Source organism: Rana temporaria, chromosome 3 (assembly GCF_905171775.1).
Source record: "Rana temporaria chromosome 3, aRanTem1.1, whole genome shotgun sequence".
NCBI classification, from domain to species: Eukaryota; Metazoa; Chordata; class Amphibia; order Anura; family Ranidae; genus Rana; species Rana temporaria.
This window is the reverse complement of record NC_053491.1, coordinates 90,022,510-90,144,405: the sequence shown is the minus strand read 5'-3', so window position 1 is coordinate 90,144,405 and position 121,896 is coordinate 90,022,510. Positions and strand designations below refer to the sequence as shown.

The 121,896-nt window shown below is 43.3% G+C and overlaps 2 protein-coding genes across 4 annotated transcripts in view; both read right to left on the bottom strand.

The window, feature by feature from the left end:
- Positions 1-6,709: 6,709 nt before the first annotated feature.
- Positions 6,710-73,907, bottom strand: LOC120931465 (synaptotagmin-1-like). Of its 2 annotated transcripts, none has more exons than XM_040342943.1 (5): positions 73,437-73,907; positions 33,554-34,407; positions 21,447-21,609; positions 12,954-13,120; positions 6,710-7,722 (listed from the first exon to the last, which is right to left on the bottom strand). In XM_040342943.1, the coding sequence occupies exons 1-5, from the start codon at positions 73,483-73,485 to the stop codon at positions 7,573-7,575; spliced, it is 1,383 nt and encodes a 460-aa protein (XP_040198877.1). In that variant the 5' UTR covers positions 73,486-73,907; the 3' UTR covers positions 6,710-7,572. The 2 variants fall into 2 exon arrangements, with proteins under 2 accessions (XP_040198877.1, XP_040198876.1); XM_040342942.1 differs by lacking the exon at positions 73,437-73,907 and adding an exon at positions 58,684-59,582.
- Positions 73,908-95,124: 21,217 nt separating this feature from the next.
- ARID3B (AT-rich interaction domain 3B) overlaps positions 95,125-121,896 on the bottom strand; it is an 84,468-nt gene continuing 57,696 nt past the window's right edge. The window contains exons 5-9 of one of the 2 annotated variants that reach the window (XM_040342940.1): positions 117,398-117,581; positions 115,163-115,407; positions 112,204-112,461; positions 109,970-110,056; positions 95,125-97,456 (exon numbers count right to left, since the gene is read on the bottom strand). In XM_040342940.1, the coding sequence (XP_040198874.1) occupies positions 97,305-97,456; positions 109,970-110,056; positions 112,204-112,461; positions 115,163-115,407; positions 117,398-117,581 (926 nt within the window). In that variant the 3' untranslated portion in view covers positions 95,125-97,304. The remainder of the gene's footprint in view (positions 97,457-109,969; positions 110,057-112,203; positions 112,462-115,162; positions 115,408-117,397; positions 117,582-121,896) is intronic. The other variant, XM_040342941.1, reaches the window with a different exon arrangement.

Below are 121,896 nucleotides of genomic sequence, written 5' to 3'. Positions count from 1 at the left end.
ATCGAACGCTTTTGCAAAATCCAAATATATCACGTCCACAGCCACGCCTCTGTCCAGGGTTTTACTTACCTCTTCATAAAAGGAAATCAGGTTTGTCTGACAACTTCTGTCTTTCATGAATCCATGTTGTCTGCTGCTTAAATAGTTTTTTTCCAGCAAGAACTCATCCATGTGGTCTTTTATTAAACGTTCCAGTATCTTCCCAACTATAGAAGTTAAACTAACAGGTCTATATAGTTACTTGGTAAAGACTTTGTTCCCTTTTTAAATATGGGCACCACATTGGCCCTGCGCCAATCCAGTGGTACTATTCCTGTCTTTAATGAGTCCCTAAATATTAGATACAGTGGCTTTGAAATGACAGAGCTCAACTCACCTAGGATCCGTGGATGGATGCCATCAGGTCCAGGTGCTTTATCCACCTTTATTCTGTCTAAATATTTCTGGACCATATCACTTTTGAGCCATTGTGGATTTGAGGCTGTGTCACTCCCACCCCCATTTTGGACATGAGCTCCCCCATGCTCCATTGTATACATAGAGCTGAAGAAAACATTTAATAAATTTGCCCTACTGGGCACCAGCTGCTTCAAACCTGGCGAGAAACGCCTCAAGTACAGCCGACATTGCCTCAATAGATGCGGCAGGAGCAGAGGGATTAAAGTATAACTCAGGCATTGCTGGGACAGAAACACCAGGTTCAGGTTCCATATTGCCCCACCGCTGTGTACTGCAAGACCGGTCACCCACCGGTCACCTCCTGGCTGCAAAAATAGAAGCAGAGGCCTCCCAGGGACTCACCACCCCACCCAGCTGCAGAGAGAGCTGAAAACCTGAGGTGTGCTCTGATGTGCTGGCTGTGCTGTGTCAGTCACCTCAGGGAAAAATCACAGCGTTTCACAGAACTAAAACTGTCACAAGAGACCAGAGGCTGTGCTGTGTCTGTCACCTCAGGGAAGAATCACAGCGTTTCACTAAAACTGTCACAAGAGACTTCCAAGATGGCCACTGTCTGAGGTAAAAATCACCTCATAACACAGCAGCACACAGCAGCACCCCCCAGAGTAACAACACAGTCCCCCAACAACACACGGGCCCCGGTGGTAATAAAGAAAACCCAGGAGGCCCCCTTCACAGCCACTACCCAGTCAGGGGAAGGAGGGAGAGGAAGGGGAGAGAGGAAAGCAGGGCGGACCCTCAGTCGACCTCCCCAGGGAAAACACCAGCCATACCACCTTACCTGAGCAAGGGGCCACTACTTACCTGTCCTGCGACCACCGGCTGGAGGTATCCCAGACGGAACCAACGTCCACTAACGGCATGGCTGTCGGCCAGACACACTGTGACAAAGCCATAGAGACCGGTTATATGTGTGCCCTGGAACATGTAGTTCCCCGGCCGCCCCTGGAGCAATGGGGCCTGACGTGGACGACCCAGAGCTGAGCTGAGGGCCGGCACACGCTCGATGGCCGAACATTGGGGGACTACAAGAGTCAAGACCCAGCCTGTCACCCAGTCGGCTGTTGATTCAAAAATGCAGGAACAAAATAATAAAAAGCGAGAAAATCGCAAGAAAAAAATCTCCAGAGTACAGGAACTCCAGAGAGCCTGCCTCTCCTGTCGTTAGGCAGAAAAAAACTGAGGCTACTAGAGCAGGGTGTGGGTTATACCCGGGGGGGCATGCCCCCTGGGAGGAGCTGCACTGAGGTTTGTGTTTGTTAACACTTTAAGTGCTTTTTTTCTGCCTAAACTCTCCTAGTGAAAGCGGATATAACCCTACTGTCAAAGGATGCTGTGTCCATCTATGAACGGAAGAGAAAAATAACCACCTGGTGGTAATACCCAAACAAAAGCTGCCCGCCTATTTTTCAGACCCATGAAAAAGTCAGCTGGCAGTCTCTCAATATATGTGCACATGGTAATGCCGCAAAGAGCAGCCCAACGCATACTTATTTTGTCACATCGACTCAAAGGTTGGACTTGATGGTCTTTTTTCAACCTCACCTACTATGTGACTTCCCCAGGGGCTCATGAGAAATTATCGTCACCACATTTACGTATCCTCTATTTGCATGAAAATGCCAAATTAATCTCGGTCAATTTTTTTTGCTGTTTAAGTCCCCCAAATACAGAGATTTACCCTCTCTATTTGTCATGGCAATCACTATCATGACTGAACATGAAGGGAACATCCAAAAATGTGTCGCCGGAACAAGCGTAGAGAGTAAATCTTCCAATGGGAGCATTTGTTATGGTGGCAATTGCCTCTTTGGGTAAATCTCTTGATGGGACACAGTTGCAAAAAAAAAAAAAAAAACTTGAAAAGAATTTTGACTATTCCATACATACAATGAAAGAAAGTTTTTCCAGTTCAGCTCTTGTACCAGAATACCCCTTATGGACCAGATACATTTTTACTAGGGTTGTCCCGATACCGATACTAGTATCGGTATCGGGACCGATACCGAGTATTTGCGCTAGTACTTGTACTCGCGCAAATACTCCCGATGCCTAAATAGAATACTTTTTTTTTTTTTTTTTTTTCGAGTGCGGGTGGAGAGCGGAGCAGAGCAGTCCTCGTATGGTGGAGAGGAGAGCTGCTCAATCCCCCTCCCCTCGCCGCTGCCGACATCTAGTTACTATGCAAGGGGGAACACAACAGCTGTCATTTGCATTTGAATAGCTGGGTGTTCCCCCCGCTGCGCCGTCATGTATAGCCCCTCCCCCTTGCCCGGGCACTTTGATACGACTGTCTATCAAAGTTTCTGGGCAAGGGGGAGGGGCTATACATGACGGCGCGGCGGGGGGAACACCCAGCTATTCAAATGCAAATGACAGCTGTTGTGTTCCCCCTTGCATAGAAACTAGATGTCGGCAGCGGCGAGGGGAGGGGGATTGAGCAGCTCTCCTCTCCACCATACGAGGACTGCCCGCTTGTGTGTTCGATCCGGCCCGCCCGCTGTGCTTTTTGATTGGCTGCTGGGACCGCCGATGTCCCGACAACCAGTGACGTCACAGGCGCGGCACCTCCCCTCTTCCCGCCCGCTGTTTGAAATTACAAATCTTCCACGTGTGTAGCAGCGGGCGGGAGTCGGGACATTGCTGTTCTGCGCTGATGGGGACACATGCTTATGGGGACACTTCTGCTGGGGACACTTCTGCTGGGGACACTGCTGCTGGGGACACAAGCTGATGGGGACACAAGCTGTGCAGCTGGGGACACTGCTGATGGGGACATTGCTGTTCTGATGGGGACACCGCTGATGAGGACACGGGTGTCCCCATCAATGGTGTCCCCATTAGCACAGCAATGTCCCCATCAGCGATGATGGGGACACTTGCTGCTGGGGACACTTGCTGCTGGGGACACTTGCTGCTGGGGACACATGCTTATGGGGACATTGCTGTGCAGCTGGGGACACTGCTGATGGGGACATTGCTGTTCTGATGGGGACACCGCTGATGAGGACACGGGTGTCCCCATCAATGGTGTCCCCATTAGCACAGCAATGTCCCCATCAGCGATGATGGAGACACTTGCTGCTGGGGACACTTGCTGCTGGGGACACTTGCTGCTGGGGACACATGCTTATGGGGACATTGCTGTGCAGCTGGGGACACTGCTGATGGGGACATTGCTGTTCTGATGGGGACACCGCTGATGAGGACACGGGTGTCCCCATCAATGGTGTCCCCATCAGCACAGCAATGTCCCCATCAGCGATGATGGAGACACTGCTGCTGGGGACACTTGCTGCTGGGGACATTGCTGTTCTGATGGGGACACCGCTGATGAGGACACGTGTGTCCCTATCAATGGTGTCCCCATCAGCACAGCAATGTCCCCATCAGCGATGATGGAGACACTGCTGCTGGGGACACTTGCTGCTGGGGACACTTGCTGCTCGGGACATTGCTGTGCAGCTGGGGACACTGCTGATGGGGACATTGCTGTTCTGATGGGGACATTGCTGTTCTGATGGGGACACCGCTGATGAGGACACAGGTGTCCCCATCAATGGTATCAGCACAGCAATGTCCCCATCAGAGGTGTCCCCATCAGCGATGATGGAGACACTGCTGATGGGGACATTTTTGTTCTGATTGGGGACATTGCTGGGGACACCGTTGTTTGGCACACTGCTGATGGGGACATGGGTGTCCATGCTGCTGGGGACACTGCTGATGGGGACATTGCTGTGCTGATGGGGACACCGCTGACAGGGACATTGCTGTGCTGATGGGGATGTTTTGCGGTGGACACTGCTGATGGGGACTTTAGGGACATGGCTGAATTTAGGGACATGGCTGAATTTAGGGACATGGCTGAATTTAGAGACATGGCTGAATTTAGAGACATGGCTGAATTTAGAGACATGGCTGAATTTAGAGACATGGCTGAATTTAGGGACATGGCTGAATTAAGGGACGTGGCTGCATTTAAAAAAAAAGTATCGGTATTCGGTATCGGTGACTACTTGAAAAAAAGTATCGGTACTTGTACTCGGTCCTAAAAAAGTGGTATCGGGACAACCCTAATTTTTACATTTTCAATATGGATTTTTTATTCAGTTTTAGACAAAAAAAATGTGACCAGTGTTATTAAAAAGAAAGTTGCTTTACTGTAACTAAACTATACATTTTATTCTATAATTTGTCCCATGTAAAATGACACTAAAATTATAATTATCATGTAAAGCATGCTAAAACTATATGAACTGATAAAAAGCATGTTTTTTCCAATTTTCTGCTTTTTGTTTATGCAACAATGAAAAAAATAACCAAAACGAAGTAAAACAAATTTTTTTAATATTATTGACTCTCTGTTTGAACTTGTACTGACAATGACTGAAATGACTGACAATGACTGAACATGCCAGCTCTGTGTTTAGGAACAGCTGCTTGTAGTCCATGTCAAGAGAGCACGGGAAAGGGTGACAACACATGAAAAAGAGGTGTCTATGGATACACCTTGCTAGTAGGATTAGCAGGTGTAATTTAATTGAAAACAGGAAATATAAAAAAGAGAGTAAGCTTTATAACATTACATGCTCAACAACAGATTTGGTTTATTTGTGTTAGGGTTTGGATACTCTTTTTAAAGGGGTTGTAAAGCTTTGTGTTTTTTCACCTCAATGCATCCTATGCATTAAGGTGAAAAAACACCTTGCACTCTCGGACCCCCCAGCCCTCCGTTTTACTTACCTGATCCATGAAACTCTGTGGGCGTGATCCCGCAATGGTTTTCCCAAGCTTGAGGCAGCTCTTCATTGGAGATTGAGAGCAGCGCAGCCATTGGCTCCCGCTGCTTTCAATCAAAGCAATGACGTGGCGCATCGGGGGGCGAGCCAGAGTGATACAGTCGGCAGGTATGGCCGCCGACTGTATCATGGGAGCGCATCCGCAAGCTAACCCCCTTGGGAGAGTGCTTCCCAGAACGTGGGTTAGCTGTTGCGGGGAGGAGCCAAGACAGCCACCGAGGGACCCCAGAAGACGACGATCGGGGCAACTCTGTGCAAAATGAACTGCACAGTGGAGGTAAGTATGGTATGCTTGTTATTTTAAAAAAATACCTTTACAACCCCTTTAAGTCTAAACAATCAGACAGATTGAAGCAAAGTAGCAGCTTTGGCCTCTTCATCATTTAAAGTGACATTAATAAGCACTGCAATAAGTACAAAGAAGCAATATCAACTATCGCTCTATGTTGTCATGGCCCCATCTATGTTGTCATGGCCCCATCTATTGTTGATTGACCGGTGCAAGAGAGAGGGGCGGTGCTCCTGCTCCCTCTATGGACGCACCGCCACTGTCCCCAATATCCTTTTTGAAAACTGATGCCTAAAACTGAACTGCATATTCCAGATGAGGTCTTACTAAGGATTTGTATAGGGGCAAAATGTCTCGCTCTCTGGAGTCCATAACTTTCTTAATACAAGAAAGGACTTTGCTCGCTTTGGAAAACACAGCTTGGCATTGCATGCTATTATTAAGCTTATGATCTACCAAAACCCCCAGATCCTTCTCCCAGACCTGATTCCCCCAGTTGTAATCCCGCCTAGTATGTATGATGCATGCATATTCTTAGCCCCCAAGTGCATAACTTTACATTTATCAACATTAAACCACATTTGCCACTTAGTTGCCCAATTAGACAGTGCATTGAGGTCGGCTTGTAAGTTGGAGACATCCTGCAAGGACGTTATTCCACTGCATAGCTTGGTGTCATCTGCAAAGACAGAAATGGTCCTAATATTAGGAACATTACATGTCCAGGGATTCCGCAAAGTCTGCACCCCAGCCTATAGTTCCATTGGGTGCCGCCACCGCCATTGCTTCTAAGGGAAACCTGCCTTGCGGAAAGGGGAGGGGGGCAGATAAGCAGAGCTTCCACTTTTGGGTGGAGCTCCGCTTTAATAGAATATGCTGTCAAAAGGATCAAAATACTGTGCTGTGATTTGTATTTCTGTTCAAACGCATGAGACAGTAAGCTAAATAGAGATAAAATTGTAAACCTCATTCATCCCATAGTGAACAGTACAGGCACCCTAATGGAGCGAATGTATTAAACCCTTGATAGGAAGAATTCTTACCTTTACTCGCTGTAATTGGAATCTTTGTTTCATGTTTCTGATGTATTGTGGAAGCTTATTGACCTAATATACACAAGGCCCAATATTTTCAATAGACTGAATGATCACATTACAAGTAAAGAAAAACATGTTTTACTTATTAGTTATGGCAATGTAAATGGACACGATATTGTCCGTTTTATGGCAGAACATGTCAGATGCAGTACAATTATATTTATAGCAAGAGATTGTTACCTTAAAACAGTATATAGTCTTACTGGATTTAGTGTATTAAATATTTCTGTTATGTATATTTTTACATGATGGCTTTACAAATATACATGTTACTTACAGTATATACAAATAAACGCAGACACCACTTGTGAGCATAAGTGCTTATGTAAAGCAAAGTTTCCCAATTGGTGCATAGCCATTGGATGATTTTATGTTCAATTTATATTAATACAGTATGTGATCCAAGAGGTTCAGCTAGAACACCATATCTACAGGCATTGGTAATATAATAGCTTAGCTAGAGTTATAAATTCACAAGATTTCCTAAAGGAAAATACACGAAAATCAGGATACTGTCTTATAGCTAGCAGCAAATTAAATTACTAAATACAACCAACTAACACTTTTAACTACATTTGTTGCAATGGGTGGTCATCACATTTGAAGTCCAGTACATGTCATCCTCATATTTTTGTGTCTATGTTGACTGTCCTTTATCATGCTCCTTATCAGCACAGCTTACTGGGAGCCCACATTGCATTATTAGAGCTGTGTTCTTCCAGTTAGTAATTCTAGTGATGTAACATGCTGAGTAGAAGAACAATTCTAATATGAGAATGAAAATTCAGAATTCACCAGATGGTTTCGCTTTTCTAAAAAGATTATGTAGCCATTGTAGACCCAATAAAAATCTTTGAAGTTCTTCTTTAATGTCTCCGCTCTTATGAATTGATGGATCATCCAAGTTATGGTCCCCAAAAGTCCACTAGGATACATCTGCCTGCAGCACATGCCAACGGGAACATTCCACAGGTGATTTGTTACACATCTCCTGCCAGTGAGCCATACCAGCCTCGGGTGACCCAGCACCAATTAATACACGTCCAAGAATTTGGGCACGATTATAAATTCGACCCTAGGAAAGTACAAAATTGGCAATTATATTTTATGAAGGTTAAGAACACCATGTCTCCGCTTTTCCCTCTTTCTTCAAGACTGTACATATTAAGATCCTGCAAGATCTCTCTGTAGGAACTGAGGGCCAAATTCTCAAAAAGTCTGCGTAACTTAAATTTCAGCAGTTAAGTTACACTGACTTAAAATTTCTACCTAAGTGCCCGATCGTCAAAGCACTTAGGTAGAAATTTCAGGCCGTGTAACTTAAGTGCCGCCGTCGTAAGGCGGTCCTCCTCTCCTGGGGGCGTTTAAAATTTAAATGAGGCGCGCTCCCGCGCCGGCCGTACTGCGCATGCGTGTGACGTAATTTTCCCGACGTGCAGCGCGCGAACGTAATTAACGCCGGGCGGCTTTGAGAATTTCGACGGGACACTAAAGTTGCGACGGGTGAAAAAAAAAGACGCGCCGGGAAAACAAATAATTAAAAAAAAAAATGACAGCGTCGCTCAGCATGCATTCCTGAGAGGGAGAACTCCATGCCAATTTTCAAAGAAAAAAACGGCATGGGTTCCCCCCCAGGAGCATACCAGGCCCTTAGGTCTGGTATGGGTTGTAAGGAGACCCCCCCACGCCGAAAAATTGACGTAGGGGGTCCCCCTACAATCCATACCAGACCCGTATCCAAAGCACGCTACCCGGCCGGTCAGGAATGGGAGTGGGGACGAGCGAGCGTCCCCCCCCTCCTGAGTCGTGCCAGGCCGCATGCCCTCAACATGGGGGGGTTGGGTGCTCTGGGGCAGGGGGGCGCACTGCGGGCCCCCCCACCCCAGAGCACCCTGTCCCCATGTTGATGAGGACAGGACCTCTTCCCGACAACCCTTGCCATTGGTTGTCGGGGTCTGCGGGCGGGGGCTTATCGGAATCTGGGAGTCCCCTTTAATAAGGGGGCCCCCAGATACCGGCCCCCCACCCTAAGTGAATGGATATGGGGTACATCGTACCCCTATCCATTCACCTGGAGGCAAAAAGTAAAAGTTATTAAACACACAACACAAGGCTTTTTCAAATAATTTATTATTCTGCTCCGGATGCCCCCCCTGTCTTCGTTATTAGCTCAATTACCAGGGGGGGCTTCTTCTTCCACTCTCCGGGGGTCTTCTCCGCTCTCCGGGGGGGGTTTCTTCTTCCGCTCTCCGGGGGGGCTTCTCCGGACTCCGGGGGGCTTCTTCCATCTTCTCCCCTCTTCCGCTCTTGACTCGGCGAACCCCGGTTCTTCTGCAGCTCTCCGGTGCCTTCTTCTTCAGCGCTGGCTGCCTGCTATGTTTGTGTGTTAGCTCAATTAGTAACAGGCAGCCGGCGCGGTCTTCTGTGACGTCAGGGTCTTCTGTTCTTCTCTCTTCCGATGTTGACTCGTCGCCTGTTGTCGCTGTAATGATGGAAGCGCGCCTTGCATCCCATTTATATAGGCATCACCGTCCCATCATGCTCCGGTAGGTACCCACGTGGTGGGTGCCTACCCACGTGCACCCACCACGTGGGTACCTGCCGGAGCATGATGGGACGGTGATGCCTATATAAATGGGATGCAAGGCGCGCTTCCATCATTACAGCGACAACAGGCGACGAGTCAACATCGGAAGAGAGAAGAACAGAAGACCCTGACGTCACAGAAGACCGCGCCGGCTGCCTGTTACTAATTGAGCTAACACACAAACATAGCAGGCAGCCAGAGCTGAAGAAGAAGGCACCGGAGAGCTGCAGAAGAACCGGGGTTCGCCGAGTCAAGAGCGGAAGAGGGGAGAAGATGGAAGAAGCCCCCCGGAGTCCGGAGAAGCCCCCCCCGGAGAGCGGAAGAAGAAACCCCCCCCGGAGAGCGGAGAAGACCCCCGGAGAGTGGAAGAAGAAGCCCCCCCTGGTAATTGAGCTAATAACGAAGACAGGGGGGGCATCCGGAGCAGAATAATAAATTATTTGAAAAAGCCTTGTGTTGTGTGTTTAATAACTTTTACTTTTTGCCTCCAGGTGAATGGATAGGGGTACGATGTACCCCATATCCATTCACTTAGGGTGGGGGGCCGGTATCTGGGGGCCCCCTTATTAAAGGGGACTCCCAGATTCCGATAAGCCCCCGCCCGCAGACCCCGACAACCAATGGCAAGGGTTGTCGGGAAGAGGTCCTGTCCTCATCAACATGGGGACAGGGTGCTCTGGGGTGGGGGGGCCCGCAGTGCGCCCCCCTGCCCCAGAGCACCCAACCCCCCCATGTTGAGGGCATGCAGCCTGGCACGGCTCAGGAGGGGGGGGGACGCTCGCTCGTCCCCACTCCCATTCCTGACCGGCCGGGTAGCGTGCTTTGGATACGGGTCTGGTATGGATTGTAGGGGGACCCCCTACGTCAATTTTTCGGCGTGGGGGGGTCTCCTTACAACCCATACCAGACCTAAGGGCCTGGTATGCTCCTGGGGGGGAACCCATGCCGGTTTTGAATTTAAAAATTGCCGTGGAGTTCTCCCTCAGGAATGCATACCAAATGCCGTCGCTGGAACGGGCCTTTACAATGTGTGACTAACTTTCCACATTATAAAACCAGCCCTAGTTTTGCGCAGGCAAATTCGGAACTTACGCAGAAATCACAGTGCTGAAATGCTTTGAAAATCTGCTTAAGTCCTCATTTGCATACGCAAAGCTGCATTTCAATGAGAAATGCCCCCAGTGGCGGATGCGGTACTGCATCCTAAAATCTGACCGTGTAAGTGTCTTACACATGTCAGATTTTCTGCCTAACTTTGGAAAAAGCCTTTTGAGAATCATTTCCAAAGTTAGGCACAGGGATACGCAGGCTGAACAGCAGTTAAGTCTGCGTATCTCTTTTGAGAATCAGGCCCTGAGGTCTTTAGAACTATACGCAGAGTTTTAAACGAGGTCTAACTGAACATTTATACTGTATATTAGTTAGTTAGACCTCATTTGAATACTGTGTCCAGTTCTATTTTTATTGATAAAATAGAAAAGGTCCATACAGAAAAAACAGAAATTATGAAAGGTTTGAGTGATAAAATATATCAGGCGAGATTACAGGAACTCAATATGTAATAACCTTATAAAGTATTTATTTTTTTAACCAAAGAAGTTGATGCTTGGAACACAGTTCCAACAGAGGTAGTAAGTCAATCTAAAATAGGTACATTTAAACCCGAGACAAACAAAGCTTTATACTAGACAAAAAAAATAAAAAGTAAAAAAAATCAAAAAGGGTCAGACTCAATAAATCACTTGGTCTCTTTTTTGCATCACTCTTCTATGTTTCAATGGGGTTGATTTACTAAAACGTTATAGTGCAACTCTGCATAGAAACCAATTAGCTTCCAGGATTTTTCTTTTTGGCAAAGCTTAATTGAACAAGCTGAAGTTAGAAGCTGATTAGACTCTATAGTATTCCGTCACTTCCTCGATGCCGCAATGTCTCCTGGGAGCTTTTGTCATTGTTCCCAGGAGACATTGCGGAGGTTATCGCGGGATTTAGAAAGAACATGCGGTTTAGTAATTATGCATATGAGCATATCATTTTTTTTTTGGTGGGGGAGTGGATCTTGGGTGGGAGTTCTCACACTTTTTTCCCCAGGACTTGACCCCTGGTTTAAAGGTTTAACCCTCAACACCTGTGTGGTTTGCCTCTTGTTTTTTGGACAAAGCTTAATTGAAGTTAGAAGCTGATTGGATTCTATGCACAGCTGCACCAGATTTTGCACTCTCCAGTTTTAGTAAATCAACCCCTATGTAGAATATGGAAAGCAGGACGTTGCACACCGATTATGTCAGATCACATCCAACTTTATTAAAGCTGGACAAAATACACTGCAGCCCCACCAATATGGGCTTGATCTGGCCTCATGGGTGCGTGACTTAAGCCAGCCACAGATGGTTCAAATCTCGGTCAGTTCAGCAGGGACCAGCTGAGATTCAAACCATGTATGGGCAGGCTGAATGTACCCAAGTTAATCGATCAATCAACTTGGGTACAACCAACATGTCAGATTTACATGCAATTATTGCTAGCGGCTATTATAGCCACTAGCAGTAATCACTGTGTTCTCCCAGCTGGGACAGAATCGTAGTAGCATGGCATCTATGGCTGGCTTTCCTGCTGAGTATGTAGAGCATGGTTTGACTTACTTTGGGAAGCATCCAGAGTTCCAGAGAAGGGGTTTTTAATACAGGCATGGAGTGGTGAAGACTCTCTATATGTCTATATAATATCTTGCACAAAAATTAAGTGGGTGATTTTAACCTGCAAATGCCAAAATGTTTATGTCTATCAATGCCAACTGACTTGATATCATGCTGGGTGTACAATTACAAAAGGGGAACCTGAGGTCTTGATCCTCTGTAGTGTGTTATATCAGGGGTCTCCACCCCCCAGGCCATGGACCGATGCCAGGCCACACAGCAGGAGGTGAGCATCTCTCACAGTCCACACAGGGCTCCCACAGACCGCAGTTATCGCTTACCTTCTGCTGTACGGTCATGTTCGTGTGTCCTCTCCTGGCTCCTCTGCCTGCCCGGCCAATAATGTCTACCAATCAGCAGGACAGGGGGTGGGAGAAGCTGCAAATCGAAATGGAGAGTGCCTCCTGTCCCCTGCCCTGCTGATAGAATGACATTGTCAGCCAGGCAGGCGGGCGGAGGAGCTGGGAGAGGACACATGGATTGCTAGTCAGAGATTGATGTTAGAGAGGAAACGACAGTCCCTGTTACATTGATGTAAAAAGGACTGCACTGTAAAGGGACACTGTAATGTAAAGGGGGACTGTGGATACTAGTATGAAGGAGGGACTGTGTTGTAAAGTTGGGTTGGGGTGTGAATATCCCATTTCCCGAAACAGGATCAGGAACCAGAAGGGAAATCAGCCAGGCAAAAGTCTTTAACAGGAAAACATAGCAGAGGGTATCCGGATATGTTGAACAGGTGAAGGCACAGGAGATCTGATACAGGCAGTGTTTAGGGGGGCAGTAAAAATGTGGATCAGCTGCCTGTTTTTACCAATACCTTACCACCCACATAAAATGTCTCTTACTGCTATGTTTTTCACAAATTGATTTCTTTGGACCCTTAAAAATGCAAATTCAGCAAGACAAAAAATTTACATGAAAAGATCAGCCACGAGGCTGCCAGGTTTAAAGTACCGTAAATGGACAGAGAAATTTGTTTAAAAATATTTACAAAAACTCTTCAAAGGATTGATTACCCACCTGCATAATTAGGAACTCCAGACACAGACTTTGACTCTGCATGGCTTCCAGAGGGACATCAAAGAGGAACGGAGCATTCCACACAGGGGAGGAGCCTGACACTGCCCGTGTCTCCTTTATAACTACTACCTCCTTGTCTTGGATCAGTCGTATGCTCACAAAGTGGTCTAAAGTTTGAGACAGATTACATGTATGAGGAACAAAATGGAAAGTGAGGGTGGAGATGACAATTAAAGTGTATGTATGGTCAAAATGAAACATTATTTATTAATTTCCACATTCTAATTTTATTTATTTCTAGCTTACTATTATTCTGAAGGATCTTAAACTTGTGAGGATCCCCAAACATTTAATTCCCTGAATTCTGTGACACATATTCACTATGGAGGAGTTTCAGGAGGTAACAAGATACCATGGAATATGCAGTCCTTAGAAATTGAATGTAAATCACAGAGAAGAAGCTGCAAAGCATGATGGGAATGTAGGAAGGTGTGGAAAAAGATGGCCAGCAGACAGGCAGCACTCACAACATGAAAGGAGATTTTTCTTTTAAGGTAAGATGATATTGGATTGTCAAAAATAACGATTGTTTGTATTGTAATTGCAATGCTGATTTTTTAAAATGAAAGTATATGCTGTGACCATAGAACTCCCTTAGGAAATTACTATTATTAGTACTATCTATTAGCAGTTAGTCACATTTAATTTGACTTATCCTGTTAAAGGATAAGTTCATACTATTGTGAATTAGATGCGGTTTTCACGCATCCAATTTGCATGACAATTGTGACCGGCTCTCAATGGACCCAGCCTTAAAAAAAAAGAATAAATGCACAATTTTTGCAGGTAAAAAATGGCCATTTTTTTTCTCTATGGAGCCTGCAGAGCATTGCACCCAGGATCAGCAGATCAGAAGATCGCAGGTGCAATGTCCAGCTCTTGCAAACTCTCAACATAGCTGTCTGCTCATACCTCAATACAGGCAGACAGTTTCCTGAGAGCAGGAAGAATCAACTACTAGGACACCCACCAGCACCCTCACAACTCATTGAAAACCACAAGCCTCAATGGTTAATGTACTTGTCGGCATTAACCACTTCAATACCGGCACTTTCTCCCCCTTCCTGCCCAGGCCAATTTTCAGGTTTCAGTGCTCTCGTACTTTGATTGATAATTGCGCGGTAATGCAACACTGTACGCAAATGACATTTTTTGGAGACAAATAGAGCTTTTTTTGGTGGTATATAAAATTTTACAAAAGACTAACTTTTCTTCTTCTCTGATGTGTGCTGATGAGTCTGCACTGATGGGCTGCACTAATGGGCACTGATGAGGCTGCACTGATAGGCTGCGTTGATGGGCACTGATGGGGCTGCACTGATGATCAGGGCACTGATTATCAGTGTAAAGAATGTACTGAGAGCCTTGCCCCTTATCGGCACTCCTTTCCTCACACAGACACAGCGTGTGAGGAAAGGAATGCCGATAACCAGCAAGTCTATTTACATGTGATCAGCTGTGATTGGACACAGCTGATCACATTCTAAAGAGTCGCTGTGATTGGCTCTTTACTGTGAACTGTGATTAGCTGTGTCCAAAGAACACAGCAGTCACAGAGTGTGGCCAATCATTGTCCCTGGGATTGGGCAGGGGGCGGGGCTCTGAGAGGATATCCATGGACGCCCTCCCAGAACTAGAGATCCGAGCTGTAGCCGTATTTTGTCTAAAGTGCGGTACTAAAGTGGGCAAAACCACATAGCCACGTTGTTTTCAAATTGTGACAGCAGGTGCAAGGAGAAGATCCCCAGTTCACTGTCACAGAAAGGGGCGCAGGAGGGAGAGCTGCAGATGCTGGAACATTACATATTCCACCCTAAGGACCCTTTCACACAAGAGGACCGGTCGGGTCCACCTGTCCATTTTTAAGGCGGACCCAATTGGACCACCCATTGTTATCTATGGAGCAGCAGATGCCAGCATCCGATCCGATCTGCTAAAAACAGACGGATGGGTATACGTTCGCCATCTGTCCAGCATTTCGGATGACAGTCGAATGGAGACGGACAGCCAGTCCGTTTCCATACGACAGTCCCATAGAGAACAGTGACATGTCATCGGACTGCTCAGCAGGGATCAGCAAATATATCTCCCACTGAGCAGCAGGATCCACTTGACAGATTCTGCTCCATCTGAAAAAGGCATAAAAACAGGTGGAACATGTTACATGTTCCAAAAGTGAACTTATCCTTTAAGATGTCTCCAACATTACACAAAAAGTCCAATTGGATGTGACTAAGTCCTGGGAGGTATACCATGACTGAGATAAATAAGAACCTTCACAGACATTATTGGCTACTATTATTAGTGACTAAAACAAATTTTATTACACCACAACTAAGCTGCACAAATGACCATTACAGTCACGTTAATGCGTTGCTCATTATTCAGTGTTATAATGTTCATTGCTAACAGAGACCTTCTGACATGTACGAATATCTCTGTAATCACAGTAGGTCATAGTAATGTATTGATTTCATAAAATTGGCAGATCTCTCCTTCGCAATCTTGCTGTGTGTGAGTACCTTAAATGGACCTATCAGTAATTTTACAAATCTGCCAAATTCTACTATGTTGCTAAATAAGCAACACTATATAATTTCTAAACAGTCCTTTTCATCACTACATTGCAGCTCCAATTAATTGACTATAAATATGACTGAGAGGATCTTGGGAGTATTAGGTTTCATGTACACACAGACTACAAAATCGTGCTTCAATTTTACAGTAATTTTGCGGCCGACAGTCAAAATGTTCCTTTCCTGATTCCTCCACGTTCAGGAAAGGGAGGTTGAACCTCTCTCAACCGCAGCAGCTTCTAAATTCTTGTAAAAGCCTATGTGTACAGCCATGGCCAAAAGTTTTGAGAATGACACAAATACTAATTTTCACAAAGTCTGCTGCCTCAGTTTTTGAGATGGGAAATTGCATATACTCCAGAATGTTATGAAGAGTGATCAGACGAATTGCAAAGTTCCTCTTTGCCATGAAAATTAACTTAACCCCATAAAAAAAAAATTCCACTGCATTTGTGAAGAAGGCTTCAGGGTGCCCAAGAAAGTCCAGCAAGCGCCAGGACTGTCTCCTAAAGAGGATTCGGCTGCGGGATCGGAGTGCCACCAGTGCAGAGCTTGCTCAGGAATGGCAGCAGGCAGGTGTGAGCGCATCTGCACGCACAGTGAGGCGAAGACTTTTGGAAGATGGCCTGGTGTCAAGAAGGGCAGCAAAGAAGCCACTTCTCTCCAAAAAAAAACATCAGGGACAGATTGATCTTCTGCAGAAAATATGGTGAATGGACTGCTGAGGACTGGGGCAAAGTCATATTCTCCGATGAAGCCTCTTTCCGATTGTTTGGGGCATCAGGAAAAAGGCTTGTCCGGAGAAGAAAAGGTGAGCGCTACCATCAGTCCTGTGTCATGCCAACAGTAAAGCATCCTGAGACCATTCATGTGTAGGGTTGCTTCTCAACCAAGGGAGTGGGCTCACTCACAATTTTGCCCAAAAACACAGCCATGAATATAGAATGGTATCAAAACACCCTCCAACAACAACTTCTTCCAACAATCCAACAACAGTTTGGTGAAGAACAATGCATTTTCCAGCACGATGGAGCACCGTGCAATAAGGCAATAGTGATAACTAAGTGGCTCGGGGACCAAAACTTTGACATTTTGGGTCCATGGCCTGGAAACTCCCCAGATCTTAATCCCATTGAGAACTTGTGGTCAATCCTCAAGAGGCGGGTGGACAAACAAAAACCCACTAATTCTGACAAACTCCAAAAAGTGATTATGAAAGAATGGGTTGCTATCAGTCAGGAATTGACCCAGAAGTTGATTGAGAGCATGCCCAGTCGAATTGCAGAGGTCCTGAAAAAGAAGGGCCAACACTGCAAATACTGACTCTTTGCATAAATTTCATGTAATTGTCGATAAAAGCCTTTGAAATGTATGAAGTGCGTGTAATTATATTTCACTACATCACAGAAACAACTGAAACAAAGATCTAAAAGCAGTTTAGCAGCAAACTTTGTGAAAACTAATATTTGTGTCATTCTCAAAACTTTTGGCCACAACTGTACATTGTCACATAGGCTTTTTTGAAGTTGAGTTTAGGAGCTTTGGCAAAAAAAAAAACGCCAAAAGCTCCTAAACTCAAGTTTAGACGCTGTAGTGTACATGAGCCCTTTATGCCATCAGTCTACTGCAGGCAGGCATAAGCATTTCTTTAGTCACCTTCTCCAGTGATTATCTATTTGTACTGTTGTTACGTTGTAACTCTTTGGCAGCTCATAAGGCCAGTGGAAGTATCAGGGGGCTATTCTGTGTGAGGCCTTCTATATACACACACAACCAAGATCATAATACTGTGCAAGCACCAGGATACGCATGAATATATCATCTATATATCATCTATATATCAGCAGTGCAGAAAGTAGATGATGAATCTGGGTGATGCCTAAACTAACATGGTGCTGGAGAAAGAGGAAAACATTGTCAGATGAATACTGTGTATTATCTCTGTGAGAGGAAATAAATACCTGTATTTATTTCACAATATGCATGCAATTAGCATGAACAAATTGATCTTAGGCCAGGTCTCTTTTAACGTGTATTTTTACTTTTGCAGCCAATTCCTGATTACACCTATTTTATATTGTTACATATTCCCATTCATATAGCATGACTTTAAATAGAAATATTCAAAAACTGCAGCTTACCCACCATAGATTGTCTTTTGTGAAAACTCTTGGAGTGAAATGTCCTAACTGGTGCTCCATTGGGACTTATGTTTGCCATAATTAACGTAGAAGTAGAGCTAAAGGCATCTTTTCCAATTTTGATTAGAGTAATGGTGGGGTTATAACCGCTGTCAGTTTGTTTTTTGCCATCTGTGACCTATTGGGGATATTTACCTATACTTCCTCTCCCATAGCCAAACAAGGAGTGAGAAGAAAATCCCTCCAAAATGAGGGAATCCCTGATTGTCATCAGGGTCACTAAATCTAGTGTCCCCATTGAAATATTTCCCCTCTGTGCCTGTTGAGGTGACAACTGAAAAACATTTATTTTGTCTTACTTTCACTCTTGTTCATAATGTAATGTATCTCCCTAATAAGGGCACAGACAGCAATAAAAACTTGACACATTCCATCCCTCTCTTTGCTATCCAAAAAAAAAGGTTTTGCCTTTAGATAGACTGTAACCCTCCTGGCAGATTTCATTATCACTTGTAAACTAGATAAGCAGGATTGTCTTAAAGTGTTTAAGATCTCTAGGCCTATATGGTTCATTGTATGTGATTGCACATTTCCCCCACATTTGTCCAATACTTGTACATCTATTCAAAAATAAAACTGTGAAATAAACATTTGTGTTTACAGAGCACACCTCCCGTCTTATACTCATCTGTTCAAGATCCAGTAAAATATCACTCACTAGATCACCAAGCCGCTTATCAAAGTATTCCCAATCAAGCCCATAAATGCGCTCTGCAGTGCTATGGACTTCTGAGTACTATATTGTATGGAATTGATAAATGTAGAGATCTGCTGCCCTCTACTATCTGTAAGTGGCTCTGCTGCCTACATTTCACAGAGATTATTTATGCACATCACTTCCTGTCTTTGTGTGTCTGGGCCAAAACCCTAGAAGGAGGAAGTAGATAGGGAGACAGAGAACCAAGCCACATGACCCTTTACACACAAGGGCTTCTACCATTGCTGTATTTTCACCCAGACCAAAATCAGAGACTATTAGGCAAGTATTCTTATGTTCTAATAGTATAACTACATCTGCCCATAGCTTCTTCAATGCGTATCTAGAGACTTAAATCTGTCCAATTGATATTATTTCACATGCTTAGTGTCACATAGCAAGATCTGGGCTACTGTATGTGTAGTGGTCACCTTCCGGTATATTAGTAGGTGAACCTGTTTATTGAAATAGAGTTTATATGAAGCTCCTGTTCATTTTAGTTAATCCTGTCCCTTCTGGTCTGGAATTCTTTAGCTAGTTTTAGCTCTAGGCTCAATAATCAGCATAGGCTAGAGGCAGGTTAGGCATCTGATTACCACTTCTTATAGTTAGAGGTCCAGTTGCATGTCAGATTAGAAACTACTAGAGACGAAAGAGTAGAGTAGATAGGTGACTCTGAGTTCCAGTGCCACACCATAGTTTCTGCGTGTAAGAAGCTGCATTCCAGGCCAATTGGACAATGGCTGGAGGGTCACCACAGACCTTGTCTTTAGGTTTTTGACATGTGCTCATCCTTAGTCCAACTGGACTTTGCTGGAACATTCGCTGGGCGGTAGCTCTATTAATAACTAGATAATTATACCCTTGTACTAGGGTATATATACTTGGGTATATATATGCACAATTCCACCAGGACTCCTATCGGGCCTTTGCTGTACATTGGATGTATACACTGGTATTAATCTCTTTGTTAAAAGCTTTTTTTATTTCCATACTGTTGTGCATCTATAAACTTATGGTTATTTGCTGTTTTGCAGTATTCCCTCTGCTCCCAATAAAACATTTAAGTCTCTTTTATAGGTAGAGACATTACAATATACAAAAAAAGAGAGTAGCAGTGAATATGAGCACAGCGCCCATGTGGGCGTCACACTCAAATGTCAAACCCCCCAAAAAAATTGAAAAACAATCACTACAGTTCCTAAAGTGTGTGGTTCAAGCACTAAGCTGATACGAGAAAGATAAAACCTTGCCCCAAGAAAGGTAGCTAGCTAAGGGTCCCCAAGAAAGAAAACAGAGTATCCATGTGCAAAATACCACAGTAGATGGAGTAGAATATGGCTCGTCAGATGGTAGAGATCGTAGCAGTGGAGAGATCATCTAACCAGCATGACCAGTCTTTAGAAAACATTTTGGGACAGTTTCTCTTATGGAATGTATCTCAGTATAGAGGTAAGTTAGAGTTCACCAGTTGCTTCCAAAACTGGACAGTGGGAGGAGAGTTTTTTTTCAAATACATAGTGATATCTTTTCTAGAGTAGAACAATAGAAGGCTAAGGAAAGTTCTCTCTGCCACAGTAGGAACCAAGTCCTCCACCAGACCTAACAGGCAGTTTGAGTGTTGAGGTAATAGAAAGCTGGACCATGGCATTAATGACGTTGATAATTATTACTCCAGTAAGGAGTAATTGCCGGGAAGGGTCAAAACATATGAGAAAAATATAAAAAAAAAAATATCCAATTAGGTGAGTACAATGTCAACAAGCTGGGGAGATTTTGTGGTTCATCTTGAGGAGCCTGGAAGGGGCAAATTAAACACAATGTAGGATTTCTTATTAAATTAGTTTATCTCTAGCAGACACCAGATGTTTGATTGGTATGTAACACTTGTCCAACCAATCCACCTTGCCCAGATCAGGAACTTAAAATTGGCACTTTTGTCTCAAGGCAGATAACCCAGGAATGGTGGTCATTATAAAGTGTTGATACACCACCAAGGGGGATTTTTGCATTTCAGGGACTCAGAGCAGGGATAATTAAGATCTATGTGGCGCTCACCAAATTGGCTACCAAAGACCTGAAGGTACCAAAAGTAATAGTGAGGAGGTACATTAAAGTGGTTCTAAATGCATGAAGGTAAAAAACTTTCTTCATGCAGCTCCCCCAGTCCCCCCTTATACTCACCTGAGCCGTATGGACACACAGAGCAGGGCTTGAGACGGAGCAAGCACAAGTTCCCTTATAGCAAACGGCTTGCTATGGGGGCACTCAGCAAGGGGTGCTAGGAGTGATACTGGGGGACCTAAAAAGAGGAGGATCAAGGCCACTCTGTGCAAAACCATTGCACAGAGCAGGTAAGTATAACATGTTTGTTATTTTTTTTTAAATAAAAAGGTAAACCTTTACAATCACTTTAAATTTACAATGAAGAGCATTGAAAGGAAGCAGTGGGCAGTCCTCACCTATGTTCCAGTGTCTTGATTTTGTATGCTCTCAATTACTTTAATTAGATTACTGGTTCATTTCACTGGAAGGGAATCCCTTCTGTTCACATAGGTCATGTCCTGGGTGGAGGCACTGCTAACTTTATTATCAAACGCCTTCCCTTCCACTTAGCAAAGATTCTGGTTCTCTTATTTACTTACAGGCTCAATGCAATATCCTGTTTGGGGAGGGCCGTTTGTCATAACGCCGCACCCCTACCAAACACAGAACTACATAAAATTGCAGAATTCATGCGTAGGCCCAGTCGGCAAGATTTTTTGGACAGGCAGCTCTAGGCAGTGAAATGTCAGAAGATCAGGACAGATACGTATAAGACTGGGTGGGGTGGTATAATTGTAATGGCTCCTTTGATGCAGTTACACTTTAACCAATACAAATATATAACAGTAAATAAAAATTTGGTGATCTCATTGCCCTTTCATTCGTGGATGCAGTTAATAATGTGGCCTTTTACCTGGTGCTCCAGGAATACGTGTAAGTTTGCCCAGGCTTTCTGCCTTCTGTACCATCACTTTGATACGACTGGCCAGTGACTGATGCTGCAGTAGGACCAGTATCTGTCCTGGATATTTGAAGGTGGACGTAGGAGAGGAAAACACATCCATAGTGCTCAAACTCTGATCAAAGAAAAGGAAGTCACAGGCTTTTATTATTAAGTGAAGTATACCCCCATCAAAATGGAAAACTACAGAACAATGCAAAATATTGTTAATGTATCTTGATTACAAACATCCAAAAGGCCTTCATACATTCTAGGAAAAAGTCTAAACCCTTCCCTAGGTGAATTCTCAACTCAGATTTTACACCAGTAAGAGCCAGTTACAATTGCTTTGTTTTTGTCCAGTGTACACCTTATCTTAATCTTAGTGTGCAAGACAATTAGGGTTAACCCAAAAAAATAAGGTTTTCATATTGGCTATATAAAATGTTACATAGTAAGGCTGAAAAAAAACCCCACCAGTCCAACCTGTGGTGTGTGAGTGTGCTTGTGTTTATGTTAATAGTACATTGTATATCCCTGTATGTTGTGATCGTTAAAGTGTTTGTAAACCCTTTACAACCACTTTAGCCTACAGGTAAGCCTAGATTAAAGCTTACCTGTAAGTGCTTGAAATATCTCCCAGACCTGCACAGTCTAGGAGATATTTGCAAATCGGCATGCAACGATTTCTCCTGCGCATGCGCCGGAGTTAGAAAGGGCACGTCGTGCCGTTTCTATCTCGGGTCATGCTGTAAAAGGAGGCTCCCCCATGCATAAGCGGGACTGCCGTCACGCGACTCTGGAAGTATGGCTGCTCGTTACTCGTGAGGAGACGGGGACATTGCGGGCTTCTCCTGCAGGTAAGTGTCACGTAATGGGCTACTATGCGATGCACAGTTGTCCATTATGCTTTACCTTTACAGGGAAACAAAGAGGAAGTAACACCCATTAGGGTTTACTTCCTCTTTAAGGTGCCCATCTAATAGTTTTTTAAACTATTGACGATTCCTGCTGTTAAGACTGCTTGTGGAAGAGAATTCTACACCCTTACAGCTCTGACAGTAAAAAACCCTCTACGCAGTTTAAGGTAAACCGCTTCTCTTCCAATTTCAGTGAATAACCAAGTGTCTTTTTAAACTCCCTTTCACTGAAAAGTCCCATGAAGCATTGTAAGACTCTGACAGCCACAAGCATGCATGACACCCAGAGACAGAGGCATGATGTAGGCATGATTGTAGTTTTACAACAGCTGGAGATAATTGCATATCCCTGCTCTAGTCCCTTTATTAGCTTTGTTGCCCTTTTCTGGACTCTCTCCAACACCCAAATGCATTACTTTACATTTTTCAACAATAAACCTCATTTTCCATGTAGTTGCCCATCCCATTTTTTATAATAAATGTTTAACATTACATTCAGCCGAGTTGTCCTAATGACAATCGGCTGGTTTTTTTTTTTCGTACATACCTTATTTCACCGCCGCTTCCGGGTATGTCTTCTCCGGGACTGGGCATTCCTATATGATTGACAGGCTTCCGACTGTCGCATATTACGCGTCACGAGTTGCCGAAAGAAGCCGAACGTCAGTGCGGCTCTATACGGCGCCTGCGCACCGACGTTCGGCTTCTTTCGGCAACTCGTGACGCGTAGTATGCGACGGTCGGAAGCCTGTCAATCAGATAGGAACGCCCAGTCCCGCAGAAGACATACCTGGAAGCGGCGGTGAAATAAGGTATGTACGGGGGAAAAAAAACAGCCGATTGTCATTAGGACAACTCGGCTGAATGTAATGTTAAAAATTTATTTTTTGGGTGAACCTCCACTTTAATTATTTACTGAACACGTAATGTAATGTAATGCTAAAGGGATGCTGGGGCAGGGTGAGAAGGGATTAAAAACTAACGCCAGCCAAAAATGTTTTTTAGTTTTTACTTCTGTTGTTTAAGTATACATTTTGTAAAGGATTCTGCTAGTCATTAAGAATAAAGGCAAAACTTTTTAATTTTGTATAGAGAAAAAAAAGGTTATAACTCTTGTCAGATTTTTTTGCCATTTGTGTCGGATTGGGGAGATTTAATTTCACTTCTTGTACCATAGTCACAAAAAGAATAGAGAGGAAATTGTCACCAGGGTCACCAGACCTAGTGTCCCCATGGGAAGATTTCTACTGCCTTCTTGTTCCGGTAACATCTCAAATTTGGGGATTTTTTATTTTCACTTGTGGTAAACAAGACAAATGGAGCCTGTAAATCTCCCTAACAGGGACAAAAAACAGCAATAAAAAACATGACAGATGTTCTAATCCCTCTCAACTCTATCCAAAACTTAAAAACATGTCTTCAGTTATATGTTCAAATATCTGGATCAAGTCATCTGGATGTAGTTCTTTGAAAACTTTTTGATCTTTTCTGAATGAATTTTTTGTATAAAGTGTTTTTTCTTTTTGTATAACCGAATAAACACAGAATTTATAAAAAAAAAAAAAAAAAAAGAGCAGACTTTTTATCAGGCTTTTATTTCTATCCATAGCTTTGTTGGGCATTTCAAGACTTCGGGTTGGGGGGCATGTTTTTCTTTTGTAGGCAGCTACCTATGTTAGGTAAGGTGTCAATGTTACGACCATGTTGGTCGCGAGAGACATGGTGTTGTGCCGTGATCCGCCATCACACTGGACAAGTGAGGGGAAATCTCCCCTTGGTTACATATACATTACTATAATATAATGGAACTTAATAAACGGTGAAAACAATGGGCACATAAATGTACACAATTTTTTTTTTTGAAGAATTGAATAAACATTGTTCAAAAGTAAATCTTCCTTTATGCTTGTGGTTGTATATCCAAATGCTTATGCACACAGGCACTGAGAGGCACCTACACTGAAGATTCCAAGTACAAAAATGTGTCCCTGTACCTGAAAAGCTTATATTTCTAGAAAGTTTCTTTTAGATTACAACCTATGAAATCTATTAGAGCTATGGGCCTAAAGAAGCAGCTTGGTGGCAACATGAATGAGCTTTAACTATGCCCTGTTGTATTTATTAGATTGCGTAAATAGAAAATGCGTCCTGAAGATGGCAGCATAACCTGTTGTCAGTAGCAGTATACATAATGTTTACAAGTCATACCCATAAAACAGATTACTAGCCAATACTGTATCTAAATACATATACCTGCACGTTTTACTTTGCAAAAATGTTATAATCCTGTCACTCTTCTGATTCATACAGCTCTGCTAACCATATAAAAATGGATGACACCACTATTTACAACTTGCATACTCACGCCCCGTCATTATCTTTAGCAAGCTTACTGGAAAGTAAATAAGCATCACTTGATTTGTAAAGGTCGTCCAATACCCCTTCTCTCTATCGCAGCCTGCCTAACCCTGCTATCCAGCCCCCAGTGCCTGAAAATATATTAGACAGCTCTGTGTAATACCTAATTTTAATAAAAAGATTGTTCAATTATAATTGTTTAAATACATACATAACTGGAATACCTGATAGATTTTGATACGTTTGTCTGGAGTTCCGCTTACTGCCCACGTTCACATCGGGCCGTTTTGACGAATCGCCGGCTATTGCCGGCAAAGGCACCGTCTGAATCAGTGCGACGTCGATTTTGTGTGCGCCGCACAAATTCCCAAAAGTAGTTCCTGTACTACTTTTGACGACTTCAGGGGCGATTTGAATAGACGTGTGCATGAACCCGTCTGTCAAATCGCCCCCGAAGTCGGACTGCTTTGCCAGTTTGAGATTGTGCGAGATCAGCTGAACGATTTCAAACCCGCCCTCAATGTAAACATAGGCTAAACCTTACTTCCAAAAGTAAGAGACTAATGTAGAACCCTATAGTGTAGGCAAATTTATGTTTTGACTCATAGTTAAGTTGTGAGTCTTAATTGGGTCATGGATTTACTGCAGGTCAGGCTGGATGACTCACAGAGGCATGCCTTTGGTGCCTTCCCCTGGTTCTGGAAGTTTGGAGAAATTTCTAGCAGCTAGAGGGCAGAGGGTCAATTTGCATACTTAGGGGAGCTTGGCCAATCCCTCGGCAGTGGGCCTGGCAGGGTGGCTGATCCAGCCCTTAAATATGGATGAGTCATGCCAGCAGGGGAGTCTGATGGAAGATGGAGCGCTAAGGAGACTGTCGTGGCCTTAGAGGGCAGCCCCTGGTCTGGGGGTTTTTGCATTGGGCTAGAGCTCAGGCTGGCTTGGGAGGATCCTGACAGTAGTGCAGTTTGAAAGGAATCTTACCTAAGAAGCAACCGGAGCAAGGAGAACAGTGTGAGCACATCAGCGCACCAAGGGATTCACAAGGGGAGACACTGCCATATGTAGCAAGCATTTCTGGAGGACAGCGTTGTGGTTAACCTTTCCGTCCTTTGACCTGGGAGATCTTCGGTGCAGCTGGGTGGGCTGGTGAAGAAGCAGCCAGGTGGGCTGGTAGTCCTGCAGGCAGTAGAACTGGGATCAGTGTCCACAGAAGAGTGGGAGATACCCCTGGATGTTGCTTACTACACAAAGTGCTACTTTCTAAAAAAAAACTGAGATTTTCTAGTCAAAAGACTGTTCCTTGTGTCTGGAGAAAGTGTGGAAAATGTGTGTTGCCTGGCTGTGTAGGAGTGGGGAAACCAGTCATCTGCAACCCCTGTGGGGGTAGTGCTAAACTAATTTTAAACAGTGGGGCAATGGGTGTGCAGTGTTGCCTATAGGGACCAATATTGTTTTTAAATTGAATTCTTTAGCACTTTAAATGGCTTAGGCAGGAAGGGAGTTTAAAGTGGTTGTAAAGTCTCAGTGTTTTTCACCTTAATGCAAACCTTCCATGCTGCAGCAGCCCCCCAGAGCCTCCCTTTTACATACCTGAATCTGATCTTTCCAGCGACAAGAATGAGCATAGCAGCTCCAGCCTCTGTCTCGGGTCCTCATTGGATAGATTGGCTCTCGCTGCTGTCACTTAAATCCAGTGACATGGGGGGCGGGGCTGAGTCCTGCTGTCTGTGTCAATAGACACAGCAGCAGGACCCACGAGTGTGCCTTCACGAGTACCCCAATGGAATTCGGCTCTTCGTGGGGGCACTCAATACGAGGAGGAGCCAGGAGCGCCACTGGGGGACCCCAGAAAAGGAGGATCTGTGCCACTCTGTGCAAAATCTTTGCACAGAGCAGGTAAATTTGACATGTTTGTCATTTAAATAAAAAAACTGACCTTTAGCATGACTTTAAGTGTCCAGTAAGCAAGTGGTTAATGCATTCTCTGCATTGGGGGGGAAAAAACTCCCTGCTACCTGTCCTACCCACCCGCATCCCTAAACACTTACCTGGCTCCTGTCACCGATCCAGTGCTGCCTCATCTCCAGCAATGCTCCTTCTCTACTATAGCGGAATACTATACTATTAAGGAATACTCAGGCAAGCATACTTTTTACTTATTGAAAGGTGAGGTATGGCCAAAGCTCTTTTGGCCATACTGTACTTCTTCTATGGATCACAGGAGTACACTTATTTTTGCACTCCTGTGGCCTAGATTCAGCCAACAGCAGGCTAAAGTTCGCTGTCAGCAGACATCACAGAGCCAGTCCAGGCTCTGCAGGGATCCTGACAATAACCTGCTTTATAGACACCGATATCTGGAAGGGACCTTTTTTCAAGAGCACTGAGTTCAGTAAGCTTGGAAAGAATGCTGCTCTAGTTAAAAATGTGTCCAAACTGGCTGATCAGTCAATTAATCATAATTTTTTTGTCTGAAGGTTGTTATTTGCCCCTTTTTAAGGTGCTAGGGTGTGTATAGAATTACAATTTAAGGTCTGCTGCTGAAATGAATAATGTTTTGTTTTCTTTATTATTTGGGTATGTATTTGTGGTTTGTTGGGTGGTATTAGGGAGGACAATCCCATGTTAGGGTCATAAAAGAAAAGACTAGTGTAGAGATTTGCTGGGGTTATTGGGAAAAGTTCCTAGAAGGTGGAAAGGGAGAGGGAGAGAAGGTCTCAGCCACATGTCCTCTCCCATATACTAATACAAGATCAGAAAAGACAATTATGCAAGTATTTCTATGTTCTAGTAGGCAGCTGCCCATTGCTTGAGTGTATTGCTGAATTCTCGTGACAAACAGAGTAACTCTGTCCTATTACTATCTCACATGCACAGTGCTAGCTAACTATAACTGCATTCCAGACTGGTTGGGTAACAGCTGGACGGTCACCTCATCACAGCAAATCTTGTCTTTAGGTCTCCAATACAAAGACAGATGCTGCATCTTTCTCAGGGGCCCCTGCAATAGGACTTTACTGCAACATTCCCCTGGAGTTCCCTCTATAAATAATTATATAAACCCGGTATATGTGAACAATTCCACCAGTATTCCTATCTGGCCCTTTGCTGATAATATCTGTTTGTACATTGAATGTATGTACTGCTATTCTTTTCTTATATAAAGCTTGTATTATTTCTATACTGGTGTGCATCTATATGTTGGTTGCGATAGTTCTTGCGCTTTCAATTACTCTGATTCGATTACTGAATAATTTCCAGCGAGGCCTTGTCCTGGCTGGAGGCACAGCCAACTTTATTATCAAACCCACTCACCCACTTAGCAAAGGCTCTGGCTCTGTAATTTACCTAGACGTTAGTGCAAGTGTTTGGGGAGGGCCATTTTTCATAAACCTGACAATGGTTGTAACCCTCCATTACTCTATCCATAAAATGCCTTTAGTTCTGCTTTACGTTTTCCCACAAAATTGTTGTTGTGTGTTTTCTTTATCATCTGATTGTGTTTTTGAGGTATGAAGGGTCATAATAAGGTATACAATACCGTGTAACATAAGCACATTATTTCTACACATGGCAAACAAATATAGAAATACCAAAGCTCTGCCTATTCCAAGCAATTGGCTAATCTGTACATTATGTAATGTTTCTATGATTTACTAATAGAGGTACATTAAACACTTCAGTGTGAATGATGGATGTCCCCATAGTGTATGATAGTCCTGGTCTACAGGATGAAAACCTCTCACATTGGAAATAAACTTCTGCAACTGAGTACCTGGAAGCAAACAGAAGAGTTGTTGCATAGACACACAGATCTACAAATAACGTATTTGGCAGACATCTAGCCCAACCTAGCCATGTCTGCATAAGTATCATTTAACCTTTTGGTTACCAGAACCATAAACCATATAACCCCCTTAATCCCATAACTTATTTTTTCATTCTAAGATGTCTCAAGTATACCTTTAAATGTTTGTAGTCTACTCTAACTTATTTTTTAATTTGTGCATCCCCAGGAATGAGCCTGAAATATAACCCTAAAGGCATTTTGATTGAAAGGATATCACATAGTTGTGATTTTCATGAGAAATAGCAGAATTGTAAAATTTAAAGTGATTGTAAAAGTTTGTTTTTAAATAACAAACATGTCATACTTACCTGCCCTGTGCAAGGGTTTTGCACATAGCAGCGCCGTTCCTCCTTTTTTGGGGTCCCCCCAGTGGCGCTCGTCGCCCCTCCTCATCAAGTGCCCCTACAGAAAGCTGCTTTCCATGGGGGCACTCAAGCGGGCGTGTCCGTTGTCACTGGATTTGATTGACATCAGCAGGAGCCAATGGCTCCTTGCTGCTATCGTTCTGTCTAATAAGAACCCGAGACAGCGGATGAAGCTGCTGTGCTCTTCCCTGTCACTGGAATGATCGGGCTCAGGTAAGAAAAAAAAGAGCTCTGGGGGGCTGCTGCAGCACAGAAGGTTTTTCACCGTAATGAATAGAATGCATTAAGGTGAAAACCACAAGAGTTTACAACTCCTTTAAAGTAAGCAATTGAATTTTAATTAGGAGAGATCTTTTTTTTTTTTACTTTTCAATGAATGCAGGAAAAAATAATCTGTTTGCGTAAACTGGATAATCAAGACAGGGTTGCTAAAACTCCAAATTACATTGTATTCACTAATTTGAGTATATTTGGTACAGATAATACAGATATCATGTAGCGCATCCCATGTATTTTTGAAACCTGGGGTTTTAGTGCAGGAAGGATTTGTTTTTAAATTACGGTACATTATTTATTTTTAATATTTATCATAAAAAGTACTCCCTCTGGACATTTTCAAACATTTCCAAACAAAGAGAGAAGTCAACCATCTTTTTTTTTGTTTTTTTCATATTACGTTTTCTATTTAAATGTTTAAATAAATCACCATAACAATTTAAAAGCATTGTGTACAGTATATAGTCCCTGATATGGAGTACTTCTATGGAGTGCTCTTTAGCAGGATGCAAAGCCCAGGAGCTTATCGATTCAACTCCTAGGCATAGGCGTGCGCACAGTGTGTGCCAGGTGTGCCTAGGCACACCCTAATCACCCTGTGCAGCACAGATTCCCCCTACTACCTAGGCCCCCCCCCTTCTCCTTGCAGTGCTGCCGGTGTTTTGCCAAGCTGGTTCCTGATATAGATATGGTTCCCTCTGCAGTGCGCAGGCACAATCCGAGCCGACGGAAATCTCCGACCGGGACCAGCTGTTCGCCAGCTGTAGATGCGCTCGCTCCTGATGCCTGATTATGCACTCTATAGTACACGCTGCTCTACACAGCAAAGGCGGATGTAATATTGACCAGTGCTTTTTTCATTGGTTGTCTACAGCAGTCCTTTTTTGGGCGATGGTTTTTCTCAATAAAATAGACGTCTCACATCTGCCCCTTGCTGTATAGAGCGGCGTGGATAACCAATCAAATAACGCACTGCTGAATATCACATCCGCCCCTTGCTGTGTAGAGCGGCGTGTACTGTAGAGCGGCGTGTACTAAAGAGCGGTGTGTATAAGCAGGCATCAGGAGCGAGCTTGTCTAAGCTGACAATCAGCTGTTGAGGTTTAGAGATTTCTGTGGCCTCCTACTGCGCATGCGCCGCGCCTGCGAAGTCGAGGCAGGAACCTTTCCGATGGAGGAACCAGCTCGACAAGACACTGGCTTCCCTACTCTCCTCTCCTCTCCCTCTGGCTGTTGCTGCAGGGATGTTTTAGGATGAGTGGGGGAAGGGGCCAGTAAATATGTAACTTACCAGCCCCTTCCCTTTCATCGTGAGTGATCGGTAGTATGTGTTTGCGCTTTGGGGTGCACACCCTAATGCAATAGACTGTGCACACCTATGCTCCTAGGTTTATCACTGGACTGCAGTGGTTAATGGCTGTGTGCCGAGTTATTTTGAGGGGACAGCAAATTTACACTGTTAGGCCCCTTCCACACGGGGCGGTCCGCCAGCTCAGCGGGAGATCTCTTTGTTGATCTCCACTGATCCGGCGGATGACAGGTCCCTCTCTGATCTCTGGTCCTTAATTAGATCTCACCCTATCCGCCAGGACGGATGGCGACGTATCGCTATCCGTCTGATTTTAGCCGATCTGATGTCAGCTGACATGTCACCGCTGACATCCGACGCTCCATCGACAAGCATGGAGCTGCCGTTCAGGTCCACTGAAAAAACTGACAGGCGTATCTGAACGGTACGGCAGTATGAAAGGGGCCTTATACAAGCTGTACACTCACTACTACTACATTGTAGCAAACTGTAATTTTTTCAGTGTTGTCACATGAAAAGATATAATAAAATATTTACAAAAATGTGAGCGGTGTACTTACTTTTGTGAGATACTGTGTTTCCCTATATGCAGCTCAACTAAAACAAATTTCTTACTGTTATCGTTTATTCTTCACCTACCCCACTTCCTACATTGCTACTCTTACTATTCAAAATGTTGTAACTAGTGTTACTATTCATAATTTTGCTACGCAGCACTTAAAGTTTGGGCAAGTAACCAAATATGTCTGGTAAATATTATGTGAGATTTCTGATTTATAGTCTAGCACTAACCATGACTTATTTTCTACTAAACCAGCATGCTTACTATTACAACCACATTTGAAATTGAGGCCAAACGATACTCTGAAAACATTTACTTGTTAATAAGCTGTATAAGGGTGGGGTTGAACTATTATAATGTCACAAAAGTTTTAGCATTACTAGGTTTATATTTGTGTTCTGCTCTACCTTCATAGCCTGCAACTAAATTCGTTATACACGTAGACTGAGCATAAATTAAATGGGTTGTAAAGGTTCAGATAATATTTTTTTTCCCAAAACAAACAAATCATACTTACCTCCACTCTGCAGTTCATTTTGCACAGAGTGGCCCCGATCGTCCTCTTCTGGGGTCCCATGGCTCTCTCGGCTCCTCCCAAAATAGCTAACCTCCTCGGGAAGCTCTCTCCTGTGCTCCTGTCTCATACACTCTGCATCCATAGACACAGAGTGAATGTCTTGGTCCCTCCCCCCGATGGCCGCGTCATTAGATTTGATTGACAGCAGTGGGAGCCAATGGCTGCGCTGCTATCAATCTATCCAATCAACACAGAGACTCCGTGGAGAAGAGGTCGCCAGGGACGAGCCGAGCAGGCGAACCGGCTCAGGTAGATGATACGGGGGGGCTGGGGGGCCTGTCATTGCCAGGTGTTTTTTCACCTTAATGCATAGGATGCATTAAGGTGAAAAAACACGAATCTTTACAATCACTTTAAGGTTACCAGTCAGATTTTAAAAATGTAATCCAAGGACTGGCCCTACTGACAATGCTCACAAACCACACACTCATTTGTAGCCACACTTAGAAGACTATAATCCCAGTTGTGAAACTGTGTCCAGAATTAAATTGTTGGGGCATGCATAGTGCACTGCTGCAAATTGTAGGTATGGGCAAATCGCTGTAACAGTGGGCAGGGTTTAAAAGGGAACGTTGAATTAAACCTGAATCTATGCGGCTATTGGTCAAAAGAGTGTAAAGCATAGCGTGCAGAGGTCAGGAGTAAGTAACGCAGAGAGTTCAGACGGCAGGATTAAATAACACACAGGCCCAGATTCTCGTATCTTGGCGTAAAACTGTGCGGGCGTAACGTATCTGCTTTACGTTACGCCGCCGCAAGTTTTACAGGCAAGTGCTTTATTCACAAAGAACTTGCCTGTAAAGTTGCGGTGGCGTAGCGTAAATCCCCCGGCGCAAGCCTGCCTAATTGAGCCGGGTAGGGGGCGTGGAGCATTTAAATTAGGCGCGTTCCCGGGCCGAACGTAATGCGCATGCGACCGTCCCTAAAATTTCCCGACGTGCATTGCGCTAAATGACGTCGCAAGGACGTCATTGGTTTCGACATGAACGTAAATGGCGTCCAGCCCCATTCACGGACGACTTACGCAAACAACGTAAATTTTAAAATTTCAACGCGGGAACGACGGCTATACTTAACATTGGTTGCCCCTCATATAGCAGGGGCAACTTTCCGCGTCGCAAATCTAACGTAAACGTCGTAACTTCACTGCGTCGACCACGCGTACGTTCGGGAATTCGCGTATTTTGCTAATATGCATACTCGACGGGGAAAACGACGGAGGCGACACCTAGCGGCAAAAAAAAAATTGCATTTAAGATCCGACAGCGTAAGAGCCTTACGCCTGTCGGATCTAATGGATATCTATGCGTAACTGATTCTAAGAATCAGTCGCATAGATACGACGGCCCAGATTAGGACTTATGATGGCATACATTGCGTTGCGCCTTCGTAAGCCCTTTGAGAATCTGGGCCATAGTGTTCAAGGTTCAGGATAAGGCAGTGCATAGAGTTCAGGGTACTAGGCCAAGCTGGGTAACTTGTCCCAGTTGTAACAGGAGATACAACAATGTGATTGGATTTTGGCCTGCTTACCCTTACCAGATCAGACTGTAAAAGGTTACATACATTTTGACCTACAATCAGGTAGGTTTAGCTGTGTTTTGCAGTGTAAAATGGTTCAATGCTTATGCTTATTTACTGTATGTAGGGGAGACTTATCAAGACAAAATAAAGCTAAAGAATGTAAAGATTGCCATAGGCATCTTCTACTACTGTTAAAAATGGTAAACTTATTGGTCTTGTGATGTGTGTATATACCTGCAATGTTAAATAGCTACACTGATGTATTTGTAGTTCACCCAGGTATTCAGTGGCGTGTTATTTAATAAATGCTAATAAATGCTATACATGAGATGGACTGACCTTCTTAAGCTTTGCCTTGGTAATTGACAGATCCCTTGTGAAATCAGATGCTGCTTGACAGTTGCAATCGACCTGGGAACAGGGGAAAAGTATTTCACCAATGAAACCTTCCCTCCGAGTGTTCCGATCCCGTGAATATACTGCTAGCCTCAGGGTCCGTTCTTTTAGACTCTCTGGACTGTATCTGAAGAAATCAAACCTTTGTCCTCCATCTGAATCTTCTGTTGGCCCATACTGTGGCTCCAGAAATCCAGGAAGCAGATAGGCCCTGACAAATGAGTCTTTCTTGCGATGCAACCTTTTTGGAAGGTTGGAGAAGCCAGTTACAGTCAGAGTAAGAGTTTCTTCACTCAGTGAGTAATATAAGGTAAAGTGCACAAGTGGCTGAATCTTCTGCTTACCCCCTGTGAATCCATCAGGTTCAGTACGAGAGAAAGGCATCTTCACCAAACTGGCACGATCACCCTCTAAAGTACCATCCCCAAAAACAGTGCTCCTGCGCTTCAAAACATGTTTGGTCTTTCTTGGTAGCTGGTAAAGACTGGGCAGAGATGCTCTAACTTGAATAGATCTGTCAGATATAGAATTTTGATCATGTTGAACTGCTTGTGCATCATCACCTCTGGGTGTAATGTTCCCATCCAGAGTCTTGTATTGATTGTATACTGACACTGAAATAGACCTTTCTGAGTTATTAGACAGCTCAAGGCTTTTACTGTCCTGCAGTACAGAGTCATTTTCATGGTTGCTTGTAGATTGCTGCCTTCGTCTCTTGTGCCAACAGATGGCACAGCCCAACAGAAGACAGGAGCACAGCAGGGCCAATCCAGCTCCCAGGAGTATCTGCAAATGGACTAAGCAAAAAAAAAAAAAAAGTTTTGTTTTTTTATAAAAAATCAAACTTGATACAAGAACAGCATTTCAGATTTTCATAAATTATTTGGATTTTTTTTTTTTATCAATAACAATTTTATTGGTCAATGGTTCAAGTGTACATAACATACAGCCATTCAGAGCCCTAGGCATGCAGGGGCAAAGTAAAGAATAAACACCTTAACAGTAGCCTAGAGCGTGTACATTATCTTGGCCTAGTAATTGCGAGTATTCCAGCTTGCCTATTAAAACCAGTGACGCCAACGTGGCGAAGTGCAAGCTGGCCATTGTCCTTCCGGACTAACCACATGTTAGACCTAACTTAAGTATCAAAGCAACCGGAGACACTAGGGGTGGATTTTTAATTACAAACTTTCACTAGTTGTTTACTAAGAAATGCTACCATCAAATCTCAACACAAAAGAATTCAGAATTCTAAGTAGACAGATGAGGAAAATGGTAGTAGTAGCAGACTTTTTTCTGAGGTTGTCTGTAAACACACATGCAATTTAGACCACAGCATGCAATTTAGCGTCACAATCTCCTGTCATGCGACTTGGATTTGCATTAGTGTAAACCCAGCACAAAAGAACTACAGTATTCCCAGGAGTAAGTGAGAGTTGGACTATTCAAATTTCTGCACATTTTGTGTAACTTAGGCCTCGTACACCTGACCGAGGAACTCGTCGTAATTAAAACATCGTTTTCCTCGACGAGTTCCTTGTTAGGCTTGTCCCAAGAGAGAAAAAAAGAAAAATGACTGCTGCACACCCTTAAGAGTTATTACTACGTTTTATTAAATATCAAAAAATAGAGCATAAAAGGCATTAAAAACACACAGGTAACCAATAATGGTATAGTACCCTAGAAGTGACCTGAGAATACACTCACAAAAGCGAGACGGCAAAAATCAGTGACAATTTGAAAACTGGGGCTCGATCATCCAATAAGGAGATCTAAGTCCATAACTCACCCATTCACCCTCCACACAACACAAAGAGACCCCCCCACCCCAAGCACATATAAAACCCCCACTGCTATCAATAATCCTAAAGATTTCCACACCATGCGGTGGTTCCCTGTAACTACAGGTGAAAGTACCACCGTCTAAGTGGGAAAAGTTGCAAAAAAGAAAAGCTCAAAAATGGGGACATGAGAAGGATCCACTATATAGTGGTATAGTAATAGTAATAAATTCCCAGTTCTGACGAAGTTCCTAGTTCTAAAGGAACGAAACATGTAAACTCTTGGGGTACAGGGACCCCCCGATGCACATTTTGAACCTCAGTGCTTTTCTTTCTTTTGGAGCTCGGTAACATGGTTACCTTGAGCCACTAAGCAACTTAAGGAAAAGCATCACATGGAGACATGAACAGTGCAATCTGAACATAACTTGCACGCTCAAATTGGAGAGACTGACCCCATGGAGACCTAATACATTCTTTATTCTCAACTTTGGAGATTGGTATTTGCCCAACATCATTGAAGACACTGTATAATCGCAGTTCTATACTGGACATTACTATATTATTCACCTATCATTACTGCACTGAGGAGGAGTGCTTCAGGCTCTGTGTGCTACACATGGATGGATGGCTCGGCTGCAAATCTCTCTGGCAGCACGTGAGTACAGATTTGATGTGGTAGCTACGACTCTGAGCTACACATAACAGCCCAACAGTGAGTACAACTTCAACCGTTTATTTTCTGTGGAATGCTGATCAATTATCTGCTCACCAACAGTGTATATATCAACACATCCAATATTCATGTAAGCCTAATTGCCACTAGCAGTTCAACAAGATTTCAATATCTGATGGACATATCTACTTGATATATTTGAATGGACACTACCCATAAGTAATGGGAACCCGTCAATTAATTGTGGCTACATTGTTGCAAAGTCCTCTTAAGTGCAGCATAGGTGAACTCTGATACATAATGATCACTACTACAGTGTCTCAAATATATATTTTTGTTGAATGCCTCCTTATCAGTTACTATCTGATGGAAATTGAATAACTGTTTACGCCAGACGCGGCGACCCATCTGAAGAGCAGAGACATATATATATATATATATACCATTTTTTTTTTCTCCAGCCTAGTAGAATTGTCTGCGGTCCCTGGGATTATATCTCTCTCATCTGATTTATCACTTGCCATTTATCTCCAATTGAGCAGTATTACTATACCACTATATAGTGGATCCTTCTCATGTCCCCATTTTTGAGCTTTTCTTTTTTGCAACTTTTCCCACTTAGACGGTGGTACTTTCACCTGTAGTTACAGGGAACCACCGCATGGTGTGGAAATCTTTAGGATTATTGATAGCAGTGGGGGTTTTATATGTGCTTGGGGTGGGGGGGTCTCTTTGTGTTGTGTGGAGGGTGAATGGGTGAGTTATGGACTTAGATCTCCTTATTGGATGATCGAGCCCCAGTTTTCAAATTGTCACTGATTTTTGCCGTCTCGCTTTTGTGAGTGTATTCTCAGGTCACTTCTAGGGTACTATACCATTATTGGTTACCTGTGTGTTTTTAATGCCTTTTATGCTCTATTTTTTGATATTTAATAAAACGTAGTAATAACTCTTAAGGGTGTGCAGCAGTCATTTTTCTTTTTTTCTTTTTTTCTCTCTTGGTACATTATATTTTTGATTGCACCCCCCGACAATATCGGTGAGTACTACATATTTGATAAATAGGTGGGATTCCCATATCCTTCTCTCCTTTGTTTATTGTTAGGCTTGTCGAGAAACTTGACAAGCTTTCTTTGCGTACACACTGTCAAGACCAAATCTCCTCGTTCTCAAACGCGGTGACGTACAACACATACAACGGCAGGGGAAGTTCGATTTCACTGGCACAACCCTTGGGGCTGCTTTTGCTAATCTCATGTTACTGCGTGTTAAGTAAAAGTTTGGTAAGAGATGATTTGCACTTTTCAGACTGTTACAGCGTGACAAATGTGCTATCTCCATTACAAACGCTACTTTTACCGAAGGTGCGCTCCCGTCTCATACTTTATTCTGAGCATGTGCGGGTTTCTTAGCATAAAAACGTGTTTCTCGTCGAAAACCAGCCCGACGAGTAACACGACGAGGAAATTGAGACTCCCGTCGAGGAAAAAGAGAACTTGTTCTTTTGTTTTCTCGTCGAGTTCCTCAACAGTTTTCTCGATGAAAAACATACACACAACCGTTTTCCTCGACAAAAAAGCTCTGCCACCAAGTTTCTTGATGGATTCTGTCTAGGAAAACGATTGTGTACGAGGCCTAAGTCTTTGCACTGAAAAAAGAATAACTTGGTCATCACATAATAAATTCATTTGAAAATGCTCAATGAAATATTTCATAAAATTAAAATGTGAAAAATTTAGCCAAATAAGGCAAAATCAGGGACAGCAGGTGGCATTGCGCGTCAAGCATGAACTTCAAAGAAATTAGAAAGGAGGATCCATTTGTCTATACCCCACATCAACAGTTGTCTTTCAAGTGACCCCCTTAGTAGTTGTCTGTGGTTGAATTTTATATCTTGTCCTTTGTATATGTTTTTTTTATATGTATTAAAAATTATATTTTTATATTAAGAATTTGTTTGTGTATCAGTACCGAGATAGTCCAGTATGACCTACTTGATGGGTGTATATCCATGGTCAGCCACAGCAACTATCCTTACAAACCCCTCACAACTATTGCGTGAGTCAAGGTCAGGGCTGTATTGGGAACAAAAACCAACCCTGGAAATAATTTCATACCAGCCCCATAGAATTATTATACCAGCCCAACAGCATAATGTCACAAAGGCTGTGTGGACATGGTACAGATGTTAGATGTTCCAAGCCCAGCTAGCTTCGGAACTACACATGCGCAGTTGACATGTCGGCCTGCAGCCATATTTTTAACGTGTGCCGCTGCAGTCACAGCTCCAAACAGTCCCAGAGCAGGCGGCCTGCCGGCCTATTGGGAAATTTCCTGCTATCCTGGTAGACCAAGACCCATGAGAAGTAATGTAACCTTGTCTAAATAACAAACACCTTAAAATTACTGCATATCTTTTTAGTAGTGATCAGGATCATGTTTTTCTTTTTCTTTTTTTATAAGACATGAATATTGTAGAAATACAATAAAAACAAAGCAACTCAAGGCTTCACATATACAGTACAGTGCATTCATCCAAATAAGAGAATTGTAAAACATATATGCAAAAACTGTGTGCAGCCGGATAGTCATCTGAAAACATTGATGTTAAAGCGGATGTGCCAGTAAAAAAAAATATTAAAAGCCAGCAGCTACAAATACTGCAGCTGCTGACTTTTAATATTAGGACACTTACCTGTCCTGGAGTCCAGCGCCGTCCGCAGCAGAGGACGAGCGATCGCTCGTCTCTCTGCTGCTCCCCCCGCCATCCTCAGTGAGGGAACCAGGAAGTGAAGCGCTCCGGCTTCACTACCCGGTTCCCTACGGCGCATGCGCGAGTCGCGCTGCGCCCGCCGATTGGCTCACACGCTGTGTGCTGGGAGCCGAGTGTTCCCAGCACACAACGGGGGACAGACAGGAAGTCTGGAAAAACCCGTCTTTTGCCCGAGACGTGCGGCCGGAAGTGGGTGCACATACCTGTCTTTAGACAGGTATCTGCACCCCCCTCCCCCCTGAAAGGTGTCAAATGTGACACCGGAGGGGGGGAGGGTTCCGATCAGCGGGACTTCACTTTAGGGCGGAGAACAGCTTTAAGTGTGTGAATATGGAAAGTCAAGGGCATTTCATATGAGGCAGCTTTTTATACTGGGTACTAAGTGCTCCTTGCCTATCTGATTCTATGTTGAGAATATTATGTGGTGAGTCCTATACCTAGGTCACAGTGTGGTGAGCAGTGTTGCCAACCTACCAGATTGAAATTTACTGGCACGACACCCGAAAATTACTGGCACAGCCACGTTTTTACTGGCATTTCGCAAAAGTTACTAAATTATATTTTTAGGTGCAAATTTCAGTATTTAGGCTACAAACAAGTACACTAGGCTAATAGCAATGTGATTTAAGGTAGATATTAAGGTAAAAAAAACATATTTTTGTTATTTTCGATATAATAAGGGCAAATTATTTTGTCACATCACCCCCTGCCTCCAGCCCCCTCTGCCACCAACACCCCCTGCCTTCACCCCCCTCTGTGGTGCCACAATCTCCCTCTGCCTCCAATCTCCCCCAGGCCCCCTGCCTCCAATCACCCCCTGCCTCCACCGTCCCCTGCCTCCATCCCCCTCTGCGGTGCCACCAACAACCCCTGTCACCATCCCCCACCCTCTGCGGTGCCACCATCCCCCTCTGCGGTGCCACCAACACCCCCTGCCTCCAATCACCCCCTGCCACTAACACCCCCTGTCTCCAATCTCCTCCTGCCTCCAATCTACCCTGCCTCTATCCCCCTCTGCAGTGCCACCGCAGCCACCATCACCCCCTGCCTCCAATCTCCATGCGCAGTTCCAAGCCGAACCGATCTCGGCTATTTTTACTGGCACATTCCCGCAACCACGGACATTTACGAACGGGGGGAAAAAGTGCCCGTTTTTACTAACTGTCCGTAAAAATACGGACGGTTGGCAACACTGGTGGTGAGGGCTGGTCAAGGGGGCAACCTATGCCCTAATGAGGGGTGAGTGGCAAGTAGAAGAGAAATTGCACATTTTATTCTCCTCCAAATCTAACAATATTAGGAACTCTCTCTTGACTATAGGATTCGTCAACTTACGGTCCTTGAACTTATAATAAAACACAACACCGCGTGACATGGGCTCAAAACGGCCACAGCAGCCCTTTTATTTAACAAAATAATAAATAACAAAACAAAACGATTTTAACACGAGTAGGGGGTCTTTGGGTGTGCTTAACCGCTTAGCAGCCAGCGCACGCACATATACGTCTACACAATGGCACGGGCAGGCAAAAAGGCGAACCTGTACGTCCCTTTAAATTTGCCAAGTGCGCTCGCGGGTCCCGGGAACTCGATGTTCCCGGGCGGCCCGCGATTGCGGTCGGCAAATGCAGAACAGGGGGGTGCCCTTGTAAACAAGGCATTCTCCTGTTCTGCCTAGTGACATGTCAGGGATCAAATGTTCCCTGTGATCGGGAACAGTGATCAGTGACATGTCACTGGTAGCTTCTCCCCCTAACAGTTAGAATCACTCCCTAGGACACACTTAACCCATTCAGTGCCACCTAGTGGTTAACCCCTTCACTGCCAGTGTCATTTTCACAGTAATCAGTGCATTTTTATAGCACTGATCGCTGTAAAAATGACAATGGTCCCAAAAATGTGTCAAAAGTGTCCGATGTGTCCGCCATAAAATCGCAGTCACAAAAAAATCGCAGATCGCCACCATTACTAGTAAAAAAAAAATAATAATAATAAAAATGCCATAAAACTTTCCCCTATTTTGTAGACGCTATAACTTTTGCACAAAACAATCAATATACGCTTATCGCAATTTTTTACCAAAAATATGTAGAAGAATACATATCGGCCTAAACTGAGAAATCATTTGCTTTTTAAAAAAAAAAAAATGGGGATATTTATTATAGCAAAAAGTACAAAATATTGCTTTTCAAAATTGTCGCTCTATTGTTTATAGCACAAAAAAATTAAAATCGCAGAGGTGATCAAATACCACCAAAAAAAAGCTCTCTTTGTGGAAAAAAAGGACGTTAATTTTGTTTGGGAGCATGACCGCGCAATTGTCAGTTGAAGCGACGCAGTGCAGAATCGCAAAAAGTGCTCTGGTCTTTGGCCAGCCAAATGGTCCGGAGCTTAAGTGGTTAAATTACATTTTGATTATTACCAACCATGTCCTCAGCTTTGCCCCATCCGGCTTGAAGACGTTGCGATTTCCACATTTTTACTTTCCCCCAGGGGACCTAGCTCCTGGGAGAACCATCAAAAACCAACCAGATGGGAGCGCCATTCCCTAGATGGGCCCCCAATTCACTTTCTAGAGTGATTACCCATCAGCCCTTGCACAGACAAAACTGTTGCGGCTCCACCCTGACCATCTGACCCCTAATACACCAATCAGGTAAGCTACGCCCCTACCCCACTAACTACTTATTCTTTAACCCTTCTCAGACCTGTTCCTCCCTTAGTCATGCCGACCCTGCGTCTATATTTTTTCTTCTCCAAGTCGCACTTTCTCACAGGCTAAAGTCATTTACTGCAAGTACTGAGCAAAAAGCTACAAGCAAGAGACAGACTGAAAAGGGAAAATCTTATTTTTTTAGTACTTTAATTTACCAAGTTTATCAGGCTCTTTGGCAAACAGCTGCATCTTTAACCCTTTCACGCCTAAGAAAAACAGTAAGTAAAACAAATCTTAATGCCTAAGTAAAATTTTATATGTGAGGCCCCATACACATGACCGAGTTTCTCGACAGAATTCAGCGAGAAACTCGGTCGGAGCCGGATTCTGCCGAGAAACCCGGTCGTGTGTACACTTTTCAGCGAGGAACTCGTCGGGCCGAAAAGAGAACATGTTCTCTATTTTCTCGTTAGTCAATGGGAAACACTGAACTCGACGAGGAACTCGATGTTTTTGGCACGTCGAGTTCCTTGGTGGTGTGTACGGGGCCTGTCAGTAAAACCATACATATTATCACAACCACTTTGTGCATCCAGTGGAATTATACATTTTTTTCAGGACAAATTGGGCTTTCATTTGGTGATAATTGGTAATGGATATTGCCTGATTTAAAAAAAAAATTACTATCAAAGGAAAACTGGCCCAAAATAGTGTTTTTTTTTTAATTAAATGTAGCTGTGCTCTTTTTACTACCATAACCTACCCCAAAGAACAACCCAAAATAAATCCTTCCCCTCTGATCTACAGTGACTGCACTTCCAAGTGCACTTGTAGGGCAAAGTGGATTTGCCTTTAGTAAATCAACCCCAATGTATCTTTTTCCTCTCCATTCAAAGAGAGAGAAACACAGGGGCGGGCTTTACAGTGATTGATCTCTGTGATAGCCAATCAGAGGCTATCACAGTGATCAGGTCATCCGGAACCTGGATTTCTGGGTCCCGAGCGTTAGTACAGGACCCGGGTCTCTCAGTGAAACCTCTCTGTGCTGGGTGCGCTCCCAGCACAAAGACAGATACGCAGATATGCACCCCCACGGAAAAAAAGCCCAGTCCAGTGAGGCTGCATATCTGCATACTGTTGGCATCAAGGGATTAATTAGATACCCTTATGGCTAGTTAAAGTTTATGTTACCCTAAATATTTTTTTCTATGTGTGTGTTCACTTCTTCCATCTGAAGTACCTTATTGGTCCTGCCAGTCACCTTTTTTCCCATGTTCTAAACTCACCACAAAAGCACGGAATCTGATCTGTGTTAGCATATAGAACAGTACCCCTCCAAGAAGAGTGGGCAAAATCGGACTTTGAGGCTCGTGGAAGTATAAAAAATATATATTTTATTACATAAATTTACAAAATGTACACTAACAATGGTATAATGGAATGCAACTAATAACAATCACAATACAACCATTCAGAACAAGAGAATAGTGAAAGAATCCTATTGAAGTCGCCTACGCGTCCGTGTATGCCCCAGGGTCAGGGTCACAGCATCGATCTCTAAACATATTTTTTGTACTATCTACTACCATCGGTATATATTTCATCTGTACTATCTATCATTGGAATCTTCCTGGATGATTATATCCACCGCTGTGTATCAGATTGTGAAAATCATGGCTACATAGTAGCAATAATCCTGTTCATTTCGTCCTGAAGAAGCCCCACGGTGAAACGCGTAGGCGACTTCAATAGGATTCTTTCACTATTCTCTTGTTCTGAATGGTTGTATTGTGATTGTTATTAGTTGCATTCCATTATACCATTGTTAGTGTACATTTTGTAAATTTATGTAATAAAATATATATTTTTTATACTTCCACGAGCCTCAAAGTCCGATTTTGCCCACTCTTCTTGAAGGATACTGTTCTATATTCTTATCATTACGGATGCGGCCAATGTGAGTGCTTTCCTTGTGTATCTTGTCCTCCCTCCCCCTCCCTCTTTCCTTTTTCTTTTGCTTTCTGATCATCCCTAGTTTTGTGTTTTTCCTTCCCTTCCCATCCCCCTCCTTCTTTTGTTTTCAATGATCTGTGTTAGCATAGTCAGTTTTCATTGCTTGGCTGGACATTCAGAAGTTCAGGACACTGCGTGAACACACAGCATGCCTGTATTGGGTAGTTTGCTCAGCCACCGGTTTGTTCAGCCACCAGTATGCTCAGCCGACTAAATATATCCTTCTTCTGACACACTCCCCCTCCCAACCAAGCCTCTTGTTCAAGCAGAGCATGCAGACTATGGAACACAGGCACACTGTGTGTCTGCACAGTATTCTGTAATCCTGTCCCCCACTATCAGGAAAAAGATATGCATGACAGAACTTTTTAACCTTAAAGGTAAGACACTAAGAAAAGGAGTAATAGTGCCTACATTATTATAACTGTATTAGACAGTGTCCATAACATTGTATGTTCACAAATACAAAGGCCTCATTCACACAGGTGAAAAGAACAGTCATTTACTTGGTGTTATTGAAGCTCCCTAAATGCTTTGCAAAGCCAGTGTCTTCATTGTACACTAACAACAGACTGTGTAGTACACATGTAAAATTTGAATCACTTTCATGTCACTTTGGTTTTGATCTAGCTGTGAACATTTGGCAAGTGTTGGAAGCTCACAAGGCTTGACAAATGCCTCAATTTATGTCAGTAAAAGCATGCCGTAAACTCATCTATAGCGTTTATGGTGTGTTTTGGATGCATTTGGCATGTGTTTGCAGGGTGTTAAGGACAGACGCCAGAAAAAACAAGTGTCACAGAAATCACTGGGAAATTAAAGAGACAATAATAGAGGAGTCAGGGTAGCTATTTTCTGTCTGCATTGAGGCAGCACGCCAGTATTGTAATAAATGCAGCTATGCTTGTTTATGCAGAGGAGCAGCACCCTGAGCTGTGCCCTCTTTCCACAGCTACAGTGATGCATACAGAAAAAGAAACATTTGATGAAATTTTCAGGTGTGTATTTACTGGAGAATGGGAAAGCCTTTCTTTCAAAGCAAAGCCCAAACAAAGCGAGTTAAAATAATTATTGATTATTTGCTTTTGTACATCACCACTATATTTCTTCCATTTTTTTTTTGTCTTCTTTAACATCAAGTTAACACTTTTTCTTGTGTGAATTTGTATTGATGTTTAAATTCTTAACTTTTTATTTTAATATTTAACTGTCTACATTTATATTACTATGTATGTATGTGTAGCGCTAAAATTAATAAATGAATATCAAAATACCAAAAAATGTGTATAGTAAAAAATAAAACACATATAACATTAATAAATGTTAGACACAAATTGTGAAACATGTGAGATTCCTCTGTAGCGAGGGGTGACAACAGTGCCAACTGGCACGTGAACTGATGCACCTAAGGTGGTATCAAACATAAAAACAAAGTCCAACAAAAACTCCTAAGTGTGATGATCCGAGGTATGTAGAAAAGTTCATCAACATCCACAAGTCATTCAAGTGAAAAGGTGAATAAATAGAAAAAGCATGACTCCTTTAACGTGACAATCCCATCACCCCAGACGATGTGCTTTTGACCACGAAACGCGTCGGGAGGACTCCACTGTCGCCCCATTTACATGCAAGAGCTCTTTTACTTCCAGCCAAATGTAAGTTTGTTAGCTGTGAATAAACACGTATTTTTTCTTTTATACGGAGTTACGCTATGTGGCCACTTCTCTTTATTTTTCTCTATGCACCACTAACACACTGAGCCAATTGGTTTTGGGATACCAACATCAGTATAGCTTCCGGCTTACTCCTGGGGACCTATTCCATATAAGGACCTACCCACCAGTTGGACCTACGCTTCCTGCCAAGGATTGCTGTTTGACAACCGTCATATAAAGCCTTGACTGACCTCTTTTGGCATATGCCACCAGTGGTCAACAAGTTCCGGTAAGCCTGCACTTTTTCCGGTGATGGGATTGTCACGTTAAAGGAGTCACGCTTTTTCTATTTATTCACCTTTTCACTTGAATGACTTGTGGATGTTGATGAACTTTGCTACATACCTCGGATCATCACACTTAGGAGTTTTTGTTGGACTTTGTTTTTATGTTTGATACCACCTTAGGTGCATCAGTTCACGTGCCAGTTGGCACTGTTGTCACCCCTCGCTACAGAGGAATCTCACATGTTTCACAATTTGTGTCTAACATTTATTAATGTTATATGTGTTTTATTTTTTACTATACACATTTTTTGGTATTTTGATATTCATTTATTAATTTTAGCGCTACACATACGTATTTTTTTGGTTGTTTTGCTTTTTTGAATAAGCCGTGTCAGCAGCTACCATTTACGCACACCTGGCAGCGCAGGGTATCCACTCTCTTTATATTACTATGTATGGAATCAAAGATATCTACAGTGGATATAAAATATATATTTTCTCTTTTTTTATGTCTTTTATTGCTCATGTTCCCTTTCTCTGTCTGTCCATTTCCCTAGTTTAACTACGACTACATATGTAGATATGCTTCAATTTACGGATGTGGCAGTGTGAGTGCTTCCCTCTTCATTTTTTTCAGTGGATATAAACAGTCTACACACCCCTGTTAAAATTGTCAGGTTTCTGCGATGTAAAAAAAATGAGACAAAGATAAATCATTTCAGAACTTTTCCCACCTTTTTAATGTGACCTATAAACTGTACAACTCAGTTGAAAACAAAGTGAAATCTTTTTAGGTGGAGGGAAGTAAAAATACAAAATAAAATAATATGGTTGCATAAGTGTGCACACCCCTAAACTAATACTTTGTTAAAGCACCTTTTGATTTTATTACAGCACTTAGTCTTTTTGGGTATGAGTCTGTCAGCATGGCACATCTTGACTTGGCAATATTTGCCTACTCTTCTTTGCAAAAACTCTCCAAACCTATGAGATTGCGAGGGCATCTCCTGTGCAGATCACCCCACAGATTTTAAATTTGATATAGGTCTGGGCTCTGGCTGGGCCATTCCAAAACTTTAACATTCTTCTGGTAAAGCCATTCCTTTCTAGCAGAATCCTGAAGGTTTTGTGCCAATTTTGACTGGTATTTGGAACTGTTCATAATTCCCTCTACCTAAGGCCTCTGTTCCAGCTGAAGAAAAACCACCCCAAAGCATAATGCTGCCACCACCATGCTTCACTGTGGGTATGGTGTTCTTTTGGTGATGTGCAGTGCTGTTTTTGCGCCAAACATATCTTTTGGAAACAAACCTTGGTTTCGTCAAACCATACTACATTTTCCACATGCTTTTCAGAGACTTTAGATGTGTTTTTGCAAATTTTAGCTGGGCTAGGATGTTTTTATTTGTAAGAAAAGGATTCTGTCTAGCCACTCTACACCATAGTCCAGACATATGAAGATTACAGGTGATTGTTGTCACAAGTACCACACCGCCAGTACTTGCCAGATATTCCTGCAGCTCTTTTAACCACTTACCCCCCGGACCATATTGCTGCCCAAAGACCAGAGACCTTTTTGCGATTTGGGACTGCGTCGCTTTAACAGACAATTGCGCGATCGTGCGACGTGGCTCCCAAACAAAATTGGCGTCCTTTTTTTCCCACAAATAGAGCTTTCTTTTGGTGGTATTTGATCACCTCTGCGGTTTTTATTTTTTGCGCTATAAACAAAAATATAGCGACAATTTTGAAAAAAATGAATATTTTTTACTTTTTGCTATAATAAATATCCCCCAAAAATATATAAAAAAAATTTTTTTTTCCTCAGTTTAGGCCGATACGTATTCTTCTATATATTTTTCGTAAAAAAAACCGCAATAAGCGTTAATTGATTGGTTTGCGCGAAAGTTATAGCGTTTACAAAATAGGGGGTATTTTTATGGCATTTTTATTAATATTTTTTTTTACTAGTAATGGCGGTGATCAGCGATTTTTTTTCGGTACTGCGACATTATGGCGGACACTTCGGACACTTTTGACACATTTTTGGGACCATTGGCATTTTTATAGCGATCAGTGCTATAAAAATGCATTGGATTACTATAAAAATGCCACTGGCAGTGAAGGGGTTAACACTAGGGGGCGGGGAAGGGGTTAAGTATGCCTGGGTGTGTTCTTACTGTGGGGGGGTGTGGCCTCACTAGGGGAAACACTGATCCTCTGTTCATACATTGTATGAACAGAAGATCAGCATTTCCCCCGCTGACAGGACCGAGAGCTGTGTGTTTACACACACAGCTCCCGGTCCCCGCTCTGTAACGAGCGATCGCGTGTGCCCGGCGGCGATCGCGCCCGCCGGGCACACGCACAGGAGTCGGGGGCGAGCGCGCCTCCGGCGGCGCGCACGCGCCCCTAGTGGCGGCTCAAGGAGCCGCCGTATAGCTACGGGCTCTTGCCCAGCAGAGCCGACCTGCCGCCGTAGAATGACGGCGGCTGGTCGGCAAGCAGTTAATGTTGCTGTAAGCCTCTTGACCAGTTTTCTTCTCGTCTTTTCTGCAATTTTGGAGAGACGTTCAGCTCTTCGTAATGTCCCTGTTGTGTCATATTTTCTCCACTTGATGATGACTGTCTTCACGGTGTTCCATGGTATATCTAATGCCTTGGAAATTCTTTTGTGCCCTTCTCCTGACTGATACCTTTTAACAATGAGATCCCTCTGATGCTTTGGAAGCTCTCTGTGGACCATTGCTTTTGCTGTAAGATGCGACTAAGAAAATGTCAGGAAAGACCTACTAGAACAGCTGAACTTTATTTGGGGTTATTTAGAGACACTTTAAATTATGGCAGGTGTGTACTGACTCCTATTTAAGATGAGTTTGAATGTGATTGCTTAATTCTCAGCACCGCTAAATCCCCAGGTATACAAGGGTGTGCACATTCATGCAACCTCAAAATTATCTTTTTTATTTTTACCCCCCTCTTAAAAGATTTCCGTTTGTTTTTCAAATGAGTTGTACAGTTTATAGGTCACATTAAAGGTGAAAAAAGTTCTGAAATTTCTTGTGAAAAAAAGAAAAAAGTTCTGAAAGGATTTATCTTTGTCTCATATTTTTAACATCACGGAAACCTGACATTTCAGCAAGGGTGTGTAGACTTTTTATATCCACTTAGCTGTCATAACTAAGAATCCTTGGGAATCAGCCTTCCCAAACCAAGTATCCAACAGCTTTAAGTCAAATTTCCCTTTAAATGGTCATCCTTTAGGTACCAATATGTCCAAAGACCTAAACATATATACACTAAACTTTAAACTAGGGTTGTCCCGATACCACTTTTTTAAGACTGAGTACAAGTACGATACTTTTTTTCAAGTACTCGCCGATACCGATTACCGATACTTTTTTTAATGTCATGTGACGCACTGATAGAGGCAGTGGTTGATGGGCACTAAAAGGTGGTACTGACTGATGGCTGGGACTGATGGCTGGCGGTGGCACTGATTATGCAGCACTAATTAGTGACACGCACTGATGGCTGGCACTGATAGGTGGCACGCACTGAAAGATGCACTGATAGGTGGCACACACTGATGGCTGGCAATGATAGATGGCACGCACTGATGGCTGGCACTGATAGATGGGCACTGATGGATAGCTGGTACTGATGGATGGGCACTGACAGATGGCTGGCATTTATGGGCAGGCACTGAAATAAATGAAATGAGAGGAAAAGAAAGGAACCTAAAAAAAATTCTATGCTGCCTGCGACGCCCATCTTGCTACACCCTGCACTCGGCCACTTAAAAGCAGCAGCGGACATCTTGTTACACCCAGCCCAAACTTGGGCTGGGTGTAACAAGATGTCCTCTGCTGGCTTAATTTGGCCGAGTGCAGTGTGTACCAAGATGGGCGTCGGGACTCGGGATGTTCAAGCACTGACGGTGTACAACGGTAACACGGAGCATCACTTCAGTTACCGAATGTGACGGCTCCAGTCACCAATGGATGATGTAGTTGCCCCCTGCACCCCTGCCAGCTTACCTGCTTGAACACTCACTCTCCGCTCCACCAGCCGACTCCACCCGCTGACTTCCTGTTGCACGCCGACTCTCTCTCCCATCCCAGGTATCAGATCAGGCACCAGGAGCATTTGCGTGAGTATCGGTATTGGGACAGCCCTACTTTAAACCCTTATTGCTGACTGTCAAATGTGACCTAGTGACGTAGTCAGAAGGTACTTTCACTCGGTTCAGCCACACTAGCATACTCAAAATGATCATACTCCCCAGACTGACATACCACTTCCAGACCCTGTCAATGCTCTTACCGCCAGGATTCATTTTCAAAGTATGGAACCAAAAATGGTCCAGAATTACCTTTTCCATACTATACAATGCCATACTATACAATACCTCATTAGATATTAAGAAGTACCCCACCTAGCACAGCTGTTAGAGTGGTATATTCCATCATCTTATAAACAATGGTTCACCATAGAACAGAATTTCACTACCATCCTCGAGTCTATAAGGACATGCAGACTTACCCTACCACCTCAAAAACATCTGCAGATAACCCCAACCTGGACAATATCTCAAAAACACTTCTCACACAAGATCTCCTCTAAGCTCTTATCTCTCATACCAATTTTGGGAACATCAGCCTTTACACCAGTGCATCCAGATGTCCCTTTCCTGTCCATATCTTAAATGGGCATATCCAGGGTGTTGCACTTTGCCACTCAAGGTCAATGCATGACTCACACAGAACTCAAAGCCATATTTGGCTCCTCCGTGGATAACTAGAAAGTACTCTAACTTAACTCACGCACTTTTCACATTTTACATCCATGATCAAGACAAGCTCAATACACTTTGAGCCCAGCTACATCCACACCATTTGAAAAGTTGTGCCTTGTGCCAACTCCACTGAGACATACCTTTTCTCTCCCTAAAACAATTCTACAAAACAAAATGGCCAAATATATAAGCCTGGGGAAAAGACCTTGGTCGTACATGCATTCAAAACCAAGTTAACATAATCCTACAGTTTGCAGAAGAATTATCAATATCCAATACAATACAAGAGTCCAGCTGCAAACTGCTTACATACAATCTACTCTAAAAACTCTCTGCATTGTTGGCACTGTGAATACCACCAAGGAACACTCCTGCAAATATTTTGGGAAGGCCCCCTTATTCAGCCCTACAGGCAATCATTTCAACAAATCTGCCACAAAATGATGGATGTTCAATTGAACAATGACCCTCTGGGCCTTTAATTCCATATAAACCATCTCTCCATTAAGAGGTACAAAAACACATTGCTGATACATCTGCTGAACACTACATACAGTATGCCTAAATTCATCCAAAGTTTTGACATTGACATCCCACACTAATTTGATCCCTGGTGAGAGATGTTTTTGTCATGCTCTCCCCCACTTGGCCTCTTCCCTAATTTGATCCCCTCCCCACTCCTCTTAATGCCTTCTAATCACTGGGAACCCCCCCTTAAGTTCTTCTCACCTCTCCATACTTGCATTCATCCCACTCACACCCTGATATGTAACCTTCGAACCCTTTCCCCTCCTCTTACAAATTTTTTACAATTTCCCTGCGATCTCTGCATTAAATTTAAAAAAAAACAAAAAGGAGGTTTACAAGGGCTTTGATGGTGACACATTTTTTTCAAATGCTGTGGCTCTTCTTTGCAGAAAATACCTTGAAGGGGTTGTAAAGCCATTGGCTCCTGCTGCTGTCAATCAAATCCAATAATGCGACCGCCAGGGGGCAGGACCGAGTCATACACTCAGCGCCTATGGACTCCGATTGTATGACACAGGAGCACGCCCGCAAGGTAACCCCCTCGGGAGAGGGCTTCCCAGAGGGGGTTAGCGATTGTGGGGAGGAGCCGAGAGAGCCACCGTAAGACCCCAGAAGAGGACGATCGGGGCCACTCTGTGCAAAACGAACTGCACAGTGGAGGCAAGTATGTATGTTATTTATATAAAAAAACAAACCTTTAGTACCACTTTGATCTTATTATTGATTCATTTACTGCAGCTTACCTGATCATTTACAAATGTTTGGCATTATTCAGTCTGTAAACATGGAATCTGAATATATGATAATGCCTTTGTAAACCTCTATGTATAAAATTTAAAAAATTTCCGTAAAGTGTAATTCTGGAAAACAAATTGTGACTTGTGGTGTGTACAAACATATTGCCTCTAACTTAAAATAAAATATATAATGCAGCACTATCAGAGCATACAATCTAATTTCATGTGAACCAACACTGAATGGTCACAGAATTTGCTAGAAATATACTACTATATATAATCTCATCATATTTGTTACAGTTCTTAACATAATATTCATGAAAATCCCTAAGGCTGCATTCACACCTGAACGCGGCGTATTGTACCGCGATTTGCCGCGACAAAACGCAACGTTTTTTAAGCCTAACATACGCCGTAGGGGTGATTAACATTGTCGGCTATGCCGAACGCCGCCTGAAAAAAAGGGTCCGGGACTTGTTTTGAGCTTCAGGCGTACGGCGTTTCGGAGTTCGGCGTGGAGATGTGAACCATCTCCATAGCCGACAATGTTAAATCACCCCTCCAGCGTATTGCAGGCTGCAATAGCGTTGGGCTTCAGTCGTTAAAACGCCTAGGTGTGAATGGAGCCTAAAAGTGTGATAAAAATTCACATCTCTCATATTCAAATGTGTTATTCTGTAACTTAGTGTGTCAAAACCAGGAGATCCTCCCAGTCATGAGCAACAAATCCTATGAAAAACAGTGCCTACCCTCCTTCTAAAATCGCTGTGACCAATCAAAACATGCTTTCCCACTCTTTTGGATACAGACTCACCTTTTTGTCCTAATCTAAACAAACTTATAATAGCTGGGTTGGACACGCAAGCATTTTTGTAAAACATGGATTTAATCAGGACTCTTCCCCTTTTTGTTAGCCCACACTCAGAGATAGGAAGATATAAATAACAACTACATATGATAAAACCATCCAACTAATCTATTTAAAAACACAATAAAACTACACTTACATTACAAGTAAAATGTATTACAGTCCATGCTCACTGGAAAACAATTAAATGCAAAGACTTATTATGGACAGCCACATCCAGCCATGCACCCTAGAGTGCTGGGTTCTAACAAGTGAGACATCAGTCTCTGCCAATCTATCATCTTGAGATAAGTGATGACAAAGTTGCCCCAAATTATTCTTATACCCGGTTCGAGTCACTGCTCTGTTAAAAAAAAAAAAAAAAATGGTTAAATTTGAGCTACAATGTATAGCTAGGGTTGTTTTTCGGACAGTGCAACTATGAGAGCTGCGTCTCTCAAACAAAAAAGATGTACTGTCGCTTGTCCTCCACCGTTGCTCATTCATAGAACATCTTTTGTATTGTTTCATAGAGAAGAGCAAGGTAGAGGAGACAAAATCTCTGGATCTCTGAATTTTTATGCTAACTGGCATATAAAATGAGACAAATTCCACAAGAGAAACAGTCTTTTTTTAAATTTGACTTTGATGCAGGTGGTCCAGTGCTACCTTACGACCTTCACTGCCTCATCGTCAACATACATACAATTACCACTCAACAGCATACTCACTGTCACCATACCCGCATCTCTCTGCATACAATCACACTGGACCTGGCCCCTTTTTGCAATTCAGCACTGCGTCGCTTTAACCAACAATTGCGCGGTCGTGCGACGTGGCTCCCAAACAAAATAGGCGTCCTATTTTCCCACAAATAGAGCTTTCTTTTGGTGGTATTTGATCACCTCTGCGGTTTTTATTTTTTGCGCTATAAACAAAAATAGAGCAACAATTTTGAAAAAAATTCAATATTTTTTACATTTTGCTATAATAAATATACCCCAAAAATATATATATAAAAAAATCGCAATAAGCGTTTATTGATTGGTTTGCGCAAAATTTATAGCGTCTACAAAATAGGGGATAGTTTTATTGCATTTTTATTAATAATTATTTTTTCTAGTAATGGCGGCGATCAGCGATTTTTATCATGACTGCGACATTATGGCGGACACATCGGACACTTTTGACTCTATTTTGAGACCATTGTCATTTTTACAGCGAACAGTGCTATAAAAATGCACTGGTTACTGTAAAAATTACACTGGCAGTGAAGGGTTTAACCAGGAGGGGCGCTGTAGGGGTTAAGTGTGCCCTAAGGGAGTGTTATTACTGTAGGGGGGGCATGGCTGGGCGTGTGACATCACTGATCATCATTGCCTATGACAGGGAACAGACGATCGGTGTCAGTCTCACTAGGAAGCACGGGGAGAGATTTGAGAGATTGACCCGATTGCGGGACACCGGCGGCGAACAGGTCCGCAGTTCCTGTGGGGACGGTCACAGAGCTGAGGACCGGGTCGCAAAGGATGGGCTCTTAAAGGGGATGTAAATGTACACCCTTGTGCCCAGCCGTGCCATTCTGCAGACGTATATATCTGCATGCGGTGGTCCTCAATCAGTTAAAAGAGAAGCATTGTCATCCTAGAACAGTACTACTTAACACATCATCCTCTCTTCATCTCTTATTTCTGTATCTCCATCACTTTTCTATATAAATGTTGTAGGAAAAGATGTAGCTGTGGTCATTGTACAAAACCTTGTATTTTTTACACTTTCCCTCAAACACTATTGAGAATTCAAAGTGAGTCAGTAACATCACATAGTTTAAATCCATTTTACAGGGTAAAATGCAACATTGCAATCCCATTAGTTGCAAAAACTATAAAGCATATGCATACAATTGAAAAAATACCTTTTGCTGCAAAAAACATTGTTTTATTAAGTAAAGCTTGCCAGGTTAAATACAAGGGATGGTAGCAGAACAAATAAAACAAACTATGTAATATAAACGGTTAAATAATGCCCTGGTTGCTAAACTATCTTTTAGGTGACATGACGTAATTGGAAAACTTCTTCCTAACATTCCAAGCCTTCTCTGTGATTCCTACAGAGGACCAGGAAACATTCCTCATGTCATGGAGTCCTCAAAATTGTATCCCTCTGGTGCAAAGAATTCTGGAGAACACAAGCCAGATAGCAATCAATTGAGCTACAAGTTTGAAAATAACTTGCTAAGCAGTTGCTTGTGTACCAATACCCTGGAAGGGGCTGCTTAAAGGTGTTGTAAAAAAAAAAAAAAAATGTTATGCTGAAATGACTGTTTACAGGGTATAGAGACATAATAGTTAACTGATTCCTTTTAAAAACGATTAAAAATAGAAAAAAAATCAAATATATAATGTACCTGTAGTTTCTAGTTTCGTTTTTGCATGTTGTTTCCTGCCTCTCTGCTGTACAGAGCCACAGAGCCATACAGGGCAGTGAGAAAGCTCCCATCACTGTTGTTATCAGGAAACAGACAACCAGGAAGTGTGGAGATCAGAGAAAAATTACAGCAACTTGAGAGCAAAAACGAACAATGAGGACATGAAAACAGCACTGCATTAGGGTAAAGGAAGATATTAAGATAAAAAAAATTCCTTTACAAACCCTTTAAGTGTGTTCAGTCTATTACTCTGCCTCTCATTCATAACAACAGCCTCAGCCCCCTCTGGCACACCTAGCAACAGTGCAAGTGCAATGACCAATGAGACACACACACGTTATGGTAAAATACAAAAATTGTCTTTACTGCAATATTTCTGTGGAAGGATAACAGACAGTAACAATATATAGTCAAGTTATCAACTAGAGACCAATAACTGAGATTTTATAGCTCTCAATCTTATATTCATGCTGCTTTTAGGGGATTCCAACCCTGAGAATGTCCCCAAGAGCAGAGGCACACTTTAATAGTAAATAAAGCACACTATGGCACTTCAAATTTGATTGGCTCTATGAGTCCAGGCAGGAGGAGAGCAGAGGAATGACTCCCTTTGCGTCAGGCCTCTCTCTACTGTCCCCTGACACAACAGGCCCAACTTTACACATCTATTCAAGTCAGCAAGTAATGGCTTATATATAATATATATATATATATACTTTATATATAGACTGTCCCACACACACAATGAATATGCAGAGCCCTGAATATGTGTGTGTGGATCTGTATGACCCTAACAGCTTCAGTCCTTTTGAAGAAAAGATAAGCTTTGTTTCATGAATGTCACATCTATCCCAAGGTGGTCAGACACTATAACTAGCTACTGTGTGCTTCACCTGAGGTGCCCGGATGCCCAGGCCCCAGCAATGGCTGGAGCTACATGCTATTGTGCCCTAGACCAGCTGCCTGCACACTAGATAAAGGAGGAGGACGACGAGACACCTGTTGACAGTTCTCATGCCCAGTTACCGTCTCTCCAGGCTGACAAGTATGGGAGTCAGGGTAGCTTATATTCGTTGGGTGTCTCCAGAAGCCCAGGGGCTTGTGGACAAACAGAGGAGTGCCAGAGCCCACTGGATTATGTGACAAGGAATTAAAGGACCCTGCACCCACAACTAAACAAGGTGGGTAACTCAAGGAGTATTCAGTACTGCACACCCTGCACCTCCACATCACCACACAGGCCCCCCATCAGAGACCCACTAAAAGATACTGCATTGTGTCATGTGAAAAAGAGGCATTTTAGGCATGGCAGTTTAGTTAGAATAAAGTTGCCAAGGAGGTCTTCTCCTTAATTTCTTAGTAATATCTTGCTGCTGTACTGGTATCTGTTATCAAAGTGAAATCATGCCAGATAGTACAGCTACCTCTATACCTCTGGCTTGCTGCCGTGTTTTCGCCCCTCCTCCATCATCCATTGACAAAACATGTGGCTGCAATGAGTAAATGGGCACTTTGCTACACAAGGACATTTATCAGTCCAAAAGAGAGCAAATGAGAGAGATTTGTTGTAAGGGTTAACATAAGTTTTCATGCTCCACTTTCATAACTGACCTTAAATTTTGATATTTATAGTAATCTCTGCTAATACAATACGAATAGTCACCTTGCCTGGTTTACAGAACTATCCTCCAAATGAATGATGAATCTCACCTCTGCAGTAAACCCTGGATATGCCCTTGCTTTGCCAACATGCCATGAATATTGGCCTACTGACTCCTCTGCACCATCAGTAATGGGTGTTCAATGTGCCATACATTACTGATGACTACAAGACCTAGACTCGAGTATAGTTAATAGCTATACTAGTCCTTAAATGTCTGCAGTATTCAGTTTTTCCTTGTCTAAGATAAGTGTGCTGGGAAGAATGTGTTACCTGTGTGATTTACAATGAATCAGAGCCTGTCCATGGAAAAAATAACAGCTTAATCTCTAATGGTTTACTGATAAGAGGGTTGAATCAAAAGCAAATATAGAAAATAAAAAGCAATAACAATTAAAGATCATGGGTGCAACTTCAGATACAACTGTTTAAATGAAAAGATTATGATTCCTTATATATTCTAAACCTTCAACTGCAAATATTTGATTACCCCGGGAATATTTTTATACATATATATTTTAAAAAGCATAGATAAGAGCATTACAATTAATTATCTCTAAACTGATAAAACTCATGATTTATATGGAATAACATCAGGGAACAATTCAGTGGTAATTTCTCCTATATAGACAGCGGAAGGGAAAGATTGATTTACCTCAAACATATTGGTTACAAACATCATATTGGTTACAAAAAAATAATAAAGATGATGAATTAAGTGCAAGGTATTTAAAGGACTGAGACTGTTTGGGTGTGTCAGGTACAAGAGTCATCTATTGCTACACATCTCACTGCATATTAAAGCACAAAGCAAGCTGAAGATAACATTAATGTCCACAAACACTCATTAGGCAAGCTTTTTAGGTGATTGAACATTGCTCCTTCTCCCTTCATTAAACAGAGACAATTATAGATTGGAAATTACCCCAATATCTGTCCCCTGCTTATGTTAATAGGCTGTGTTGATAGCTAAATTTCCTCATTTCCTTCTCCTAGGCCTACATCCCCCTCTTGTCTGGCTCCTGTCGCAGATATTCCATTTAAACTGCTTAATAGTAAATGAGACTGTAAAGGCTCGTACACACGATAGGTTAAACCGATGAAAACGGTCTGAAGGACCGTTTTCATCGGTCCAAACCGATCGTGTGTAGGCCCCATAGGTTATTTAACCTTAGGTTAAAAAAATGGCAACTTGCTTTAAAATGTAACATATGGATGGTAACCGATAGGTTAAAACCGATCGTTAGTATGCAAAACCATCGGTTAAAAACCTGCGCATGCTCAGAATCAAGTCGACGCATGCTTGGAAGCATTGAAGTTCGTTTTTTTCAGCACGTCGTTGTGTTTTACGTCACCGCGTTCTGACACAATCGGTTATTTAACCTATGGTGTGTAAGCACGACGAACCATCAGTCAGCTTCATAGGTTAACCTAGGACAACGGTCCTTCAGACCGTTTTCATCGGATGGACTGATCGTGTGTACGAGGCTTTAGTACTTTCAATAGTGCAGTCTGCGCTTTAGCCTATACCAAGAATTTATTGTGGTAGAAATGTCAAATCTGATTTTAGATCTTTAATTTCAAAGGACAGTGAGCACCAAAGAAGAAGAATTGGCTATGTATGCAAATCATGAAAGCAATAAGGTATTAAATAGAAGGTACACTATAATAGAAGTGAAGAATACTCTGTAAATAGGTAAATGAATGAAAATCCAGCATAGGCCATGTGCGCATAGAGATGATAGATAGAATTACAACTACCGTGAACATTTGTATATCAGGATTGCATAATTTATTATTGTAATACTAATTTATGTAATGTTATAGTTATCAAATTATGCTAATTCAACAATGTATTACTTTGGCTAATGGCACCTCAATGGCAAAATAACTACAAGAAAAAATGATACAAGGATATGGTACAATACCAAGTCAGATGCAGAACACATATCTTAGCTAGAACATATAAATTGTATTCCACAATAAAATATACTTTTAGATTATCAAATAAGGATTATCAAATAAGGCCACATTTGCTATGTATGTGTATTTTTTTTTAAACAACAAAACAAGACAGAGACTCTAAATTTGAGTAGCTGAAGCAAAAAGAACAATAGAGAAATAATAAAAAAAAGTGTTTAAGAAAGCAAACAAGAAGAAGCAAATTAGACAAACAACACTTGGTGACAATGTGCATGCGGGAAAAGACAGGTGTATAATAAGGAGATCTGCACCTTCTTGATGTTTATTGAGAAGAACTTGGATCAGCAGCCAGATGAAGAGAAAGACCACCACACCTTCTATCATACCCTTGAAACAGAAGAAGACAACTGAGTGGCACACAGCCCATGGGGATGTTTGCTCATCTGTCTCCTCCACCATCCCACACTCACTGTCCATCATGGTTTACTGCTCCGTAGCTATAACTGATACAATTCTCAGAGAAATCCAACACATTCTTCATACTGTGGCTTTCTGAATGGATAAAATAACCTCTCAAAAAGGTTTTGACCTTCATTCTCTTCTTTGGGGGGAAGACTTGTGACTGATTATGGTGTTTGGAATAACACTTTAATTCCATTTATGCAAATACAAATTTTACCAGATCCGATGAAGATAGGTCACCTTGTCAAAAACAGATAATGCCAATGGTAAAAGAGCCTTTCTGCCAAGGTCTAAAGTTCCTCCTCTTTCCACAGTCTGCATAATGTAGCCTGCTATACCAGCTGCATGGGAGAAGGGGGGGTGGCATTCAGGTGCCCTCCTTTTGCCAGTCTACTGAGCGCTTTCTCACCCATCACAGAGCAAGTTGTAATATTTGAATGGTGATCAATCTAAAGTATGCTTAGATCTTGGTCCGATGCAGATGTTCCAAGTAGTTAGTAGAGAAAAACCATCACCACTAAACCAGAACAGCCCTTGCTCTTCTTGTCCCCGCATCGCATTGTCAAAATGAATTTGTTTTTTTTCAAAGCAGTCAAGCAAATCCAAGCTCCTTTTAACCCGTCAGCAGCCAGATGGCACTGCACACTATAACTCTTCTATTAAATGGTGAATGAGTCCTAGGATTGACTGAATTCACTGAAATTCTGCAAATCATTACTTTCATTTTATAAATTAGTAGTAAAGTAGCATTTTCTGATAAGTTAACAAATAGTAATCACATATACAGTATCTCACAAAAGTGAGTACACCCCTCACATTTTTGTAAATATTGTATTATATATTTTCATGTGACAACACTAAAGAAATTAGACTTTGCCACAATGTAAAGTAGTGAGTGTACAGCTTGTATAACAGTGTAAATTTGCTGTCCCCTCAAAATAAATCCACACACAGCCATTATTGTCTAAACCGCTGGCAACAAAAGTGAGTACACCCCTAAGTAAAAATGTCCAAACAAAGTGTCAATATTTTGTGTGCCCACCATTATTTTCCAGCACTGCCTTAACCCTCTTGGGAATGGAGTTCACCAGAGCTTCACAGGTTGCCACTGAAGTCCTCTTTTACTCCTCCATGATGACATCACAAAGCTGGTGGATGTTAGAGACCTTGCGCTCCTCCACCTTCGGTTTGAGAATGGCCCACAGATGTTCAACTCGTTAGTGTTACACGGTCTCAGGTGTGAATGGGGAGCAGGTGTGTTAAATTTGGGGTTATCGCTCTCACACTGGTCACTGGAAGTTCAATATGGCACCTCATGGCAAATAACTCTCTGGGGATCTGAAAAAAAGAATTGTTGTCTTACATAAAGATGGCATAGGCTATAAGAAGATTGACAAGACCCTGAAACTGAGTTGCAGCATGGTGGCCAAGAACACACAGCAGTTTAACAGGACAGGTTCCACTCCAACCAAAGAAGTTGAGTGCACGTGCTCAGCATCATATCCAGAGGTTGTCTTTGAGAAATAGACATATGAGTGCCTCCAGCATTGCTGCAGAGGTTGAAGGGGTGGGGGGTCAGCCTGTCAGTGCTTAGACAATACACTGCACACTGAATCAAATTGGTCTGCATTGCTGTCCTCCCAGAAGGAAGCCTCTTCTAAAGATGATGCACAAGAAAGCCCGCAAACAGTTTGCTGAAGACAAGCAGACTAAGGACATGGATTACTAGAACCATGTCTTGTGGTCTGAGGAGACCAAGATAAATGTATTAGGTTCAAATGGTGTCAAGCGTGTGTGGCGGCAACCAGGTGAGGAGTACAAAGACAAGTGTGTCTTGCCTACAGTCAAGCATGGTGGTGGGAGTGCCATGCTCTGGGGATGCATGAGTGCTGCCGGCATTGGAGATCTACAGTTCATTGAGGGAACAATGAATGCCAACATGTACTGTGACATATGAAGCAAAGCATGATCCCCTCCCTTCTGAGACTGGGCCACAGGGAAATATTCCAACATGATAACGACCCCAAACACACCTCCAAGACTACCACTGCCTTGCTAAAGAAGCTGAGGGTAAAGGTGATGGACTGGCCAACCATGTCTCCAGACCTAAACCCTATTGAACATCTGTGGGCCATCCTCAAACCGAAGGTGGAGGAGCGCAAGGTCTCTAACATCCACCAGCTTTGTGATGTCATCATGGAGGAGTAAAAGAGGTCTCCAGTGGCAACCTGTGAAGCTCTGGTGAACTCCATGCCCAAGAGGGTAAAGGCAGTGCTGAAAAATAATGATGGGCACACAAAATATTGACACTTTGTTTGGACATTTTCACTTAGGGGTGTACTCACCTTTGTTGCCAGTGTTTTAGACATCAATGGCTGTGTGTAGAGTTATTTTGAGGGGACATCAAATTTACACTGTTATACAAGCTGTACACTCACTGCTTTACATTGTAGCAAAGTGTCATTTCTTCAGTGGTGTCACATGAAAAGATATAATAAAATATTTACAAAAATAGGAGGGGTGTACTCACTTTTGTGAGATATTGTGTTTCTTGTTTTAACCTATCTCTGTATCTGTATTTTTGGGGAGACATTGGTCTTTCAGCTTTAAATCCAGTTGAATATTTTCACTCTGCCCACAAAGAAAAATATCACTGATCGCCAGGAACATAGATCTGTGTTATCAGTTCCACAATGTTGCATAGTATAAGTAAATATCTGTACTACGTGCATGGATTTATTACAACATTTGTATATCAGGTCACTGCTACTTAAAAGCTTAACAGTAAAAATAACCTGTTTAACATGTGTTTAAGTGTTATTTGCTATAATGCTGGAGAGCTTTGTGAAGTAATAAGCTATAATTAGCTTTTTATAGCCCATGTCAGGATTCCCAACTGTTGGTCCAGGTCCATATATTCATCCTTTCTGGCTCACACTTGGAACGCTGGACACAAGCATGGCCTGGGGAAACAAAATTATTATTTTTTTTTTTTGCAAGCTCCTATTTGGGTCTGTCCCGGAGTTAAAAAAAAAAAAAAAAAAAAAAAGTACGGTCAGCAATTTATTTTTATTTAGAAATTACCAAATTGTTCCCATTCACTGAACAGCAGAAAGGTCACTGTCAGCATTAGAACACTTAAAGGGTCACTAAAGGATTTTTTTTTTTTTTAGCTAAATAGCTTCCTTTACCTTACTGCAGTACTGGTTTCATGTCCTCATTGTTCATTTTTGCTTTGAAGTAGCTGTAATTCTGCTGTGATCTCCACACTTCCTGGTTGCCCGTTTCCTTATAACCATCATACTGGGAGATTTTCACGGTGGTCTAAGCTGTCATTACTGTGTGTCTAAAACTCCTCAGAACCAATCAGATTCATTTTAAAAACAAAACACTGCCCTGGATTTGTTGTTTTTGTTCTGTGAGTCTTCCCGACTCAACTCTCACCCGGAAATTCATGTATGTACCTTTAAAACCGAACGTGAAACTAGAGGCACATTATATGATAGATTAAATTACATTTTTAATCATTTTTAAAAGGAACCAGTTAACTTTTATGTCTCTATACCCTGTAAACAGAAATTTCAGCAAAAATGTTTTTTTCCTTTAGTGACCCTTTAATCTATATGCACACCTACATAACATATCAGCTTATTGGGGTTGTGGGAATTCTTTAGCTCAGGGTAGGGGGTTCTGGTAGTCAACCTCTTTTGAAAGGAAATTACAAACCACATTTTAACATAACTAACTGCGCGTGTACAGTAAAAGAATAAGTAAAAAAAGATGTTCATCTAATCCTCCTTATAGTATGCCAGTTCAAAGCATCTTATATACACATCCTCTACCCCCTGTCTTCTAAACGAAAACTGAATGGACAATAGCCCTAATAGATATATGTGATTTGTACCACTTAAATGCAATCCTGAAGTGGTCTGGATCTCATGTAATAAAAAAATACATGTAAAAAGTAGTTTCTTGTGCACATGTAAATGTTAAATTAGGCAGTTTTGTTTTGCTGACAAAGTAATGCCTTTTCCTTTGGCTACAAACATGGATCATGAGCCTTTAATCACTTCATGGGTGTGAGTATTTTGCACCTGAGGGTTTCCGGAGATTATTTACTTTGTGGACTTTTATTATTTTACTCATGTCTTAAGAACAAGGTTCTTTAATACAGCGTACATTTATAGACATACCTCATCTTCCATACAAGACTCCTCAAACGTTGTCAGTCCTCCTCCAGCGCATAGTAATTTTTCCCTCAGACAGGAATGTGCAGTGTTGGGACTACTACTAAATCTGTTACTGCTTTCCAACCAAACACAAATTACACACCATCACATGCATTCATAGAGATGGCTAAACAGTTAATGCAATATCATTGGCTCACTTTTTTTTTTTTTTTAAATAAACCTGTCATACATGTCATACTTACCTGCTCTGTGCAGTGGTTTTGCACAGAGCAGCCCTGATCCTCCTCTTCTCGAGTCCCATGCTGGGGCTCTTGGTCCCACTTGGCGAGTGCCCCCAGAGCAAGCAGCTGGCAATGGAGGCACCCAAGCAGGCTTGTTCTGGAGCTGCGTGTCAATTCACATATGGAGCCGCCGCTCAACCTCATCACCTCTCTCCTCTCATTGGCTCACTGGCTGTGATTGGCTCCTACTGCTGTCCCAGCCAATGAGGAGGGAGAGTCCCCAAAGAGCTGGAGCTCTTGTGTACATTGCTGTGTGGACATTGCTGGATCGAGATGGGGCTCAGGTAAGTATTAGGGGGGCAGTCATAGCGACCACTAGTCATGAGCATCGGCACCTCCGCAGTGCAGCGCGCGCCTGCTATTCCACTTAAAGGAGCCAACGTACAGCTACGACGGCTTGCGGGATCGTGCCGATTTGCCCCAGTATATTGACGGCGGCTGTTCGGCAAGCAGTTAAAGCAGAACTACACATCAAAAATGCTATTTAATTCACTTATAATATTCACAGCAAACTCACATATCCATCCATGTCTCCATACTTTATTTTGCTGAGAAAAACATCTCTAGCCGTAGCCATCCTGAATAATGGCATATAATTCATGCAACGGTTTCTTCCTGGAGCCATCTGCCCTTAGCTCAGGCATGCAGGCAAAAAAAAGAAAGAAAGAAGAAAAGACTCCTGGGATGTATGACATTATTTAGCTAAGCCAGGAAGTAACTGAAGAAATGCAGAAAAGGTTTCAAATATAAAAAAAAAGTAAATACAATATACTCTCATATTGCATGTAAAAATCTGGCATGCTGGTTGTACTCAAGTCAATCGAAGGATCGACTGGGGTACAATCAGCTTGCCCATAGATGGTTAGAATTTCAGCCATTACCTGTGGAACCGGCTTCTATGGCCGGCTTAATTCACCTATCATTGATTCAGCCAGCTACATGCCCAGTCCCAGCCAGGCCACCCCCTTTATATTTAACCTCCCTGGCAGTATGATTTTGTTGCTAACAGCGGTTAATGTTTTGCATGGAAATTTGGCGTTATATATTGTAGGCCTGTAATTCTTAGAAATAACTCACTTAAATCTGTCCAAACAAGAGTCTAGTAGACATCCCGGGTATGATAAAGTTTGAAACACAAAATCATAAATTATAATATAATAAATAACTATAAATAATTATAACAAATCAAAAATACTGAAATTTGCTCAGTTGCAGAATTGTCGCTGTCATTACTTTCAGTGTTTGATGACAAATTTTCCCACAAATCGCTATCGCTTAATTCTGCAAGTGATTCTAATTTATTATCGCTGTTTTCTAGCTGGTCTAAAAGCACTTTTGACGTAAAGGGACACTTTTTGGTTACTATGGACAATCTCCAGTTTACATGCAGAAAGAACCGTTTTATAATATAAAAGTTCATGCAGGACACTGGACAGACCACTAGGGGGAAAGGGGATGTGAAACGATTGGATACAGTAATGTAATCTGTAAGATTACAGTGTACTGTATGTATACTGTGTTTTTTACTTTTTGAATTTGGCTCCGAGCTCCGTCCCCGTGCATCACAACGCTCGCAGGATCCAGGGGACAAGATAAGAGCTTTACATGGATCTTGCGATGCAATCCCGAGTGTGGCTCGGGGTTACCACTTTTGGTACTGAAAATCGGGGCTTTTTTTCAGGGGGAACTTGGGGGAACTCAGTTCCACCACCTCTGGCTCAGACCCTTTGGTGCCTGCTCACCACAATCACTTGTAAACACAGAAGTCTGGTTTCTGTGTTTACAAATAACAGCTCTGCACTGTGTGTAACCCCCTGAACTCTGCACTCTGTATGTAATGCAATCCTGGTATTTAATGCCCCTTTAAGACCCTTCTACTGTTTGTGAAATCTGAACGGGGTCGTGGTTGAGTTCCTGCACCTATTTTCTGAGAAAAAAAATCTCTGCTGAAAATACAGACCGAGCCACACTCGGGATTACCGCTAAGGAGGTTATGCAGGGCTGATTTCCTCAGGCTTTGCCTGAGCTACAGGTAGCTGGGAATTGTCTGCGGCAAATCCAAACTTGCCCTTTAGTAACTTTAGTGATGACAAGGTGGCTCTTTAGACTCCGCCCCTCCACCCTCACCTTCGCTGTATGTGCAGGGGGACTGAGTTCTCCCACCAATGCTTGCAGGTATCGTGTCTAGCCAAGACTCTTCATGCACTCCAATCATTTCCAGGTTACCTACATCACCTGGGTTCCCTGTGCTGTGCACCTACATGTTCATTGTACATCTTTTCATCATTGTGTTCCAGTATCCTAGTCCTCCCAGACTCCCTGTGAGTCCAGCACAACTGTACTGTAAGTGACTTCTGCTAGTACACCTGCCTACCTGTATTGTACACCTTAGTTCTTCCCTCAACCTGGTCAGCTGTTGTCTGCATGGGAGTGCTTCCCAAGCACAACGCCAATAAGCGTGCTAGCTGCAGGAAGGGTCCACAATCCTCAGACATTCATCATGACACATACTTTTCATTCAGTATCACTGCAACTTCATGTTATATTCAGAGAAAATAACAAATACCATTATGTTCAGATAATGCACAAAAAGATTTACCAACAATAGCTGATAAAGCGGATTTTCTGCAAGCGTGATGAATTCTGGGAAAAAAACTACTAGTCAGATGGCCAGACTATGCAGCTGCACACACAAGATAATAGAGTGATTAAAGGAAAGAGAAGGGGAGGGGGAGAAGTAATAAGGGGAAGGCTCCAAGATAAAAGAAGGAATAGTGATTAAAAATTTTGAAGATTAGCTGTAGAACAGAGGAGAATATAGGGGCTAATATCTATGATTGGGTTCTGAAGCACACCATTGCACAAAGGAATCCAAAGATCTGCCCTTCATAAATTAATGTGTTCTAGCATTGTGTGTTTTTAGCAAATAACAGTCCGCAATCAAGGAAATGTAAGAGCAAATGTACAACATCTTTTAGTTACATACTCATTCTGTCACAGTTTATAAAAAAAAATACAATGATGTAAAATGTTATTTTTATTTACCTGCATTAGAAAATCGTGAGTGTCTAGGAGGCAAGGCAATATACATTTGAAGGGTTTACATTGCCCTGAAAAGTATTCATACCCCTTCAAAGTTTCCACATTTTGTTACAACCAAAAACATACATGCATTTTATTGGGATTTTTTGTGATGGACCAATACGAAGAGGCACATAATTATGAAGTGGAAAGAAAATTAAGAGTATAATATTATTTTTTACCGAAGGGTAAGGCCATGACCTGATAATGTCGCTGCTCCACCACAAAGCGCAAAAGCTTCTGATGGCCTGTAAAAATAGGTATTTGCAGACATGCATCCTTGATGTCGATGGACGCTAACAGCCCTCCCCCTGCAGGGTGGAGGCTACTAACCGAATTGACTACATACGAAAGGATTGGATATTTAGAAATTGGTTTAGACCTTTGAGATCTAGTATTGGTCTGACATCTCCGTTCGACTTTGAGACTGTAAAGAGGTTTGAATAGAACCCCAAACCTTGCTCCTCTACCGGCACCTCCGCGATCACCCCTTGAGACAACAGACAATCTAATGCCAGAAAGAGAGATCTTCTCTTTACTGGATCCTTTGGAAAGCTTGATGTTAGAAAGTGAAGGGGATGAAACTCCTGTAACTCCAGTCTGTACCAGTCTGTACCCCACGGACACCGTGGAGAGGACCCAATTGTCCTGAATCCTCTCCCGCCAAGTTCTTGAGAAAAACTGAAGCCTTCCCCACCACCCGACTGAGTGTGGGCAACCCTTCATAATTCCGACTTAGGGATTGGTTTGACAGGCTTATGGTTCCAGGGTTTCTTATGACCCTGGGCCTGCCCCTGAGCCTTTCCTCCCATACCTGACCATCTGGGAGGCTGTCGGAACAGTTTAGAGGATGAAGTTCCCAGAACTGGAGAGGTGGGCCACTTTAAAGAGGGCCCCCTAAATCTCTTCTTGACTGGCAAAAGAGTGCTTTTCCCACTAGAGATTCTCTGGATATACTTATCCAAATCCTTTACATACAATCGCTCCCCATGGAACGGAAAGCCAGCCAGGAGCTTTTTACAAGGCGTCTCGGCTGACCAGTTTTTCAACCATAGTAGCCTACACATATGCACCAAAAGGAGCGTAAGGCGGGAGGCCTAATGGATTTAATCCTTAATGGCATCTGCCGCAAAGCATAACACTTTAGGCAAGTCGGCCAAATCCTGAGCTTGCTGAGCAGGAATATCTTTCAAAACCTGCTTCATCTGATACTTCAGAGCTTGACAGATGCCTATAGCTGCCACTGCAGGCTGAGCTACCGCACCAGCCGTAGCAAAGGAAGTCTTTAACGTTTCCAATCTTTTATCCGTTGGATCCTTAATTATCTGTACATTGTCCACAGGACAAGTCAGAGTTTTGTTCACACAGGAGATAGCAGCATCCACTGTAGGAATACTCCACTTTTTGGTGAACATAGGATACAAAATAGAAAATTTCTTAGGAGGGATAAAAAGCTTATCCGGATGCTCCCAATCCTGAAAAATCTGTCCCTCTAGTAAAGGATGAGCAGGAAAACAGTAATTACCTGAGGGGCTTTCAAAGACCCCAAAGAAGAAACAGCTAGCTGCTGGTTCAGACAGGGGCAATTTAAATGCCGAACAAACTATCTCCGTAAGGGATTGGGGATTGTATCAACAATTTTTCAGTCTGTGAAGCTGAAAAGGTTCCTCAAGAGTAAACTCTTAAGAGGCAGAAACATCAGAGTGCCCTTCTGCCTGGTCCCCTGAGGGCGAGTCAACCTCCCCAGGGGACAATTGTTCCGCTGTTAGGAACTCTGGAGGGAGAGACAGAGATCTGGCGCACTGTCTCTCCGGGAGAGAGGACGCGATCAGTGCCACTAATCTCTGCTCCAAACCCCCCAGGGCTGAGGTAAAAGCCTCTTCTGTCACATACACAGGAGCAGGTGGGCCGAGGGCAGACGCAGCACCTAACAACCCTGATGGCTCATCCTGGACAACTACCTCTGACTTATTAGGGGAGGATGGAACAGTGGGAGCATGACCGAGATCCTCAGAGCTCGACGGCAAACCCCTTTGCTTCTTAGGGTTTTTAGTCCCAGAACCCTTAGAAGGCATAGTCTCAAGCACAAAGCCGAGGTACTCACAGCCAAATCGCATCCACTGCTGAGCTATAGAGCAGCAAATATGCTGCCCTGCTTAGCTTAGTATCGTCCACAAATACAGAGATTGAGCTGTTTATCCCATCCTCCAGGTCAGGTTAGGGGGCCTATAGCATACTCTCAGTATTACTTTCCCCTTAGTTTCCTCCCTTTGTAGCTCTACCCATAAGGAGTTCACCTCCTCCCTTGCTCCATTAGTGATGTTGTCTCTCACATTCACTTGTACATCATTTTTGATATACAGGCATACCCCTCCCCCTTCTTTACCCTCTCTATCCCTGCAATATAGGGAATAGCCTTGTATGGTTGCCAGTCAATCGTGAGAGCTATTGAACCAAGTCTGTGAAATTCCTACAAAATCTAAATCCTTCTCGTACAACAGTGGCTCTAGTTCTCCCGTCTTGTCCACCAGATAAATAAACATGCCACGTAGTTTAGACCGGTCGCATTCTATCTCCTTATTGGGTGTTCTGAGGCTGAATTTGTGCTGTGGGTAGCTTTGTCGCACTCCTCATCCCAACACAATTTAATTATTTGATCAACTTTTATTGATGGTGCCAGTAAGAAATGTTATTAAATATGGAGATACATTCATTGTGCCTCATTTAAAGTCCCAAAACTCCCCCCTCTCATCAGTAAGAAATTTTAAGCCAAACAGTGAATCTATACAATCAGATGCAATTCAGAATCCATCAATTTAGGGTCCAGTCCTTCTTTCCCAGGCTGCTGCATAGGAAGGATGAGATGTCCAGCCTTTGCCTCCTAGGACCTTGCCTGGAGGAGAAAGCCATAGCCAATAAGAGTGTTTGTTCTTCTAGCTGCCCACCTGGTTTGAAGAGACCTAACCTATTTTGTGGCGGGGATCAAAGATACTCAGGCCTTGTACACACGAGCAGACATGTCCGATGAAAACGGTCCGCGGACCGTTTTCATCGGACATGTCTGCTGGGAGCTTTTGGTCTGATGTGTGTACACACCATCAGACAAAAATCTCCGCGGACAGAGAACGCGGTGACGTAGAAGACACAGATGTTCTCTAAAACGGGAGTTCAATGCTTCCACGCATGCGTCGCATCAATTTGACGCATGCGCAGGATTTCGGTCCGCTGGTTAGACGTACTAACCGACGGACAGGTTTCTAGCGGACAAGCTTCTTAGCATGCTAAGAAACTTTTGTCCGCTGGAAACCTGTCCACTAGGCCGGAAAACTGTCCGCTAGGCCCTACACACGGTCGGACATGTCCGCGGAAACTGGTCCGCGGACCAGTTTCAGCGGACATGTTCGGTCGTGTGTACAAGGCCTTAAATGTAGCTGCTTGTCTATAAAATACAGTAAGCCTGTGGCAGAGATACTAAAAGATAATAGACCAGCTGAACATAAACTGTTCATTGGGATGCCTACCTAGCAGAATACATTTTTGCATCTGTTTTTGGTAACATTTACTCCTAACCCTCCTAAATTGTAAGAGAGAGGGATCAGAAGCATGTCCATCGCGTTGATGGGTCAGTGAGTTCCTGGCTACAGCTAGAGGCTCAATAGTAGGGAAAGTAGGCAAGTCCATTAACATCTAGCAGCTCCTTTTGGGGTCTTTGCTAAAACAAATGAAAGTAAACCTCTTCCCCCCCCACCCAAAAGTCTTTAATCAAGCAATAATTTTGTTTTCTAGGGGTGATATCACTAAATCCCTTAATAACTCTATGGTTGAACCCTGAATTATAAGAACACACAGTTTGGTTTTGTGAACAACGTAGTACTTGTCATTCATAAAATGTACATTTTTATTTAATGCTAGAAAAATTATTGTCATGAAGTGGAAACCTTCTACCTCTCCACCACCACTTATGAAAAGAGAGACAAAACTCAGGTAAAGGTTGCAATATCAAAAGTGGGGCCCTGGACTAAAGAGCCTCCACTTAGGAATGACAAATCATGTAATTAAAATATATTTGGTTCAAATGCCATCTAGAGCCAAACCAAACCAAAAAACTTGGCCTAGATTTGGAAATTAGTTTTGGTGCTAGGCAACATGTGTTAGCAAATGTTTGGACATGCCCCCTGAGGTTCATGAATCACTGGTTGAAAAATTGTGGCATAGAGTATCTCTTGGCTGCATTTTAGGGTGTGGTATTGGTTGGTGCACATGCTGAATACTTATAATATTCAGACGTGATCAGATAAAGACAAATATTGTCTGTCGAGCTTTGCATGCATAGATTCATTGCCATGACCCAGGTCAGAGGATTTTTTATTTGCAGAGATATCCCAGTGATTCAGTGCTTTGTAGCATTGGAATCGTGGGCTCACTTTCAGCATCAGGCAATTCTACATGGATTTTGTATGTTTAAAAAAAAAAAGCAGTAATTAGAGATCATCTACCATTCATTTGTAAATTTTAGAGGTAAAAGATATGTTTAAGGTTAGACACCGCAAGTGACCTGCTATTACATTAATTAGTCAATAAAATCAGCCAGTGATGTCAGAAAGAAATAAAGCCAGAGCTAGAGAGGGATCTGGTATTTTCAGTAGATTACAGCAATTGCATCGTCCATATTTTTTCTTCAAATGCTCGCTCTGCAAATAAGCCAACCCTCTTGCTTCAATAACTTCTGAGTCACTTAACAGGGATAGTTATGCAGATCAGGAAGGTAAGAGAAAAGTTTGAAATCTGTATACTATTTCATCTAGGTCAGTAACTCTGAATAATGAAATTATTCAAGTCAGAGATTGGCAGCCTCCACATCTTCACAGGTCTACTTATGGGCAGAGTGAGCTGCAAACAGTGTTTGATTTGGAAGCATTGCTACACTTGTGTGACAGGGAAGGATATGTTCAATAAATATATCTTAACAGGACATAGACACTACATTTTTATTTTGCTCAAATGGTCCATCTGATAGACATGTGCAGAACGAAAAAATGTGTTTATTATTTACATAAATGTATTTAGTTAAATTTGTTTAATGCAGTTAATTTTTTTCGGAATTAGTTTTGTTTATTCGGATTGATTAGAAACGTTTTTCGAATAATTTTGAATAGTTATTGAATTCTAATATTATAATAGTTTTCGAATTGGAAAATGTTCGAACTGGAAAATAATAATTTTCCAATTTCCAATTCGAATAAAATAGAATTTAAATAAAGGTATAGAATATAAAAAAATAGGATAAAAAAGCTTTGATATTTTTGAAAAGAAAGTACATGAATGTTATATTGGAGCTGGAATTTAGAGAGAAAAAAAAGAAGGTGAATGTATCCTTTAAAAATAATTGTGTACCTACAATAAAAGGCTGTTTATCCTCTATGGCACAGAAACTTATTTTTACAGGTAACCATCCATGAAAGACTCTGGTATACTAAAATGTATAGAAAAGTGCCAACACTGTGGAATGTTCAAGTGTTCCAAAATATTTTAATTGATACTACTGTAAACCCAGGACCCTGCATTCACTATATTTGGTCCCCCACAGTACACAGAACATGGAAATGCAATCATTTTAGTCAGACCCCTTTCACACTGGGTTTTGCAGGCGCTATTGCGCTAAAAATTGCACCTGCAAACCCGAGGGCTTTCACACTGGAGCGGTGTGCTAACAGAACAGTAAAAAAAAGTCCTGCTAGCCGCATCTTTGGAGCGGTGAAGGAGCAGTGTGTATACCGCTCCCACCCATTGAAATCAATGGGACACCGCGGCTTTACCGCTGACGCCGCCCCTGCCCCAGTGTGAAAGGGGCCTCAATATAAACTGCTAAATACCTTTTCTCATCAGCAGTAAATCAGTCTTGTGACTTCTACCAGTGTCCAGCCAAGCACTAGTTAAAGCTTGTAGGAGGAGTTTTCTGAATAACCAATGAGATTGCAAGACCCCCGACTCCCTGTCTGGACAGTGCTGTTTGGCCCTGTGCTGATCACATGCACCCTCCCAAGAAAAAAAACCTCTGTAGCAATACACACCAAACTGAGCATGTGCAGCCTGACAATGGACTCTGTGTTATCATGAAATTATTATTAGGAGTTTGTGAAAGGAGGGGGAGATCATTTTACACAATGCAGACGACTAACACCTTAGGTTCCACTGTGAGTATAACAAGCATGATTTACTGCATATATAGACTGATTTTACTGTTGTGGGTTTAGCAACACTTTAAATAAATAGAATAATAAGAAGTGGAAGCACAAGTAAAGCCAAAACAATTAAACAACAAGTAAATGCAAACACATGGGAGGTAATTTAAAGTCTACCCAAACACGAAAGGTAGGTACATTCCATGTGTATCAGAGCCAGAGCAATTTGCAAGAATCAGAATACCTATCCCATAACAGAAGGAGGAGGTATTCAGCAGCCCACAAAAAAGAGCTGGGAACAATGCTATCTAATACCAATTAGCAGAGGCAGAGAGCGCAGTAAGTTAATAGCTCAGCTAATATTTCTGGCAGGATCAACAGGACTTTTGTTTTTTGTTCCAGTTATTCATTAGTTATACACAACACTTTAACTTCTAGAACTATCAGCCAAAAAGGGAGCAAACAAGAAAAGTTCATTCAGCATTTACACGTTAAGGTATAAGTATGCTGCTTAAATGTGCATCTTCATCTACTGTCAAAATGCATGCTTATGTCACAGAGCATTGGTTGGATCTTTACCTTGTCATCTTATGTATACAACTAATAAATGTGTAATTAACAGAGCTAAATGGACTGCCCCCACCCTTAATTACCTATCAGAAATATTCCCATTTTTTACCTTGCACCTTTTCCCAAACAGGCTGTAAGGCACTATTTATATAATGTTGCAATTTTCCGTATATAATTGTATTTATCAAACTCTTTTACACATATCATAAATTGCACTATTTACATACTACTACACACATAAAATAATATGTACACGCACAAAATATTACTATTTGTCTTCTACGTTCAAAAGTCTTACCTGCCCACAGATGATGTGCAGAAGGTCCCTGTATGGTGGGGTCCATCATTAAACACGGAAGCCTAGAGGAAAAGACAAGAAAGGTACTGCAGACAATTATGACTGTTTATGTAGTAAGATGATTATGGAAAAGTATGTAGGGACAGGGCATTGGAACCGGTCTGATAAGGATGGAGGGAGGAGTGGCCAGGATCTGTCACAGCAGCCTATGTCAACATTAAATAGCCTGTTTGCTGTACTTCACCTACAAGGAAAGGCATGTACAGTTGTGGAAAAGAATGGTAGTTACCTCACAAAAGGTTATCATCAAACATTTGAGTTATTAGTATCGGAAAATATTTACAGTGAGATTCTTGTATCAAAAATGTAACCTTGCAAATGCAAAATAACAAAAAGATTTTAAAAAGCACAAAATACTGACCACACAAATCCAACGATTTGATACAAGACACCAGGTTACGTCTCCCGTTGTAGATTAAAACTACAATATACATAATGACTGGCCATTTCATAGACGAGTGGTGCAATGAAATGAAAATAAAATGAGAAATAATATATAAGAAAAAAAAAAAACGACTTCTGTGCTGTTTGAGAAAAAAAAAAAAAGACTACTACTGTGTATTTGTCATTCTGCAACGTTCTGAAATCACTCAGTAATTAAAAATGTAATTAGGAGAGTATGAAATCTGTGCAAAATTTAGAGTCAACTATTGCCCCGAACACACGATCGGAATTTCCGTTGGGATAAACTCCAATGTTTTTTTCTGACGGAATTCCATTCAAGCTGTCTTGCATACACACCGTCACACAAAGTTCCGACCATCCAAAATGCGGTGACGTACAACACTACGACGAGCCGAGAAAAATTAAGTTCAATGCTTCCGAGCATACTTCGTCTTGATTCCGAGCATGCGTTTTTTTTCTCCATTGGAGTTCCATACAGATGAATGGAATTTCCGATTAAAAAAGATTTCATTCGGAAAAAAAAGAACATGTTCTCTTTCGAAGTCCGTCGGAATTTCCGATTGAAAAACTTTGAAGGGGCACACACACGTTCGGAATATCAGATGAAAAAAATCCGTCAGGAAAATACGTCAGGAAAAAACGGTCATGCGTACAGGGCATAACAATTCACGTTAAAATCAAGTAAGTCCCTAAAATTGGAGCACAAATATAATAAAGGATAGATTAAGGGCAGGTAGGCCTGGAGGGAGCCCACCCCTCCTTCAAAGGTAAAGGAACGCACTGGACACCCAGCAAAAACGCAAAAGGTATCCAGTGCGTCCCCTCACCAATTACCAAATGTACAAACAAATGGCAACCAACCCAACCTATAACTGGCCTTTGCAGCAAGGAATATATGGAAGGGCGACGCATGTCAAAAAACAAACAAAAATTCCCAGCTCATTTACCAGCCAGCCTGCAACAAACTGAGTATCAACTTCCCCAGTGGATGTATAAGATATGTATATTGTATGCACATTGGTTTAAGCTGGACCAAAAAAAGTATGTCAATAAGATCATACCTGGAGTTCAGCTTTTACCATTGTTTTTTTATAATACATGCCAGCCAGATTAAGAAATATTTTTAGTGTTTCTGCTGGTCTTGGAAACCACATGATCCTAAGAGCTACAAAGATCAGGGCTTTAAACCTGGCAAACCAGAGGCGTAGATTCAGGGCCATTCACACTTTACAGATTAAGGATATTATATATCATAGCAATTACATATCACACACAATTGCAAACCCTTTAGTAGGTTATGTAATAGACAGTATGCATGTCAATTGTTGTGTATCTAGCTGTTTGTCTGGAGTAAATGTATGCTTGTGAGAAATGTATATCTGCAGAATGAACAAGAACAGGCTGCAATTTGCTCTATGAGTACCCCTGTCTGTTCTACCAGCATTCAATCAGCGCTTGCAACCAATGGCTATTGGTTGATTTGTATTATGGGGGGGGGGGTAAAGTCCTCTCTGTCAGAGTACAATAGTGCAGCAGGAGAAATCCCTGCATGCACATCCCTTGTGTGGATGTGGAGATCTGTCAGTTGTTGGTTGGAAGGCTGGTTGGTTGAAAAAGAAAACTGTCTGTGTATACCTTTCTTTCAAGCTACCCTAACCACTTCATCCCTGGAGGATTTGGCTGCCCAATGACCGGGCCACTTTTTGTGATTCGGCACTGTGTCGCTTTAACTGACAATTGCGTGATCCTTGTGGCTCCCAAACAAAATTGACGTCCTTTTTTTTCCCATAAATAGAGCTTTCTTTTGGTGGTATTTGATCACCTTTGCGGTTTTTATTTATTGCGCTATAAACAAAAATAGATCTACAATTTAAAAAAAGAAAAGCAATATTTTGAACTTTTTGCTATAACAAATATCCCCAATTTTATTTTGTTTTTTAAAGCAATTTTTTTCTCAGTTTAGGCCAATATGTATTCTTCTAGGGGTTAAGTGTGTCCTAGGGAGTAATTCTAACTGTGTGGGGGCGTGGCTTACTGTGACACGTCACTGATCACTGCTCCCGATGAGAGAGAGCAGATGATCAGTGTTGTGTCACTAGACAGAACAGGGAGATTCCTTGTTTACAATGGCATCCCCCCGTTCTGCCGTTCGATGACCCGATCGCGGGACACCGGCGGACATCGAGTCCACGGGTCCCGCAGGCACGATCACGAAGACCGCGGCGGGCTCCCGCTAGTTGGCAGATTCAAAGCAACGTGTATATATACGTTGCTTTGCCTACCCGTGACATTCTGCCGATGCATTAGTGCGTGAGGCAGTCGGCAAGCGGTTAAAAGCAAGTGCACTGTTACACAAAGTTCAACATACAAATAGCCCTTATTATACCATAAAGTGTGAAATAGACTTTAAAGGGGGAACTCCTTATCATTACATTCTAATATTCCAGAGAAAAGATAAGAGATAGTGCAATTATTTCATATGATAGTCTATTAGATTGGGTAAGTAACAAAACTTTTTTTGTTTTTTGAAAATTACCATTTAAAACAAAGAACAGCTATAATTTTTTTCAAGGCTTCCTGGAAAAACCCCCCCCCCCCCCCCATAGATAGATATCTTAAAGAAGAAGTAAACCTAATTTGCAAACAGACTGCAAACAGGCATTATTATTTACAAGCTATGTTCCTTCTGCAACAATACACACTTGCCTGCCTGCTCGCAGTCTTGTACTGATTGTACACTGAGCAAAATTGTAATACATTGCAGCTTATCAATCATTCAATCATGGTGGCTGCATTGGTGTTCCATTTTTAGGCTTCTTCCCTCTATTTTCACCTAGTGATCTGGGCAGTAACGGAAGTCCTGGTCCTTAAAGTGAAATTAAAGGGGTTGTAAAGGTAAATGTTTTTTCACCTTAATGCATCCTATGAAAATTGGAATAGAACTGGACTAATAAAGTGGACTTTTGGTGATACAAATAGTTCATGTAAAAAATCTATAAATATTTATTTGTAAAAAGCATATATGAAGAAAATTGTATACACAACTTCATAAAACAGTATAGTGTCAACATATGATCTCAGTACATGCAACAAAAGGTATTTCAAAAAGTTTATACTTATGCAGATACACTCATAACATGAGAACGTATAGCATCAGAGGGTGCATGTAAACTTTTAGTTCTTGAAACTGAGTTCAATATGCGTGGTAGTGAATCTTGCTTTTACTCTCGACATGTTTCGCATACAGGACGCTTCATCAGAAGCATAAAGGTCTAATAACAGACATACATGACACAAACAAAAACATCAAAAGATGTCAATTAGTCAAACCAGTTTATACATAAAAGAAATATACATAAAACATTAAAAAGCTGTTAATTATTGCTGCTTATGCATAACATAGGCGACCCCAACCCCCCAGCATGCACAAACTCGAACCCACTCCACCTGTAGTTCAAAAACATCTCACATCATACATTGGAGGAAAGGCATTTATCATTGGTAATGATAGTAAATACTGTGTAAGTGATATCCGTTTAAGTTAGAACCATCACAAGAGGGCAATAACTAATGGTAATGGTGTCTGTTCCAGGGAACTACTAAAACAATATTCCTAAAATAATTCTTGTGAATCGAGCTTCCGAAAAAACGCAACTCCGAACTTCAGTAGTGAAAAGTATATATGTACACAACTATTACCTAGCCAGCCTCCTGGGCATAGGGTAGGTATTCTGAAACAGACAGGAAATTGAAAATTCAACAACGCCATGTTTGGCGGATAAAGGGGTCACGCAGGGATAGCCTATATCAAGAGGGTAAATACTCTAGGCTATAAGCAGGGAGGTCAAAAATAGTAATGGTAGAACAAACATGAACAGGGCTCACCGTTGTATGTAATAGAACAAATGATAATAGTAAATAACAGGCTATGACACAGACTGTTGGTAAACAGTAAAGATGGACGACGAGAGGCCCCTTCAATAATCCTCAGGATTCCCCTTAGCTTCGTAAAACTCAGAATGCCAGATTGCCTAGGAGCTAAGCGTCAAAGGGGAGGCAACCGATCTCAGTGCAGAAGGAAAGAACTAGTCCCTTCCCAGAGTCCAGGTCACCTAAAAAACAGTTATTAGGTTAGATTACTATATGGCAAGCAAAACTATTAGTCCAGTTCCATTCCCATTTTCATACTATCGGGACGTTGTTCCCAGGACTCGCATGCAAAAGTGGAGCGACGATCATTTCTGGGATGTCAACTGCCACACCACAGCCCAAAGGGTCTGCAACTTTTCCACAGGGAAAAAAACCTCAGCCTCTGAGGAGTCCAGAATCACGCCCGACACAGGGACTTCAAGATAAGGCCCAGTAACCCCCCCTCCTGGCTGGAGCAGAGACGAGAGGTTCCCACTCAGAGGACTCACCACCCTGGAACAGAAGTGTGCTGCCGTCCGCCACCTTAATAGAGCTGCTTCCTTGTCAGATATGCAGTCTGACCCTTCAGCAGCGTGTGTCTGTCAGTCTGCACCATTTAAATGCTGTCTGATAGATGGAAAAATGGCCACCAAGTGTCACTAGAGGCCAATAATGATCGCGGGTCACAAGAACATGGCCACCGAGCGGCAGCTAGAAGCCCATACAGTGAGACTACGCCAGTGCATGGATCTCAGTAAAAAACAGGCCGCCGAGAGGCCGATCGAGACAAAACAATGCCACGGTACACAAGGGCATGATGCATGAGTAGTAAACAGACCGCCTGGATCACAGCCACAACAGGATCACAAAAAACATGGTCGCAAAGCAGAAGATAGAGGCCAAATACAGGGTGGCCACAAGAACATGGTCGCCAGTGCAGATAGCAATACAGCATGGATCACCGCCAAAATGGGCGCCGACAGCATGGAGCAGGACACACAGGTAAGCAAAATCTCTTTTAAGCACCTAACAACAATGTTTTAGCAGATGTATATGCACAGTTCCCAGGTGAAGCCCTCCCTTGGTAAACCCCCGCCCCAGCAGCTAGCTCAGAGAGGTTAGGGAGGAGGAAAGGAAGGGAGGGGAGGATAGGTGGAAGGGAGGGGAGGATAGAACCCCTTACTCACCTCTCCAGGAATGCCCAGCTCTGTCTTCCTGCTGTAGCAGGGGATTATACTTACCCTTCCTGAGGATTGTGCTAGAAGCATACCAGACAGACCCTCTTCCACATGGTGACTGTCGGCCAGGCTACTGCGACTCGGCCCTATAGACCGGTCCTATGCAAGCCCTGGAGCGTATAGCTCACCGACCACCCGTAGAGCAACGGGTATGTCGTGGATGACCTAGTGCGTAACTATGGTCGGCACACGCTCGATGGCTGAAACTGGGGGGACTACAAGGATCTGGGATCCAGCCTGTCGCCCAGTCGGCAGTTGATCGAAGATCACAGGAACAAAAAAATTAGATTTTTATTACAGCTTACCTGTAAAATCCTTTTCTTGGAGTAAATCATGGGACACAGAGCCTTAAGTATTTACTTAATGGGTAATAGGCCACCTTTAGGTGTTGACACTGGTAAACCCTAATGAAAGAAGTTTACTCCCTATATAACCCCTCCTTCCAGGAGCACATCAGTTTTTGTAGCAAAGCAATATGTCCGAAACCCAAAAGAGGGAAGTGACCTCTGTGTCCCATGATGTACTCCAAGAAAAGGATTTTACAGGTAAGCTGTAATAAAAATCCTATTTTCTTTATCGTACATCATGGGACACAGAGCCTTAAGTATTTACTTAATGGGACGTCCCATAGCAATGCCACTTGAGGGGTGGGAGTGTGATGGAGTTGATAAAATGATTATTTTGTGTCTATGTTCTCTTTCTCCTAACCACTCAAATATTGCTTTGCTTTCTTTTATTGTTTTATTTATTTCTTGATGTGTATGTGTATATATGTGTGTATGCGCATGTATGTGTGTGTGTATATATATATATATATATATACACACACGCATATTTCAGTATTCTGTGACAGTATTACTTTCCTTCAATGAAAGTCATGACAAAGTTAAATCCTCCCAGAGATTGATGGGAAACACATGCTCTTTTCAACCCCCTCCTCCCTCTTTCCACCGAGCAAAAGAATATGGCGACTGAGTGTAAAGCCTCGTGGTGAAGAAGCAGATGTAATAAGAGAAGACTATATGATACACCCATATGTGATGATGCTTGCTTATGTCACTTTGGCTATAAAGCTGTGATTTCAATAAACCTTTTCTGTTGGAGTTGACGATGGAGACTGTAGTGTGAAATTTCTTCTGCTGGCATGTGCTCACATCATCATGAATTTGGCTCAGCGGGAGAATAGAACATGTATCCTGGAATTGAGCCAGGGAAAATCTATTACAGGAGAAACAATCCGCAGGGTACACACAGACTTGAGGATCTATACTGCTGCTTGCAGCACACTGCGCTCGAAGGCGATATTCTCATACCTCCTTACATCCACCTGATAACATTTTGTGAATGTATGCACTGAATACCAAGTTGCGGCCTTACAGATCTGAGCCATGGACGCCTGATGATGCACTGCCCGAGAAGCACTAACCGACCTGGTAGGATGCACCTTAACTTGAAAACGGGGGAATCTTGCCCCTTAAATCATAAGTTTGAATTATCACTTGCCGAATCCACTTAGCGACAGTGGATTTCGACGCTGCCTGTCCCTTCTTAGGACCCTCCGGCAAAATAAATAAGACATCTTACGAATTTGAGCAGTTTTCTTTAAATAGATTTTCACTGCTCTCACCACATTAAGACAATGTAGTGACTTTTCTTCCCTGGAACACGGTTTTGGAAAAAACGATGGCAGGACAATATATCTTGATTCAGGTGAAAACCTGAAATTACATTTGGCAAAAAGCCTGGACATGGGTGTAGCACCACTCTGTCCTCATGAAAAATTAAATACGGCTCTTTACAAGAAAGAGCAGCCAATTCTGAAACCCTCCTTGCTGAGGATATAGCAACCAAAAATACCAACTTCCTTGTCAGCAGGACTAGTGGAATATGTTGTATCGGTTCAAATGGCTGTTTTTGTAACACAGACAACACCAAGTTTAAATCCCAAGGATTCAAGGGAGGTTTGACAGCCGGATTAAGCCACGTTACCCCTTGTATAAAGCCTCGGACTAAAGAATGAGTAGTAAGTGGTCTTTGAAATAAGACCGATAAAGCTGAGACTTGGCCTTTAATAGTACTTAAGGCCAACTTCATCACTACCCCTAATTGTAGAAAGGCAAGAATTCTGCCTATGATATATCTCTGAGGGTGCCAACTCTTGGATTCACACCAGGAAACATAAGCCTTCCAGACTCTACAATATATAGTTCTGGAAGCTGGTTTTCTGGCATTGATCAGGGTGGAGATAACTGACCCGGAAAGCCCACATTTCTTTAGAATGTGGGTTTCAATAGTGAAGCCGTTAAATTTAGACACCGTAAGGAAGGATGGGGTCACCAACGCTTTCGTTCCGCATGCAAGTGGATCCCTTGTCCTGACCACAAAGTTGACCAACTTTGTGTTGAATCTGGATGCTAGACGATCTACGTCTGGAGTCTTTGGTAAACAGACCAAAATATGTCGGGGTGAAGCGACCATTCCCCTGGGAATAACTTCTGGTGACTTAAGTAGTCCGCCTGCCAATTCTCTACTCCCGGAATGAAGATTGCAGAAAGGCGAGGAATATTCCTTTCTGCCCAAGTTAGAATATGGTTCACCTCTCTCTGTGTCGAGAGACTCTTGGTGCCCCCTTGGTGATTGATATAGGCCACAGCTGTGGCATTGTCGGATTGAATCCTGACAGGGCAATTCCGTAGCCTGGAAGTCCAGGCCTTTAGAGCAAGACGTACTGCCCGAATCTATAGGATATTGATGGGCAAGCTTCTTTCGGTTCTTGACCATGGTCCTTGGACAGTTGTCCCTTCTAGTACTGCTCCCCAGCCTGAGAGGCTGGCATCCGTTGTTACCACTTTCCAGATAACTGGTCTGAAGGATTTTCCTTTAAGCAGACTCTGGGTTAGTAACCACCAAGTGAGGCTTTGGGCCACTCTTGGGGACATCTGCATTGGCGAGTCTAAGGCTTGAATTGTCTTGTCCCAAGCAGACAGGATACTGTTTTGTAACGGTCTTGAATGGAACGGGGCATAAGGAACTGCTTCGAATGAAGCCACCATGGTTCCTAGTAACCTCATGCAGAGGCAAATGGAGGGATTGCGGTTTGACCTGACCCTCCGCACCAGTTCTCTTATGGAGTTGATCTTTGCTTGAGTCAAGATCACTTTTTCCTGGGCTGTGTCTATTATCAGACCCAAGTACTCCAGTCATTTTAGCGGTATTAAGGAAGATTTCTCTAGGTTGAGAATGCTTTCAGATGGTTGGTTGTAGTGCGTACGTTTTTTTTTCTCCAAACGAGTCACCGATTGATCTATAAGAAATAGATTGTCTAGGTACGCTATGATTGTTATGCCCTGGGCCCTTAACCTGGCTAGAGATGGGGCCAGCACCTTGGTGAACACCCGAAGTGCTGTGGCTAGCCCGAAGGGCAGGGCTACAAACTGGAAATGCTGTTCCAATTCGAAAATGCAGAAACTTTTGATGAGCAGGAAATATAGGGACATACAGGTATGCATCAATGTCGATTGACACGAGAAGATCTCCTCCTAGAACAGGCATCTCAAACTGGCGGCCCTCCAGCTGTTGCAAAACTACAAGTCCAATGAGGCATTGCAAGAATGACAGTTACCAGCATGACTCCCACAGGCAGAGGCATGATGGGACTTGTAGTTTTACAACAGCTGGAGGGCCACCAGTTTGAGACCCTTGTCCTAGAAGGTTGAAAACTACTGATCTGATTGTCTCCATGTGAAAAACATGGAAAGCACATGCAGGTTTTAATTTCTCAACAAAAAGGGCCTGAAAAATTGACTAAAATCCGTTACATGTTAGTTTTGGAGGAAATATGCAATCATTTCACTTAAAGTGGTTGTAAACCCACTATTTGGACTTTTACCTACAGGTAAGCCTATAACAAGGCTTTCCTGTAGGTAAGGAGAATATCTCCTAAACCTGCACGGTTTAGGAGATATTCCCCCCGCAATGCGGGCGGCGCATGCGCAGGGGGGAATCCACGGCTGAAGGACCGGCATCCGCCGGACCCTGCCGATTTTAAATCTCCCGCGCGCACGCGCGGGAGTGACGTCATCGCCGCTCCAGCCAATCACAGCGCTGGAGCGGCGATACCCGGAAGACACGCCGGAGCAAGATGACATCCTGCTCAGCGTGGACCAGGTAAAGTGGTACACACCTCGTTCCGAGGTAAGTATTTCATAATAGGCTAGTATGCGGTGCATACTAGCCTATTATGCCTTTTGCATTGCAGGTTTGGGAAAAAAAAAAAAAAAAAGTTTATGCGGTTTACAACCGCTTTAACCCACTGTGCATTTCACACACTAGGACCTAAAATATATTCACACAATCCCCAGTCTATATACCTGCAGAGTGTAAGGCCAGGTTCACATATCTCCAGCCATGTTTTCCAGCATGGGGTCCGATTCATCCCTATTCACCAGTTCAGGTCAGAATTTTGCCAAAATTTGCACCTAAGCCAGACCCAAAGACTGGCCCGGACTGGCCATAGGGCACACCAGGCATATGTCCGGTGGGCCGTTGCAGCCGGGCCACATGTCAATTTCATGTCCGATTTGGCAGCTGCTTGAGCCAGCCCTGCTAACCCGCTGCCGGCCTCTCCCCGCAGGGAGGGCCACATCAATGTCCTTCTGTCCGACTGACCGCGGCCGTCCGACTGACTATTCAGCTCAGGGGGGGCGGCGGAAGTGAAGGGGTCAGGTGACCATGAAGGGGGAGGAGCTGCCTGATGTCGGAAAGGTGCATCTGGAGCGCTGTGAGTAGAATGAGGAAAACTGCACTGGAATGGGGGGAACTTTGTGGGAGGAAAGTCTTGCCTTGGAGGGGAGTTGAATGTGGAGCTCTGACTGTACTGGAATATGGGGGTGGGGGTGGGAGAGCAGCCACCTCACCCTCTGCACACCCCACCCTCTGCACTCACCCTCTGCATCCTGCACCCACCTCAACCTCTTCACCCTGCACCCACCCTCTAAATCCACCTCACCATCTGCACCCACCCTCTGCCCCCACCACCCCCTGCACCCACCTGACCCTCTGCACCCACCTCCACCTCTGAACCAACCTCACCCTCTTTTGATTAAATAACAAACATGTCATGCTTCCCTGATTTGTATTAAAAAAAATATATATATGTGCTGCTCAGCCTAAAATGCCCGGGCCTGCCCAAAGATGTACAGAACCCTTCTGCAAAATAAGTACACCTATTGCTTGGAAGTATAAACCTTATGCACTACATTTCTGACCCTCCTAGAAGTCCATAAATGTTCCAATATATCCAAACACACAGATCCACACTCCTGGCGTGATTGCCGGCAACCACGGGTGCCCGGCGGACATCGCGGCCGCCGGGTCACGAGTGGTTCCGGCGGCCGCGATGCAAAGGACGTCATATGACGTTCACTCTGAGGGAGAGACAGTTCCTGCCGACGTCATATTACTATGGCTCGGTAGGGAACTGGTTAAAGATATACATGACATATCGCATATACATGCACAAATGATTGGTTAAATGATCATCATATTCAATGGCTCAATATTGGGTAACAACGTGTAGAGGCATCAATCATGAAGACAATTGTACAAACATCTTGGGGTGGTTGGCTCCATATATAAATATAAGTTAACATTAAAATTGAGTGAATCACATACGTAGTAAAAATAATGCATCTAGCATGTTGGCTCTACTCTTTTCGGCCACCGTATCGACTCATCAGGAGCAAATGCATGTAATCTGTAAAGACATTGTACATATGTATGAAGAAATGTGGCTATCCTGCGCTGCCAATGATAATAGTAGCTGCTAACACGGCGGATTTGAAAAGAGCAAAAAATAGAAATAAATGTGTAGCGCTAAACAATGATGATCACGATGAAAAGCATTGAAAAAAGTGATACATATATGTGTATGAACCGGGAACAGGGAACATAATATTTGTATAGAAGTTGTCAATTATGTGTCATATGACAAATGAACATGTAAATAAAGTCCATAGACGTTTAAAAAATCCACCAAGTGAATGTGAATGACATCAAATCAAGTGAGTGACTTCTTCCATGTGCAATGTTCCCACCACCGGAAATAATGCAGGCTTACCGGACCAAGTAGACTTAGGGGACATATGTCACCAAAAGTCAAAAAAGGCTTTGTATAGATACCATCAACGATCAATGTCCGGATCGAGGAGCAAAAGGTCTTCAGAGCCTCTACTTAACCAATAGGTGAAGTTAATCAGACTATGAAACTGGAGATGTAGTCACCGGGCTGGTTTCTCAAAAAGTTTCAGTTTCGACAAAGTGTTGACACGAAACGGGTCGGGAGGACTCCACTGCCGCCCCACTTGTATACAAGCGTGTAACATTCCAGCTAAATGTAAGTGTGATAGCTGCAATAAATCTTTTTTTATACTCAAAACAAGATTACGCTATGTGGCCACCTTTCTTTCCCTTTTCTTCACACTACTGAAACTTTTTGAGAAACCAGCCCGGTGACTACATCTCCAGTTTTAAAGTCTGATGAGACTTCACCCATTGGTTAAGTCGAGGCTCTGAAGACCTTTTGCTCCTCGATCCGGACATTGATCGTTGATGTTGGTATCTATACAAAGCCTTTTTTGACTTTTGGTGACATATGTCCCCTAAGTCTACTTGGTCCGGTAAGCCTGCATTCTTTCCGGTGGTGGGAACATTGCACATGGAAGAAGTCACTTACTTGATGATTTGATGCCATTCACATTCACTTGGTGGATTTTTTTAAACGTCTATGGACTTTATTTACATATTTATTTTTCATATGACACATAGACAACTTATATACAAATATTGTGTTCACTGTTCATACACATATATGTATCACTTTTTTCAATGCTTTTCATCGTGATCATCATTGTTTAGCGCTACACATTTATTTCTATACATATGTATGAAGGCCAGTATAATCTATTTATGGCTCCCCTAATGAGAAAACAAAAGGGGAGGGACAAATTAAATTGTGGAGGTAGGAAGTTGTCCAACCCCTTACTAACATGTTAGTACACAACATGTGCAAGTGGCACTAAACTGGGAGTGACCATCATGCATCTCTCCCGGGATGGCGACGTCCATGCTGACACTACTGGTGATGCCAGGGAGTGACTATGGTTGTGTCTGAGCTCATGACCATAAGTGCCAGAGCAAAGAAAAGTGAATATGAGTGAAGTGACAGGGTGATTACCATGGTGTTTAGATACAGAGTCCAAGGTAGGTGTGTGTGTGAAGAGTTTGTAAGGGAGGTTGGACAACTTCCTTCCTCCGCACTTTAATTTGTTCCTCCCCTTTTGTTTCCTCATTAGGGGAGCTATAAATAGATTATACTGGCCCTCATACATAGGTACAATGTCTTTACAGATTATACTGGCCCTCATACATAGGTACAATGTCTTTACAGATTACATGAATACTCCTGATGAGACGATATAGTCGTCAAAACATATCGAGCCAACAGGCTAGATGCATTAATGTTTACTACATATGTGATTCACTCAGTTTTAATGTTAACTTATATTTCTATATGAAGCCAACTGGCCCAAGATATTTGTACACTTTTCTTTCACAATTGATACCTCTACATGTTATTACCCAACATTGGCCCATTGGTTATGATGATCATTTATGCATGTACCGGTATATGCATTGTCATGTATATCTTTAATAAACCTACATTTGTGATCTGATGCGTCCCCCCCCCACCCTTTTATTTGCAAATATATGTATACTAATAGAGTAAACAAAAAACCTCAAGATTAAATGTGTGTTCCCTTTAAAGCTGGGATCAGCTTAGGTAAATGGATGCTCTGCTGTTTCTCTTCTCCCTGGGAGCGGCTCCAAGTATATAGAAGCACATAAAAAGATATAAAAATGGAAACTGTGTGTGTGTGTGTGTGTGTGTATATATATATATATATATATATATATATACACACACACACACACACACACACACACACACATACATACATACATACACACACACAAATAAATGAGAGATTTCCTTCATTCAACATTTAAAAACTTTCTAAGTTAATAAAACAAAAAATAGAGCATGAAGTCAAACCCCAGAGCAAAAAAAAAAACCCACCTCAGCTCTGGACATGTGTAAAAGATAGCTCTGCACTATAGGTTACATCAGAAACAACTTCTTCAAAGTAGATGCAGATAAATTCCATCTCCAAATTAACTTACAAAACCTAAGAATTTCAACCTAGTATATATTTCTATGAATATTAGAAAAAAATATATCATATACCACCAAAAGAAAGCTCTATTTGTGGGAACAAAATGATAAAAACTGTTTAGGTACAGTGTAGCATGACCGCGCAATTGTCTTTTAAAAAGACAGCGCAGAAAGCTGAAAATTGGCTTGGCAGGAAGGGGGAGGAAGTGCCTGGTATTGAAGTGGTTAAAGTGACAATCGGCACTCCCATTAGGATTTGTGTTCAACATTTGCAAACTGGAGCTGAAGGGTACTTTAACCACTTGCTGACCAGCCGCCATCGTTAAACTGTGGCAGGTCGGCTCTCCTACGTGAATCTCCGCACCTGTAGGGCAGCTCGCGCAGGACAGCGTGTGCCCACTGCACGAATGTGCCCGCGTGTTGGGCGGACTCCCGTGCTGACAAGGGACATGCAAGAGATCTTCTATTCCCAGTGATCTGTCATGTGCCGTGAGCCCATTTTCCCCCTTCAGTTAGAACACACCTAGGGAACACACCTAACCCCTTGAGTGTAATTTTTACATTGATCAGTGCATTTTTAGAGCACTGATTAATGTAATGTCACTAGTCCCCAAAAAGTGTCATTTGGGGTCAGATTTGTCCGCCGCAACATCACAGTCCTGCTAAAAATCGCAGATCGCCACCATTACTAGTAAAAACAAAAAGTCCTTAAATCTATCCCATAGTTTGTAGACGCAATAACTTTTGCGCAAACCCATCAATATACGCATATTGCGATTTCGTTTACCAAAAATATGTATGTATGTATATATATATGTATATGTATATATGTATATATATAAAAAAACTGATGAATAAATGTATTTATGGATATTATAGCAAAAAAAAAGTGTATACTTTTTTTCACAATTAAAAAAAAAAAACAACATTGCACAATTCCATAAACCCCCAGCAGTTTAGCAGTCAGGATGCCTCCATTATGCAACATAGCATATAGAGTGCAGGGATCAGGAATATGTACATTAGCTTTTTTGTGTGCCATCTTACACTGGTGGTCAATACTCAAGTGTGCCCCCTTACATCAGCACAACGGTGGTCAGTGTGCCCCAGTATACCAGCAGACAGTTCAGCTGTATACTGGAGTTCTGTCGTCCTGTATATTGGCAGTCATTGTGCCAAAGTATAATAAAAGCAGTCAGTCCCAATGTATGTTGGCAGTCTGATCGACCTTCTATACTCTTGGTCAGTTCTCTTTATACAATGGTGGTCAATGAATTGGGTCTCTCACTCATTATGGTGCGGTTAGATGACCAGCGGCCAGTTTCTCTTCCTATCTCATTGGAAACGCTGCAAGGTACATTGTTTCTTTGCTCCCATAACTGCAACCCAGCTGAGGGAAGATCAACCCAATGCGGCAGCCATGGACCCAGAGAGCCTATGCAGTGAAAACTATAGGAGTATTAGAACCTGGGGGGAGGGGGGGGGGGGTGGATTGATGCAATGCGTGTGGTCATGGCAGGTGCAATGATGGGGGAGCTGGAAGAACCTTTTGTGGTGTTTCAGCATACCCAAAAATCCCTTAGTGCCACTCTTGGAAAAGTGGAATACAATAGGCAACCTGGAAGAATGTATAAAACTATCCAAGTGGGCATAATCCACCCCATGGATCCTTCAAGATAGGGCACCACACTGGGCAGACCATGGTTCAGGACCTGTAGAGCACCTTGTACCCAATTCTAAATGCTGCATGTGTGCCAAGGGAAGTGTCTACAGCTTGATTTAATGGAAAGCAACACTACAAGTTGGCCCCAGATCTTCCAAAAAGGCAGGATCTGGGTATGGTACTCCAAGGATCTGCCGAGGGGTCCACGATTCCAGAAGTTGCATAACCAGCCGCAGTGGCTATGGAGGAACTGAGTGAAAACGCAACCGCCCAGAGAGAGAAACCTTCCATAGAAGGGGGGTACAATTATCCCAATGAGAAGAAAAAAAATCACCCAGGGACATTAGCATTATTATTCCCCAATGCCATGCAGGAAAGGCGCTAGGCTATCAGCAGTCAACCACTCATGAGAAATGTGGATGCAGTTAAAAAATAATCCATAAAATGGACAATACAGACCAAAATCCACCGAATGGGGGTGGTAGGCTATATGAGCGGGTAAGTCCTTTAGCTAGACCATGGGTCTTCAAACTATGGCCATCCAGTTGTTCAGGAACTACAATTCCCATCATGCCTAGTCATGTCTGTGAATTTCAGCGTTTTACAATGCCTCATGGGATGTGTAGTTCCGCAACAGTTGGAGGGCCGTAGTTTGAGGATCCCTGAGCTAGACAAAAGGAACAGATGACCTAAGGGTGGTGCTGTCAAAACGGAGGTGGGACTCAATCTGTAAAATAAAAGGGAGGGAGACACGCCGTCTCCCTCCCTTCCCCTCTCTAAGGACATTAGCATACTGAGGATGGCTGGGAATGGGAAGCGTTATATAGGGTGGGGGGGCTTTCCCTGCGACCTCTCATCCATGTCCAAATCACCAGAAGGTAGCTGCATAGAAATCAGTCATAGTGATTTAAAGAAGCCTGTGTCCTGTACTGTACCATAGGAAATTACATTTTGCTTCCGTGCAACCATGGTAGCAACATTTGAGTAAATTCTCATTACACCGTTCAAGTAATCTAAGCAGAGCTTGAAGTTTTAGGCATTCCCAGTAAGGTCCTCACATCACATTTACTGGAGGGAACCCGTTCTATTTAGTAAGTTACTCACCTGTCAAGCGGGCTTGTACATCTATAGCTATGCTGAAGGTATAGTTGTTTTCTTATTGCAATACCAAAACCGATCATGTGACTATAGTAGACAGACACTCCTGTTTAGCACACTCTTTGAGGAAGTGCCTTTGTAGGTCTTGGCTCAGAAACATGCAATTAACCTGCCTTCAGATGTTGCTAAAATCTTGGCAATGTGTTTGAGTCAAATATATTTGACAAAACTCTCTCAACTTGTAGAAAGTATGAGAGAGCAAGCATGCCTTTTCATGGGCACTTACAATGGTATGATCTGGCTTGCTAAAGCAGTTCTGCAACAAAAAAATGCCACTAGTGGAGTTTTTGAAATTTAAACAGTCTTTTTGCAAAACAAAAAAACCTTTGCCCTATGCATCTGCCAGTTTTGCATGCCAAGAGTGGTACAGGTTGTCAAAGACCGTAACTTTTTTGCATATGTGCAGGAGTTACATTACCAGTGGCCATCTAATGGCCAAAGAGACGCTTCATGGGACCTGGAAAAAGCACTGGGGAAGATGGCTGAAGCCTAAAAGACCACCCTCAAGACCACATTCACATGGTCATATTACAGCGTGCCCAGGTGTCCCATATACACTGTTCCATTTACATCTATTGGGACACAGCAGCTGCTCCCAATTTGACATCCGAACACAAACTGTACAAGACCTCAATCACTCAAAACCTTGCTAGCACAATTCTAATACAGGTGGCAGTGTACAGTTAATATGCAATTGGTTAATAAACAGCAAATAAATGAACACAACAAAGACTCAAGATTTTGTCTCTTTTAATAGTGACTTTACTGCAAAAATCATTACAAATTTCCTGAACAAATGTTATCTTTGTACCAGCGGCAAAATTTATCTCCCCTTATTCCTAAAACAGTCTTTTCCCACCCAACCTTTCTTTACCCGCCCAGTGCGTGCCTGGAATTCAGACTTTACTTCTAAGGCTGAAAATAGTGATTAAACACATACACCACCCTCCCCCCCCCCTCCCATCCCCGAGGTTCTTTGGTTCAACAATAAAAAATATACACACAGAAAAAAAAAAATACACAAGACCACACAAATATTACAAAAAAAATATATATATAATAATCCTATTTGAAAACCAGAGTGATGTCTCACTTCTCAACCTCTGGCACTTAAAAGATTGAAATATTTAAAACATTTTAAAAATAGAATTTTATTGAGGTAATGATCAGAGGTTTTGCAAATCAAACCTACCAGTTGATGGAAAAAAATATTGGTCCAGGACTTTACTTGCTTTGCTCTGGACAATTTAAATCAATGCATTTTTTATTGTTTTCTGGTAGGCATCAATGCACCAGTTCTCTTATATAAATTCAGTGTCTCATCTGTGATTGAGAGCTAAGATGGTTTATGAGGTATGTCAAAAAAGCACTAGTAACTCTCTGATTTCACACAAACCGCAAATAAAGATCTTCAGGTCTTTTTTTCTTGAACAACATGCTAATCAATATTTAATGGATCCTGATAATGAAACTATAGGTCAGTGTTTCCCAGACTTGGCATCAAGTGCCAGATTCCCCCCCCCCCCCCCCCAATAATGTGATTTTGTAAATTACCCCGGTAGGTTCTACATCATGACAGGATGTCATTACCAATGTTTCTAAATAACCACCTAAGGTTTCTGTGTAAACAGAAATGTTTAGTGGCTCTTTGCATATGTAGAATATATTATGAATAGGACTAAATAATGTATTTCCAAATATTGCATTTGACCATTATGTAGCCTTCTATTCTGCCAGCAGATGGAGCGTTGAATGCTTTTTCTTTTTACATGGTTAGCCATTGCAACTGTGCCCTTGTTTACTGAACTCCATTTCACACGGCAGACGTTTTTAAAATGCTAAAAGGGCTAAAAATGCCTCCCCTGCAGCCCCAGTGTGAAAGCCTAAGTGCTGGGGGTGCTGCGCTGGCAGGACGTATAAAAAATAATAAAAAAAAAAAGTCCCGCAAGCAGCCTCTTTGGAGCAGTGGTGAAGCAGTGCATACACCGCTCCTAAACCACCCCTTCCCACGGAAATGAGTGGGTGCCTGCAAAGCGCTTCGGCAGCACAATTTTTTGGGTGCATTCAACCCTTTCCTCGGCCGCTAGCAGGGGTTAAAAGCACCCCGCTAGTGGCCGAATAGCATCGCTAAAATGACGGTAAGGCGCCGCTAAAACACTTTACCGCTAAGGTGGCCCGCAGCTCAGTGTGAAAGGGCTCTTAGTCAGAGATGACGACTCATCCCTTGTTAGATGGCTTAGCTGACTTTCTAGTAAAAAAAAAAAAAACACACTTCAAAAAGGCATTCAGACTGAGCGGTCTTTTTAGATAGCCTACAGTGCTCCAGTAATCCTTTGCAATATATTAAATATTTGTAAAAGAAAAACAATTCTAGGATTTAAATATAAAATATTAAAAAAATAATGCAATTAAAAAAGTAACTAATAAAATTACCAAAAAAACATGTTTTTCTAGTTCTCAAAAGGGTAGGGAAGGGTGAAAAATGTTGTCATTTTATTTGCTGTCTGAGTACCATTGGGAAACTCACTTCTTGCCCCTGAGACACAGGAACTTAAAGGAAATCTAAAGTGAGGGAAATTCCGCCATTGGAGGGCTTTCCCTTTACACCTTCTGGGGACAGCTCTATAAATTTGGATTTCCCCTCACCTAGCGGTCACCAGTGCAATTAGTGCAGTGAATCTCGCCAACAGGCACACAGACTGAAATAAAAAGAACAGAGGGTCTTATATACTTCCTCACTATGTCCACAATTAAAAGTTTTGCTGAGAGATATAATTTAAAGTGATACTTAAGTCTTGTTTCTTTTTCTTTAAAAAAGAACAAACGTTATACCTACCTACGCTGTGAAATCGTTTTGCACAGAGTCTGGATCCTCCCCTTCGGTTCTCCTAGCCCCTCCCTCCTGTTGAGTTCCCCCACAGCAAGCAGCTTGCTATGGGGTCACCAGAGCCGAGCTGCACCTGTGTGTATACATTTTCCTTTCCCAATTGGCTGACTTATTGACAGCAGTGGGAGCCAATGGCAGCGGCGCTGCTGTGTCTCAGCCAATCAGGAGGGAGAGTCCTGGACAGCCGAGACACTCGTGCACATCGCTGGGGTTCAGGTAAGTATTAGGGGGCGCTGCTGCACACAGGTGTTTATTTTAATGTATAGAATGCCTTTACAACCACTTCAATACTATAGGATGTCCTTAGGTTGAAGTGGTTATGCCAGGATGATACCTGCAGGCATCATCTCCGTATAAAAACTTACAGCTGGCGATTTCCTGTTCAACAGAAGTTATTCAAGTGGCTGAACAGCTACTCGATCACTTCTGCGGGTAGAAAAAGGGGTCCCCCATCATCCTCCCTCCTGACACCTTTACCATGCTCTGCCATCCGATTACAGAGCCTGGTATTGATGCAACCTGCAGCGATGGCGACACTACACAAAGAAACAAGACGTTGCTCCTCCCTGTGACCATGGAAATAAGAAGTGACAAGGATAGTCACTTCTAGTTCTGCCTCTCCGTTTACCTGTTAGTGGCCAGGAAATTTGAAGTGGGTAAAGTGATTTGTTTTTTTTATACCAAAATTTTTTATATAATGTTATAATTTTGCACAGAGCAGCCTGGATTCTCCTCTTCTCGGGTCCCTCTTTGGCGCTCCTGGTCCCTCCCTCCTGTTCCCTCCCTCCTGTTAAATGCCCACACAGCAAGCAGCTTGTTATGGAGGCACCCAAGCTGAGGCTACGTGTGCCAATTCAGAAAAGCAATGGCCCAGGTGCCACCCTCATTGGCTCACTGACTTTGATTGACAGTAGCTTTTTACCATAATGCATAGAATGCATCAAAATAAAAAACTTCTGCCTTTACAACCACTTTAAGCAAGTATACACTGATCGCTATGCAGTACCTGAAGGAAAGCCTGGGAAACACTGCTCTAGGTGGTTTCCAAATCCAGTAACCAATAAAAAATGTAAAGTTCTTCAGTTAGCATGATGGACGATCTCTCTTACTAGATTCTGTAACTGGTGCTTCAAGTATTTTCAAGCAGAAAAAAAAAAAAACCACAACAAAATGTAAATTTCTGAGGTTAGTAAAACATGTGTAATAAATGTACGAGTCCTGGAAACATAAGATTTTTCAACGCAACTAAATATAACCTGCTGGTGTTTGTCACTATTTTACATTCCCACAATTAGCAGCAGAAAACTGACATTTTGTACCTGTCATGGATCATTGAGAATGTCCGGAATTTGAAAGAAAAAATATTTCTTTGTCAAGCTAAAAAGGCAAATACCATGCCTACAGTGGACATGTTACTGATGGATTTTCATCTCTGGAACAAGGAATCAAACAGTGACAATAATATGGTTAGTATTAACAGTAGACCCATTGACTGGGAGGCCTTCATGTAAAGTCTTTGGGATAAATCCGCCACCAATGAATCTGCAGTTAAAAACATATATTTTCAAGTTATGTCAGAATGGAGAAGTGAGGAATTCAAATGAAAAAGGAGAAACTCAAGTTTCTAGAAAAACAAAATATACAATCTAGAGGCGTTTTCTTATTATCTAAAAATCTCACCTTTCTACAGCCTACCGGTGGTAGAGACTGCATGGTGTGGGAAGCCCACTTGTTACCTTAATTTCAGTTTGAGAAGTGATTCTTGTCACTGGGGGCCAAAATCCATCCATAAGCTCCTGTAGAATGTCAGGCAGTAATATGGATAGCTCAAATGGCACCCAGGTTTTGTAATTGTGGAATACACAATCAGCAATTTGTTTTAATAGAAGGCTGTAAAACTAGCCAGATGCCGTAAAAAAAGTAATCCTTTCCAAAAAAAAAAAACACAGGAAAGCTCAAAAGGACTGTGTGATAACATTTTCTTAATACAAAGACTTCCCAAAATGAAAGCACATTGGTGAAATTAAAGCATGAGGAATATCTCAACTTGACTGACCTAGAATTGTTTTTTTTATGTGCGCCTTTTGACAAGCGTTTCCAAATAATCTCCTACACCCCCAGCCTTTTTCTCTAACTTTTTTTTTTTTTTTCTTTTTTTGCAACATCAATTAGTAGGTTAACAAAAACACACAACAAATCAAGTAAAACAATCACAAACATGATTGAGTAATGCATTGTGCCTAGTTCAGGCACCAGGGATTGTCATTAAGATGGCGTCTGTGAGAATGTGCTTTGTACCCCCCCCCCCCCCCCCCCCACAGTGCGATATTGGACCATGCCATGTTCTCACAAAAGCGGTGTATAGAAGTAGTTTACCAACGTATTACTATCAGCCTAAACCACCAATACACATTCAGGGCCCAAGATTTGGAAATCTAGCAAATATATATTTTACACAAAGAAAACATTTTTTTTTTTTTTAAAGTTTTACATTTTGCGTCTTTTTATTACTTATTTTAGCAAGTTAACTTCTCTACACTGTAAATTCTCAAATTGTATATTTTTAGATCAGATAAACCAGCATGTATTTGCATGGTCTTCATCTAGAAGCGTTAAATAAACCTATAAATAGAACTTGCATACTGGATTCCTGAGTTTTGGGACAATAATCTAGCAAACAGAAGGTTATATGAAATGTAAGCTCATGGGAAAATTATGTTGGCATCCATTTATAGATGTCACTGGACCTCAATATTAATTTTCTATACTTCAATAACGCCTGCGCACCAAAAAAATAAAAATATATATAAACCTTACAAAGAAAAACACCTTAAAATCTGGAACCAGAGCCCTCAATTCCCCTGTAATCTGGTAGTCATTGAAACCAGCCTGACTGCCAGATTATAGGAGGTTTATATTCTGACCCTGGACAGAAATCAGCAAAAAACAGGAGGTAGAAATAGCAACAGACAGCAGCAATTGGCTAAAAGTGGGAGAAGAGTCATAGAACCTTCCCAAACATTTGCCTTGCTCTTCCTATACTGTGCTCAAGCACAGATAGTTCCACGCCTGCTCACGAGCCTCAGGTGCCAAATTAAATGAAATTTAATCAAACAAAAATCTCTTTTTTAATTTCCTATCAAATTTGATTCTAGTGAAAAATGACTGTTTTGCTTTATATCAAAAAGTCACACCTATCAAATATTTAGGATATCCTTTGTTTAGCAATTTTCATTTTTTTAAAGAAAAGAATGTTGGCCTTTATATTTTCTTCATGAATATAGTCCACACTTGCAGACAACAGCGTTTCAGAACATTCTGATGCTGAACAGATTTTACTGAACATGGTATCTGATGACTGCATCTGAGTTGAGTCTTAGTGAACGGACACCTTAAGTTAGGTGTTTAGGCCTATTAAAATTTAGAAGGCACAGCCTCTTCAAAAGGTAACACCTACCTTGGCTGAATTAAAAAAAAAATCTGAAAGCAGAAGAAATCTCATTCTATATTACACACACAAGCAGGAGGCATATATTCTGTTTATGTAAGGGCAGTACCATTCAATGATTAGGATGGCAACTGCAAAAGTTATCCAAGTTTCTTTGTAGATAAAACAATTCCTCGAATATAAAAAACATATTGAACATGAGGTATTTGCAACTCTATAGTGTCAAACCAATACCACATCACATCAGAAGATACCAGGTATTAAAACATATTCAGGATGATTCTTTAAACCTTACTCCTGATTACAAGATAGAACTAAGTGAAAAAACCCAACTCATCTTGGCTAAATGTCCTATAAAACATCTACTGTCATAAGCACATCTTGAGGTTGTGCGACAGCCTGTAAGGAAGGAAACAGATCCTAGAAGGGATGAGGTGGCCTTGGTAGAAACGTCTTCATGTGCCACTTGCACATTTTAAGTCTCCAGGCTCCTTCCTGCCACCCACCATAAATGATGCAGATGAGGAAGCAGGTGTGAGATTAGCACCTCACAGAACTACAAGGAGAATGGGACAGCAAGGTCTGCTCACAAACACCATACAGTAGGTAGGAGCTGAAGCTCAGAGGCAGGTTTGCAGCTGGGTTTTTCCCAGATCTTCTTCCTGCCCATCAGTGATATTGTGTAATGCTATCAAACATTGAGGTAAACTGGTTGTGTAACCTTTCATTAAGGTGAGGTAAATGGAGCTGAAGTCTTCCTGAAGCTGAGGTAGGTAAGGTTGTGTAACGCTTTCTCGTGGAGGAGGTAAGAAGTATCATGCTTGTTCCCTCCTTTTCCCAATCTCTCCTTTGGTAGAGAACAAGGCTTCAGAGGGACCAGCTGGTGGAGGGTTCTGCTCCTGGGGTACCCCGGGAGGAAGTGGGACTCTGGGATGCTTGCGAAGTATTGCTGCTGCTCCCTCCGCTTTGCCCAGTATACCCCGCAATTAAAGGAACGGGCTTCTGAGCATATAAAATGCCTACAAAAGAAACACAAAAGAGATCAGTTTAGGAAATGTTATATTTGTTCAAATAAGATGCACCATACAATGCATTTTTAGATGTAAAAATAAATAAATAAAATAAAACACAAACAAGCAGCATACGTTTTGTAGTATCAATAGCAGGTTAGGACCCAAAGTACATTAGGAGACAATAAAAGTAATAGAAATGGCAGCAACAAAATGTACACACAAAAACATAAGACAAATAATGCTACAAAACAAAACAGCATAAACACTTGCTGACCGCCCACAGTACTCCTACTCTGGGAGGCTGGCACAGGCAGGCCGAATCATCTACAGTGGATATAAAAGTCCACACACCCGCTAAAATGTCAGGTTACTGTGATGTAAAAAAAAAAAAAAAAAAAAAAAAAAATGGAGACAAATATAAATACATTTCAGAACTTGTTCCACTTTAATGGGACTTAAAAACTGTACAACTCAGTTGAACAACAAACTGAAATCTTTTAGTTGGAGGGGAGTAAAAAACTAAAGTAATATGGTTGCATAAGTGTGCACACCTTTAAGCTAATACTTAAAGTGGGGTTCCAATCACATTTTGCAATTTTTTAAAATAATTTCTTTCATCAGTCAATTCTATATTACAAATAATTAGACTTACTGTGTCCAAAATCGCAGCAGATAGCCCGAGTTTTTCAGTAAAGTGACCTATGTAAAATCGTTGCTAAAGTTGTCATTTTGCTTGTGGGCATGTGAAGCCCACAAGCAATTACTTCCTGATTACCGCTGACCAGCGGTGACCATCATGCACCGCCCGTCCCAATCTCACGCATAGGCATTGTAAGCACAACGCAGCACCGTAAACATCTCAGGTTGCCATCGCAACAGGTGGCGACGTCGGAAATGCCCGCCTCGTTGTGATGGCAACGATGAAAACACAAACAGTGTTCCTGTCTTGAAGTCCCGCGATAGCCCTAGGGGAAGCGCACTGCATCCTGGGAAATGATGACACATTTCCCGGGAGCATTAGCGTTCTGAGGAGCCGACGCCAGGATCCTAGGTGAATCCTAAGGCAGATTTCGCAGGACCGCATAGCAACAGGCATTTCCAGATGAGTAAAACTTTTTTGTTTTTTTCTTATTTAGGTATAATGTGCACTATAAAAAGGAAAAAAAGTTTTTGGATAGAAACTCCACTAAGCTCCATTTGATTTTATTACAGCACTCAGTCTATCAGCATGGCACATCTTGACTCACTCTTCTTTGCAAAAACACTCCAAATCTGTCTGATTGCAAGGGCATCACCCCACAGATTTTCAATGGGATTCAGGTCTGGGCCATTCCAAAACTTTAATCTTCTTCTGGTGAATCCATTCATTTGTTGATTTGGATGTAAGCTTTGGGTCCGTGTCGTGCTGAAAGAAGTTCCTCTTCATGTTCAGTATTTCAGCAGAATCTTGAAGGTTTCGTGCCAATATTTAATGATATTTGGAACTGTTCATGAATTAACTCTACCTTGACTAAGCCCCCTGTTCCAGCTGAACAAAAACAGCCCTAAAGCAAGATGCTGCCACCACCATGCTTCACTGTGGGTATGGTGTTCTTTTGGCGATGTGGAGTGTTGTTTTTGCGCCAAACATAACTTTAGTAATTATGGCCAAAAGGTTGAACCTTGGTTTCATCAGACCATAACATTTTCCCACATGCTTTTGGGAGACTTCAGATGTGTTTTTGCAAAATTTAACTGGGCTTGGATGTTATTCTTTGTAAGAAAAGGCTTCTGTCGTGCTACTCCACCCCATAGCCCAGACATGTGAAGAATACGGGACATTGTTGTCACATGTACCACACAGCCAGTACTTGTCAGATTATCCTGCACGCCCCTTGGCAGCCTCCCTGACCAGTTTTCTTGTCTTTTCATCAATTTTGGAGGGATGTCCAGTTCTTGGTAATGTTCTTGGTTGTGCCATATTTTTTTCATTTGATGATGACCGTCTTCACTGTTTTTCAATGGTATATCTAACGCCTTGAAAAATTCTTTTGTATCCTTCGCCTGACTGATACCTTTTTAACAATTGTGATCCTGATGCTTTTGAAGCTCCCTGTGGACCATTGCTTTTGCTGTAGGATGGGACTAAGAAAATGTCTAGAACAGCTGAATGTTATTTAGTGTTGATCAGAGGCACTTTAAATGATGGCAGGTGTGTACTTGACTCCTATTTAACATGAGTTAAAATGTGATTGATTAATTCTGAACACAGCTACAGCCCTAGAGAAAGGGAGTTACCACACCAGGTGGATAGTGTTAAGGTGATCAGTGTCTCCTCCGGAAACCAAAGGGTGCTGGCAATGCACAAGACAACAAGTAGAAAAGAAAATATGGACAGCCGCACTCCAAAAAACCTTGATGGTTGTCTATTTAAAAAAAGGAAAAATGCACTACAAATCACAGCACAGGGATAAAACAGCGGACGCCTTTCGCACTATCAATTAGTGCTCTTAGCACTAATTGATAGTGCGAAACAAGTCAGCTGTTTTATCCCTGTGCTGTGATTTGTAGTGCATTTTTCCTTTTTTTAAATAAAGACAACCATCAGCCCTGGTTCACACTGGGTACGATTTGGAACGATTTGAGATGCGATTTGACATGTCAAATCGCATCTCAAATCGGCGGCAATTGTCGGCAATGGCACTGTCCTAATCAGTGCGACGCCGCATCTGCGATTTCAAAAAGTAGTTCCTGTACTACTTTTTGCGATTTCGGGCCGCGATTTACATTAAATTGCGGCCGAAATCGCAGCAAAATCGCAGCCGCGAAATTGCGGTAAAATCGCGCATTTTACCGCGATTTTGAATTCGCAGCAGTGTGAACCTAGGCTCAAGGTCACAGCTACATCCCTAGTTATGGTGTGTGGTGCACACTTATGCAACTACATTATTTTTATTTATTTTTTTGTTTGTTTTTTTTACTCCCCCACCTAAAGGATTTCAGTTTGTCGTTCAATCGAGTTGTACAGTTTATAGGTCACATTAAAAAAGGTGGAAAAAGTTCTGAAATTATTTTTGTCTCATTTTTTCACATCACAGTAACCTGACATTTTAATAGGGGTGTGTAGACTTTTTTAACCACTTGCCGACCGGCCACCGCCGTTATACGTCGACAAGTTGGCTCGGCTGGGCGAGAGCACGGAGTATGACGTCCTCTCTCCCAGCCGCCCGCTCGCCCCCGACTCCCGTGCGTGTGCCCGGCGGGCTCGATCGCCGCCGGGCACACGCGATCGCTCGGTACAGAGCGGGGACCGGGAGCTGTGTGTGTAAACACACAGCTCCCGGTCCTGTCAGCAGGGGAAATGCTGATCTTCGGTTCATACAATGTATGAACCGAGGATCAGTGTTTCCTCTAGTGAGGCCACAACCCCCCCCCCCCACAGTAAGAACACACCCAGGCATACTTAACCCCTTCCACGCCCCCTAGTGTTAACCCCTTCACTGCCAGTGGCATTTTTATAGTAATCCAATGCATTTTTATAGCACTGATCGCTATAAAAATGCCAATGGTCCCAAAAATGTGTCAAAAGTGTCCGAAGTGTCCGCCATAATGTCGCAGTACCGAAAAAAAAAAAATCGCTGATCGCCGCCATTACTAGTAAAAAAAAATATAATAAAAATGACATAAAAATACCCCCTATTTTGTAAGCGCTATAACTTTTGCGCAAACCAATCAATAAACGCTTATTGCGATTTTTTTTAACGAAAAATATGAAGAAGAAAACGTATCGGCCTAAACTGAGGAAAAAAAATGTTTTTTTTATGTATTTTTGGGGGATAATTTATTATAGCAAAATGTAAAAAATATTAATTTTTTTCAAAATTGTCGCTCTATTTTTGTTCATAGCGCAAAAACTAAAAACCGCAGAGGTGATCAAATACCACCAAAAGAAAGCTCTATTTGTGGGAAAAAAGGACGCCAATTTTGTTTGGGAGCCACGTCGCACGACCGCGCAATTGTCTGTTAAAGCGACGCAGTCCCGAATCGCAAAAACTACTCTGGTCTTTGGGCAGCTATATGGTCCGGGGGGTAAGTGGTTAATCAACTGTACATATGTACATCAACCAGCCTGCTGCAGGTTATGGGCGTGCATCGTGTTTGCAACCGCTGTGTCCACCAGACAGTGGATTGCGGTTCCTGGTGATCATGTGATCGCTATGCAGTCACATGATCACTATGTCAACAAAGCTGTAATGAATGAATGCGTTCATAACAGCTGTGTTTCCCAATGCTGTAATTGGCCCACAGCTAATGCTAATTGTAGTTGATAAAACAAGAAAAACAAAAGCATTTCTAAACAATCACATTTCTAGGAGTTAATTATACAATAACGTTATTTGTGCTGGGAAGCGATGCTGTCATTTGGTCTGCAATATGCCCTTGGATTCAGTCAGTCATCTACCAGCCATTTTCAAAGAGCTGAGGTTCTGGGTAATAATGCATATATTTAAACTATATTATGTTGCCTAGCACCTGTGTTGTGTAACAAGATGTCTCATGTATTTTTTTACAAAATCACTAATGGCCCGTACACACGATCCGAATATCGTACGACGGATCGTACGACTTTTTTCGCTTAATAGTCGCAAGTAAAATGAAATAGGTTATTAAAGTCACGAAAATTCTCGTACGACCGAAAAAAAATAATCGGAAGTGATGTCATGTGTTGTAATGTATTTGTATTGTATTGTCGGACGACAACTGTACTGACTAAACGAAAATCGTACGATCTTACATCGTACGAGGAAAATTTTCGTGCATGTCCGATCGAAAAATATCGGATGAACGGTCGTGATCGGCTCTCGAAAGTAGTGTACACACGATCCGAAAATCGTACGATTCTTCATCGGACGATCGTTTTCGTCCGATATTCGGATCGTGTGTACGGGCCATAAGGCCCCTTTCACCCTGGGGCATTTTTCGAGCAAAGTCTCATCTGAAATCCCAATGTGCTGGTAAAGCACCGCTAAGTGCCTCAGTGTGAAAGGGTGAGGCGTTTTTACAGCACTTTCAATTCATTTCAATGGAGAGGGGCGTTTTTGGAGCGTTTTTTTTAGCACCCAAAATCTGCTCCAAAGATGCTGCTTGCAGGACTCAGTGTGAAAGGGTCCATTGAGATGCATGGAGTTCGTTTTATGAGCGTTTTAATAGCGCTATTTTTAATGCGGAAACACTTAAAAAACGCTTCAGTGTGAAAGGGGTCTAAAACTCAAGCTATACGAGCGCAACAGTATTGCTAAAATAACATGGTATCCGTCATAAGTAAAACCTGCTTTTTTTAAGTGGTCTCGTTTTTAACCACTTAACGACCCCTTCACGCCGATATACGCCGGCAGAACGGCACATCAACGTATCAACGTATACCTTAAGCCCAGCTGCGGGGTCGCGGGCACGCTCCCGCGACCCGGTCCGAAGCTCCGTGACTCGCGGACCCGATCGTCGCTGGAGTCCCGTGATTGGCCCCCGGAGCTGAAGAACGGGGGAGAGCCGTGAGTAAACACGGCTTCCCTGTTCTTCACTGTGGCGGCGTCATCGATCGTGTGATCCCTTTTATAGAGGGACACAATCGATGTTGTCACACCTACAGCCACACCCCCCTACAGTTGTAAACACACTTGAGGTCACACAACCCCATCAGCACCCCCTGTGGTTAACTCCCAAACGGCAATTGTCATTTTCACAATAAACAATGCATTTTAAATGCTGTGAAAATTACAATGGTCACAAAAATGTGTCAAAATTGTCCGAAGTGTCCGCCATAATGTCGCAGTCATGAAAAAAAAAAAATAATCGCTGATCGCCGCCATTAGTAGTAAAAAAAAAAAAAATTATTAATAAAAATGCAATAAAACTATCCCCTACGTTGTAAACGCTATAAATTTTGCGCAAACCAACCGATAAACGCTTATTGCGATTTTCTTTACCAAAAATAGGAATAATACGTATCGGCCTAAACTGAGGAAATTTTTTTTTATATATATTTTTGGGGGATATTTATTATAGCAAAAAGGAAAAAATATTGCATTTTTTTTTCAAAATTGTCGCTCTATTTTTGTTTATAGCATAAAAAATAAAAACTGCAGAGGTGATCAAATACCACCAAAAGAAAGCTCTATTTGTGGGAAAAAAAAGGATTTTTGTACTCACCGTAAAATCCATTTCTCTGAGTTCATAGACGGACACAGCCTTCATTGACCTTAGGGTTATGCTTCTTCCTACCAGGAGATTTAGGCAGAATTCTACAGCACTTAAGGTGTTAAAAACTTTCCTTCATGCCGCTCCTCCCAGGGGGCGTGGCTCCCCCAGGCATAACCCCCACTCTGCTCTAGCAGCTTCAGTTCGTAACAAGCAGTACAAACCAAGGAGGGGTGGGTGCTGTGTCCGTCTATGAACTCAGAGAAATGGATTTTACGGTGAGTACAAAAATCCTTTTTTCTCTTTCGTTCATAGACGGACACAGCCTTCATTGACCTTAGGGACGTCCCCAAGCAGTGTCAAAAAAAATTCGAGGGGTGGGAAAATAACACAGCAAAAACAGGTTACACCCCAAACAAAACCGGAGTTACTCAACGGAGGAACTCCAACCGTAAACTGCCGCCTATAACACCCTGCGGCCGAAGGAGGCATCAGAAGATGCACTCACATCCACCTTTAAGACTTAGAAAAAGTGTGGAACGACGACCAGGTCGCTGCCATACACCCCTGTAACACAGAGGCATGATGCCAGAAAGCCCAAGAGGCCCCGATCGCCCTGGTCGAATGCGCCGTAACCCAAAAGGGAGGCGCCTGCCCCTTCAGGAAAACGCTAGGGGGCGTCAGCCACCAGACGCACCAGGTCCGCGTACCAGGAGCGACGCGGCCAATCTAGGGCAATCCGGATTGATAAATACCCTCGGCTTCCACTCTGCGCAGCAGGCGAGGAAGAAGCTACCGAGGAGGGAAGGTGTAAAGCAGGCGATAGCGACCCCAAGGAGCCACCAACGCGCCTGACGCGTCAGCCCACGGGTCCCGTGACCTGGCCCAAAACATGGCACCTTCCGGTTGAGGCGGGACACTAGAAGGACCACGCCTGGAGTGCCCCACTTTCGGCACATATACTGAAAAACCCCTACGGGTGGAGAGACCACTCTCCGTGGTCAAGCACAGTCCGACTTAGGAGTCGGCTTGCCAATTCCGTACTCCCGGAATGTACACGGCCGATAGAGCCGGAACGGACCCTTCGGCCCACAGGAAGGATGTGCGTGACCCTCGTCGCTGCAACAGAGCTCTGTGTGCCTCCCTGATGGTCGACGTACGCCACAGCGTTGACGGACAGAGTCCCGAATGGTCGGCCCTGTAGATCCAGGGACCACCAGGCAAGGCAAAGCTTGATTCAGAACAATGATTGGTAGGTGGGTCGCCACCTGAGTCCAGCACCCCAGGGCTGACTGGGTGCCCCAAAAACCCCTCCCACAACCGGAGAGGCTGGCATCCGTCGCGACCACTGTCCAGTGGCTTGGCCGAAACGACTTCCCGGCCCGAAGCACCGGAAAACATCAGCCACCACACCAGGGACTAGATGACTTATCCGAACCTGGTAATCCAGAGATGACGGAAGCTAGTCCCCACGGGACAACAGGTCCTCCTGTAGCACCCTGGCGTGGAATTGGGCATACGGAACCGCCTCGAAAGAGGCCACCGTCAGATCCAGAACCCTCAAGCAGAATCGCGGAGATGACCACCACTAGGTCGACAACTGCTGCCCAGCAGATTGCCGAGTCTTAAATTTTTCCGTTAGGAGAACAAAACTCCCGCCCGGCGGAATCCAGTCCCAGACGGGACCAACACTGACTTCTGGACAAAAACAGAAGCCAGCCAAACTTCCTGGAGAGTCTGACACGTGATAGACACGGCTCCACAAATGCAGAGTTCTCAGAAGCTCGTAGGAGAATGTCGTCCAGACACCCCACGATAAACCCCCGCTGACACAGCCGGGCCAGTATCGGGACGAGCACCCCGGTAAACACCTGTGGTGTCGACACCAAGTCGAGCGGGAGGGCCACAAAAAGAAAAAGGTCCTCCCCGACCGCAAAGCCCAGAATCTCTGGTGCTTAGAGCATATGGGAACATGCAGGTATGCGTTCATGACATCCAAGGACGCCAGAAAAAAAAAAAAAAATTCCCATCCTGAAATTTTGTACTTTACAAAAAAACAAACGAGGGCCCTGAGGCCCAGGATTGGACGGACCCCGTCCACCATGGGGATTACCAACAGATTGGAGTATTACCCCTGAGACCGTTCCATCGAGGGAACTGGCACCATCACTCCCCCGATCAGAAGATCCTGGACAGAACCAACCAGCGAACCGGAGGAAGCCAGAAGCCAACGGTCGGAAAGAAGAGGCCTCAACCGAGCCGCAAAATCACAAAGCCAGCCCCCCACCCGACACGGGCAGACCTACATGCGGAAGCAATACCGTCCGCAGGCCCGTAAGGCACGTGGTGCCAGGCGCGTCACAGCCCCGCAGCGGGGGCCTTAGCACCCTGCAGAATACCCACCGTGCTGGGCGCACGAACCGCTCGGGAGAGGAGGGCCCTCGCCGACGGCGAGGCTCCTTGCCCTTCCTAGCAGAGGAAGCAGCGTGCTCTTACCACCCGTGGCATCCCTAGGGGTGCCAACCCGGGAGGCCCAAAAAACCGCCCACCCCTAAAGGGGTGAGTCCACCAAGGACCCTTTGAGGATCGGTCCGAAGACCAGCATGTAAGCCACACGAGGCGGCGCAAACACCCCCACACAGGCGGAGGCCCTGGAAAGCAAGGTAAGCGCATCCAGGACCGACTCACAGAACTACAGACCCCGAACCAAACGTTCAGCTAGGTCCTTACAGGGCTCAGCAGCATCTTGTGCCCCCAGCTCCTGCAGCAGGAGCTACAGCCCTCTAGTCAGAGTCTGTGACACCAGAGACCGAGTCAAAACCGGTCTCAGCGGGGTACCCACAGGCAGGAGCCCCTTCCACGGGCAACGTGGCGGCTTTGCTCCATCCGGACACCGGAGGGTCCACAGGAGGAGAGACCCACCTACTTACAAAGGGGTCGCAAAGCATTCAGGGACTGCAAAAAAAAAAAAATATATATATATATATATATATATATATATATATATATATATATCTATATATATATCTATATCTATATCTATATATATATATATATATATATATATATATATACATACATACATATACACACACACACACACACACACACTGCGGTGTAACATAAAAAGTCCAAATAAGGAACACAGTTGCAGTGCGCTGCGTTTTTGCGGAACCCAAAAGGGACCGGTACAACTGGTACCTCCGCCAAAACCACAAACCGTCTAGTTACTGAGCTATAAGCTCTAACCGCAGAAAATAAGAGCTCCAACAAATTCCTTGGTCGCGTGGGTTTTTATATCCCGCATCCACTGACACCACAGAACCAGACGCAATAGCCGGGCATAGTCTAATGTCAGCGGCATCCCCCGAAGCAGGCTCAGGGAGGGGGCGCTTTTTTACCCCCCAACCAGGCACTAGCTGCTTCAGAAATAACACTCCCTCAACAGAAGTGGCAGGGGGAGGGGCATCAAGGGTTAACTCAGGTCTTAGTAGGGAGGATAGTACCTAGTACAGGTGTTCCAGGACATCCCACCACTGAGTCACCCAAACTGCTAAGCAGAGAACCACCCACGGTCACCTCCCGGCTGTTCCAGCTCTATTCTGAGCATGAGGGCCCCCAGGGAACTCACCACCCCGCCTGGTGCATCGCGCTGAGAGGAGCCTGATGATGTGCTGAGAAGCCGGCTGCGCTGCTGACAGTCCCCACGGAGAGATTTGCGGTCTCTCCGAGCGCTAAAACGGCCACACAAGGCCAAACGAAAATGAAAGATGGCCGCCGTAATTGCAAAAAAACGCCAAGGACCACAAGAAAATGGCCGCCGAAATACACAAGGCGCGACTACGGCAAAATGGCGGTTTTAAAGAACAGACAGCCAGCAGCCACAGCAGCATAGTAAAACAGCACACAAGTCCCGCAGAGAACACTACAGCCCCCTGCAGTGAACACACACAGCCCCAGCTAACACACAGGCCCCGGTGTAATAAAAAGACCCCAGAAAAAAAAAACCCTCACAGCCGCTACCCAAAAGGGAAGGAAGGAGAGGAATAAGGGAGAGAGGAAAGCAGGGCGAACCCTCAGTCGACCTCCCCAGGGAAAATTCCAGCCAGACCACTTACCTGAGCAAGGGTCACTACTTACCTGTCCTGCGACTACCGGCTGGAGGTATCCCAGACAGAACCAACGTCCGCTAAACGGCATGGCTATCGGCCAGACACACTGTGACAAGGCCATAAAGACCGGTCATATGTGTGCCCTAGAACCGAAGTTCCCCGGCCGCCCCTGGAGCAATGGGGCCTGTCGTGGACATCCCAAAGCTGAGCTGAGGGCCGGCACACGCTCGAAGGCCGAACCTGGGGGGACTACAAGGGTCGAGGACCCAGCCTGTCACCCAGTCGGCTGTTGATAGAAGAATCGCAGGATTCAAAAATGCAGGAACAAAATAATAAAAAGCGAGAAAAATCGCAAGAAAAAATGCAAGAAAATTGCAAGAAAAACTCCAGAGTCCAGGACTCCAGAGAGAGCCTGACTCTCCTGTCGGTTAGGCAGAAACAAACTGAAGCTGCTAGAGCAGAGTGGGGGTTATGCCTGGGGGAGCCACGCCCCCTGGGAGGAGCGGCATTAAGGAAAGTTTTTAACACCTTAAGTGCTGTAGAATTCTGCCTAAATCTCCTGGTAGGAAGAAGCATAACCCTAAGGTCAATGAAGGCTGTGTCCGTCTATGAACGAAAGAGAAAAAAGGACGCCAATTTTGTTTGGGAGCCACGTCGCACGACCGCGCAATTGTCAGTTAAAACGACGCAGTGCCGAATCGCAAAAAGGGGCAAGGTCCTTTAGCTGCATTTTGGTCCGGGTCTTAAGTGGTTAATATGGCTAAATGCAGCACGTCGATCAGGCACTTCTTTTGCGTGACCTGCACAGAACACATAGGAGCGCGCTCCATCGCGCTTGCATTGGTATGAACTGAGACATACATGCATCTCTGCAGATGCACTTAAACACCCAATGCAGTCGAATAATGCAGTTACAAAACTATACTAGTAGTTGAGGTATAGGATTATTTTGTTACAGAATAGTAGCTGTCCTATAATTAGCAATTATGAGCCATCTCTTGCACACTACAATGCTAGTATCAGCTAAGGTTACAGTCCTATAAGAGTACAGTTCTATGCCATCATAAGAATCCCAAATGGCTAAGGAATTTATATCCCCTCTTAAAAACAGCAATTATGTCATTAAAAACTGTCCCAAAGCTTATAAATAGTACTGGGTTGTGGACGGGACCCTGGAAAGTCTACATCTTCCATAATACAATTTCTGCATGCTTAAAGAAGGAGTCCTGTGTAGTTGGCAATCTGTGCTTTGACTGCATGTATTAAGGGTACAGAGACAGTGGGCAATTTTAGACAATCATATGTCATGCATAGACGGTGTTATGTGCATGGCTGCACTGGGAGCAATCCTATACTGGATGAAAACTTTTTACTACATAAGGAGCCATCTACTTTTGTTATTTTATTATGTACCAAAAAAAAAAAAAAAAGGGAAAAAATAAATAAATAAAAAAAAAAAAAAAAAGGAAAAATTTCCCTCATTTAGTGGTTTTCTAAATCAAATTAATTTCCCATTCAGTAAGATTGAACTCTACTGCCTTTAGAGACAGGGCAGCACTGGTGGGGGTGGGAAGCATCCAGATACTGATTTGCATGTGCTGCCATTCAAGTGAAAGGGCATGGCTGGGTGGGGGGGGGGGGTGAATGCTAATGCACCACCCACTCTATGATAACACTTGTGTTGCCTGGGAAGATCTACCAGGTGACCAGACATTACACATTGAGACAGGATGCGGCAGTGACTAGTTATCTTCACAGTAACATTGAGGCCTATCAGCAGATTTAGGTTCACGTACACCATTTTTTTTCTTGACACAAGGAAAATAAATACAAGTTTTACTATATATGCCCCATATTTGTTTTTGTACCGTCTGGAGTTTTGCTTTAATACATTTTTGAAAGGGGGTAGAATGGAAGCCCTAGCAAGGCCCTCATGCTTTAACACTTTGAATCATCGAGCATTTAGGCTGACTTGCCTTATTCTGCTTAATTGTTCTGAATCTGTGCACTGAAGAAAGCACCTAGGTAAATTAGGGGTCAGCAATTGCAGAATATTTCTTCTGTGACAGCTTTTCTTTATGCTAGGCACATAAAGAAAGTGGAGTTACAACCAATGTTATATTTTACTGCTATGCTATATTTCAATTCCTCCTGGCAGGTTTCAAGTACAAAAAAACATACAAAAGTATCCCATTTTTATACTGCCCCCACCCCACAATAGGCTGCATATTACCTGTATACATAGTGCCATTAATTTCAATGGACATGTTGATACTGCCAGAGCCCAGATTGAGAGTCATGTCCTGCCGATCCTGAGCTGCTGAAAAACATGAGGCATTAATACATAAATCAATGGTGTGATGTGAAAGGCAGGCTTGTACAACATTTATATATTCTTGATAACTTTCACAAACTTGCATCCCAGTTAATGTTACCTGCGATGGGAGATGCCCCCACTAACTCCTTCTGTCTGAAAATCTTAGCTACGCAGATGTCATACTCTTGCTTCAATATGTTCAGATACGAACCAGGAAGCGGTATGCAGACAAAACTTGCTGCAAGCTTAAAGTATCATTAAACCCAGACTATGAAAAACTCTCATTGCATGCTATATAACAGTCTGTGCACATTCACACAGCCACTAAAGCGTTTTATGTAGAGTGAAATATACCTGGTTGATCCTGCCTTCGGCTGTCCCTTGCATCTTTATGTGCTCAACTGGTGCCTTAGGCCCCGTACACACGAGGATCCATCCACTGAAAAATCTCAGCGGATCGGTTTCAGCGGATAGATCCCCTGGTGTGTACGTTCCAGCGGATATTTATCCGCGGATATTTCCGATTTCCAGCAGATAAAAATTTGTTAGCATGCTAACAAATCTATCCGCTGGAATCGGCTCCAGCGGATCGATCCGGTGGTCTGTACAGACTCACCGGATCGATCTGTCCGAACCCGTCCCTCGCATGCGTCGTAATGATTCAACGCATTCGTGGATTTCCTTATATGACAGCGTTGCGCACGTCGCTGCGTCATCATCGCGGCGACGGCGCGACACGTCACCGCGGTTGAATTCCATGCAGATTTGGATCCGATGGCGAGTACATGCCAACGGATCCAAATCCGCCAGAGGATTTATCCGCGGAAACGGTCCGGAGGACCGTTCCCGCGGATAAATCCTCTCGTGTGTACGGGGCCTCAGATTGTGTAGACCAGCTGGTGTTCTCTACCCGCCTTCCTTTCCAATCTGACAAGATCCGCTTAAAACAGACGGATAGCGATACGTTCGCCATCTATCCAGCAGGGGGGAACGGATGAAAATGTCCATTTTCGTCCGATCTCCCCATAGAAAACAGCTGGGCTCTGACAGGTTAATTTCAGCACAAGGAGCGGAGACCTGTCATCTGCCTCCACTGAGCTAGCGGAGTCTGTCCAACGGATCCCGCCGCGTGTGAAAGAGAACTTTATGGCAATAAACACTTCGGTTTAGTATCACTTTAGGCTCCATTCACACTTGTAGGATTCAAAAGTTGTGCCGAGTTTGGATGGGTGCAACTTGGATACAACTTTGGCTTTGACCAGCGGTAATGGACAACTGTTGCATTGTATAAAATTTAGGTATGACTTTCATTCCGATTCTCAGGGTTAACACTGGCCCTCAAGTTGCATGAAAGTCAAACCAAAGTAGTGCATGAACTACTTTGAAGTCGCTGCAACCAAGTCGTACATATATGAATGGCTATCATTGGAAAACATGGGAACTTTATATTATACTCACCTAGGTGGATTTCAGCATTGGTCCGATGCTGCACCATACCATGCTGGCTCGAAGACCAAGAACAGAGCGATCAAACACAGCTGATTGCATAGATCTCGGTCTTCAGCTTGCAAAAAGATGGTGACCAATCAATCACAGACTCTCTGCTCTGCCCCCTCCAGCACTCACTGGAGCACTGAGATATGGAGGGGGCAGAAGCAGCTGGCTCTCGGCAGCACTGTAAAAGCCTGAGACAACTGCCAGTCGAGGAACCTGGTGGATCCTTACCATATGATCAGAATCCTTTCACAACCTGGACTGGCTCTGATGACAGCCGACTGCAGGCTTTAGCCCATTGTTGGCTGAAAACGGGTCACGGGAGTGCAGAACAAACAGCGCACTCCTGTGATCCATAGGAGAAATTAAGCCCAAAAAAGCTTTGGCTATACTTCGAGAGAAAAAATCTTTTCAATACTTGCACATAATATTTACTCCATGAGGAGTTAGACAAGGTAAAAGCCCTGTGATGAACAAAAGCTGACCACAAACCAACTCCACATACTACCAACATACGTTGGCCTCAATGTCAGCCACACATTTATTAAAATCAGCCATAAAATGACCCTTTATTCCAAGCTCATATCAAATATTAAAAAAAAATCTGGCAAGGAGTTCTTGGGGAATTACAATGCATAAAATCATGAATTACTTACCCTTCCCGTTAATCTTTAGTTTCATAGGTATCTGTCGTGCCATGTTTAAAAGATTGTGTTGGAAGGCTTGCTGCATGAGCCTTTGCTGCTCCTCCATTGGTGTACGTGCTATTCGCTTCTCAAGGGGTTCGCCTGTCTCCAGCCTTTCCTTCAGCTGCTCTATTGAAATTGATCGCAGCCCTAAAGGGTTGTGTTGTGCATTTATGGGCCCAGCAGCTATTGCCATCCGATTAGGTAACATGCCTGCAGGACTGTCACCTATAAAAAAAAAAAAAACGTATAAAAAGTTTAGCACAGTTGGCCGTGTAAAGGGGTTGTAAAAGAAAAAAAAATTCCCCCAAAAAGCTTCCATTACCTTAGTGCAGTCCTCCTTCACTTACCTCATCCTTCGATTTTGCTTTTAAATGTCCTTATTTCTTCTGAGAAATCCTCACTTCCTGTTCTTCTGTCTAACTACACACCGTAATGCCAGGCTTTCTTCCTGGTGTGGAGAAAGTCTCGAGGGGGGAGGGGGCGAGCAGGCAAGTCAGGACACTCTCTACTTTGCAGATAGAGAAAGGAGCTGTGTGTTAGTGGGCGTCCTGACACTCCTACTCGCCCCCACAAGAGGCTTTGCCCACACCAGGAAGAAAGCCTTGCATTACTGTGTGTAGTTACAGACAGAAGAACAGGAAGTGAGGATTTCTCAGAAGAAATAAGGACATTTAAAAGCAAAATTGAAGGATGGGGTAAGTAAAGGAGGACTGCACTAAAGGTAAAGGAAGCTTAGGGAAAAAAAATGTTTTCCTCTACAACACCTTTAAAGTTCTAAAATCCCACAACCGCAAATCTACATCTATATTTCCCCATAATAGTTAAAAAAAAAAAAAAAAAAAAAAGCAATGTAAGCAAAATGAATGTGATCTGAACTGTCAGTTAAGGCTAGATAATTTTTTCCATCTCCCCCCCCCTTCTTTGGTGGTTGGTTGTTTGATGTTTTGTTTATGTTAGATTGGATTTGTAAGATGTTTTGATGGTATAATACCATGAATGTATGTAGATTTGTTACTTGTCTAATAACTTTTCAATAAAACCAAGATTGAAGAAACCATAAAAATTTAGTCTAGGAATTTAAAAAGTGCCAACTACTCATTCATTCTAACCCTGTTTAAAGTATTGTATTTGCTGGTGTATAAGACTATATTTTACACTTAAAAATAACTGTCCAAAAAGCAGGGGTCGTCTTATACGCCGGGTCAGCTGCTCGGATGCCTGCTGGATGTGCAGTAGCTTTGGCTACATACAGTATATACCACTTAGCCAATCCTAGTGAGTGATGTATTCAAATGAATACAAAGCCTGCTCGGATTGGCTTTGAGAGTCAGAGAGGCGTGGGCTGATGATATTACAGCCTCTGCCAATCCAAGCAGGCTTTGTATTCATTAACAGAATACATCGCTCGCCGTGATTGGCTCCAGCAAGAAGGAAGACGAATATGGCTCCAGCAAGAATAAAGAATATGGCTCCAGAAGGAAGAAATATGAAGCTTCAGAAGCCTCAGAAGGGGGGGTCGTCTTATACGGTGAGTACAGGCAAAAAATCTTTTAAAAAAAAGTAAAATTAGAGGGTCGCCTTATACACCAGCAAATACGGTAGATGTATTTTTAAATAAAGTGTAATAAGCCGATTTTTTTTTTTGATGTCTCTGCTTCTCCTCTGTTATTACATAGAGGAGAAAGGGAATTTACCTTATTTTCCAGTGACGATGGTTACCAGGACATAAAGGGTGGGGATCTCTCACCAAAGTTCATTGTTTGAGTTAATTTTTTCTTTAAGGGAGAGCTGTACTTCCATCTAAACTCCTCAGTATACAACTAGCTGATCTACAACTACAGAGTGTGAGTGTGCAGGGCGGCAGCTTCTACAGGCAAAATCACACACATGATTTCCTCTTCTGAGTCTGGGACACACGCGCCTCCAGCGACCAGCTCCCGCTGTGATTGGACACTGCGGGAGACAATCAGCGTGTCTGGGCAGACCCGATGTCCACCAGGATCTGCCGATCATTTACGAGAGAGGCAGAACGGTAGTCTGCTAGTAAGGGAGACCGAGATCCTGCTGTTTCTGCCAAGCAGGAACAGGAATCGGTCTCCTCACAGTTAAACAACCCCCAAAAGAAAGCAGCCCTTAGGAGCACACCGATTGCCCCTGATGTTAACCCCTTACCTGCCAGTGTCATTAGTACAGTAACAGTGCATATTTTTAGCACTGATCACTGTATTTGTGTCACTGGTCCCCAAAAAGTGTCACTTAGTGTCCGATTTGTCCGCCGCATTGTGGCAGTCCCGCTACAAGTCGCTGATGATCGCCATTACTAGTAAAAAAAAAATATGCCATTAAAAATATCATTTGTAGATGCTATAAGTTTTGCGCAAACCAATTAAACTTAATTGGGATTTTTTTTTTACCAAAAACATGTAGCAGAATACAAATTGGCCCAAACTACAAAATTGCCATTTTTTATTGGGTGTGTTTTATAGCAGAAAGTAAAAATTGCCCTTTTGTTTATAGCGCTAAAAAAACAAAACAAAACCGAAAAAAAAAACCCAAAAAAAAAAAAAAACACAGAACTGATCAAATACCACCAAAAGAAAACTATTTGTGGGGAAAGAAAAACAAATTTGGGTACAGTGTCGCACGGCCACGCAATTGTCATTAAACGCAGTGCCGTATACACCTGGTCCTAAAGGAGGGGGGGGGGGGTTATCCTTCCGGAGCGGTAGTGATTAAGAGAAAAAAAAAATCTTATTGTATGTTAAAAATGTATACACATGTGCTATTATTCTATGGACACCAGGGGGAGCTGCAGGACAAGGCATCAGGATACTGGGGCAACAGATTTCACAAAACATGCAAGCAGGTTTATATGCAATAACAGACAGTTAGATTTTTTTTCTGTTTTCCACAGCAGACATCTGACCTTTCTTCAGCGGCGTTGTTGGCATCATACGAGATGTTGGGTGCACTCCGAGCATGGGCACAGGAAGTTTTGGAGCTCCCAAAAGTGTGTTGGGCCCTCCTGGAGTGGGAGAATAGTTAAAGGAAGAAGTGCCATAACTTGGGCGCCTTCCTTCTCGTCTATTTCCATCTATAGCAGCTTGCAACTCAGCCGGAGAGCTGAGAGACTTCTTCTCACACTCGTAGAGATAAAGGTACTTCATATATCTGTAAGATGCAAGCAGGATGCACCAAATGAAAAATGACCTCCCCTTCACCTGTGAGCACAAACATCTCACATCCAGATCAGAACTAGTTTCCCATATAGGGCAGACAGAGGGATAAATGATAGTGCAAGAAAACAGTGACAGAAATACAGGTTAAATGGGTTGTAGAGGTTAATTTTTTTTTATCTTCTGTGGTTCCCCAGTGCCACTTTTGGCTCTTTCCCCGCATCGAGTGCCCCCCGGAGACCGGCATTTCAATGGGACAACCGAGTGGGTGCACTCCGAGTCCTGCTGCTGTGTCCATTGACAGATGGCAGGACTCGCCCCTGCCTCGCTGGATTTGATTGACAGCAGTGGGAGCCAATGGCTGCGCTATCGATCTATCCAATGAGGATCTGAGACAGCAGCTGAAGCTGCTGGGCTCGTCCCCGTCGATATAACGATCGTATTTAGGCAAGTAAAAGGGGGGGCTCTGGGGGCTGCTGCACTACGGAAGGTTTTTCACCTAAAAAGGGGTTTTAAACCTGTTTTTTCACCTTCATGTATCCTATGCATGAAGGTGAAACCTCCCCCATCCCGTTTTACTTACCTGAACCTGGTCTCTCAGCCCGGGGGTGAGCACACCAGCTCTAGCCAGTGTCTCATGTCCCGATTGGATAGATTGATGGCAGCACAGCCATTGGCTCCCGCCACTGTCAATCAAATCCAATGACACGTCGCTAGGGGGGCGGGGCTGAGTCCTGCTGTCTGTATTAATAGAACCAGCAGCAGGACACGAGAGAGCGCCCACATCGATTTCCCTAAAAGAGCGCTTCTCCGATGGGGCACTGAAGAAGGAGCTACGACCTCTGCTGAGGGACCCCAGAAGAGGAGGATAGGGGCCACCCTGCTAAACCAACCGCACAGAGGATGCAAGTATGACAGGTTTGTTAGTTAGCCACTTGCCGGCCGCTGCACACCGATATACGTCAGCACAATGGCAGCAGTGGGAAAATGGGCGTACAGGTTCGTCCCCTTTAATTTGCTGTGCACCGCGTTACCCGTGACGGTGCCCCGCAAACTCCATGTTCGCCGGTGGCCCGCGATCATGACACGGAGAGTCAGAACTGGGAGATGCCCATGTAAGCAAGGCATTTCCCAGTTCTGCCTAGTGACATGACAGGGATCTACTGTCTGTCATTGGGAGCAGTGATCGATGTCATGTCTGGGGTGGCGCCCCCCCCCCCCCAGTTAAAATCACTATAGCACTGATCGCTGAATAAATGAAAATGGTCGCAAAGTAGTGTCAAAAGTGTCCGCCGCAATCACGATAAAAAAAAAAAAAAACCGCAGATCGCCGCCATTACTAGTAAAAATGCCATAAATCTATCCCCTATTTAGTAGATTCTATAAATTTTGCGCAAACCAATCAATGTACGCTTATTTTACCACAAAATATGTAGAGTTCATATCGGCCTAAACTGGGGGGAATTTTATTTTTTTTGGGGGGATATTATAGAAAAAAAGTCCAAAATATTGCTTTTTTTTCAAAATTGTCGCTTTTGTGTTTATAGCGCAAAAAAATAAATACCGCAGAGGTGATCAAATGCCACCAAGAAAGCTCTATTTCTGGGAAAAATAGGACGTCAATTGGTTTGGGTGCAACGTCACACGACCGCGCAATTGTCCGTTAAAACGACAATGCCATACCGCAAAAAGTGCTCTGGCCAGGAAGAGGGTAAATTCTTTCAGGGCTGAAGTGGTTAAAAAAAAAAAAAAATAGGATTTAGTAACACTTTAATGGATAGAATGCATTAAGGTGAAAAACCATGAGGGTTTACAACCCCTTTAAAACTGAGAAAACATAAACTTGGTTCCAATATGCAATACGAGTCATTTTATACAATAGTAGGAAACAAAAAAAGAAAAAGAACTATAAACCAAAACAAATAATGAACATTATATCAAAAAGTAATCTTCATACGAACATTATACTGGGAAAAAGTACTCACTGTGTGCGCAAGGTGAAGGCAGCGCTTGTAATGGAGGTTGGTAGGTTCAGGCCCTTTGTGATTTCCCTCCAGATTTTCTTATTGATTACCTCTACAAGCCCCCCTTTCTCAGTTACAAGCTTGTAGAGCATATAGAGGTCCAGTAACTGTTTGGCCATAATGGGAATGCGGCTGATCGGTGTGCCTGGATGAAACAAAAATTTGTATTTAAATTTTTGAAAGAAACATCTTGGAGTACAAAAAAAATAAAAAATAAAAAAAGTCAAACATATACTTCCACCATCTTTCCCTGCAAAGGTGCATCGCATAGTAGCCCATTATGTGACACTTACCTGCAGTAGAAGCCCGCGATGTCACTGTTTTCCACGCTGGCAGCGAGCGTTCATCTTCACCACTCTTCTTCCGGGGGCCGTGAACTCCGGCTCTTACTGGCCGGAGTCCCTTGACGTCACTCCTGCGCATGCGCGCGAGAGCTGCTTTTCACGGCATGACCCCGGTATAAAACTGCAAAGTGCGCCCTTTCAAGACGGCGCATGCGCTGTTGATGTAGTCACTCGGGGAAATTGCATATATCTGAGACCATGTAGGTCTCGGAGATATTGCGAGCACCTACAGGTAAGCCTTAATCTAGGCTTATCTGTAGGTGTAAATTGCCCCAGAGGGTTTACAACCACTTTAACACCGCACATAGACATAGGACGTCCACAAAGGGGATCTCCCATCCCGGGTGGATATCATATGACGTCCTGTACTTTGTGCGGTGATATCTGAATGATGCCTGCAGCTAGAGGCATCATTCAGATATTATTGTGTTCCGGGGGCGATCCTGCGCACCATAAGAACGATCATATCGGCGGTTCCGCCGCTTGATCGTTTTAATAGATGGCGGGAGGGAACACCCCCCCCCCATCCCGCCGCCATCCGGTGCTTCTCCGGGCTCTCCCGTGCCATGGGGGGCCCGGAGAAAGAATCGCCCAGCGCCGGATAGGAAGCATAGAGATGACAGGTGACCAGTCATCTCTATGACCGGAGGCCGGGACGCGATGTGATGACATCGCGGCTAGTTAGCATGAGATCGGTGAATTTTTTTTTTATGATCTCATGCTTTCCAGCCTGGAGGAGAGATGTGGGGTCTTATTGACCCCGCATCTCTCCTTAAAGAGGACCTGTCACACATTATTCCTATTACAAGGGATGTTTACATTCCTTGTAATAGGAATAAAAGTGATAAAAAAAAAAAAAAGTAAAAAAAAAAGTGTAAAAAATAAAAAAATTAAAACGCCCCTGTCCCCGGTAGCTCGCGCTCAGAAGCGAACTTACACGCAAGTCCCACCCGCGTATGTAAACGTCGTTCAAATGTGAGGTATCGCTGCATGCGTTAGAACGTGTGCAACAATTCTAGCACTAGACCTCCTCTAACTCTAAACTGGTAACCTGTACATTCTTTCAAAGCGTTGCCTATGGAGATTTTTAAGTAACGAAGTTTAGCGCCATTTCATGTGTGCGCAATTTTAAAGCGAGACATGCTAGGTATCTAATTACTCGGCGTAACATCTTTCATATTTTACAAAAAAATTGTGCTAACTCCACTGTTTTGTTATTTTTTATTAATGAAATCATTAAAAAAAAAAAAAAAAAAAAAAGGAGTTTGAAAATTATTGCGCAAATACCGTGCAAGATAAAAAGTTGCAATCACCGCCATTTTATTCCATAGGGTTTTCAAGTCGAATCGTGACACCTTCCGATTGAGACGGGACGCTAGAAGGTCCACGTCTGGAGTGCCCCATTTTTGGCACAGACTCTGAAACACCTCCGGGTGTAGTGACCATTCTCCTTGGTCTAGCCTTTGGTGACTTAGATAGCCGGCTTGCCAATTCAGCACCCAAGGAATGTACACCACCGACAGAGCTGGAACGTAGCTTTCGGCCCACCGGAGGATGTGCGCGACTTCAGTCGCTACAGTCGAGTTTTGTGTGCCCCCCTGATGATTGACGTATGCCACAGCCGTGGTGTTGTCAGACTGGATTCTGATCAGTTGACCTTGCAGACCCAGAGACCACTTGGAGAGACACAACTTGATCGCTCGGAGCTCCAGTACATTGATTGGAAGGCGGGACACCTCCTGAGTCCAGCGCCCCTGGGCTGACTGGACACCCCAGACACCCCCCCCGCCGGAGAGGCTGGCATCCGTTGTGATCACTGTCCAGTGACACAACAAACGATTTCCCGGTCCGGAGTACCGGAGATGTCAGCCACCACACTAGGGAGGACTTGGTCAGTCGACTCGCCTGAATCTGATAATCCAGAGACGAAGGAAGTTTGTTCCAACGTGACAGAATCTTTCTGTAACACTCGAGTGTGGAATTGGGCATACGGAACTGCCTCGAAAGAGGCCACCATCAGACCCAGCACTCTCATGGAAAAGCGAATTGACGCCCATTTCTGGGTCGCCAACCGCTGCACCACAGATTGCAGAGTCTGCAGTTTTTCCGCTGGGAGGAAAACTCTCGCCTCCGAGGAATCCAGGACCAAACCCAGATATTCCAGCTGCTGAGACGGTACCAGTACTGACTTCTGGATATTCAGCAGCCAACCGAATTCTCGGAAAGTCCGACAGGTGATAGACACTTCCTCTTCTAATTCTGAGCTTGAGGATACTCTCAGAAGGTCGTCCAGGTATCCCACGATAGCGATCCCACGCTGCCGCAGCAGGACCAGATTTTTTGCACTTTGACAAAGCAATTGAGGGCCTTGAGGTCCAGGATTGGATGGACTCCCTCCTTCTTGGGGACTACAAACCGATTGGAGTAAAACCCCTGAAACCGTTCCATTGAGGGAAACGGCACAATCACTCCCCTGACCAGCAGATCCTGGACAGCCCCTGACAGATCCTTTAGGGCAGGGGTCTCAAACTGGCGGCCTTCCAGCTGTTGCGAAACTACAAGTCCCATCATGCCTCTGCCTGTGGGAGTCATCCTTGTAACTGTCAGCCTTGCAATGCCTCATGGGACTTGTAGTTTTGTAACAGCTGGAGGGCCGCCAGTTTGAGACCCCTGCTTTAGGGGATCCAGAGGAAAAAAAATCTGTTTGGTGGACAAGAGAGAAACCATCTTGTACCTCCAGGACTGCCGTCATAGCATCCAACTAGGCCGCAGGGGCACCAAGGGTTAACTCTGGCATGGTTTGGGTAGAAGCCTCAAATGAGGGCCCTTGTGGTTCAGACTCCATGCTGTCCCACCTAAAAATGCCACCTTAGTACTGCAGACAAAAAACGGGACCCACCAGTCACCCTCCCAGCTGTTAGAGAGCAGGTGACCCCCGGGGACTCACCACCCAGAACCAGGCTGTATCACTGTGCAGAGCTGAGAGTGCTGCCTGTGCCGTGTCGTTCCCTCAGGAAGAAAAAACTGCAGTGTTGCCGCGGTTATTCCAGACACTAGAGGCCAAAACATTTCTAAGATGGCCGCCCACAAGCAGAAAAACAGCATGTAAGCTACAAGAAAATGGCCGCCGACATATAGAGCCGCGACTCCTGCAAAATGGCAGCCGTACACATGTAAAACACACAGTGAAACACAGCAGACACTGTCACAGCACCTCATAATAAAAAACAAAACGGTACCCCACAGCAGCACAGCCCCCCCCCCAGGTGGACCCCCACCCAGAACGGGGAAGGAGGGAGAGGAAAGGGAGAGAGGAAAGCAGGGCGGACCCTCAGTCGACCTCCCAGGAATGCACCAGCCGAAAACACCCTGCCGAGGCAAGGGGATACTACTTACCCATCCTGCAACCACCGGCTAGAGGCATTCCAGACAGAACCAACGTCCGCTTGCGGCATGGCTGTCGGCCCGGCACACTGTGACACAGCCATAGAGACCGGTCATATGTGTGCCCTGGAACATGTAATTCACCGGCCGCTCCTGGAGCAACGGGACATGTCGTGGACCGCCACGCTAAGGACCGGCACGCGCTCGATGGCCGAACATGGGTACAAGATCCAGCCTGTCACCCAGTCAGCAGTTGATAGCAGATCCCAGGATCCAAAAATGCAGGAACAAAATCAAATAAAGCGAAAAAAATGCAAAAAATCTCCAGAGCACATGGGCTCCAGAAAGGCCATGTCCTCTCCTGACGCTAGGCAGATTAAAACTGAGGCTGGATGTTCCAGAGAGCGGGATGTACCCAGGGGACACGCCCCCTGGAAGGTGCTGTACTGAGAAGTGTTAACACTTAAAGTGCTGTTTTTTTCTGCCTAGTCTCTCCTAGAAGGTATATAACCCTAAGGTCAATGCTGCTGTGTCCGTCCATGAACGGAAGAGAAATAGGAGTGGTTATCCTGGGAATGAACCAAAGGCATTTATTGAATAGGATCTGGTGAGTGGCCATTTTTAACGGTGATGGGACAATCACGGAAGTGGTGAATCCATGTTGCTTTTGAATACCCACGCAGGGGGAATATTTATTGTCTAGCCTCTAGGAGCACTTGGTTATCACATTTG

Excerpts from the sequence above, each read along its gene's own strand:
- LOC120931465 (XM_040342942.1), bottom strand. The coding sequence starts at position 58,852 with ATGATGGACAGTGAGTGTGGGATGGTGGAGGAGACAGATGAGCAAACA. Across the intron at positions 21,610-33,553 it reads CCAAGGCAAAGCTTAAGAAG|AGTTTGAGCACTATGGATGT; the intron begins GTCAGTCCATCT and ends TTCTTTGATCAG. Across the intron at positions 13,121-21,446 it reads ACGTATTCCTGGAGCACCAG|ACCACTTTGTGAGCATACGA; the intron begins GTAAAAGGCCAC and ends CTCAAACTTTAG.